General features: G+C 38.8%; 1 protein-coding gene across 6 annotated transcripts; it reads left to right on the forward strand.

Annotated features, from left to right (window-relative positions):
• The first annotated feature begins 30,049 nt into the window (after positions 1-30,049).
• HIPK3 (homeodomain interacting protein kinase 3) lies at positions 30,050-120,984 on the forward strand. 6 transcript variants are annotated; one of them, XM_011222755.2, is made up of 17 exons: positions 30,050-30,181; positions 60,526-61,621; positions 95,730-95,853; positions 103,528-103,647; positions 104,326-104,412; positions 104,932-105,116; positions 106,171-106,330; positions 106,705-106,828; positions 112,082-112,203; positions 112,463-112,590; positions 112,681-112,842; positions 112,999-113,061; positions 113,355-113,651; positions 113,894-114,034; positions 115,524-115,759; positions 116,042-116,169; positions 117,023-120,984. In XM_011222755.2, exons 2-17 carry the CDS (start codon positions 60,528-60,530, stop codon positions 117,497-117,499), a joined length of 3,648 nt encoding a protein of 1,215 aa, XP_011221057.1. In that variant the 5' UTR covers positions 30,050-30,181; positions 60,526-60,527; the 3' UTR covers positions 117,500-120,984. The 6 variants fall into 6 exon arrangements, with proteins under 6 accessions (XP_011221057.1, XP_002917530.1, XP_011221060.1 ...); XM_002917484.3 differs by having other exon boundaries at positions 112,466-112,590; XM_034645990.1 differs by lacking the exon at positions 30,050-30,181 and adding an exon at positions 30,597-30,755.
• Positions 120,985-139,524: the final 18,540 nt, after the last annotated feature.

A 139,524-nucleotide genomic window follows, 5' to 3' on the forward strand; every position in this document is an offset into this window, starting at 1 on the left:
AAAAGATGCAGAACCAGCTTGATGGGGCCCCCATTGACCAAATCTGGAGGAATTTAGATTCAAAATAAACAATGAAAATAAAAGATAACAGTCTCTTAAATAAAATACAAAACCATGCATCTATACTGATATAAATCATTGACTAAAGTAAAAGTTTGCTGAGGAATAGGGCATTTACAGAATATCCACAAAATATTTACTGATTATTTGGACAAGCGGAAAAGTTTATGATGGAGAAGCTTGGCAGACATCACTTGAATCAAGCATGAAGTGAACATCATTGATAATGAGACAAATTGAAGTCAGGTGCCACTGAACAAGATGAGGTAGGAAAGAAACAGCATCATCTCTGTGATGTTCCTGCCAAAAGGGGAGGAGGGCATACGCACAGAAGGAGGCCTGGTGGGGAGTATCAAAAGCTGGGTGTGGTGAAGAATGCAACACCACAGAGAAAAGGCCTGATGCCCTAACTGGGCAAGGAGAGCATCCAATTACGGGGGTGGCCTGGTTTGGGGCATCAGAGTGCAAGAAAGTGAAGAGAAGCGGCCTGAAATGGGATGTTGGAGCCCAAGTGGGCTGACGTGGTTGTCCATGCAGGGGGTGTGGGGAGGAAGGGCCTGAATGGGTAAGGGGGGCTTCTGTGTTTAGGAGGGGCCTAGACCAAGGTGTCAGAGCCCAAATAAAGTGTCTGCATGGAGAGGAGGCCTCGTGTGGGGCGTCAGAGCTAAACAGGAGGAGCAATAATTACACCTCGGCATTTTATATACAAACTGCAGAAAACCAAAGACAAAGAGAAAATTTTGAAGAAGCCAGAGGGCAAAAAATCACCTTACCAAAAAATTACAGTGGACTTGTCATCAGAAACCATGTAAGCAGGAATAGAATGGGGTGAAATATTTAAAATGTTGGGGAAAAAAAGAAACCAAAACCCTACCAACCTAATGAATATTGTGAATAACATAGTGAGAGTTTCCAGTGAAATTATCCTTGGAAACTGATGGAGACATAAAGTTTTTCACAAACAAACAAAAACCGAGGGAATTCATTGCAAGCAGAACTAACCTGCAAGAAATGTTAAAAGAAATTTTTCAGGCAAAAGGAAAATCATATAGGTCAAAAATTTAAATTTCCATAAAGAAAGGAAGAGCATTGGAGAAGGAATAAATGACAGTAAAATAAAATCTTTTACTTTTCTCAGTCTTTTTAAAAACATTTTTTAAGAAACGGGGAGGGGGGCGCCTGGGTGGCACAGCGGTTAAGCGTCTGCCTTCGGCTCAGGGCGTGATCCCGGGCGTTATGGGATTGAGCCCCACGTCAGGCTCCTCTGCTGTGAGCCTGCTTCTTCCTCTCCCACTCCCCCTGCTGTGTTCCCTCTCTCGCTGGCTGTCTCTATCTCTGTCAAATACATAAATAAATAAAATCTTTAAAAAAAAAAAAAGAAAAAAGAAACGGGGAGGGGCAGAGGCTCAGAGAGAAAGAGGGAGAGAGAGAGACGGGGTGAGAGAGAATCCTGAGCAGGCTCCAGGCCCAGCCCAGAGCCTGACGTGGGGCTCGATCTCAGGACTCTGAGATTATGACCTCTGAACCGAAACCAAGAGTCAGTCATTCAGGGGTGCCTGGGTGGCACAGCGGTTAAGCGTCTGCCTTCGGCTCAGGGCATGATCCCGGCGTTATGGGATCAAGCCCCACGTCAGGCTCCTCTGCTGTGAGCCTGCTTCTTCCTCTCCCACTCCCCCTGCTTGTGTTCCCTCTCTCGCTGGCTGTCTCTATCTCTGTCAAATAAATAAATAAATAAAATCTTTAAANAAAAAAAAGAGTCGGTCATTCAACTGACAGAGCCACCCAGGCACCCCTATATTTCTTAGTTTTAACTGATTTTAAAAAAATAACTATTTGTTTAAAGCAATCATAGTAACAGTGTATTGAGTGGTTAGAGCATATGGATAAGTGAAATGAATGACAGAAATATCTGAAGGGACAAGAGGGAAGAATTGGGAATATTCTGTTATAAGGTATCTGTACTATATGTGAAACCGAGTAGTGTGATTTGAAAGGGTACTTGTATTAGTTAAAAATGTATATTGTAAAATTTAGGGCAGCCGCTAACATTATTTTTGAAGAGTGAATTGATACGTTATGACAAAAGATAAAATGGAATCATAAAATGTTCCATTAGGACCATAGAAAGAAGAAAAAGAAAAAAAAAACTGAATGCAACAAGTAGAAAACCAAAAGATAAGAGGAGCAGGACATCTGCCCAAGTGTCAGAGATCACGCTGAGTGAAGAGGGCATCTATGCATGAGGGTGACCCAGAAGGGGTTTTTGGCGGGGGGGGGGTAAAGTAGGGTATGGAGGGTATCAACACAGGGAAAGAGCTAGCAGTGATGGAAGATTGGCTGTGTAAAGGGAAACTTTATTAGATAAGTAAATAAAGATAATGTGAACCAGGTTTCTTGGTGTCAAGAAGAAATTATGTGGGGTACCTGGGTGGCTTAGTCAGTTAAGCCGTGGGCTCTTGGTTTCAGCTCAGGTCATGATTTCAGGGGTCGTGAGATGGAGCCCTGTGTTGGGCTCTGTGCTGTGTGTGGAACCTTCTTAAGATTCTCTCTCCTTGGGGTGCCTGGGTAGTGCAATCGTTAAGCGTCTGCCTTCGGCTCAGGGCGTGATCCCGGCGTTCTGGGATCGAGTCCCACATCAGCCTCCTCCGCTGGGAGCCTGTTTCTTCCTCTCCCACTCCCCCTGCTTGTGTTCCCTCTCTCGCTGGCTGTCTCTCTGTCAAATAAATAAATAAAATCTTAAAAAAAAAAAAAAGATCTCTCTCCTTCTCCCTTTTCCTCTCCCCCTGCCATGTGTTTGCATGTGCTCTCTCTCTCTCTTAAAAAGATTTTTAGAAAAGAAAATATAAATATGGAAAGGGAGAAAACTAAGATGAAATTTCTAGAATTGGCAGTATCAGTATGAATTCATGGATTTCAATAAATGTAGATAGGTATCTAAATAGATATGGATGTGGGGCACCTGGGTGGCTCAGTCGGTTAAGCGTCTGCCTTTGGCTCAGGTCATGGGATTGAGTCCCATGTCAGGCTTCCTGCTTGGTGGGGAGTCTGCTTCTCCCTCTCCCTCTGCCTGCTGCTCCACCTGCTTGTGCTCTCTCTCTCTGTCAGATAAATAAGTAAAATCTTAAAGGAAGGAAGGAAGGAAGATGTAAATGTGTGTAGGTCTAAGTTTGTAGGTATGTATATATATATATCTGTATATTCCCTTGCTCTGTCTTGCTGAGAGGACCTAGAAGCAACACCCACCAGCAATGAGCACACCTAGGGCTCAGATACTGAGTTCTCAATCCCATTCTCCACTCAAAGAACCAGAGTCCCCTGAAGAAATGGCTGACTGGATGGCTGGTGCAAAGGAAATAAAAGATGAGCCTGGACTCTATTATGTTAGAAAGCAAGGACATGTTCAAAGAATGATGGAGTCATGTCAGAAAGACACAGAAACCAGAATCAATGAGCTTCAACGGGCCAAATGGGAAAAATTAAGCATTGGGTTAGAAACCACTAAATAAAATGGGAACCACGAGTTCATCTTATAAATAAATGAATAAACTGAAAATTTGACAATGAATTGGAAATTGACATAGTTTCAAAAAACTGGTACAAAGTGATTATTACAGAGGGGGAAAAGAAAACTTCGCAGTGGAGAAATCAGTGGACGTCACTTTTTGTTAAGTGACCAAAGAGACTATCATCAATAATAAGGGAACTCTGTGCCACAAGAATGCAGCATTATTTCAGACGCATTTCTGCCAAAGATGCATCACCGAACCTATTAGTGAGGAAACATCCGAGAAACATAGTTCGAGGGAAATTCTACAAAATAACTATCCTGTAATTTTCAAAAGTGTCGCAGTTATGAAAATTCAAGCAAGACTAAGGAACCATTTCAGGCTAAAGGAGACTAATGAGATCTGACACTAAATGAAAACACAGGACTGTGAAATGGATCCTTTGGCAATAAAGACCATTATCAGGACAATGATAGTGTCTAAGGATTAGATGGTGATAATGAACAAATATAATTTCTTCATTTTTTTTTTCAAACAGAGGGGTACAGCCCCTTTCTCTCTTTTTTTAAAAAAGATTTTATTTATTTATTTGACAGAGAGAGAGTTCATGAGCAGATAGAGAGGCAGAGGGAGAGGGAGAAGCCGACTCCCTGCTGAGCAAGGAGCCTGACTCGGGGCTCGGGGCTCGATCTCAGGACCCTGAGATCATGACCTGAGCTGAAGGCAGACGCTCAACCAACTGAGCCAGCCCCTGATTTCTTCATTTTGATAGTTGTATTATGGTTATGTAGAATACCCTTGTCTGTAAGAAATCCACACCTAAGTATTAGGGGGCCAGTGATGGGGCATTATGTTAGCACCTTACTCTCTAATGATTCAGGGGGGAAATTTTTGTACTGTACTTGCAAGTTTATTGTAAGTTTCAGATTGTCTAAAAATAAAATAATCTATGTGAAGAAAAAAAAACAAGTAGAAAAGTTTATGTCATTGTATATGTGTAAGCAGAGAAAGAACTATAAAGTTACACATTAAGCTATTAACTGTGGTTAATTTTGGGAGGGAATTATGCATTGGAATATGAGTGAAGAGGGACCGTTAAGATGTTACTCCATAATCTTCTGTATTTGTAACTTCCAACAATAAAAAGTCCAGCCATACTTCTGAAGAAAAAGGACCTCACTTGAAATGACTGAGGTTTGAACTTCATGAGTCCACTTAAACACAGGTTTTTTCCCATTAATACAGAATGGGAGCACTGCGCTGGCTCAGTCAGAGGAGCCTGCGACTCTTGATTTCAGGATCCGGAGTTTGAGCCCCACATGGGCTGTAGGGACTACCTAAATACATACATACCTACATACCTACATACAGTATGGTACTGTAAATCTATTTTCTCCTTCTTATGATTTTCTTAATGACATTTGCTTTTCTCTCGCTTACTTTATTGTAAGAATACAGTAGGTAATACATAGAACAGAGAAAAATATGTGTTAACCTATTGTTTATATTATTGGTCAGGATTCTGATCAACAGTAGGCTATTAGTAATTAAGTTTGGGGGGAGTCAAAAGTTATATGTAGGTTTTTGACTCCATGGGGAGCCCATGCCGGTTAACTCCTGCACTGTTCAAAGGTCAACTGTATAGCAGTTTTGCTTCTGTCTATAGACTGTGTTTTGAAAGAGTCAGCCAGCCTTATCATAGCTAAGCTTAGCTGCCAATTTGGTTTTTTGTTTACTTTTTATAACCGTTCCTTCATAGATGTTTGGGAAATTTTAAGTACTTGGTTCAACGGAACTTGCTTGTATTGTGTTCACATGACCAGAGGCGTAAAGCAATCAGCACATATTTAACAAAGAAACAAAAAGGCCTGAGTACACTACTGGGAGGGGCTTATATACTAAGTATAAATAAAAGCCTGAACTCGTTTCATAACTCCTGATGAGTTCATAAGAATTTAATAACTGTTGAGGGAAGGGTTTTACACTGAACTTTACATTAATGCTAGACTAGAATTTAAGTTGCCCTCAGTTTTACCAAGTAGACACTATAAATGTAAAGAAAAAAAAAAAGGAAGAGGAAGAGGGAATTTAAAACCATACTACAGTGTTTTCTATCAAACCACAAAGTTATGCAATTACCATTTGTTTCTGTGTTTTTTTTTTAAGATTTATTTATTTGAGAGAAAGAGAGCACGAGAGAGAGAGAGAGAGAGAGAGAGAGAGAGAGAGAGAACGAGCACACAAGCAGGGGGGCGGGGTGGGGGGGAGAGGAAGAAGCGGACTCCCTGCTTAGCACGCTGGGATCAAGGCCCTAGCCGAAGGCAGAGGCTTAACCACCTGAGCCACCCAGGGGCTCCTGTTTTTTGTTTCTTGTTTTTAAAGAAGTCAAAGAGAGTGTGTAGGCAAGGTTCTTGGATGACATACGTAAAGAAATTTGTTCTCAGAAGTGTTTTACAGTCACATGCTGCATGTATGTGAATGTTAGATGACTCACCATACTAGTTAGAATGCAGTACTCTAAGCCATCCCGGGACCTCATTTCTGGCCCTGTTTTTCCACTGACCTACAGTCACTGCCACATAACATTTAACATTAATAAACACAGCAACGAATATATACATTTAGGGAAACTCTACAATGTGGGAGGCACCTGATGATGAAGGAAACTTGGGGTTTGGGAGCCATTTAGTTTCTGACTTTTTTTTTAAACACAAAATCAGGTTTTAGGCTTCTTTTGCAATGCCCAGAGTACCTAGTGCAGCGTTTGGCTCCCAAAAGTACTTGTTGACTTTAGAAAAACTTACTCTGACATGTGTCCTTAGAGACCTATTTCCCCGTCTTGATTCCCTGAGGCTGGAGTAAAAATAGAACATGACCAAAATGTGTTGCAGAAACAAACTTCTGGAAATATGCAATACTGGGTCATGCTTTTTTACCCTTTCTACCAATAACCACAGTACAACTACATACACAGAATTGCAATTTCACCTCATTTAAGTTTTACTAATATCCTGGAAACAAAGATCAGTGTAGGCACTTAGTTTTACAGTATCGGAATCTAAGAGTTATTTCTCTCTCCATTAGTAGTGCTTTCTCACACACAAAAAAACTCCAGAGAGTCCATGATTTGACTTTCATATCTACTAATATTAATAAATACAAGTTTTCAAAAGACACAGGGCTTGAACTCATGACCCTGGGATCAAGAGTCAGACGCTTAACTGACTGCACCACCCAGGTGTCTCTCAAAAGGCTTTAAAGAATAGTTCTCTGTATTCTCTCCAATAAAATCCTATGTATAGTCCTGCACCGATTTAGAGAATATTTTAATTATATTCACTATTCAAAGATCTATTTCTTTAAAGGTTTGAGTTAAATGTCATTTTCTTCAGAATAGACCAAAGGACCAGTTATTATTATTATTATTATTATTATTATTATTATTTTTCTTTTTAAGCCACCAGTATTTCTATTTCTGTAGCATGATGGTGGAGACCGGGCTCTGGTGCCAATTGCCTTGTTGCGGGGCTTCATGTCACTACTTGTTCACTTCTTGTGAATTCAATTTCTTCAGTTGTGCCTCAGTTTCCTTATTTCTAGAAGAGTGCTAGTTAAATCGATCCTTATAAAGTGATTGTGAGGATCATATTATATAATGCTTAGCACAGTGTCCCTGACACAAATGAATCCTATGAAAATGCGTGTCTAACGTTGTAGTCAACTTGGACTACGGCGCAGGGGAAAATGGATCCAGATTCCTAAGAGTTTGAACTCTTAAACCAACTGGCACTAGGATAATTAGGTGCTAAGCTAAGAGCTAACATCTCTCTGTTCAGAATGAATTCAGAGTAGGGAGACATTTTTGTGAGTGAAGTCCTTGGAGGGATTTTATGGGAGAGTAGAGTCTGCACTGAGCTTTCAAGAATGAGAAATAATAAGAACTTGGAAACTTTTGTAAAACAGAAGCAACTTGGAGCAAACTTTTTTTTTTTTTTTGGTATTTGAGGATTTCTTGGGAATCACTCATATCTAACTTTTGATTATTTTGTTTATGTGAAATATTTATATTTGTTTAAAATGCTTAATTTCTTTATAAATGATAACACTTATAATCTAATGAGAGAAAATCCAATTAAATAGTAAGTACTTAATTGCAGTTCATTCAGATCTGAAGAACAAGCTAATGAACTAGCTACTAATAGCTTCTCAGCATGGATGTGCCCCTCTCCATCCATCCTAATGGAAAATGTGGATCTGTTATACACCTTAAGAAAGTATGACTGATCTGCTAGTACCAGGCTTCACATTAGAATTACAGGTGTTCCTAATCCATGAAGATATCGTTAGAGAATTCTGTTTAGCGTTCAGTAGGCAGTAACATACCACGAACCTTCGCTGCATATGATAATTTTTGAAAGAGACATAGGAACCCAAAGCTGAAAAAGACCCTGTGTAACCATTTAGGCTGACTTCAGCCTTTTCTGTGTTATTTTTTTTTAAGATTAAAAAAAATTTTTTTTAAGTAATCTCTACCCCCAACATGGGGGCTCAAACTCACAACCCCGAGATCAAGAGTCACATGTTCCACCGACTGAGCCCACCAGGCACCCCTACTCTGTGTTTAAATTAGGAGACTGAGTCAGTTTTCCCAAGGACCTAAGTAAAGAGGGAGGCACATTAATTCTTCCAGGCCCCTCTGGGGTACCATGTGATGTTGTTGCCTTCTTAATCACCAAATTGCCTACAAAGTGGGAAAATAACATCCCCAAATGGGATTCCTAGGATTAGGCCTATTACAAGTTGAGAAGCAGGGAAAGCATACCATCACAACCTCTGTCAAAAAGCTCTAGCTTTTTAAAAACACATTTTTCCTATTTAAGTTCCCCAGTGAGTTCATACNGGGGCGCCTGGGTGGCACGGCGGTTGGGCGTCTGCCTTCGGCTCAGGGTGTGATCCCAGCGTTGCGGGATCGAGTCCCACATCGGGCTCCTCTGCTTTGAGCCTGCTTCTTCCTCTCCCACTCCCCCTGCTTGTGTTCCCTCTCTCGCTGGCTGTCTCTATCTCTGTCAAATAAANAGGGAAAGCATACCATCACAACCTCTGTAAAAAAGCTCTAGCTTTTTAAAAACACATTTTTCCTATTTAAGTTCCCCAGTGAGTTCATACAGCTTCCAGAACCATCCCATTACTAAGCCTTTCTACCACTGTGAATACTACTCAGTCTTCTGACTCTGTTCCCCTCCAAGCTGTGCTCTATGCTTCACACTTTTGGCTCATCAAAAACCCTGGTCCCATTCCTTTAGGGTCTTGCTGCACAACAGTTACTCAATTTAATAAAATTATTGTACTGGGGAATCCACAATTGCCTCCCTGCCTCCCTCAGTATTTTACTGAAAAGACTGTCTATTGCTAGGAGTGTTCAGAACATTGAAGACCAAGAACACTCTGTTCTTGAGAAATGCTTTTCCAAAACATCGACTCTGATAAGGTATTTCACCCCCAGCAAATCATGGGGGTAACAATCATTTTTATAAAGCACCCATAACGAGATGGAGAAAAGAACAACCTTGGCAAAATTTAAATCTGTTAAAATGTATTTGTGGCTTAGAAATCTATTGTTAATTTGCACAACATGTTCTGATGACAGAATGACTTCCTAAATTTGAACTTGAAGTTAACATAAAGGGAAGCAATATGACACCTCTGTTGCAATGCCTATTTTCAACAGTTAGGAAAACAAACTCAAAACTTATCTCTGAGTTTTTGGTAGGGTAAAGCTGAAGGGATGGTGTCCCTTTTCCTTACTTGGGCTTTTAAAGCTCGATGAGGACATTTTTTGGGAGTTGTGTCCTTTTGTTATAATGAACGTGGCAGGCAGATAGGTTCACAGAGATGCCTCAATGTCTGAAAATTTGCAGTTTCTGATAAGAGCTGGAAATTTCTATTCTAAATGGAGTCTTGGTAAGCAGCCCTGATACATGTTTACTAAATTGGTATAATTACTGCTGATTCTCACATTCTGCCTTTGAGTTGAATCCTAAATATTTGACAGTGTTAGCAAGTGGGATTCACAGACAACAAATAAAAAAGCTATCTTTGCAAATTTCCTCACCACTTAAAAAAACAGTAATAAACATTTTGAATTTACAGAAAGCACTTGTTTTAACAAATTGGGCTGTTGTCTCAAATGGGAAGAAGCTTTTTGCTAATTGGATGTCTTGGCATTATCACTTTTATGATGAAAAAGGGTATAGCATTTTAGGTATCTTTTGTCAAGAAAACAACTATAGAGTAACGCTAAGATTGAAATAGGCTGTTTGGTAAATGATTCTTCAAACTGCAAATGCCTACAGGTAGCATCTGCTTAATAAATCAAGTGGCCAAAGGAGAACAAAGGTATCACTGTGGCTGTATACGTTGCATTTTTACAAGGAGCCAAACAAGAAAATAAAAAAGAGATGAATGGTGATTTTGTGTCTGCTATCTGTGAATTAAAGGGTATCATAGGATGGTGAATATATTTTTAATATACACATGTCACTTCATAGTCCTCTGGAAAGCAGACATCGAGATGGAAGAAGTGAAGGGATTTATTAGGGATAAGGCCTGTGAAAGATAAAGGCAAGAGAAAGCAGACGTCTGAGATGGAAGTCTGGCACCTGTGGGAAGAGCAAGGGAAGAACTGAGAATTGAACAGGAAGCGCTTTGGGCACTGTTGTGGCTCTGAGAAAGTCTTGGCCCTTCCTACAGAGAGTTGCATGCAAATTGCCAATAGAGGAGTTCTCTGTTGGCAGAAATGGGCCAGACCCTAGGCCCCCAACTCTGCTCACTCATTGGCTTAGAGCTGCCTAGGAGGAGCATGTCCTGGGTTTGGATGCTGCCACAAATGCTGAATGTACTGCAGCTGAAGAGTCCCAGCTCATTGTACTCTTCAGCAAGTTCTCTCTTGCAAGAATCTCTGAGCAGTGCAACTCCCTCGGTGATGCAGTGTGCGTTTTATCGTGCATATCTACATCATGTTGGTGATGAAGGAACTAGAACTCCATCTAAGTCAAATTTTTTCTGCCTTGACTAGTAAAACATCAATATTATTTTGCTAAATTTGCAATTTTTCTTTGCCAATAGATGTGTGACTTATCAACCAATATACTACCCTTGGATTCAGATGTCTTGCTTCATGCTTTTTGAAGTTGGTTCTGGGTTTTCATTTGGTTTGGATAAAAATTAATTTGTAATACAGAACATCATTTGTCATCTCATGAGAATATCTTATTATAGATAGAGTCCATGATTATTGTAAGTTTTGGGCATTTCTCGTCTAACTTCTATAGTATAGAGCAATTGTTAGGTGTTATTAGCAATGCAATTTTGAAACAAACTTATCACAAGTCTTTGCATTTCTGAAAGAGCAGCTTGAAGTTCCAAGCACAATGTTTATTTTTTTAAAAATATTTTTAAAGATTTTATTTATTTATTTGACAGAGATAGAGACAGCCAGCGAGAAAGGGAACACAAGCAGGGGGAGTGGGAGAGGAAGAAGCAGGCTCATAGCAGAGGAGCCTGACGTGGGGCTCGATCCCATAACGCTGGGATCACGCCCTGAGCCGAAGGCAGACGCTTAACCGCTGTGCCACCCAGGTGCCCCCCAAGCACAATGTTTAAAAAAAATAAAAGACAACTATGACTCCTCGTGACTATATATTTGTGTGATGAAGAGTATTGTGATACTATACAACCAAAAGAAAGTATAAAAGTGGATTGGAGGCAGAGGCAGATTTAAGACAAATGATTATACATAAGTTCTGATTTCTATTTTTCACATTCATCAAAATGGCTTCATTGGTCCTTTTGATTGATGTGATCAAAATAAATATAAGTGAGAACTTATAAAATAAATGTATGTCAAAACTTATTCTGCATACAATGTTGACTTAAAATGGATTTTACAGTTTTATTTTGTTTTAAATATGTTATTTATCTATTTGAGAGAGAGAGAGCTCATGAGTTGGGGGTGGGGGGAAAAGGCAGAGGGAAAGGGACAAGCAGACTCCCTGCCAACCTACCAGACTAGACCAAGGGCAGGGCTGGATTCCAGGACCCCAGGATCATGACGCAAGCTGAAGGCAGACGCCTAACTGACAGCCACCCAGGCGCCCCTGGAAAACCCTTCTTTTATACTACAGACTAAATAAATTCATTTCTTTGGGTGGGATAGAGGGTAGGGGCTTTTGTAGGAAATAAAAAATACTGAAAAATAAAAGAAGAGAGCTCCTCAAAGGTATATGTAAACTGGCAAGTTTAAGACTTGCCTTGTTATCTTCAAGTAATCAGCTGCTGCCACACCCCATCTTTGTAACTCAGTGGAATTGAAATTCTCATGTGAGTGGGAATTGTGGTTGCCAGTTTCCGTAATCCTCAAATCAGTGCCACCAAACCTTTGGGAAATCAAAGGCATATCCTTCTTAGTAATTGCTTCAAAAGATGGAAAGGAACATACAATGAAAAAAAATTCCTCCCTTTTCCCTCATCCTGACTTACCCAGGTCATTTTCTGGAGAGAGCACAGGTATTAGTTTCTTGTTTATTTTTTCAGAGTTTTTCTATGTATTGGCATATATGCATTTATCCATAAATCTTTATCTGCCACACTAATGGGAGCATGTTTTTCACATTGTTTTAGACCTTGCTTTTATCACAATATAGCTTAGTAGTTGTTGCATGTTAGCACATAGAAATCTGCTTTATTTTTATTTTAATGGCTGCACAACATTCCATTGTATGGATATGCCATAATTTACCTGAGTTCCCATTGATGGACATTTGCTTTGTTCTTAATCTTTTGCTATTATAAACAATGGTGCCAAGAGTGTGTGTGTGTGAAATTACATATATTATATTAATTATATCAATATTAATTATAATTAATATTAATATTATTAATATATATAATTTCACAAATGTATAAGCATATCTGTAGGATGAATGCCTTAGTCTTTTTTTTATATCAAGCTGGTCTTTTTCTTAATGATTTGTAAGAGCTGTATATTCATATAAAGGAAGTTAGCCTTTTATGTATCAGTCCCTGATTTTTAAAAGTTCATGTTAAAAGTGGACTAGAATCTTTCAATATTAAGTTTTCAATTTCTTATGAATATACATAACATAAGGGAAAGAGGGAATTGTGGGGATCTCAGGTGAGGCTTATCAGCTGAAGTTTCTTTATATAATAGGATATTTTCCTTTACAGTAGAGTGAATTATTATCTGTAAGGACATATTACATTTGTTATAGTAATGATCCTATGAAATAAATAGTTCTTTTAATATCTGTCCATCATAGCAATAAACTTCTTTTCTACTTGACACTTTGTCATTTTCCTGAATGCCAGTTTTAATAGCCTGTTACATTAAGAACTTGAAAACATATCAAGAAAGTGAAACATAAGCAAAGTTGGGCTTTTGTAACATAATTCCTAAGGACAGATGCAAAGCTGTAATACAACAGAGTATTTCAGGAGCAAATAGAACTATTCTGTAACATCTGATAAGAAGTTAAACCCTACTGAGCTATAAATACTTCTGCTGGCACTCAGCAGTTGTGATCTGCAAAATCTGAAAGCAAACTTTTGTCCCAAACTACTTTTGTTTTATCAAACGAAATAATATCCAAGGAGTTTGTTTACGTGTATTTTTAGTTTTTCGAGTTCGTTTATTTTTGATCCTGTGACTCAGGATTAAATTTTTTATGTGGGGGAGGGGCAGAGGGAGAGGGAGAATCTTAAGCAGGCTCCACGCCCAGCATGGAGCCCGAGGTGGGGTTCGATCTCACAATCCTGAGATCATGACCTGAGCTAAAATCAAGAGTCAGATGCTTAAACGACTGAGCCATCTGGGTGCCCCCCATCCAAAAAAATTTTTTAAAACCATCTATTCTCAGTGTTCATGAACTGATTTCCTTTACTTTTCAGAGTATTTTTCATTTTGACAAGAAAGGAATAGCATATGAAAAGATGCCATTTTCCTATGAGGCCAGTTTTGGTGCACTCTTTAAAGAACACTAACCTTTAGAAAGATATTTATCTACTTGCAAGGAGCATAAACACCAAGAGATTTTCCGGACTCTTCCCTAATTTGGGGGATTTTTGTCAAATTGCCTGCATATGTTCATGTACCCACACTTAATTAGTCAGAATTCTTCTTTAGAAAAGGCTTGTTTTAAAGAGAAGCACAACAACTGTGATATCTTTGGAACTTATAAATATCTAGTCCAGGATTTCCTTACGCTTGTCATCTGTTTCCTCACTTCAAAAATTGAAACAGTGTTAGGCTGCATTTTAAAAATGTTGGGTTTGTTTTGCCAATACAGGAAAAGCAACACTTCCTAATTTGCTTAGATTCATGCCCACATAATTTGAAATTATATCAGCTCCAGATAAGTACTATTGTAATAGGGGAATTAACAGGTCGATTGTGTTTGCATACAGGTGGATGTCCATGTGTGTCTGTGGTGTGACTGTGTGTTAGTAACGTGGTAGAGGATTTTAGAAAATCAGTACGCATGTCAATTCATTTTTTTTTAAGATTTTATTTATTTATTTGACAGAGAGAGACCACCAGCGAGAGAGGGAACACAAGCAGGGGGAGTGGGAGAGGAAGAAGCAGGCTCCCAGCAGAGAAGCCCGATGTGGGGCTCGATCCCAGAACGCTGGGATAAAGCCCTGAGCTGGAGGCAGACGCTTAACGACTGTGCCACCCAGGCGCCCCGTCAATTCATTTTTTTAAACACTTGTGACCCACAGAGAGACCAAACACACATTTCCTTAATTATTCCCCTTAATAGTATTTTTCTAATCTTTAAATCCTTGAGTTAGGATTCATTAATAAGTATATTTTTATTGGAGCATGGTATTTCCTAAAATGGTCTTTTAAGATGAGTTACACATTAGTAGGATCTTTTAGATACTAATAGTTGCCTGTCATCATTTCTATAACTGTACTAAAAATAATTGTGTGTACCTAGCTCAAAATTCTTTTGTATGTGAAAATTTCCCTTATAAAATCTGTGGTAAGTGGTTAATCAGGTTTTTTAGTTGTTGTTTTTAGAGAGAATGTATGGGAAACATCTAGAACTGTTCCTGGTATGATTAAGTTTTTTTGCGTAACAACAGTCTTTAAATGAAGAAATTTTGTCAGTGGATAATCATTAACTTTATTCAAAGATTTGCCATAAGGATTTTTTTCTTCCTGATTGTTTATATATTTTACTGATTATGTGAGTAAAACATGTTTATTTTTATGAATCCAAGCAAAACAAAGTTAAAGTTTACTATAATCCCACTTCTCAGTAAGAGTTACTATTAACAATTAAGTGTGTGTGGGTATATATATGTATATATGATAATTAGGTATATATGTATATTTTAGCATATATAAACATTAATATATTTTTATTCTACAGAAATAGATCATATTAACATTTTTAAATAATGTCTTTGATATCTTTTTCTGTGAATAAAAATAGATTTTGGGTGAAATAGGTGAAGGGGATTGAAGAGTACACTAAATCATGGTGAGCACTGAGTAATATATAGAATTGTTGAATCACTATATTGTGTGCCTGAAATTAGCATAACAGTGTGTGAACTATACTGGAATTAAAAAAAATAGATTTTATGCTTTTTTTTTTTTTTTTTTTTTTTTATTTTTTTNTTTTTTTTTTTTTTTTTAGATTTTATGCTTTGTAATCCTGAAATGTATTCCATTATATGGCTGTACCACAGTTACTTATCCAAACCCCCTGTGAGAATTAGAGTAGAGTCTGTCAGGCTGCAATTTTATTGTCAGAGTCTTCAAGGAAGACACTCTTTTCTTTCATGCAACAAAGTTTTTTTAGAGTCCACCTCTTCAGCTGCGCTTACACTCTAAAAGGAAGATACAAAATAAACAAGCATGTAAGCAAGTGAACAAGACTTTTTTGGAGGATGATAAATGCTAGCCAAAGGCCAGTGTGACTAGAATGCAGTAATTGAGGGGCTGAAGTCAGAGAGGTACGCCTCCTGGTCCATGGAAGGAAGCACCAGTGTTACCTGCATTTCACTGGCTAGCTTTGGGAGGGCTCTGGCTGGAAAGCTTCAACATGTTCCTGGCCACTCACCTGCCTTACTTACCTCTTACACCACTCTTTCCCTGGTCCCTCCTCCTTAGCCACACTGGACTTCTGACTCTTTCTGAATATGTCAAGCTCTATTCTGCTTTGGGGTCTTTACATTTCTTCTTCTTCTTTTTTTTTTTTTTTAANAGATTTTATTTATTTATTTGACAGAGATAGAGACAGCCAGCGAGAGAGGGAACACAAGCAGGGGGAGTGGGAAAGAAAGAAGCAGGCTCATAGCAGAGTAGCCTGATGTGGGGCTCGATCCCAACATCCCAACGCTGGGATCACGCCCTGAGCCGAAGGCAGACGCTTAACCGCTGTGCCACCCAGGCGCCCGTGGGTTCTTTACATTTCTTATTTGATCAGCCTAGAAACAACAACAACAAACCAAAGCACTATTTCTCCATATACCGGTGCGGCTCCCTCATTCCTATCACTGAGGTCTCCCCTTGTACATCCTATCTAAAAATGCTTCCTCCCTACCCCCACCCCCATCATGATGTCTTTGTTCTAATCCCTAGGAACTCTCTATATCTTTCCTTTGTTTAGTTTTTCTTTGGAGCATTTACTGCCCCCTGACTTTATTTATTTCTTTACTTGCTTAAATTCTGTCGGCTCTGCTAGAATGTAAACGCATGTAACGGCATGGATTTTGTCTGCTCTGTACAACGTTGTATCCCCAGTGCCTAGAACATTGTCTGGCACATAGACGGTGATGTTATTAGTTATCTATTCTATGCAACATATTACACAAAACTTAGTGGCTTAAAACCATAAGCATTTAGCTCACAGTTTCTATGGATCAGGAGCGGCTGAGCTGGCTGGCTGTGGCTCAGGGTCTTTGACATTGTCATCAGTGTTGGCCGAGGCTGCAGTCATCTGAAAGCTGCCTGAGGTTGGAGGGTTGGCTTCCAAGCGCTTTCATATGATTGTTGGTCAGAGGCCTCAGTTCCTTGGTTTCTCCATAGGGCTGCTCTCAACATAGCCAGTTATGTTAAAAGTGATGAGAGAGAGAGCAATTGGTTAGGGTGAAAGCCATGGTACCTTGTTATGACCTATTCTGAAGTTGTGCACCATCATTTCTTCATCATTCTATTCGCTAAAAACATGTCACTAAGCCCAGCCCACACTCAACGGGTAGGGAATGAAGGTCCATTTCTTTCTTTTTTTTTTTTTTTAAAGATTTTATTTATTTATTTGACAGAGATAGAGACAGCCAGCGAGAGAGGGAACACAAGCAGGGGGAATGGGAGAGGAAGAAGCAGGCTCACAGCAGAGGAGCCTGACGTGGGGCTCGATCCCATAACGCCAGGATCACGCCCTGAGCCGAAGGCAGACGCTTAACCGCTGTGCCACCCAGGCGCCCCTGAAGGTCCATTTCTTAATGGGAGGAGTATTACAGAATTTGTGGACATATTTTAAAAACAGAGAGTTATATGAATTCGGTTAATATCTTTAAACAATCATTGGCTGCTGTGTGGAGAATGGACTCTGGGGGGCAAAACAGAACCAATGAGACTGATGCTGATGCTGATGGTAGCCAACATTTATTAATTCATTTTCTGTGCCAGGAACTGGTGGAAGTACTTGACAGCTATTAACTCGCTTAATCCTTAGAACAGCCTTATGAGGTATGCATCGTTCTATTGTCTGGCATTTTATAGATGAGGAAGCCGAGCACAGAGACATGAAAAAACAGCAGTGTAGGTGAAAGATGATCTGATACAACAGCTCTGATCTGGAATATTTCAAATGCCTTTATGTTCTCCAATTTATGACCCCAATTCATCAAAGTTAGCACAAGGTATTACAGAAATCTCTAAACTAATTGAAGATAATACCACAGCTATGCAAGATAATACACTCATAAATATGTACTATAGATTTTAAATTTATTCCAATGATTCTAGAATAGTCCATGGTCTATCTCTTTTTTTCAGTAATAGAAGTATATAGTTATGATAAGAGTAAAACCATGAGGTTTAAATTTTATTTTATATGTTTCTGGGGCAAGAAATAACAGATTTGTAAACAATGACAGTCACGAGTGTATTTATCCTCTTGTAGGTTTTACAAAACAAATTTATTTTGTTTTGTCAAGTATTTGGATAAATATATCTTCAGCCTCAGAACTTAATGTGTAATTGCCACGCAATGGAATAATTTTTTTCTGAATCTAGGTGATGTAAGCAAGAAATAATATTTTCCTCTTATATCAACTGTATAATACCTACATTAATATACCATTATTTTAGCTCATTGTATAATTTGTATTTTAAATAAAATAAGCTACATGTAAACAGATTAGATTTACCTTTACACAGTTTTTTTTTTTTTAAGATTTTATTTATTCGACAGAGATAGAGACAGCCAGCGAGAGAGGGAATACAAGCAGGGAGAGTGGGAGAGGAAGAAGCAGGCTCATAGCGGAGGAGCCTGATGTGGGGCTCGATCCCACAATGCCGGGATCACGCCCTGAGCCGAAGGCAGACACTTAACCTCTGTGCCACCCAGGCGCCCCTACCTTTACACAGTTTTGGTATATTCTACTGCTTGTCATGCACAGAATGAATGAAGAGTCTTCCTTATTTTAAATGAAATTCTGTAGGCTGCCTACAGATCAAACATGACCTTTACACTGTAATCCTTAGGGTGTAGATTAAAGAAAGTGTTTGTTTAGATTTTGTTGCATATTTTATTTTATTTTTTTTAAGGTTTTATTTATTTATTTGACAGAGATAGAGACAGCCAGCGAGAGAGGGAACACAAGCAGGGGGAGTGGGAGAGGAAGAAGCAGGCTCACAGCAGAGGAGCCTGATGTGGGGCTCGATCCCAAAATGCCGGGATCACGCCCTGAGCTGAAGGCAGACACCCAACCGCTGTGCCACCCAGGCGCCCCTTGTTGCATATTTTATTTCATTTTACGGCAATGTGAACTAATTGTACCACGCACAGGAAAATATGTCATTTTTATTTTGCTTTCATAGTTGACTGCTTCTCCCATCATCTCCTAGGCCCTTTATGATACCACCATCATTCTTTTTTCTTTTGCATTTTTTTCTGCAAATATGCTTCAACCCTACTAGAAAAGAAAAATGTATTCCTGCATTAATCCCAGTAGCAGTTTTATGAATAATGTTTCTTCTATTATTTCAAAGGAGTGAGCAGATTTCTGTGCTATATGAAAAACAAACTGTGAAGACTGACCGTACTTGAATAGGGTTCAGTGTTTAAAGAAACAAACAAGATGTGCCACAGCATTAATCTCATGGATATCTAATAACATGCATAATCATTGTGGTACATAGTAATTTAGATAAATGGGTAGTAAGCAGGTGACACAGATAACTATACTTATATTTAATGAAGGCAAATCAGGAATTTGGGGGGTCAGTTGGGGAAAGAGGAAATGTGAACTTAGTCCGAGCAGAAATTTCAGTAGATAATAGGTTATTAACAGACTGGAATCCAGATAGTTGGGACTCCAAAATTTCTGGTTGGGGCACAGCCACAGGATAGACTTTGGTATTGAGGGCAACACGATGAATTCTCTTCTCTCAAGGAACATTGTCCCTTTCAAAGTGGGACGAAAACTAGAAAGGGTGGTCTAGACATACAGCTGAATATAGTAAAGGTAAGAAGAGAGGTTTAAGCTTGTGAGTGACTGATTCCTTCTTTCAGGAGAAGAGAAGAGGAGGAAGAAAAGCAGAGAAGGGAAATCATGACGAAAACCAAATTTCTTTTTGTAGCTCCAACCTTCCCCTTCTCTAACTTCTGGGGCTGATCTCAGAAGGGACATGTTCTTCAAAGGGGACAATGTGACCCTGAATATCTTCTCCAATTAGCCTGAAATTTTACTAATTAGACATTCTTTTTTTTTTTTTTAAAGATTTTATTTATTTATTTGACAGAGATAGAGACAGCCAGTGAGAGAGGGAACACAAGCAGGGGGAGTGGGAGAGGAAGAAGCAGGCTCATATCAGAGGAGCCTGATGTGGGGCTCGATCCCATAACGCCAGGATCACGCCCTGAGCCGAAGGCAGACGCTTAACCGCTATGCCACCCAGGCGCCCCACTAATTAGACATTCTTAAACATTTTAATTCACCTAACCTTTACATTGAGCCTACTATACATCAGGTTAGCATAAGTGATCTCATTTAATCCTTAGCTTCTTTGCAAGGTAGGTGTTCATGGAATACGAAGATAAAGAAAAAGATTGAGGAAGGTGTGAAATGTGCTCAAAGTCACACATCGACTCAAGAGTCTCCTGATTCCTCCTTGTCCAGTTTCCTTCCACCACTTTCTAGGAGAGTCAAAGGACAAAAAAGGAAGGCTGTATCAGCAGGGCTGCTGTGATGAGTAGGGGGATGGGAGGGTATGATTCACACTGCAGACATCTCAGATCTGTGTTTTTGCTATGACACTTTTCAGACATATGGCAGGAAAGTGTGTTGCCTTAACAAAATTGATATATTAGGACAATTTTCTTTTTTTTTTTTAATGTTTTTTAATTACATTATGTTAGTCACCATACAGTACATCCCTGGTTTCTGATGCAAGGTTCGATGATTCATTAGTTGCGTATAACACCCAGTGCATCATGCAATATGTGCCCTCCTTACTACCCATTACCAGTCTATCCCATTCCTCCACCCCCTCCCCTCTGAAGCCCTCAGTTTGTTTCTCAGAGTCCATAGCCTCCCATGCTTCACTCCCCCTTCTGATTACCCCCCTTTCTTTATCCCTTTCTTCCCCTACCGATCTTCCTAGTTCTTATGTTCCATAGATGAGAGAAATCATATGATAATTGTCTTTCTCTGCTTGACTTATTTCACTTAGCATTATCTCTCCAGTGCCGTCCATGTTGCAGCAAATGTTGAGAACTCGTTCTTTCTGATAGCTGAGTAATATTCCATTGTATATATGGACCATAGCTTCTTAATCCAGTCATCCGTTGAAGGACATCTCGGTTCCTTCCACGATTTAGCTATTGTGGACAATGCTGCTATGAACATTGGGGTGCATGTGGCCCTTCTCTTCGCTACGTCTGTATCTTTGGGGTAAATACCCAGTATTGCAATGGCTGGGTCATAGGGTAGTTCAATTTTTAACTTTTTAAGGGACCTCCACACTGTTTTCCAGAGTGGCTGCACCAACCTGCATTCCCACCAACAATGTAGGAGGGATCCCCTTTCTCCACATCCTCTCCAGCAATTGCTGTTTCCTGCCTTGTTGATTTTTGCCATTCTAACTGGCAAAAGGTGGTATCTTAGTGTGGATTTGATTTGAATTTCCCTGGTGGCTAATGATTTTGAACATTTTTTCATGTGTCTGTTAGCCATTTGTATGATATTAGGACAATTTTCTGACAGATGGAAGCAAAGCCTCATGAAAAGTGCCTTTTCCAATTCCAACATTGTCTTTGAGTTATTGGCTGCTTTGGCTATTTTTAAACATAAAATTAAAAAGCATGTTTTAAACAGGATAGAGTTGTCCTCCCTTATCCACGGGGGATACATTCCAAGGCCCCAGTTGATGCCTGAATTCGCAGATAGTACTCAACCTTATATACATTATGTTTTTTCCTATACACACATACAGTTATGGTAAAGTTTAATTTATAAATTAAGCACATAAAAAGATTAATGACAATAGCTAGTAATAAAATAATTATAACCATACATTATAATAAAAGTTATGTGAAGGTGGTCTCTCTCTTAAAATATTTTATTGTACTGTACTCACCTTTCTTTTCCTGTGATGATGTGAAATGATAAAACGCTTACCTGATGAATGAGGTGAGGCGAGTGATGTAAGCGTGACATAAGGATGATGTAGCTTCAGGCCATCACTGACCTGAAGATACCTCAGAAGGAAGATTGTCTGCTTCTGCATTGCATTTCACTGTGGGTAACAGAAACCAGGGAAAGCAAGATCATGGATGATGGGGGACCACTGTACTTTTCCTAAGATTAAACTTGAATTTACTTGGGGAATGATCAAAGACAGAAGCAATTTTGATGTTAAGAATATCTGGGTAGTAGGTGGGAACCGGAGTGTCACAGGGGGACACTTTTGGCTGCCAGAGCATCATTTGAAACAGTCTGAAGGGAGTGTCTTTGATCAGCAGAGGGAGAAAACCAGGTATGTAGGGGGAATGTAATATAAGGGGCATCAGAAGTAGATAGGAAAAAAGCACCAAAGAAGAAAAAGGAGAGTACCAATCCAAACATCACAACTTTACCCAGACGGCCTTTGTTGTCTGTTCTGAAAGTCTTAAAGGCATGGGTATTCTCAGGTCATTCCCCCGCCTCCCCCACACTAGCAAGCTGGGAGCAGCTCCCTATTTTCTGTCACCCAGAACAGCTGGATTGACACGGATACAGAGTGGGTTGTGATGAGAACAGACCCTCACCTAGAGGATTTCTCCTTAAATGCCTGAAATTTCACTAACCCAGAGGACTCTGTGTTAGCAGGCAGAGTTTTTGTTGTAGTTGTCACTTGTCATAGTTGTTACATGGCTCTGCATGACTGCATGACTGAACACCCCACTTTTGTCAGGTTGCACAGTTTCTTCTGGATGATCCTTGCATACGTCCTCATATATTCCACTATGGCACAGGATCTCAGAAAGTAGGGAGGGCAATTTACTAGCGGGAGTCAGGTAGTCAATACTGAATATGGAGGGACTGGCTATTTCCCTAGTTCAGGTATAAAGGGAGGAAGGAAGGAATTTGGGAACAGATCAGGGAGTTCCTATTTTGGGACAGTCATTTTGATGAATCAGATGGAATGACTGAGGCAAGAAGACAGGGTGTGTATGGACTTGGATAAGGATTGAAAGCCGCCTGAGTCTCTATTCTCGCTTATCAGAATCTTGGTTCCCTCATCTGTAAAAGGAGAAGGTGGGACCTGACAAGCTGGATGACTCTTCTCCATGTACCATTTTAGAGGATTATAAAGTTCTACTTTCCTTTTAGAGCTTAATGTTATATCCATGATTTGATGCTGAGACATGTCAGGAATACGATCTTTTTTTTTAATTTAAAAAAAAGGTTTTTTTAAGTAGGCTCCATGAATATTATTGGGCTTGAACTCAAGACCCCACGATCAAGAGTCACATGCTCTACTGACTGAACCAGGCAGCCATATGAACACATTCTTTAATTTAAACTCTTCCCAAGGGGGAATATAATCTCCTCTATGACTACATATTTTATAAAAACATTTTCAAGAATGCATTTCATGAAAATCTTTGATTTGGGGCAGATGCTTAAGGTCACACAGCTTGGGCACAAATCCAGCTCTGTTATTTACTGTGCAAACTTGGACAAGTTTCTTAATCTCTGTGCTTCAGTTCCTTCACCTATAAAATGAGAATAGTAACAGTTATCCTTCAGTTATTAAATAAAAACATTCAGAACAGTGTGTGGCATATGGTGGGACCTAAAAAGTATTTGTGGGATGCATGAATATCACTTAGGAATGGTATGTTCACTCAAAGCTTTTTGGAGGAGGGAGCATTTGTCTTACTTTGAAGGACAGGTGGGATCTCAATGAGAGAAGGCACTATTGATGACAGAAATGTCACAAGCATGGAGAAATAAAAGGTACCATTGGCAAGAGAGAAAAGCACACTTTGGTGGGGTCATAGGGCCTATAGGAACACAGCAAGAAAGATTTTATGGATCCAACTATAATGTGCCTCAATAGCCAAACTAAAAAATATGAACATTTTTAGTAACTGAAACAGTCTGAAGGTTTGTGAGCAGGGACCTGTAAAGACCAAAACGAGATGGATGGACTGAGACACTGGGATATAATGTGCAGCATAAGGAATATAGTTAATAATGGTGTAAGAACTTTATATGGTGACAGATGGTAGCTAGATTTATCACTTAGCGATGCATGTAAATGTTGAATCATTACGTGGTACACCTGAAACTGATATTGTATATCAACTACACTTCAATTAAAAAAAAAGTTAAGAAAAAAGAAGAAAATAAGGTGTAGGATTTATTCATCCGTTTTGCATTTTCTTGGTTTAAACATTTTTTCTTTTTTTTTTTATTTTAAAGATTTTATTTATTTATTTGACAGAGAGAGAGACAGCCAGTGAGAGAGGGAACACAGGCAGGGGGAGTGGGAGAGGAAGAAGCAGGATCCCAGCGGAGGAGCCCGATGTGGGGCTCGATCCCAGGACTCCGGGATCATGCCCTGAGTCAGACGCTTAGCGACTGAGCCACCCAGGCGCCCCAAACATTTTTTTTTTCTAATATAAAACCTATGCTAGTCCATTATATGGCATTAAAGTACATTTAACTTCCAGGGATGAAATTCAGAAGCTCTGGAGAGAGAGAACAAGGTAAACAGTGTGGGTGCTGGCAGGCCTTTTCACTCCATGAGCTGGTGCCTCTGGGCAATGAATTCAATCAGACCTGAAAGAGAGCCTTACATTTTGGCAAAACCTATGGAAATAATGTGCCAAGGATTATAAGGATTCCCCAACCATGGAGCTATCATTTAGGTTGCATGTGAGTGGGTGTGTTAGTGTTTTTACCATCTCGGAGGAAGAAATTAAGGATTTAACTGAAAGCTTTAGAAAAACTTAAACAAAGGGAGTAATTGGTAGATTCCATCTTAAGAGGATGAAACTGGTAAAACGAACAAGTTATCATCTTCATAAAATTTCTGAAGTGCTCTCAGAGGCAGAACATGTGAAAAACTGACTTTACAACTAACTACCAGGAACAGATCATTTAGAAGGACATATTATTTGCACAAGGTTATATACATAAAACAATGTACACTGTACTTTATGAGCAATTTGGATGATTTTCAAGGATAAATTTTACTACATGAGATTTTTGCTTTCTGCTGACTGTAATACTGAACTCAGATTCAGATAAGATTTGTGAACTTCCAGTTTAAGAAAAGATTATTTTTATCTGTTTGAATTATTATTTATTTATTTATTTTAAAAACTGTGTGTTTTTTTAGGATTTATTTATTTATTTGAGAGAGAGAGGGAGAAATAGAGAGTGTGTGAGCAAGAGGAGGGGCAGAGGGAGAGAGAGAGAATCCTCAAGGAGACTCCTTGAAGAGTGCGCAGCCCAACATGGGGCTTGATCCCAGGACTGTGAGATCATGACCTGAGCCGAAATCAAGAGTCAGAAGCTTAACTGACTGAGCCATCTGAGTCCCCTATTTTTATTTTTTATTTTATTTATTTATTTTAAAGATTTTATTTATTTATTTGACAGAGAGAGACAGCCAGCGAGAGAGGGAACACAAGCAGGGGGAGCGGGAGAGGAAGAAGCAGGCCCCCAGAGGAGAAGCCTGATGTGGGGCTCGATCCCAGAACGCCAGGATCATGCCCTGAGCCGAAGGCAGATGCTTAATGACTGAGCCACCCAGGCGCCCCTCCCTATTTTTATTTTTTAAAAATATTTTATTTATTTATTAGAGAGAAAAAGAGAGAGAAAGATCACGAACGGGGTGGGAGAAGGGGAAAAGGGAGAAAGAAGGACAAGCAGACTCCTGGCTTGGCAGGGAACTCAACTCAGGACTCCATCCCAGGACTCTGAGATCAGGACCTGAGCAGAAGTCAGATGCTTAACCGACTGAGCCACCCCATGCCCCCATCTGTTTGAATTTAGTGGAATAGTTACCTTTTTTTAAGGAAGAGAAATGGATCTTTGGGCTGCAAGGAGTTACTTGAGTGGGCCTCTCAGCTATGCAAATGTAGGCAGGAGACACTCCTGAAAGTTTTTTCCATTCCAGCTGCCCCTCCCTGAGGCCCAGGTATACAAAACTGATCTCTAGCAGGAGGTAAATTATTTGCATAAGGAGGCCAGGACTTTTGGGAGGGACTAAAAGGCAGAAGCCCCCTGCCGACCTCTCCTGCCTCAGACTTGTAGTTAGGGAGCTCTTTCTGGCTGACTAGGTCCTCCTCACGCCCTCCCAAACCCCCAGTGGCGGGAAAGGATACCTAGGGTCTGGAGGAAAACAATAATAAACCCCTAACTTGAGGAAGGAGAGTGTGCGTTGATGCCCCAGGCTCTGTGACAAATTGCAAGGTTTTGCTTTGGAGAAGTATCAGCATGGTCTGCTAAGGCTGTGGAAGGACCCTTTCTCTCTATTGACACGTAGATGTGGTACAGTGGGGAACGAGGGCAGTGATGAACACAAGGTAAGTGCAAGGAGAACTGGCTTCCTTTGGAAGGAGTAATTTTTGGGTTTGGGGGTTGGGGAAAGACCGAAGAGAGAGAGAGGTCTTAGATTTCATGTCTGGGTGAAATTAAGCAATTGTGTCTACAGTATGCATTTATGGAGTTTTATACTGCTAACACAGAAAATTCATTCTTTCATTTTACAAATACAAGTTGATCTTGAACAACATGGGTTTGAACTGCACAGTTCCACTTATATGTGGATTTTTCTCAATAAATATAGTACTGTTAATGTATTGCTCTTTCTTGTGATTTTCTTTTTCTTCAACGTGGGGCTCAAACTCATGACATTTGTGTGTATGTATGGGTGGTTATCACTGAGGAAGTTGTCATTGAGAAGGTAACATTTGGGCAAGGACCTGAGGAGGAAGAATGACTGAAGTCTTTGAGGAAGAGTATACAGTAAGGTCACAAAAAGTAGGAGGTGTGTTCCTTGTGGACCAGTTCTATGCAAAATCTTACAGACCATTTTAGGTCTGTTGTCGGGTGTTTAGCTTTAACTCTGAATGAAATTGGAAATTATTGGAACACTTAAACAATACAGAAAAGTACAAAGAAGAAAAATAGATAGTTCCCATACCCAAAGCCAATGGCTTTTTTGATCATATCATGTGCCTCCTTAAATCCTTCAGTAGCTTCCATTGCAGGTAGAATAAGGTCGTAAATCCCAACCTGGACTTTGCTTCTTCCTCTACCTTCATCTGCTTGGATTTGTCCTCTCACTCTGACTCAAAGCTCTCTTCTAGTTTCTCAGAATTTCTGTTCTCTCTTGCCCTTTTCTACATGGCTTTTGCATATGTCTTTTGTCTCAAGTGTTCTCTGCTTGGGCTACTTTGCACTCATCTTTTCAGATCTCAGCTTTCGTTCATTCATTCAACCTATGTAGTTGCGCACAGTCCCGTGCTTCAAGGGCCCCCGTGATGGGTTCAATCCTCTGCTGTTACCATCTTGAAATCCTTCATGATTTTGAACAAGGCACCCCACCTTTCCATTTTCCACTGGGCCCCGAATGTAGCTCGCCTGCCTTGCTGTCTTGGAGTTGGGGATATAATGATGTACAGAAAGATGTGCTTGCTCCTTTTGCAGACTTTTCAGATTGGTGGTAGAGGTAGAACAAACAGAAAATAAACAACTGAGGAAAGGAAAACTGAGAAAAATGCTACCGGTGAAGGATATATGGGGATGTGGCTTAGAGAAATCAGGAGGTTCTTTCTGAGGAAGTTAAGGACTTAGCTGAGTCTTGGAGAGGAAGAAATGAATGAGGTTTGTTATGGCTTCTCCACCTCTCATTTGATTAGGGTCTACCCTCTCATTGCAGGCTGTGCTTTTTTATAATGCTTATTAATATTATAATTAGTTATCTGTATAATAACCAACTTTCTAGAGAGAGTATAAACTCACAAGTTGTTTCCCTTTTCCTTGTATCCTCAGATTACAGCCCAGTGTCTGGTACACAGTATTTAAGTGGTAATTCTGAATGAGAAGATTCCTTTTGAAAGATTTTATTCATTTGAGAGACAGAGAGAGCACAAGTGGGGGATCAGAGGGAGAGGGAAGGGGAGAAGCAGGCTCCCCACTGAGCAGGGACCCAGAGGTAGGGCTCCATCCCAGGACCCTGGGATCATGACCTGAGCTGAAGGCAGAAGGTTAGCTAGCCGAGCCACCAGGCGCTCCCTGAATGAAAAGATTATAGAGTTTTTTGGTTATCATCTTTTTACACACAATTAACTTTTTCATATACAATTTAGTAGTCTGCATTTTTAAAAAGAACGCTGGAAGTTTTCCATTTTTTTTTCTTACAAACTTCATAAAATGGCTAAGTCAGGGGCTTTGAAAAGCTATCTGGATGTTGGTGTTCTGAATGGATTGGAGAGGTAAGAGATTGGAAGTAAAGAGATTAAGCTAAGAGACAATAGGTATAGAGCCGAGGAGGACTTGAATTAATAGTGTTTATTGACTTAATTTAGCAACATTTACTAAAGACAACTCTAAATCAAGCACTGTAAGCACCGGCAATGCAATTGTTCACACACACACACACACACACACACACACACACACACACACACAAAAAGCATCCCCTCCTGGAACTTATAGTGCAATGAATACCAATGTCAGGGATAGAAAGGAAAACAAATCCTCCTCCTTTTCAGCTTTTCCATAAATGTAGTAATGCCACAAAATAGAGAGAATGGAAGCTCCTATTAGAAGTGATTCAGAGGAATATTTCACAAAAATTCTGGAAATCTGAAGTTCCAGTGGAATAGTTCCCCTGTTTCACTAAGATTTTATTATTATTATTATTATTATTATTATTATTGTAACTTTCTCCTGTGAATAGTGTTTTATCCTTTTTTGGTTCTTTTAACTATTGCTTTTTTTTAAATAAATAAATGAAAAGTAACTAAATACTAAGTAAAAAGGAATGGCTAACATGCTGCTATCTCTCTGAGACATTGTTTTGTTTTCTATTTTGGAAGCCTTTTCAACCGATTATCCTCCCTAACTTAAAACAACTGTCATTGGAAAATACTTCCAACTGCTTCACGGCACATATCCTCTTCTCTTTTTAAAATGAATTCTCAAAAATACTCCTCTCCATTTGAAAAGCGGCAGGGAATAAATGTGTAGTATTAAATATGCAGCAATTTGCCACTCCCTTTGCCCTGCCCCAGTTGCTGCCAGAGAAAATGTCTGGGGATAAATACAGAACGTGGTAGAGTCAAACCTCCCAGTAAAGATGATGAAAGGAACAAAGGACACTTCCTTAGAGAAAAGTGCTCAGTTCTCCCCCAAATTAAACATTGAGTAAGAACAAAAGGAAATAAGTATTAAAAAATTTTAACTCTGAATGATAGATACTAGAAGGTCAGTTGTTTCTTAGGGAGAAGAAGGGGACAGGGCATGCAGACCAGGGCTTTGCTGTATAATCTTGGGCAGGTCACAGAAGCTTCTTTGAAGCCCTGTCCTAGCTAAGAGTTTGGACCAAGGATCTCTTAGTTTCTCTCATCTCTAAAATTCTATAGTTCTACGATTACGTTGAGATGGGCCATTCTGTTGATTTCCTGGTCTCCAGGAGAGAGTTAACTAGTCTCTGGGAGTGGAACTAACTCGATGGAGAGTTGCCAACGCAGAGGTGGGCATACTTCACAATTATGGGGTTTGGGATCTTAGAGATGCTCTTGGAAAACGTGCAGGAAGGCCTTTCCCCCGTTCTTCAACCCGATTTTACAGTTCGCTTGACTCTTTGGGATGGGGAGCGGGAAGGACCTATTTTAGACCGGGACTGTTCACTTGACCAAGCATTTCCCCTTTCCTTATTTTTGGACCCTTAAAAAAAACAAGCTGCCAAGAAACAGATCCTAAGGGGTGGAAGGGGAAATTGTGATTACGGCATCTCGAAAGGCCTGTAAAATCCTGCTTCCTCATTTTAATCCTTTCTTTGGGGGGTTAGGATCTTTTTTTAAATGTGTATTTTTGTCAGAGTGGGCCTCGAGTGAGGCTCAGAACAGCAGAGGGGGCGCTGACGGATGCTGCTTCGGCGGGCGGGCCGGCGGGAGGGAGCCCCGGGTCGGGTCCACGCCGGCCGCCAGGCGGGCTCAGAGCTACAAGGGCGCGGCTGCGGGCGGGCCCCGGGGAGGGGCTTCGCGGAGGCGCCTCGGCCCGAGGCGAGCGGGGCCGCCCGGGCNGGGGCCCGAGACTGGGGCGGCCGGCGGCAGCTGCCTCCGTGACGACTGCCGGCAGCGCGGCGGCCTGAGGAGATCGAGCCGCGGGCCCCGGCGTCGCCGCTTCTCTTGGCTGTCTCTTTCTTCTCCTCTCGCGGCAGGGGCGTCAGGAATGGGCCCCAGCCGCCGCGGGCCCAGCACCCTGCGCCGCCCGTAGGCCCCAGTAGTCGGAGGCCGGCCGGCCGGCCTCTCGCCACCCGTCGCCCCAGCCCTGCTGCCCCCACCCCAAATCCCCGGGAAGGAAGATGAGGGAGACGGGCCCGGCGCTCAGCAGCCAGAGCAGCAAGAGCAGCAGCAGCAGCAGTCGGGGGAGGGTGTTTCGCCGTTTCCTCTCAGCCGCCCGGACAAGATGGCAGCGGCCGCGGAGAGGGGCTGAGCCCGGGCTGGGTGGTGCCGCCTGCTGAAGCGCCTGGCTCCCTGTCCCCGGCACGGCCCCGCACCCCACTCCGGACATGCTCAGGGCTGCGGCCGCCCGAAGAGGGGAGAGCTCAGGCCTCTAGGAAGGTAAGGGAGGAGGGCGAGGGGCGCCCCCACCCCAGGGTGGGGGCACTAGCTTCATTCGCGGGGCCTCCGGGCCCCTCAGCCGGACCCCGGCCGGGCCCAACCCCTCCGGAGCGGCCCACACCCGTCGCGCGTCCTACATCCCTTGCCGATCCCCTGCGCTCCGGTGCTCCGCGTTTCCGCGCAGCTTCCCGCGGGGTGGCGGGTCCGGGGGCCGCTCGGGGCCGAAGGCCGCGGGACGCGGGGGCCGCGCCTGGTTGGTGCGAGCGGTGGCGCAGCCTCCGGGAAGCCGCGCTGGGGCCGGGCTGGGCGGCCCCGGCCTTCCCCTGCCAGGGTTGCGCAACGGCTCTTCCCAGCAACCGAAGTTTTGTTTAGTCCCACAGGGGGCCTCTTTCCCCACCGCAACCCTAGGCCGTAACTACGGAGACCTCTTGTCTTTCATTAAGGGGAACAAACACAAACACACGCACGCAGGCACGCAACTTGAGCGCCCCAGCCCATGGCTGCGTCCCTGGCTTTGTGGCCCAGTCACCAGCGTCGCCGAGCGGCCGGTTTAGAGGGTGTCAACTCTGGAGACGTGAGTGCGTGTGATTGTTGGGGAGGAGAAATGTGACCCGCCGCTCCGCGTCCCCTGCCGCGGCCGGAGGAAGGCGTGGCGGCCGCGCGACGGGGCTGTTGCCGGCTTCTCTCGTTACGGTGGCGGCCGCCCGCTTGCCTTCGTGGAGAACCCTCGGAAAGACTTCAGATGGGAATGTCTGTTTTCCTGTCGGGAGGGAGACGGCTGTTTTAAAATGGTATGTGGCTCTCTGCGAAGCCTGTTTCCCAATCTTATCTAGGTTTGAGGAATTGCGCTAAAGGGTGTGTGCGTAAATTACCTTGGACCTGTTACAGAGTAGTCATAACACGTTCAGTCCTTGAAACTGTGTTTTCACAACCTCTTGCTGCCCTGTTAGAATTTATTTTTCCACCTGTCAGGTCGCTGCTTCTAATTATATGGCGCTTCTATTAGCAACAGTGAAGTTTTTCAGGTTATCGTCCGGTTTACAGGGAAAGCTCACGGTTGATTCTATTGTCAACTTTGATGTCTCCCTGGGCCTGGGCCGGGAAAGTTAGCTGGTAAACCAGCCTGTGCTTGCGCTTAGTTTATGTGTACCTTGTAGTAGTTTGGAGATCAGCTGGATTCCCCCCGCCCCCCTCCCCCTTTTAGGTATTTGCTTGTTAGCTGTAGCTTCTGGCGTGGAATCGCTTAAATTCACACCATTTCAGTTTATTTCAAAGTTTTAATTTCTTGGTGCCTTAAAATTTTTAAGAGGTGCCCTTTTAGATCAAATTTTTGTTGAAAACTTTTGAGCAGGATCGGTGGGCTTTGTTTGTTACCCAGTTAAAACATTTTAATCCTGCTTTCTCATTTAATTTTTCAGAAGCTGGGCAAGCCTCACCATATGTTTGATAAGTCTAGATTCTGCTTATGTTTGCAAGTGCAGTGCTAATTTTATACAGTGAGCTATGATAAGGTTTGATAGGTCATGATTAAACTTAGTATTAAACTTAGTAAACTTAGTCAACAAAATAAAACCGACCTTTTTTTAAAAAAAGTTTTTATAGTTTTATTGGCTGCCTTATGCCTCCATGCCACTTAACAGTAATTGAAATGTAACCAACCAGATAAAGTACTTTTAAATTAAGGTTTTCTTGGTATATTTATGGGTCCATTCATAAAGTGTAGACAACTCTTTATTTATAAAATATAATGCTCAACCTGTTTGAGGCTTATTTTTCTTTTACTTTTGAAACTTACTTGATTTTAATTTGTGTTAAGATAGAAATGTGTTGAAATAGTTGAGATTTTGCACATTTCACTGTGGAGTTTTTTTGTACTTACTGTAAAATTGAATAACAATTTGTTCCTGAAATTTTTCCCTACTCAAGGGAATATATTTTCTAAAAAAGAATTTTTTTTGTGGAGAGCCTTAGATTAAAACTATGTTTTAAAAAGGTAAGATGAGCTTGAAATCTAGAACAGAACCAGTCATTAAATGTTTCAAATTTATATTTGGACATTGCTGACTACAGTAGCTAAACACATATTAGGCAAGCAGATCATAACATGGTGAGCCAGTCTTCGTTTATTGTCATAATACCTTTTCCATTGAACTACTCATTATCTTGCTTATAAACCAGTCATTGGCTTCTGGGCATGCTGTTTTAGAGTCACATAAAAGTGGATGGTTTTTATGAGATAATTCTTCTTGTAAACATGCTTGAAAAGAAGCTTCAGATCATACTATTTTAATTTTTTGGATGTTCTGTCATGGAGTATCATAAAATAAGGTGCAAATTACAGAGGTAGGCTGCTGTAGCTAGTATGGCAGGGCACATAAATACTTGTTTATTGTAAGATATTGAAAGCTTTTTTTTTCTTGCAACTTAAAATAGCAACAGCCGTCATGAACTTTCTGATTGAGCTTTTGTTTTAAATATTTGATACATGAACACTGAAGGCATTTATAGGTGGGAGAGAGAAAATGGATTTCAGAATGCTGAAATACTCTTTCCTAAACCTGTTTCACATCCATTGAATGGAATACTTGGTTGCATGTTATTTTCCATTGGAGTGTTACAATGACGTATTCTGGTGACTTAGTTTTCTATGTTCTTTCTGCAGTAGTTCACCAAAGGTGGTGATATGGTAGATTAGAATTGTGTTGTTGGTAGTTAATTAAAGGCCTAAGTAATGTAGTTTCCATTGCATTCCATTTATGTTTGAGTTTTGAGATAAAGATGTCATGGCAATATTTAGATCTAAGGAACTTTGAAGTTCTCTGTATTTAAAATAATTCAGTAATTCTTGCCTCTTAACTATTAGAGGACACAGAATAACTTGCTATATGATTATATTGTTGCTGCTAAAAAAAAAAAGTTCATGTAAAATTTCTGGGTTTGCAGCTGTCCTAATTTTCTAATGTCTGAAGTTGAGACTTCCAGTGTGGTATGTTTATCTTGCAAGTTTTACTTCTGAGACAAACTACTAGAATTTTGTTAAAATGGAGGACTCTACCAGTCTATTTTATTACTTCTTTAAAGGTGTCCCTACCTTCCTGCCCTCCAACTTTCTGAAAGCTTTGTTATGGTAACCCTTTCTGTATGATACAAATGTAAGTCTAAAGGAATTGTTTTGAATGTCTTTACTGGTTCTGGATCCAGCTGCTTAAAAAATAACTTGTATCTTTAAACACTCACTTAACATAAGTTGAATAGGGATATATATTTGGAGTCGAAGTTTGTTGTTGTTGTGTTGCTTTTGTTTTTTTAGATTTTTTTTTTAAGATTTTTTTTTTATTTATTTGACAGAGACAGCCAGCGAGAGAGGGAACACAAGCAGGGGGAGTGGGAGAGGAAGAAGCAGGCTCCCAGCAGAGGAGCCTGATGCGGGGCTCCATCCCAGAACGCTGGGATAACGCCCTGAGCTGAAGGCATATGCTTAACGACTGCGCCACCCGGGCGCCCCTCGATTTTATGTATTAGAGAGAACAAGCTGAGAGGAGAGGCAGAGGCAGAGGGAGAACAGGCTCCCCGCTAAGCAAGGAGCCTGATACGGGACTCTGAGGGATCATGACCTGAGCCAACACTTAAACAACTGAGCCACCCAGGCATCACAGGAATTGAAGTTTTGAATCAGTGTAAGTTTTCTGGGTAGCCAAAGCACTTATGTGGCTGACCTAACAAAATACAGTCCACTTCTTTTGGTTGGATTAAGAGTGATTTGGGGAGAAACAACTTAATATTTGTGTGTTGCTTCTGTAGTTTTCTCATAGCTGTTCCTTTGGACCTTATCTTAATCACTGTTAGGACCATACTAGAATAGATATTTGGAAGATGTATGTTATTCATTTTACCTAAATGTTCGTTAAATTAGACCTTGACCTATTTGGCAGAGCATTCTGCTCTCAGTTGATACTTGGGCCAGATGCTACTACACAAAAGCTACTTAATGTCTGAATTCTGAGATGCACACTGTTATGCTGGGGACCTAGAGCCTCCATTCTTAGGACTTGTGTGGAAATTAAAAAAAAAACAACTGGTTGAGTATTGGAAATAACTGTATTTTTAGGGATGGCATTTGTGATTTGGGGACAGTTAAGTCATTAAACTGATTTATCTTTTGTATTTAGTAGTTATGGCCAAGTCATAACTTGGAAGGAACTCTTTGAACTGAAGCAAGCCAGGACAATATGTTTTACCTTAAATGTATTTTGTAACTTTGACCCAAACAATTTCTTTAATTTTCTAAGAAAGTGAGAATTTTTCCTTGCTGGGTAAGACTGAGCAGGAGGGAAGCTAATGGACAGGTAGGGTAGAGGAAGCTGGGCCCTAAGTTGGGGGAAGAGGTTGATCTAATTAAATTTGGGAAACTTAGAAATCTGTTTTGACTTAAATGTTCAAGTTGCTAGAGACCAGAGTTCACTTAGTTATAAAATCAGTGAAATATGTGGTAGCTTGGGGGAAAGATTAAGAATACACTGTAACACCTGTTAAAAGGTCAGAGTTGTGAAGTTAATATCTGTGTATCATCCCTGACCAGTTTTTAAAACCACTACCACCTTTTTTTTTGTGCCTTTTGTTTCTTCAATCTAAACTACTTTTCCTTAATGTAAATTTAGGGAAGATAAACTTTCTGTACAATTACAAAAATCTTCCATTAAATGCCTAATTTGAAATCAGAAGTGTGAAGAGCATAGAACATATTATTGCTATTAAAATGAGCTTGATTTATAGAATAACTTTTTTTTTTTTTAGTTTTTAGAGATACTTAAAACTAAGGTGCATAATATATGAATGTAGGTTTTTCAAACTGAATTATTTTTTTTCAACCGAATTAAAACCCAATTTCCCGTTATCTGTCACTCAGTCCATTTTTACTTTCTGAGATTAACATCTCCTTTTAAAAATTAGATTTCCAGGTAGGCTTTTCACGTTGCGCTTTCTTTGCTGTTTTGCCTTTTTTTTTCTTTAATGAAAAGATTACACCTAAAAGAAGTGGAGATTTAGAAAAGCATAATCAAATACATTGTTCTTTTGAGCTGTACTTTATCTTTTAGGCTAGGATCCAAATTGTGAAAGACGGATTCTTGGTCTCATTGAAAATAAAGGATTGCCAGAGGTTGTCAGAGAAATTGTTTTATTTTGCATATTGTTAATGCTGGAGCATCTTTTCTAATCGGAAAAAAAAAATTGTTTAGATTTGATATTGTAATAATTAGATGAACAGAATGAGTCATTCCCTCCCCCCTTTAGAATTTTGGAGCCATGTATTATAAATTACATTTGATTACATATGGCTTACCAAGAACATTGCCTTTATAAAATTTGATAGAAACTATAAAACTTGGCTGCATTTGACTAGCCAATTACAGATGATCCCCTATTTACCATGGTTTGACTTAAGAATTTCTTGACTTTACCATGGTGTGAAAGTGATACACATTCAGTATTTGGAATTTTGAATTTTTTTAATTTTTTTTTTTTTTTTTTAAGATTTTATTTATTTGACAGAGATAGAGACAGCCAGCGAGAGAGGGAACACAAGCAGGGGGAGTGGGAGAGGAAGAAGCAGGCTCATAGAGGAGGAGCCCGACGTGGGGCTCGACCCCATAACGCCGGGATCACGCCCTGAGCCGAAGGCAGACGCCCAACCGCTGTGCCACCCAGGCGCCCCGGAATTTTGAATTTTGATCTTTTCCCAGGTTAGCAGTGTGGGGTCTGATACTCTTGCTTTGGTGCTGGGTGGAAGCAGCAAGCTACAGTTCCCAGTCAGCCACCAGATCATGAGGGTCAGGAATGATCTACTTAAAACCATTCTGTACCCACCCACACAGCCATTCCTTTTTTCACTTTCAGTACACTATTGAATACATTACATGAGTTATTTACCACTTTATTATAAAATAGGCTTTGTGTTAGATGACTTTGCCCAACTAGGCTAGTGTGTTTTGAGTGGGTTTAAGGTGGACAAGGCTAAACTATGATGTTCGGCAGGTTAGGTATATTAAATGCATTTTCTATTTGGTATTTTTAACTTATGATGGGTTTATTGGGATGTAACCCCATTTAAGTTGAGGAAGATCTGTATTCCATTTTAGAAATAAAAAAAAAAAAGCATGTGACTTACAAAATATGTTTGTTAACTTCAAATTCTTCAGCTTCCCCCTGCTTTTGTTGCATATTATTCATAAGTTAAAATATCTTACAGTTTTTTAAACAATGAAATAGTAAACTTTGAAACATTTGCAGAAAATAACTTGCTTAGAAAATATTTCATACCCTATAAAGTGGTTATTTAAACACCTAAAGAAATCATTTGTGTATATTTTGACTGTGTGTTACCTGTTTAATAATACAATGAGAGTCTTGTAGGTTTGGTAAACTATACGACTTTAGATATGTAATGTATAGTCTTAAATAGTTAATAAGTTAGATAGAGTGATAACATATTGAAAATTGAACCTGCCTTTCTAGAGATATTTCTTCTAAAGTAAAATTTAAATTAATACTTCAGAGGATTTTAAATATGTAATTTATGACAACTTATATTGAGATTAAGTAGGGTTAAGTGACAAAATCACGGTGAAAATTGCAGGTTATGAGCTATATAGCCTATAGCTACGATGTTACGCTTTACTACATTCTCAAAACATGTTTTGGGCCAACTTGTAATCGGTTTCAGTGGAGACAGTACAAGTATCTCTGCAGCATATTAATGGTAGTTTTGTGTTTAAAGTTAGATAAGAATAGTATTGGCTTCAAAAATATTAGGATTTTAATCTGGTTACTCTTCTTTAAATATTTTTTGTAGCTGGATCACAGACTCTCACCACAATTAAATGAAATTTTATTATGTCAGGTAAAACAATGATAAAATATGTGTGTGGAAACTCTTTTACCTGGTATATATTTGGGTGTCCACTAAGTGCAAAGTACTCTGCTATGAATAGAGTAAAACATGGTTCTTGCTTTGAGCAAGTAGTAGCTGAAATTGACCAAGTACTGTAAATTTTCTTTTATACGTGTGCATGCGTATGTGAGCTGGAAAACACTGCCTGAGAAAAATAGTGATTTATATATAGCATGTTCAAGTTTTTAAAAAACTGTTTATTGAAATAAATAATGTTCAAAATATCAGGAATGGTTCGGCTTCTGAAAGTTGTATATTAATACTTGTTACTCCTTGTAATGTTTAAAGCCAAAAAAGTCATTTAAAAATATGGAAAAAATTGGGGGCGCTTGGGTGGCTCAGTCGATTAATTGGCCAACTCTTGGTTTTAGCTCAAGTCATGATCTCAGGGTCCTGGGATAGAGCCCCGTTTTGGGCTCTGTGCTCAGTAGTGAGTCTCCTTGAGGATTTCTTTCCCTCTTCCTGTCCCTACCTCTGCTTGTACTTATGCTCTCTGTAAAATAAATTAATCTTTAAAAAAATATGAAAACAATTCTATGAATTTAATTTTTTTTTAAAGATTTTTATTTATTTATTCGACAGAGATAGAGACAGCCAGTGAGAGAGGGAACAGAAGCAGGGGGAGTGGGAGAGGAAGAAGCAGGCTCATAGTGGAGGAGCTTGATGGGGCTCGATCCCATAACTCCGGGATCACGCCCTGAGCTGAAGGCAGACGCTTAACCGCTGTGCCACCCAGGCGCCCCTAGGAATTTAATTTCTGTTATAGGCTTTCCATCAAGTCTAACCAGTTTCATAGTGTCATTTTTATGGAGACTTGTTATATGTTAATTTAAATCAAGTGGAAGTTCCTGTTTCTTAAGTATGGTTAATCTAGTTCTCTTATTCTCATGGTTTTTCCTTTTGGACATGCACAATTCTTACATTGCTTGAGAAAATTCTAATAGGTTTGCCTTTTCTAACTATATTATTACCTTCTAAATTTGGAATGCATTGCTCTCCAAACCTCATTCCTGTGCCAACTGGTAGGAAGAAAATAAAAGGTGAAAACAGGGTATAGATAGAATCCATTTTAAGGTACTTTTAAGAAGATTGAAATTGCTAGCTGAAACCAGTATACAGAAGGGATATTACTTGTGTACTTAATTTATGTAAATCAGAAGTACATTTAATTTGGGCTCCTTGACGCCAAGTCATGCAAAGGGCAGGTATTATATTGCCCCATTATAATTGCTTATGATACATTCTTAATGAAATTTGACAATTTGGTTACATTTTGATATTTATTATACGTGTGTATTTAAAATTGAATTCTGTGTGGAAACTTACTTAGGGTGTTAGGGATTATAATGTAATTGGTTTTGCCAGTACTTTTGAGTAGAAAACAATTGGGATGTTTGCCTTGTGAGTTGCCCTAAGTCATCCTTGTGTGGCATTTCTGAAAGTATTTCTAGTGGCTACTCTGTAACTTCTAAAATCTCTCTAAAGTATCTCACATCTGAAGGTATATTGAAATTGTTTCTTGTTAATCTGATTGGAAGAAAATGAAATACATCAATTTATAACCTGTTAGTAGGTAATCTAATATTACATTTTGGGAAATTTTTACATTTCAAAATATAAAATAGTATATAAACTGTTCGGGTCAGAGACCATGTCTTAAAGGTTTTCACGGATATAAAATGTCTAATAGACATTGGGGAATCAAATACATGATTATCTTAAAAGTAATCAAATATAGGCATGCTATGCCCTACCTATATCCTTTAGTCAAAGTATAGTGCCTTTACTAAGCAGCTTCACAGATACCTGCCCAAGCACTTGAGAATGTGTCATATACACACTTTACTTCTCAAACCCCTACTATATCCCTCACTTCTTTTATTCTAGCAGATGAGTCTGTTTCCCGTGTAGAAGTCAGTAGGTATGAACTTCCTCCAGATTTCCAACCCTCTGCCTCTGAATGTAACTTATACCAGTACATGCTTTGTGTTTTCGCTACTCTGTCAAGGACTGAAACATCTCCTTCCCTCCAAGATTATTTCCTATTCTCTACTCTGGATTTCATCCTGAAACGTGTTTTTCAGAATCTTGAGCCTGTCCAATACCTTTTTGGGCCGTTTTTCTTCAGCCTTTAAAAATGATCAGATACCTGAGATCTTAAGCAGCCATCTTTTAATTGTGCCTCCTCCAATCTTTGGACCTGTCTTCCTTTTTATTTCTTCCAAACTTTTTATTTTTTTTTAAAGATTTTATTTATTTATTTATTTGACAGAGAGACAGCCAGCGAGAGAGGGAACACAAGCAGGGGGAGTGGGAGAGGAAGAAGCAGAGGAGCCTGATGTGGGGCTCGATCTCATAACGCCAGGATCATGTCTGAGCCGAAGGCAGATGCTTAATGACTGAGCCACCCAGGCGCCCCTCTTCCAGACTTCTTAAATGTGTACTTGAGCTTCTATTTGAATTGTATTCACTTCTTAGCCCTTGGCAGTATAGTTCTGTCCATGCCACTCCAGTGATTACTCCCACTAAGCTCCCAGTAGTTTCTTTTATCCACAGTTTATTTATTCCTCTGGATGATTGCATTTATAGTGTACCCTATTCTTAGCTTTCAGCTCATCTTTTGAACTATTGAGCTCCATATTTTTCCCTCACAGGTAGCTCAGATTGAATTATCTTATTTCCACATTGTTTCTTTTTCTGTGTTTCCTCTTTGGTATCTTCACTCATTTCTATTTCAGTTTATGTTTGAAACTTTATTTTACTTATTTTGTTTTTAAAGATTTTAAGTAATCTCTACACCCAACGTGGGGCTTGAACTCACAACCCCGAGATCAAGAGTCACATACTCTACTGACTGAGCCAGCCAGACACCCCTATGTTTGAAACTTCAAATCTCAAAATATTTATTTCTGGTCGATGCATTAAAAAAACCCAGCAAAATTTGCACTTTGCAAAGCAAATTTGGTAGTATTTATCAAGTTTCCTTTTTGGAAATCCATACTAAGAAAATTAAAAATGTATAAAAGCTATTTATATGAAAATGTTCATCACAACTTTATATTAATGTAGTGAAAAAATTGGAAAAAAAAAGCAGTTCAACAAATTATAGTATGCACACGTGGTAGAATATTATGCTGCTCTCAAAAGATCCTAAATAGAACATATCTAAGATATCCTAGAGAGAACAAGTTCGCATATCAGGTTATACGTGTACTATGATTGTAAACATAAAATAAAACATGTTAGAATGACTCGGAGGAAATAGGTTCTTTTTCCTGAATATTTTGTAATTTATAATAATTGAATAATTTAAAAATAATTTTCATACTGAAATTCCACCTCTTCCTGGAGTGAACAATGTGTATGTTTTCATGTTTTTATGGCAAAATAGTTAAATTTCACATATTAGTCTACTGTACCCATATTCTAGTAGTCTGATTCCAGGTAATGGTAATGGCTTAGTGATCATTTTTGTCCTTTCAACTTGCAAGGTTACTATGAACAAATAACATTTTAAGGTGTTTTTTTTTTGTTTTTTTTTTGTTTTTTTTTGTGAAGATTTTATTTATTTGAGAGAGAGAAGGAGCAAGGGGAGGGGAAGAAGCAGACTCCCCGCTGAGCAGGGAGCCAGCTGTGGGCCTCTGGATGTGGGGTTGGAGCCTGACATGGGGCTCGGTCCCAGGATCATGACCTGAGCCAAAGGCAGAGGCTTATTTGATTGAACCACCCAGGTGCCCCTTAAGTTTTAACATTGCTATAAAATAATTATTTTGGCATATTCATCATGTATAATTGATATGTAATCATTACTTTGTATCTGAGATTCTATCTAGCTTCTTATGCAAATGGCAGAAAAATGACATGAAGTTATTTTGGCCAGTATGAGATTTTTAGTTATTATCTGAGAATAAATTTCTCATCAGTAAACTGTTAACTGTTGTGTGACCATTTTCAGTCAATGATTTAACATACTTTATTTTATCCCCTGGGATCAATAGCTGGCCTTCATTTTTGAACTTTAAATGTGTTACCTATCACTTACACATTTTCAAATGGAATTAAATTTTTGTAATCATCTTTTAATCTTTTTTTTTTTAAAGATTTTTATTTATTTATTCGACAGAGATAGAGACAGCCAGAGAGAGAGGGAACACAAGCAGGGGTAAGTGGGAGAGGAAGAAGCAGGCTCATAGCTGAAGAGCCTGATGTGGGGCTCGATCCCAGAACGCCGGGATCACGCCCTGAGCCGAAGGCAGACGCTTAACCGCTGTGCCACCCAGGCGCCCCATCTTTTAATCTTTTTAATATGTTGATGGCATTTAAAAAATCCCTTCCGCTGATAGATCTGAATGATTTTCTTACAGTTGTAATTCTGATACATATAACTTTATAGTATCATGCATGGCAGTGTGACTTCTTTCACTAATGTGAATTTTTTTTTTTTCAGTATTTCTGTGGGGCTACTAGTAGAAGAAAGAAATATTTATGTGACCCTTGCTAAGCCCATATAAATCTACAGTTTAGTGCACAGCTTATTATAAGCAACCCAACAATGTGTCATTTTATTTTTTTATTAATTTTTAATTTTTATTTTTTTGAATTAATTTTTTAAAGTAATCTCTCTACCGAATGTGGGGCTCAAACTCACAACCCTGAGCTCAAGAGTTGCATGCTCTACCAAGTGAGCCAGCTAGGCGCTCCAACAATGTGTGTCATTTTAAAAAGTTAATGATTAGAGGTAGTGGGAACAAAACATAAGCAGTTCTAATAGGTTTCTAAGAATTCAGCGTCCTTTCTTTGAAAGTACTCTTTTCAGAAGGTGCTTGTTTTCTTTTCTTCCTTAGGTCTTTATGAATTTACATTGTTCTTTAGTTTCTTTTTGGCTTTCATAGGGAGGCTTGTTGTAAATCTCTGTCTTTTCCCTTCCTCACATTTGTCATGAGGATAAGAAAGAGATCTTTATTTTTCTTAACATATTTTCATTTCTGTTCCTTCTATTGTTTCTAATTAGATACCATAGAGAATTTCCTGAAGCACAGGATTTCCTGAAGCCATTGTGAGAGACCCCAGTTCATAAGATATATAAGACAGTTAAAATTTGAAACTTAAAAAATAGTGTTTCTACATTAGAAAGGTTTTTGAATGTACTTCACTAAATTTCTAAAAAAGGACATTTTTATAAAGTAGCATATTTGGCAACTAAAATATGAGTAGGGAAAGAATGTAATTGTAGGAAAAAACCCAGCAAGTTTGAATTAGCAGTGTAGGTCACCTAAGGGGCATGTAGGATCTTAACAGAATTTGGAAAGAATAGTCACTGATTTTTTTGTTTCAGTTTATTTTTTCAAGCCCTAAAATGTTGTTCATAAATATTGTTCAAAATTAAAAGTACTATAATCAAGCTTATACTGCTGTCAATATTTGTCTTTCCAGCTTTTCCAAATGCAAAACTGTTATTTGTATTGGTGTGTGGGGTGGGGAGCAGCTACTGTTCTCACTTCACTGGTTTTTAGACTTTTAGTTCTTGTGATATATGTTGCTCTGGAGTGATGATTCTCTTTCAGTTATGAATGTAGAATGTTGTACTATTGGAAGTACAAAATGAGAATATTAAAGTCATTTATTTAGGATAACCTGTAATTTTGAAAAGTTTTATAAAACAGGACCTTTGATTCTGTGAATGTTCATTTAGAACTTTGAGTCATTATTTCTTAAAAGAACAGCAGAATTTTTTCCTTTACAATGCTTTGTCATCAGTGGACATTAGATCAAATTATTAATCTAGGATTCAGCTTCCTCTGTTGATTTGAGTTGTTTCAGAGGTAGATTGCGTTAGGAGGTATTCTGGTCAGGACTTTTATTTTTTTAGTTTTTTTTTTTTTTTTAAAGATTTTATTTATTTATTCGACAGAGATAGAGACAGCCAGCGAGAGAGGGAACACAAGCAGGGGGAGTTGGAGAGGAAGAAGCAGGCTCATAGCAGAAGAGCCTGACGTGGGGCTCTATCCCATAACGCCGGGATCACGCCCTGAGCCGAAGGCAGACGCTTAACCGCTGTGCCACCCAGGTGCCCCTATTTTTTTTAGTTTTTAATATCACATACTCATCTTTGCCTAAAAGTTAGTTACATAGATTTTTTTTTAAATACAAAATAAAAATTTTGTGGTAGGGGCGCCTGGGTGGCACAGCGGTTAAGCGTCTGCCTTCAGCTCAGGGCGTGATCCTGGCGTTCTGGGATCGAGCCCCACATCAGGCTCTTCTGCTGGGAGCCTGCTTCTTCCTCTCCCACTCCCCCTGCTTGTGTTCCCTCTCTAGCTGGCTGTCTCTATCTCTGTCAAATAAATAAAAAAATCTTTAAAAAAAATTTTTTGTGGTGGTTCTTCTGGGACAGATTTCCTATAAAATAGAAAGTAATTCATTTGGCTTTCTCTTAAGGGAGTTGTTCATAACCCAGAGTTACAGGACTGTTTGCATTTTCTAGCAAGCCATCATACAGATATTGACAGATACTGGATGACCAATAAAAGTTTTCTTTGTACTTAAGTTTTAGAAACTAGATTTGCATTGTTAGTCTTAAAGTTTTCTTTAAGGAAGAGAGTGCTTCAGGTGATCTTTTTATCTTTAGTCAATTTTCCTGTCAGTATTTCAATTTTGGGTTTTTATTTTTTTTAAATTTAATTTATATTTTATTTGTTATTTTTTATTTATTTATTTTTTGGTAAAGTCAGCTCTGTGCCCAGTGTAGGTATTGAACTCACGACCCCGAGATCAAGAGTTGTATGCTTCACTGACTAAGCCAGCCAGGCACGCCTAGGGTTTTGATTTTAGATAGCTTTAAAAAATCTGGAGAATTATATGCTTTAGTAAGCGTAGTCCTTAAGTACTATTTTAATTAACTCTTTTCTAGCCTTTCTAAAGTAAATTGGTATTGCAGGGTGATTTCTAGCAGCTGTGAAATGTCCAGCAGTTCATTTTGTGTTCCAAAAGTTGGAATGTTTTGCTAAGTCAGATGAAGCTTGTTATTTAACATGCTGGTTTGTGTTATAGTCAACGCATTCTCTAGATGCTTTGTTCACAATACTGCTGGAAAATAACCAAGCCTTTAGTGTTTTCAAATAAATGTTTTGTAGGCACCTCAGAGAGCAGGTTTATTTTATGAAGCTTTATAATATGTGGCAGTTCATTTATGTGAAAATGTGAAATGTTTTAGTGTTAAGTAATTTCCTGGACAGAATACTGGTAAAATAATCTGTTAATGATACAGGTATTTAAAATACTGATATTTAAATGGCCATTGAAGAGGGTTAAATTTCTGGGGTGTTTATTTTTTCTGAGAAGACATATTGTTCTGTCTTCTATAAATATGCTCTTTAAACAAGGTAATTGAGAAATGAAGCAGTGTGACTAGAAACTACGTTTTATTGTCTGAATATTGCTAGATATGTGGTTCTATTTTCTAATTCCTATTGTAGAGCCTTGTATAGACTAGTACTAGGGTTCTCTGTCTTTTCAAGAATGAAAAGGCCTTTTTGTCAAATTTATTGGACCACATGGTGAAATTCTACTTTTAGTCTCCATTGAAGAAATTACATAATGACCAAAAGCTCAAAAACTACTGTGAATTAAGTAATACTTTTAAATGAGAAGATTTCTTCTTGCCGCTTATGAATACTTTTTTATTAAAGTTGACAGATGATCCCAGGGACTCATTGTGTGTCTGACCATTCTATATTTTAGGTGATCTGGGTCATGCCTAAAATACTCAACAGTTCATTCCCAAATGAGTAACTCTTGAAGAGTTGCCTTGTGCAAAAAACCCCCAAAAAACAAAACAAAACAAAAAACAAAAGCCCCCCAAAACCAAACACATCGTTTTATGCCTGTCACTCATATTCTTTTTCTTCTGTTTAATTTATCGCTTGACAAATTCAGACCTCTGGAAAAGTTACGGTAGTACAAAGAATTCTTAGGTGTCTTTCACTTTGATTCTTCAGGTGTTAATATTTTATTCCATTGGTGTTTACCTTTTCTCTACATATCTGTATTTTTTTTCCTGAACTTTTTTTGAGTTGCAGGCATAATGTCCCTTTACCCCTAATATATCTATATTTTTACCCCTAGTATTTTTCCTAAAAGCAAAGACTATTCAGTTTTTATGTCTCTTTAGTTATCTGTAATCTGAAAAGTTTCTCAGTCTTTGTGTTGTTTTCTGACATTGACGTTTTGAAGAATACTGCCAGTTATTTTGTAGAATGGCCCTCAGTTTGGATTTATTTTCTCGTACTTAGAAATTTCATAGTAAAATGTATTCCTCTTAGTACATTCATATCAGGAGGCACATGATGTTCATATGTCCCATTACTAGTTATTTTCGCTAACCTTGATCTCTTAAGGTGGCACCTGCTGATTACTTTCTGTTGATTAGTATGAGTCTTATGAGGATGTATTTTGAAAGTATGTAATTGTTTTAATTTATTTATTTGAGAGAGAGAGAGAATGAGCAAGAGGGAGGGGGAAAGGGGGGCAGAGAGAGAGAGAGAAGCAGGCTCCCTGCTGAGCAGGAAGCCTGATGCAGGAATTGATCCCAGGACCTGAAGATCATGACCTTAGCTGAAGGCAGGCACTTAACCGACTGAGCCACCCAGGTGCCCCGAAGCTGTGAAATTGTTTGAGAGCTGTGAAGGGTCTTGCAAGCTAACAAATTAGCCATAGAAGCTGGCAGAAGATAGGAGACTATTAGGTCAGAGATAAAGGACTTTCTTACTCATAGCAATAGCAGTAGTCATTGTGTCAGTATTTGCCCTGATTCCCCAACTGAATTACAAATTCCACAGGATGATGTGAACAGGGCCAGCCAGGTGACTTCTGAACAAAAACAGTTGAGTTGCTAGAGAGGACCCTAGGTTTAGGAAACTTGAATCTTCATAAGGGGCAGTGAGCCTGCCTGACACTGGACCAAGAGGGAGTCATTATCTATATTATCGTGGACATTAAACAACCTGTCCTTTGCCCTGGAAGGGATGTTCAGGGATATACAAATACCCTTTGAAGAGATACTCGGGAACAAAGGCAGTCAGTGCCCTTTCTTGCAAGAAAGGGAGGAACACGAGAAACTTACGGTGAATTGTCTCCCAACAGTAATATTCTGTTACTTTTAAAGCTTTCTCCCACTAGGTTTTGCATCTTGAGATAATTCTTGTTTGAATCAGTGATGGTGATTGTTGCCAAATGGTGGATTTTATGAATTGTTTTTCCCTCTTTCCTGATATTTCCCCATGTCCTTCACTCCTGCCCTCTGGGATGGTAACTTCCCAAGTAAACTGCCTGCAATACAGGCCTTTCTAAAAGAATCTATACGTAGGGGAACTTGGGCTGCGTTACAGGGCATCTCAAACTCATCATGTCTAAAATCCAGTTTTTCCTCTCAATTTTCCTGTTTTTTAAAAAAAATGTTTTCTATTATCATTTGGCTATCAGTTTTTCAAGCCAGAAACGTCTTGTGTCATTTCCTTCTTCCCGCTTCTCTGAGCTCTCTGGTTCTTCCTCCTAGCTACCTATTGGTAATTGGTACCCAGTTTCATTCCTTGGGTACTGCCTTTTCTGAGGCTCTGATCAGCTGTTACCTGGACTATTACACTAGTCTTTCAGCTGTTTCCATTATTGTTTCTGTCCAGTTTATCCCTTAGAACTTTGCCTGAGTAATCTTTCTATAATACAGATATGATTATGTTGATTTTCTGTTTAAAATCCTTCAGAGGCCCCCATCATCTTATAGCTCCTTAGCATGGAAGACAAGGTTCTTCATGATCTGTGCTCTTTCGATTTACAGTTGTCTTTCTTCTCAAGGATCATCTTTTTCTCCAGTGGCCCACTCCCCTGGCAAGTTATATTCTAGCATGGAGGTTAGCAAACTTTATTTAAGGGCTAGATGGCAAGTAGTTTAGTTTTGCAAGCACATATGGTCTCTGTTGCATACTTTAAAAAAACAAAAACAAAAACAACCTTTTAGAAATGTAAAAACCGTTCTTAGCTTGTGGACCGTAAAAAAATAGGCTGAGTCAGATTTGGCCAACCATAATTTGTGGACCTTTTTCTAGTCAAAGAAAGTTAATATGTCATATTTTCATTAGTCTGTGCCTTTGTATGTGCTATTGGTTGGTATTGCATGGAATATTCTTTTCTACGTGGGAGACTTCTTCCCATGATCTTTCAAAAATTAGCTCATAGGTTAACTTACTGAATCTTTTTGTGCTCCTTCTGGAGCATATTTTGATCATTTCCATTCTCCCTGCTACCTGCTTGTCTCACACATCTTATGTTACTACCCTTATCAGTGATGTAGGTATGTGGATACATGTGTTTGCCTTTTGCTAGAAACAGCTTGTTGATGGAAAAAAATATGTTTTCTTCATTGCTGCGTCATCCTGCTTGTAAGTGGCTTTACTTTGATTTGAAAGAAAAGTTGAAAAAAAAAAACCTGATGTAGTATATAGCTATTGAATATGCTAATAAAATATATCTATAGTGTTTTTTGTTTTGTTTTGTTTTTACTTTAAAAAATATAATCAATTAATTTTCTTCTCTGGTATATATTTTTCCTCTTCATTTAAAAGTTAATGTGGGGGCGCCTGGGTGGTACAGCGGTTAAGCCTCTGCCTTTGGCTCAGGGCGCGATCCCGGCGTTACGGGATCGAGCCCCACGTCAGGCTCCTCTGCTGTGAGCCTGCTTCTTCCTCTCCCACTCCCCCTGCTTGTGTTCCCTCTCTCGCTGGCTGTCTCTATCTTTGTCGAATAAATAAATAAAATCTTTAAAAAAAAATAAATAAAAGTTAATGTGAAGGTAGGCTGTGAAAGTATAGAGAGTAATAGAATCATTTCCTGTGCAGTGGTCACCCTGGGTGCAAAATCAAACAGGTTGTGTAGCTGAAGTCCTTCCTTTCCCTTTCTTCCTGGCAGGTTTATCATTTCCACGTGTGTTTTTATACTTTGACCACATACTTAATATATATAAGTACAGTATAGGTTTGTCTGCTATTAGCTCTTAAATATGAGATAATGCACTTCTGCAGCTTGTTTTTGTTCTGCGTTGTTGTTTTGAGATTTATCCCTGGTCATACATATAATTTCCGTTAATTCATTTTGCTGCTTGTTGTTAATTCTAACATACACAATTTACCCCACATTTTAACATCTTTGAAATTGTGATACATCTTAAAATCAGTGGTGTTTTACCCTTAAAATTGGTGTTTTTTTTTCTTTTTTTGTGGTACAAAAATGATGATTGTGGTATAGGACACACTTGTATTGTGTGCGTTGTATGAAAAAGCCATACTTTATTCTTTTTTTGACAATCGGGTTTTTTTTTTTTTTTCAGAATTTTGCTACTATGTACAGAGCAGCAGTGAACATTATTTTTTTTTTTTTTAAGATTTTATTTATTTATTCGACAGAGATAGAGACAGCCAGTGAAAGAGGGAACACAGGCAGGGGAAGTGGGAGAGGAAGAAGCAGGCTCATAGCAAAAGAGCCTGATGTGGGGCTCGATCCCATAACTCCGGGATCATGCCCTGAGCCGAAGGCAGACGCTTAACCGCTGTGCCACCCAGGCGCCCCAGCAGTGAACATTATTTTACCTCTGTGTTTTTGTTTTTGTTTTTTTCTTTTCGTACTTAATGTATGTGAGTTTCCATAGGCAGGATGTATACCTGGAACAATTGCTAGATTATGGTCTAGGTCCATTTTCAGCTTTGTGCTCAAAAGTGATTGTACTTCTTAGGCAGTAAGAGTCTTTGTTGACCTACAAGTCTTTAAGATTGGGTATTGCCCTACTTTTTGTCAGTCTGATGGGTATAAAATGGCATCTGACTGTAGTTTTAATCAGTGTTTTCCTTATTACTCGTGAGGCTGAGAGTAAGTCTTTTGGCATGCCATTTCCTTTTCTGTGAATTGCTTGTTTATATCTTTTACCCATTTTTCTACTGAATTTTGCTAAATACAGTATGATTTCTTCAGATCTTTTATTCTGTGTGTTTCCAGTATCATCTTTGTTTCTATGGCTTATTTTTGTTTTTGGAATCATTTGATGAGTGCATACAAATTGTAGTTTTTAATAAAGTCAGATTTTCCAATCTTCTTTTTATGCTTTTTCTATCTTGTGTAAAGAAAACCTTTCTTCTTTCAGAGGTTTATGATTTGTTAAAAACGTAACATTAATTTTAAACTGAAAGGCATAAAAATATAAACCTCTATTTAGGCTGACCAGGGTATGTTTTGTGTTATGAGACGTTTATAGGTGCAGGGTTTTTTTTCCCTTCTTCTAATGTTCTTTGTAATGGAAAGGTAGAAATATCTATAATTGGTGAAGATTTCCTTCCCTTTTATATTTATCCTCTTAAAGGAAATTCTAGCACTTTAGTTGGAGAATAATTAGAGCATGTGGATGTGAAACCATTTAATGAGGGACAAATACAGCACCGTAAACGTCACATAAGTTCATAGGTGGTCATTATATGATAAAAATTTGGGAAATCACTAACTGGAGATTTAAAAAAAAATAAAGCAGTGAAGATCTTTCTCTCTTTTTGGATGGGATAGGGTGAGGTGGGTAGCTGTTCCAAAATGAAGCACATGGTTACCTGTTCAGTCCATACAAGATATAAAAGGAGTTTATAAAGTGCTTTACCTTTGTAGTTAGTACACGTTAAAGAAAAAAGGCAGGAGTGATTACATTTCAGGTAAATTAACTTGATTATTTAAAAAAAAATAATACCCCAAATTTGAATTTACAAATGAAAATAATTTATAGAGCGACACCTGGGTGGCTCAGTCGGTTAATTGTCTGCCTTTGGCTTGGGTCACGATCCCAGAGTCCTGGGATCGAGTCCTGCATTGGGCTCCTTGCTCACTGGGGAGCCTGCTACTCCCTCTGCATGCTGTGCCTGCAGGAGACTGCTTGTGTTCTCTCTCTCTTTCTCTGACAAATGAATAAAATCTTAAAAAAAAAGAAAAGAATTTATAGAAGAGTTTTCCGTTGGATTAAATTAGCTGTTTTTTCATTTCTTCCACAAAGTATGATTCATTTTGATGTTGTCCTAAAAAACAATGATAGGTTCAGTATATTTTATTGTCACAAATTAGAGTTTGGGTACTAATGAAGGAAGCTAAATTTTCTTTTGCTTCAAGTGATTGAATCTTTAAACTTCAAACTTGTAACACTGAGAATAGGCCAACTGCCTGTTGTCAGATATAAGTATGGTAAAGGTAGAATTAAAATAATATTAAAACATTATTTGATAATATTTATAGTCAATATAGCTATAAGACATTTAAAAAGTGAGTTCAAGGGGTGCCTGGGTGGCTTAGTTTGTTAAGTGTCTGCCTTTGGCTCAGGTCATGATCCCAGAGTCCTTGGATTGAGCCCTGTATTGGGCTCCCTGCTCAGCGGAGAGCCTGCTTCTCCCTCTCCCTCTGCTGCTCCCCCTGCTCGTGCGCCCTCTCTCTCTCTCTGTGTCAAATAAATAAATAAAATTTTTTTAAAAAAATAAAAAGTTCAATATAATTTTCATAAATTACTAACTCATTTATCATTTGAAAAGTACGTTTAAATTAGGTTAATTAGCAGAAATTTAAACTTCAACTCAAATAATACAGCTTTGGCTAATGATTTCCATTTGTGGTATCCTAAGTATTTCAGGGGCTGTTAACGTATTTTTTTGAGTACATACAACAAATTAATAGTAATAAAAATATTATGTTTATGAAATAATCCAAAATAAAGTAAAAATACCATTGCTGGGCTGCCTAGGTGGCTCGGTTGTTTGGGTGTCCAACTCTTGATTTTGGCTCAGGTCGTGATTTCAGGGTCCTGGGATTAAGTCCCATGTTGGGCTCTGTACTCAATGGGGAGCCTGCTTGAAGTTTCCCTGCCTCCCTCTGCTCCTCCTGGTGCCTGTTCTCTCTCTCTCTCAGATAAACAAATCTTTAAGAAATACCATTGCAATAACAAATTGTTCAACTCACGGCTTTAATCAGTCACTGTGTCATTAAAATAGTGTAATATTTGTTTTTAATATTCTTCTCTGTATTTAGTACCTTATCTTTGAGTTATAAAGCTCCTAAGAAAAATGTCCCTTTATCCACCCCACAAAATGTTGACAAATTTTCAGTTGAAACATATTTCCAAGGTATATCTTTTTCTTAGGTATATTCATGAAAGCAAAGTCTTTATGGATAAACCAAGCTGGAATTAACTATTATTTACATGAAACTAGATTATAGACAATATTGCTACCATTCTATCTCCTTTGATCTCTTTGTCAGACTTTGTGAAATCAAGACACATTTGTATAAAACTTAAAGTTCTGATAAAACTGATGTTTGTAATATCTTATTAAAAATAAACTTGAAGGGCACTTGGCTGGCTCAGTCAGTGGAGCATGTGACTTTTTATCTTGGGCTTGTGAGTTTGAGCCCCGCATTGGGTGTAGAGATTACTTTAAAAAATAAAATCTTTACAAAAAAAAGTTTGAAGTGATGTAGGGCTCTAGCATAGCTTGAGGCTTTTACTCATTTAGCTCTGTTTTAGACTTTGAGGAATGCAAAAGTAGTTTAAGAACAGCGTAATTTCAGGGTGTCTGGGTGACTCGGTTAAGTGATGTGGACTCTTCCCTTTGACTCATGACTAGCTCAGGGTCCTGAGACTGAGCCCTGTGTCAGCCTCGTACTGGGGATGGAGCCTGCTTAAGATTCTCTTTTTCCCAGTCCCTCTGTCCCTCCCCTGAGTGCACATGCGTGCTCTCTCAAATAAGTAAATAATAAAATCTAAAAAAAAAAAGAACGGTGTTAATTTTTCTTTGGTCCACTAGCTGGGTGAATTAGGTTGACCCTGTTATTTTCAAAAAGGCATTTTGCAGTGTTGAAAGTCATTATTAGAGTGATGCACAAAGCTCCTTTCTTGAAATGACTTACTAATTTGCACATAAAAATGCTTTGGTAAAGACCACCTTCCCTAAAGTGCTTTTACTTCTGTGAGAAAGTTTTGCTTTTGAATACTGCCCCTCCTAAAGTGTTTCACTTCTTAGAAGTTCATCATACCTGAAGTGTGTCAGGAAAAAGATTGAGAGAATTCAGATTTAGAATTTTGGATTCATTTGCTGCTAAGAATCTTTAAAAATACCTTTTGTGTTACATAAGAGAAGTGTTAATTTTGAATCTATTGTACTAGAAGGAGAGGAACTAGAATTTAGCAAAGGGTATTGGGAATTTGTGTGGTGGGAGATAGATAATCAGAAAGAGATGGTAGATCATAGGAAGAGATAGATAATATTTTAAGGACAGGATGTGAAGTACTGTGTTGACATGGACAGGTCAGATCTTGAGGTTTAAATGAGATGAGGGAGAGAAAGAAGGCTAGAAGAAATGTTTGGATCCAGGTAAAGACAAGAATGATGGGGATTTGGTGTAGGGGACTGCTTGTGTAGGGTAGGTGGTGGTATTTGCTTTGTTTTTTAGCATTTTCAGTGATTTTTTACATAGTGCTTTTTAAATCTTTTTGTATCTGGTGCTGATCGTAGTATGCTGGAAGGCACTTATAATCTGTAATGTATGTTTGGTGATTTGATTAAAGACACATCATTCTGTTAGTGAACTTAGTATACTAACCGTGTAGAACATATCATTACTCTTTTCACATAGGATAATTGTCCAGCTCTGTTAGTTTTGAGGACATCAGATTAAAGGTACATTGGTACGTTGTACCTGATAAAGCAATCTTAACTGTATTTTTCATTTCCTGTTCCCTTTACAGAGTTTGGTTATAGGTTCACTTTTGAAAATGAACTGCACTTGTATCTACCTTATTTTAATATATATCCTGGAAACAATTGATAGGTGTGCTCAGAAGAGAACTCTGAATGCAGGGTTTTCCTGTAAACAGAATCAAAGGTTTACTTTGATCTAGTATAGCTATATGCTTATTTCCAATTGAATGAAAATATTCTCTAAGGTAACTTGCATAGAGGTGCCTTTTTTAATTGGTGGTCGTATTGCTTTTGTTTTTTGGGTTCTTTTTTTTGATTGTAGAATATTGGCTACAAATTTAATACTTTGCTTTCTTAACCCATTTTATGATGAGATAATCTCTTAGTGCCCTGAGCTTCTCTTTATGTTAAAAAACAAATTTGTCTTGAAAGATTTTTGTTTTACTTGTTCTTTTGTTCTTTTTTTTTTTTTTTTTTGATTTTATTTATTTATTTGACAGAGAGAGACAGCCAGCGAGAGAGGGAACACAAGCAGGGGGAGTGGGAGAGGAAGAAGCAGGCTCCTAGCAGAGGAGCCTGATGTGGGACTCGATCCTGGAATGCCGGGACCACAGCCTGAGCCGAAGGCAGACGCCTAAGGACTGTGCCACCCAGGCGCCCCTGTTTTACTTGTTCTTTTCTCTTCTTTTTCTTTTTTTTAAAAATACATCCAGGCTTGCCTACTTTATTTNTTTTAAAAATACATCCAGGCTTGCCTACTTTATTTTTTATTTATTTATTTATTTTTTAAGATTTTATTTATTTATTTGACAGAGACAGCCAGCGAGAGAGGGAACACAAGTGGGGGGAGTGGGAGAGGAAGAAGCAGGCTCCTAGTGGAGGAGCCTGATGTGGGGCTCCACCCCAGAACTCTGGGATCACGCCCTGAGCCCAAGGCAGACGCTTAATGACTGCGCCACCCAGGCGCCCCCTACTTGTTCTTTTCATTTATTTCTTCTTGTTGATATTTAGAAATGCTGATCATTTTCATATTTATATCTTAATTTAAAACTTGATGCTTTTAGTTATATAATAATTTCTGTACTTTCCACTGATAGTCTGAAAAAACTGGGGATTATTCAGTGGTCGTTTGGGAATGCCCAGCTAATAATGTGGGTTTCTGTAGAGTTTAGTTTTAAGTGTAATGTTTAATATTTGTCAAGAACTCAAATGAAAAAATAGAAGGCTTACTTGTTATAGCTACTGATGACGTCAAGCTCTGGATGTTAGTACAGCCAGTATTGATGAATTAGATTTAAAAATCACAAATGAGATACCACTTCACACCCATTAGGGTGGCTATTAAAGAAGAAAAAAATAACAAGTGTTGGTGAGGATGTAGAGAAACCGTAACCTTGTGCACTACTGGTTGAAATGTAAAATGGTATAGTTGCTATGGGAAATAGTATAGTGATTCCTCAAATTAAAAATAGAATTTCCATATAACCCAGTAATTCCACTTATGGGTATATATACACAAAAGAATTGAAAGTAGGGTCTTGAAGAGAAATTTGTACATCCATGTTCGTAGCAGTATTATTCACAGTAGTCAAAAGGTGGAAGCAACCCAAATATCTTTTTTTTTTTAGAAGATTTAATTAATTAATTATTTTTAAGAGAGAGCATGCATATGTAAGTTGAGGGAGGGGTAGAGGGGGAGGTAGAGAGAGAGAGAATCTTATGCAGGCTCCATGCTCAGTGCAGAGCCCGATGTGGGGCTTGATCCCAGGACCCTGAGATCATGACCTGAGCCGAAATGAAGAGTTGAATGCTTAACCAACTGAGCTACCTGGGCACCCCTAAAGGTTTTATTTTTAAGTAATCTCTACACCCAGTGTGGAGCTCAAACTTACAACCCCAAGATTAAGAGTTGCATGCTCCACTGACTAAGTCAGCCATGTACTACCCCCAAATATCTTTTGGTGGCTGAATGAATATACAAAATGTGGCATATTCATACAATGAAATATTATTTAGTCTCAAAAAGGAAGGAAATTCTGACACATACTGCAACACGGATGAACTTTGAATACATTATGCTGAGCGAAATAAGTCTTTAAAGAGCAATACTATAATTTCATAATATGGGGTACCTAGAATAGTTAAGTTCTTTTTTTTATTTTTTATTTTTTTTAAAGATTTTATTATTTATTCGACAGAGACAGAGACAGCCAGTGAGAGAGGGAACACAAGCAGGGGGAGAGGGAGAGGAAGAAGCAGGCTCTTAGCAGAGGAGCCTGACGTGGGGCTTGATCCCATAACGCCGGGATCACGCCCTGAGCCGAAGGCAGACGCTTAACCGCTGTGCCACCCAGGCGCCCCTAGAATAGTTAAGTTCTTACAGAGCGTAGAATGGTGATTGCCAGGGGCTGGGGGCGGGGGCAGTGGACAGTTGTTTAATGGGTAGAGTTTCAGTTTCGGAAGAGGAAGAAAGTTCTGGAGATGGATAGTGGTGATGGTTGCACAACAGTGTGAATGTATTTATGCCCCTGGCCTGTACACTTCAAAATGGCGAATTTTTTGTTATGCATATTTTATCATAATTTTTTAAAGAGAAATTTAAAAATTGAGATTTGAACAACTAGAAGGAGAAAGTTGAGTAAGGAGAATGCAAGGCATCATTGCCTGAGTAAATCTATTTGTGATGTCACAGTACATTTTAAAGAAGAACCCAGTTACATATGGGCTTTGTATAAGTTTGGCAGAATTATTCACAATTGTCATATTGGCTAATAATTTGTATGTAAGATAATAAAGTATTTTTATTTTTGCTTCCTCCCTCCCTCTTCAGGAAGCCTGAAAAGGAAAGAAGAAAACGTTATGGCTAGTGGTAGTCAGACACATGCTTGCGGGTGTCAGTATTGGTTACATTGCTGTTTTGGTAATTGTAAAAGGATGTGAAGAATTTGGATAGAATTCAGATGGGTCTTAAAGTCTTTTAGAGGGTTGGAAAAAAAAAGACCTATTAATCAAAGTTAAAGTACTTGAGATTATTAAGCTTGAGGAATGGAAGCTTAATGGTTTTTCTAACAGGAGTCTTCACAATCCTCTGAGTGATATATTTATTATAGGCAGCCCCAGCTTACGAAGGGGTATTTCAAAACTTCATTTCTTAGTCAGTTGATAAGAACAAATGACAAAGTCATTAATAATACAGCTACAGAGGTATAACGTAGTTTGAATTGCAATGAAAAATAATAAGAAATAATAGTATTGTACTGAATATTTTGGACTCCATGGACTTAAGCAGCTCCCGTACTCAGCTTACAATATAAAATCCATAAACTCCGAGCAGAAGATACTCTTACCAGGTCATGAGTTTATCTGGTGGAGGGTTGGCAGAAGGAAAGACCTGGATATGGCAGGGAATCACAGTGGCTAGGTTAATTAATAATTTGGAGTTCTTTCCTTGTGGTCTTTTATAACCGTTATCTCCAGCAGTGCCCCATCCCTTTCTTAGGTGCTGTGTATGTTATGTGACATTCCTATCTGTGTTTATTTTTTTAAGTCCCCTTTGAGATTGGCCCCACATAGCGCAGTGGTTCCTGAGCAGTAATTTTCTAAGCCTCCTTTAGGTGACCTTGGTTGGGCCCTTGGCTTAACTGTTTGCTTTCTAGTTTGGCATGTTGGGAAAGAAAAGGTAAGAACCGCAGGATTCAGAAATTGTAGTAGATTCTTAAATATCTCTAGGTTCAGTTACATGGATCTCAGCTGTCATCCACATAACACCGTGATTTAAAATGGTATGGGTTGAGATGCTTGGGTGGTGCAGTTGGTTAAGCATCTGCCTTCAGCTCAGTTCACGATCCCAGGGTTCTGGGATTGAGTCCTGCATTGAGCTCCTTGCTCAGCGGGGAGTCTGCTTCTCCCTCTGTCTGCTGCTCCCCCTACTTGTGCGCTCTCTGTCTCTCTTTCTGACAAATAAATAAATAAAATCTTAAAAAAAAAATGGCTTGGATTGGCCAAGAGTGGTATGTGTTCTATTCTCTAGGACTTCATCCCGATTTTTTCAGACTCAAGGTCCCTGAATTGGTAGAACTTGAATTTGCTACGGTTTTCGTACAGACTAGATCACTTTCTTTCTCAGATCTTAGTGTGAATCGAAATGGCCTTGAAAGCTTGTGCACATGAAGATGCCACAGACTTGCTGAATCAGAATCTTTCTGGGTGGAATTTTAAATATATATTTACTTATTTAACTTTTTATTAAGGAAAAATGTAAATAAACATTCAAAAGTAGAACCCCTTTTTACTTTTAAGGTCCTATAACAAACAATTTATGGCTAATCTCATTTTATTCATATCCCCATCCATTTTCTCTTTATTATTTTGAAGCGAATCCCGGATGTATTGGTTCATTTCTAAATAGGAAATTTATCTATTTTAATAGGTTTCTCAGATGATTCAAAAATGTATTTTGAACAGGCAGTACAGGTACATAGTAAAAATTAAAGTGTTGTGAAAAGGGTATACAGTGAAAAGTAAGTCTTTGTCACTGCCCCCAGTATTCTTGTTACTCTTCCCTGAGACAAAGAAACCAACAGTTTTTTTATGTATGTACAGATACTTCAGTGTATGTGCAATTATATACATATGTAATTCTTTTTTATTACATATGGTAGTATCTATTGTAGACATTTTTCTGAATCTTGCTTTTTATATAACGATATGGGAATCAGTCCATAACAAGGTAGATTGTTTTTGTTCTTTTTTTTAAAAAAAGATTTATTTATTTTAGAGAGAGAAAGGTTGGGGGGGGGAGAGCGTGCGTTAGTGTGCACACGCACACAAGTTGGGGGAGGGGCAGAGAAGGGGGGCAGAGAATCTCAAGCAGGGAGTCTGCTTGAGCACAGAGCCCCATGCAGGCTTGAGCTCATGATGCTGAGATCATGGCCTGAGCCGAAACCAAGAGTGGGTTGCTCAACCTACTGAGCCACCCAGTGTCCCTGTTTCCATTCTTTTTAAAGACTGTAGGTGGTCTGTATATCAAGGTGTGTTTACCCAGTTTTCAAATGGATATTTAGGCTATTTCCAGTACTGTGTTTCTTTACACAGTACTGCATGAATATTCTTTTACTGTATTTGAGTTGCCTGATTGTATGTTAGTTTTGTTAGACATGGCCAAATTGCTTTTCTGCTGTCTGTGTATGGTATGTACGGTTTTCTAGGCTCACCAGTTCCATTTTAAGAATGTTTTTCATGGGGCGCCTGGGTGGCACAGCGGTTAAGCGTCTGCCTTCGGCTCAGGGCGTGATCCCAGCGTTATGGGATCGAGCCCCACATCAGGCTCCTCTGCTATGAGCCTGCTTCTTCCTCTCCAACTCCCCCTGCTTGTGTTCCCTCTCTCGCTGGCTGTCTCTATCTCTGTCAAATAAATAAATAAAATCTTTAAAAAAAAAAAAAAGAATGTTTTTCATGTCTCTCCTATTTATGTTCAAGCTTTTCTTTAAATCCACAAGTATATTTATAATAGCTGTTTTTGAAATTTTTATTTGTGAGTTTCATCATCTGTCTCTCTGAGTCTGTTTCTGTGGGTGTGGGTCACAGAAGTGGTTTGAAATGAGAATCGTGATAATGCTAAATTATTGAAGATCAGGCTGGGGATCCTCACAAACAGCGTTAAGTGAATTAGCAGATGGGTTCGGAATGGTTAGAAGGAGTTTTCAGTGTGGCTCTGCTTCATTAAAAGGAGATTAATTGGTGGAATATCGAAACCTCTTCTGATGCTGGATGAAATGGTTTGGAACTCCAGGATTTTAATTTATGATTTCCTCTTACACATTGAACATCAAATCTTAATTTGTCTAATAAAGTTTTATTGCTTATTTCAGGTCAGTTTAGGAATGTGGTAGGTAGTTAACAAGAAATGTTTAGGGGGTGCCTGGCTGGCTCAGTTGGTAGAGCATGTGACTCTTGATCTGGGGCTTATGAGTTTGAGCCCTGTGTTGGGTGTAGAGATTACTTAAAAATAGAATCTTAAAAAAAAAAATGTTTAGGAAGTTGAAGGAGGCATAAATTTATGCCTTTTATCTGAAGGGCAATATATTTTCCTGTTCCTTTTACTATACCCCAGCTATGTGACCTTGGACAGTTTCCTAGTTCCTTTGAGTTTTAGTTTTCTTAACAGCAAATTGGGAAGATATTAATATGATTAAAGACAATATCGCAGGGCCACCTGGGTGGCTTTGTTCGTTAAGCAGCTGCCTTCTGCTCAGGTCATGATCTTGGGGTCCTGCGACCAAGCCCTGAATTGGGCTCCTCAATCACTGGGGAGTCTCTTTCTACCTCTGCCCCTCCCCTTGCTCATGCTCTCTCTCTCTCTCAAATAAATAAAATCTTTTTTAAAAAATATTACAAATAAAGCATTTGTTAAAATGCTTTGTATAGTAAGTCCTTCAGTAGGTGGTGACTCATTATTTTAAATATTATATGTGTTTCATGTTATGATGGCAGTGTGTTATTTTTTTTTTTTTAAGATTTTGTTTATTTATTTGACAGAGATAGAGACAGCCAGCGAGAGAGGGAACACAAGCAGGGGGAGTGGGAGAGGAAGAAGCAGGCTCCTAGCAGAGGAGCCTGATGTGGGGCTCGATCCCATAACGCCGGGATGACGCCCTGAGCCGAAGGCAGACGCTTAACCGCTGTGCCACCCAGGCGCCCCGGCAGTGTGTTATTTTTGAATTGGAGAATTGATGTTTGATTCGTTAAAACAGTAGGAGATTGCCCAGTTAATACAATACAGATTTTTAAATTGCAGAGAGAGGAAATATTTTACAATTAATCTGACCTGCTCACATTTCTTGAACATCGACTCTAAATCCTGGGAACTTTGTTTCACATCTAGTGTGAAAATTACAATGTAATGTAATGTCATGTCACGAATGCTAATTAGAAGAACATAGAAGCTTTAATGAGAGCACTGAACGCCCAGTCCTGGCCTACAGGGTGAGTGGCGAGTGTGTGTCCCAAGAAAATCCTCAGCAAGAAGGTAGTCACACGTTGATCTGAATGTAAAGAAGTCTGCTTAAGGGTACAAGGGTGGATGTGGAAAAAGACAGTAAGAGAACATCATGCAAAGGAACCTACATCTGGCTTCTATACTTATTTTTACGATTGATTATTTTTCCTGAGGCGATTCTTGAGTTTTAGATTTAAGGAATGTGACTGTAGTTATGTAATGGATGTTTTCTTTCATTATCATTGGCTCATAAATGATAATTTGGTGATAGAATGCTTTACCTTTGCCAAATGTGTATAGTTTACGGGTCTGTACTTTTCCTTTTGGGGGAAAAATGGTTGGTACAGTTCCTAGGGCATATCTTGGTGATTGCAGCTGCTTGGTAAATATTTTTTGATTAAATGAATGCACTCACGTCTTTATTTCCAGTCTTTTATGCAATACTCAAAATAGCTGAAGCAATAATTAGCTAGGAGATACTGAAATACCTTCTTCAAGGGAAAAAAATCTTAATGGAGTTTAATTATATTTACAAATTATGGACTTGACCCTTGAAAGTTTTCTTACATAAGATTTAAAAGTAAAGACAAATTTTTGTAGTTAATATGTCCTTTTTCTTTCCTCCCCCCCCCCCCACCAGGTATGGCCTCACAAGTCTTGGTCTACCCACCGTATGTTTATCAAACTCAGTCAAGTGCCTTTTGTAGTGTGAAGAAACTCAAAGTAGAGCCAAGCAGTTGTGTATTCCAGGAAAGAAACTATCCACGGACCTATGTGAATGGTAAAAACGTTGGAAATTCTCATCCTCCCACGAAGGGTAGTGTTTTTCAGACAAAGATACCATTTAACAGACCTCGAGGACACAACTTTTCGTTGCAGACAAGTGCTGTTGTTTTAAAAAACACTGTGGGTGCTACAAAGGTCATAGCAGCTCAGGCGCGGCAAGCTCAAGTGGAGGCACCTCCGACTGGGGCGTGGCGACACAGGTTACATTTCCTAGAAGGCCCCCAGCGATGTGGGTTGAAGCGCAAGAGTGAGGAGGTGGATAATCATAGCGCAATGCAGATTGTCGATGAATTGTCCATACTTCCTGCGATGTTGCAAACCAACATGGGAAATCCAGTGACGGTTGTGACAACTACCACAGGAACAAAACAGAATTGTACTACTGGAGAAGGTGACTATCAGTTAGTACAGCATGAAGTCTTATGCTCCATGAAAAACACTTACGAAGTCCTTGATTTTCTTGGTCGAGGCACTTTCGGCCAGGTAGTGAAATGCTGGAAAAGAGGGACAAGTGAAATTGTAGCAATCAAAATTTTGAAGAATCACCCTTCTTATGCACGTCAAGGTCAAATAGAAGTGAGCATATTAGCAAGGCTCAGTACTGAAAATGCTGATGAATATAACTTTGTGCGAGCTTATGAATGCTTTCAGCACCGTAACCATACTTGTCTAGTCTTTGAGATGCTGGAACAAAACTTGTATGACTTTCTGAAACAAAATAAGTTCAGTCCCCTGCCACTAAAAGTAATTCGACCCATTCTTCAACAAGTGGCCACTGCACTGAAAAAATTGAAAAGTCTTGGTTTAATTCATGCTGACCTCAAACCAGAGAATATTATGTTGGTGGATCCTGTTCGGCAGCCATACAGGGTTAAGGTGATAGACTTTGGGTCGGCCAGTCATGTATCAAAGACTGTTTGTTCAACATACCTACAGTCTCGGTACTACAGGTAGGTGACAGCTACTTTTGGGCTCTTTAGTAAATGTTGAATTTTGGCTAAATGAAATAATTTTGTGTGTGTACATGGTGAAAAAGACAGCTTGGATAAATAAATCAAGATCAGTTTAGGTTTGAGGTGTTAAAAAGATTTTTAAAATTTAGGCATAAAATCTGCCCAAACAGAATAGAAATCTCTGCTGCAGTTCTGAGCCAAAGACATTGGGTTGGTTATTTTTATTGTTAATAGAAGACCTGAAGGAATGGTAGGTGATTAATGATGATCAAACAGAAGTCTTCAAATGTTGGGAGAGGTTTTTAGTAATTTTTGTATATATCTTTGGGCATTTTGGCACTTAAGAGAACTAGTTTATTAAAGACAATCAGATGTAACTGAATACTTAGAAAAGTTATATATGAGAATTCAAAAAGTTATTCTGATTAGCGATTTTAAGATTCAGAAGATTCAGACACACTTCCATGGCTGCCATAAATGTTCAGGAGACTTTTCCATAACAAGTTTGATTATACTCTTTTCATCTATATGTTATGGGTAATGTTATTTTGGTGTTGGTGCTATGGGTAGAATTTAAAGAAGAAAATAACTTCCATGTAAATACTGATAAAGTGCTATAGTGTCATGATTAATATGATGCTAGCCTGGAGTATATTGGTAGTCTTAAGGACTAATGATTACCAAGATTCAAAATATCTTCTTGAGTAGGTAAAATTATTTTGGATTCATAGCTCTCTATCATTTTGAGAAATTGTTTTCATTTCAGCTAGAATGAATTTGTGGTCTTGGTGAACTCTAGAGCCCCAACACAGTGGGCAAGTACAGAAGCTGCCAATATTGGCCACTAAGAAGTTGGTGAATAGACAGATACATGCAGTTTATTGTTGGAGATTGTTAGAATTTGAGGATTATAAATTTAGACCTGGCAAGGGGTATTTTCTGGTATTTTTTTTGAAGATCTATTTACTTATTTTTAGAGAGAGAGCACACGTGAGCGCGAACACTTGTGAGCATGAGTGGCGGGGAGGGGCAGAGGGAGAGAGACAAGCAGATCTGTGCTAAGCGTGGAGTCAGATGCGGGGCTTGATCCTAGGACCCTGAGATTGTAACCTGAGCCAAAATCAAGAGTCGGATGCTCAACCCACTGAGCCACCCTGGCGCCCCTATCTTCGGTATTGTATCTACCTTTGTACTATACCTCTCACCCTGATTAGTTTCTTGCAAATACATGCCTTAGTATCCAGGACAAGATCTAGGAGAAATTAATTAGCTACTACAAAAACCAACTCCAAATATATGCCTTGCCATTAGTAGGTCATTAGGAGTCCCACATTTATGTCAGTTACTGATAATTTATTAAAATATGTATTAGAGGAGTGCCTGGGTGGCTCAGTCCTTAAGTGTCTGTCTTTGCCTCAGGGCATGATCTCGGAGTCCTGGGATCGAGCCCCACATCAGGCTTCTCTGCTGGGAGCCTGCTTTTTCCTCTCCCACTCCCCCTGCTTGTGTTTCCTCTCTCGCTGGCTGTCTCTCTCTCTGTCAAATAAATAAAATCTTTAAAAAAAATGTATTAGAAATCAGGAACATAGCCTAATTTATTGTTTAGTATATCCCTGATTGTACGATTTTTAGTACTAGAGTGCTTAGGTACTATTCCTTTTAAATGGTTTAAAAGATATTGTAGGGGCACCTAGGTAGCTCAGTCAGTTAAGCATCTGCCTTTGGCTCAGGTCATGATGTTGGGGTCCTGGAATCAAGCCCCACAGTGGGCTTCCTGCTCAGGAGGGAGTCTGCTTCTTTCTCTCTCTCCCTCTGACCCTTCCCACTGCTCGTTCTCTCTCTCTCTCAAAAAAAACAAAAACAAAAACCAAAAAACTATAGTTGTGTCAGGGTAGTCTTATTTAATATATCATATAATTACATTTATTTGATCCTCTGTACTCCGGACAGGTTTATTTAATATAATGGAATACAGGATTAGCTTTTAGTTCATTTTTTCCCAGAAAAATTATTTTAAAATCTTATTTAACAGCATGAGAAGAAAAGTGGTTTTTTCCTTCACTTTGTGTTCTGTGGATTCTGTCTTAAGAGCTTTTAGTTGTCAGCTAGCATATTATATAAACCCCCAGGCTCCAGCTGCTTGGGCTCTATATTTAGTTCACTTGTTAGTAAATGACTTCATTTTATTTGGGTCCTGCATTATACTGCGTATCAGATTTAGCTCCGTGTGATACCTAGACTCCTTTTTTTTAATTTGAAATATTTTGGATGAGAGTTAAAAAAAAAACTTTATTTTTTATATTTGAACATTTGTTAAACATTTATTAAATGTTTCAAGAAAGTAAAGGAAATCCTTTAAAAAGCAATCAAATGCTAAATGTTTTACAGTGTTTATTTCTAGTATTAGGCCTTTGCACAAATATTAGCCTCTGTTGGGAGTGAAAAAAAAGCTATGAATAATTGCTAAGTACAATTACTAAGTTTCTAATTTGTTTTTCTGTATAAATTTCAAGTAGATAATCTGAATTTCACAGGGTATACAATTGCTAACTTATAGGTTTTGTGTTTAGAGTAAAAGAAATGAGATTCTTATTTGTAAATGGGCTCCTGCTAGTAGCATTTTGGTTGCTGTTGCTTGGGTAAAAACATTTAAAAAGGACTTTATGTTAATTAGATTCAGGAGTTAGAGTTAGTAAGTATTAAGGTAGACTGGTGAAAATGTCTTATAGTCCTTAATTATGTACTGTTTTAATATCTAGTGTAGTTTTGCATGAAAATAGCAGGTAACTTAATCTTTTTCAATATTTGTTCACCAGTTTTGGCTTAGTTTTTGACTAAGGTTACTTAAAATTTGATTAGACAGTAAGCAGAAGTGTCTTAAACTTGATTTTTAACTCTTTGTTAAAAATGTGTTGTATTTAAAAAACGAAAGCAGGAAGTGGAAACTTACCAAATTAAATATTTTTGAGCTAATCACAGTATGAACACACATACCACAAGTTCCAAGGTAAACGATTAGTGTTTAAACACAGGTTCATGTGTTATTCTATTTCTTTGAACTGTGCAACACAGAAATGTAGTAGGGATATCTTAAAATAGACAGGGGACAGTGGCCAGAAATTGTTGACTACTATAGATGGTGAGGCTGTCTACCTCTTGTAGTGATATAAGCCAGAAGTACATGCTAAGGGCATTGATTTGCTCAAGGTCAGCATGTTCTAAATTCAGCTGCGTGAGTATGGTTTCTGTCAAGAACACGCAGGGCTCTTGAATGCATAAAAGGTTTTAGCAGCAGAAGGTGCTGTGTTTATGAGGTGTGGTGGCAACATTCAGTTCATGAATATTTTCCTTTTTCTTTTAAATGTAGAATTCTAGCTTGTGGTTTGAGTCATTTCAGAACATAGAGACAGGAAAGTGGGCTGTAAAGTAACCTGAAAAGCAGTTGTATTTATTGCAAGTTTACTGAGTAATTTAGCATTAATTATTGTTGAGGTAAAAAAATGCTTTCTATTTTGCCTGTAATGGTTGACTGAATGGTATTTGTAATGTTAATTAATTTAGGCTTATCAGTTTTTGTTTAGGGTATTCCCATCCCCTTATGCCTTTCTAGACTCAGAAGTATCAAAGACAAAGTTCCTGTAACAAAATTAAGATACATAGAATGACACATACAATAATAACTAATACTTTATATAAGGTACTCTATAATAATAGAAGACTGTGTATGTATACTACATTTTTTTCAAGTGCTTTTATATGTCTATTTCCTTGTTTCTCATGTCTCACCCCCATGAGTTAGGTAAGACAATTGGTAGAATTCCTATTGCATAAGTAGAAAACTGAGGCTTATAGAAGTCAAACAGGTCCACATTCACACTGCAAATTTAACTGAATTTTTCTTGAGTCCTTTTTGTGTGCTGGCACTCTGCAAGGGATACAGAGGTGATTAAAACATGATTTCATCATTTAATGGAGGAGAAAAATAGTTTGTCTTAAGAAGTCCTGGGGTATAGGTGTGTGCAGGGTGCTATGGGAACACAGAGGAGAGCACTTAGCTTCATTTGAGGGTTCAAAGAAGGCTTCTGGTGAGAAATGACCCTTGAATGAGCCTTGAGAGTAGAGAAGGAGTTACGAACAACTAGTATTAAAGTTCTCTCTTTCTAAACCGCCCTTATCCAAAAAAGCTCAGTATTGTCTGAAATTGTTGACAGTTTCTTCTCTGTATTATGAAATAGTTATTTTTTGGGGGAATCCTTATTAGCAAAAGGTTGCCAACTGGGTTTTGTTTTAACAAGTTTTTTTTTGTTTTTAAAGATACTATTTATTTGTTTTAGAGAGAGTGCATGCAAATGTGAGGAGGGGCAGAGAGAGAGAGAGGGAGAGAATCTCAAGCTGACCCCCTGCTAAGGACGGAGCCTGCCATGGGGCTCGATCTCACCACCTCGAGATCATGATCTGAGCCAAAATCAGGAGTCAGATGCTTAACCGACTGAACCACCTAGGTGCCCCTCGTTTTAACAGAAGTTTTAATGGGAAGGGATGCCTGGGTGGCTCAGCTGGTTAAGCGTCTGCCATCAGCTCAGGTCATGATCCCCGTGTCCTGAGATCGAGTCCCACATCAAGCTCCTTGCTCAGTGGGGAGCCTGCTTCTCCCTCTGCCTGTTGCTCCCCTTGCTTGTGCACTCACTCTCTCTTTCTCTTGGACAAATAAATAAATAAAATCTTAAAAGAGAAAAGAAAGAAAAAAAGTTTTAATAGAAGTCTGTAATGAAGTGGTTTTCTGTACCATACATTGTGGTCACAGACATAGATTATTTTATACATATATAATACTATATTAATGTTAATGATATACATATATATATTCATGGCTTTCAAATAAAAATTTTGACAGGGCTCTTAAAGTTCTTTTTTAAACAACTTTATTAAGATATAATTTACATACGGGGCGCCTGGGTGGCACGGCGGTTAAGCGTCTGCCTTCGGCTCAGGGCGTGATCCCGGCGTTCTGGGATCGAGCCCCACGTCAGGCTCCTCTGCTGTGAGCCTGCTTCTTCCTCTCCCACTCCCCCTGCTTGTGTTCCCTCTCGCTGGCTGTCTCTATCTCTGTCGAATAAATAAATAAAATCTTTAAAAAAAAAAAAAAAGATATAATTCACATACCATGAACTTTACCCATTTGAAGTGTACAGTTCAGTTGTTTTTAGTATATTCACGGTTGTACAGTATCATTACAATTTTAGAATATTTTCCTAACCCCCAGCAGAAACCCCTTTCTTGTACCCTCTAGCTGTCTTTCCCCACTCTCCCATTCTCCAAGCCTTAGGCAACCAAAAGTCGACTTTCTATCTCTATAGATTTGTACATTCTGAGCATTTCATATAAATGTATTCATATGCTATGTGGTCCTTTTTGACATTTTTTATGTTTTCAGGGTTCATGTTATTAGTTATTCATTTCTTTGTGTTGGTACATAGTATTGCATTTTATAGATACACCACATTTTATATATCCATTCATCATTTGATGGCAATCTTTTAAAATTTTATCAGTGGAAAGATACATGAATGGAAAACTATAAAATGATCCACGATTAAGTCTTTCATTCAAGATATTTAGTGCATATAAAGTGTAAAGTATTGTTCTGGGTGCTGATTATTCATTGAGGAGCAGAAATGCAGACCTTACCATTATGGTGTTTTCAGTCTAGTGCGTAGACAGCCAAAAAGGTAAAGTAGCACTCTCTGATGAAAAGGAACAAGGAGAGAGAACAACAGGGTACCTACTATTTTTATTTCTGTTTTTTAACCTTTTGCTTTGAAATAATTTTAGACATACAGAAAAGTTGCAAAAATACTACAGAGAATTCCTGTATACCTTTCACCAGGATTCTCCAAATGTTTCAAATTTAAATTTACCACCCTAGTTTTATCACTCATTCTTTCTGTACATGTATACACACACACACACACACACACACACACAGTTTTTTCTTGCAGTATTTGGCAGTAAGTTTCAGACATGAGGTCTCCTTACCTCTAAATACTTCTTTTTTTTTTTTTTTTTAAGTAGGCTCCACGCCCAGCCGTGGAACCCAGTGTGAGGCTTGAACTCACAACCCTAAGATGAAGACCTGAGATGAGATCAAGAGTCAGACACTTAACCGACTGAGCCACCCAGATGTCCCAACCCTAACACTTTTAAAGAGTACTGGATAGTTATTTTGTAGAATGCTCCCCAATTTTAGTTTGTCTGATGTTTTCAGGTTATGCATTTTTAGAATAACTGCACAGAAGTGTTGTTGTGTTCTAACATATTCGGAGGAACATGATGTCATTTTTTCCCATTACTGGTTAACTTTGATCACTTGGTTGAGGTGGGTGACTGTCAGTTTTTTCCACTGTAGGTTTTTTTTTCTTCTTTGTAATAAGTATCTTGTGAAGACGAACTTTGAGAGTATACTGCTTTCTCATCTTATTTTCACGAACCAGTTTTAGCCTCTCTTGGTGAATATGGCCTTAAACAATTAAAACTATGGTGTTGTGAAATGATGATTTTCTAATTCAATCATTCCTGTATAAGGAATTCCTTTATAAGGAAGAATTTTCCTTTACTTAGTCTTTTTGTTTCTTTTTTTTTTTCAAGATTTTATTTATTTATTTGACAGAGAGAGACAGCCAGCGAGACAGGGAACACAAGCAGGGGAAGTGGGAGAGGAAGAAGCAGGCTCCTAGCGGAGGAGCCTGATGTGGGCTCGATCCCAGAGCACCGGGATCACGCCCTGAGCTGAAGGCAGACACTTAATGACTGTGCCAACCAGGCGCCCCTAGTCTTTTTGTTTCTGTATGGACTCATGGATTCATATCCATTGGGTTGTAATGTTACTTGTTACTGTCTTATTAAATAATTGCCCTAAGTTGTCCAGCAGGAGCCGATTTAAGCTTGTTCTGTGTCCCCTTTGCCATGGCCCCTTCCTCCCTTGAGTGCTTACCTTCTGGTACCACAAGATGTTTCAGACTGACATTGTACCTTCCTGCCCCATCCCTGATATTGGCCATTTCTTTAAGGAGCTCTGGTTCCTTTTATTGGAGAATGGTGTTTGGAAAACAAGATGGATGCTAGTGCCAGATGTGCTCATTAGTACTAAGGTGTTATGCTTTTAGGCCCTTTGAGTGGTAAAGCTAGAAAATGGCATGTGTGTGTTTTAGTAGTTCTGTATCTATCTGTTTATATATTAAAACCATGAATTCATACTGCTGTGTCCAGTTCTGACACCTCAAGAGTTCATTCTGTCCTTCTTCCTTTATTTATAATCCCTTTTATGATACCAGGAAACTTGGCTCTCTTTATCTACCATATGTTACTTATTAGCTCAGTTCTAGAATACATTTAATGTAGTTTTGGAATTGCTACCCATACCATTGCTAATTTACTAACTGGAGTACAACATTTATTTACAGTTCTTTTCTTCTTTAGCCATATACTTGGAGCATGTAGTCAAAATACTGTGTTTTAAGTTACTTAAGTTCTTCTCCCAAACCTCCACCTCCAAGTGTGATTATGTTATTGGTGGTTTTTTTTTGAAATATATTTAAGTTCATTTCTTTGTATTTCATTTTGGGCCCATCCATATCCTTGTTTGTTTGACTATGTGAAACATTAATGTGGTTCTGTAAATTAGAAGCATGCTAAAACCATCAGAAGCGTCACACTCCCTCCTCACCATCCTTCTCACCTCCTTCCTTTCTAACCCCTTTTAGTAATCATTATCATTAGTTTTTGTTTTATTCTTTGTGTGTCTGTGTGTGTATGTGTATATGTATCTGTGTGTTTGGTGGGGGGTATATAAACAGATAAATGTTTGTTTTCTCAATTTCTCTTCTTACAGGAAAGGTAACGTACTATAGATGCCTATTTGCACTTGGCTGTTTTCCCTTAACTGTGTTTCCTGGAAATCACTTCATGTCAGTTCATAGAGATCTTTCTCATTCTATTTTGTTGCTGAATAGTACTTCATTATGTGGATAACCATAGTTTATTCATCCACTTTCCTAATTATTGATATTGTGTTTCCCAATTACAATTACAAAGAATAGTTTTGTGCATATATATTTTTGTATTCAAGTTGTATCTTCAAGGTAAATTTTCAGAAGTGGGATTATTTAGTCAAAAGGTAAATGCATATATAGTTTTGTTAGATATTGCCAAATTTCTCTCAGTCAGAACTGTACCAGTTTGCATTCCCACCAGCAACATACGGTAGTGCCTGTTTCTCTATAGCCTTGCCAGCAGAATATGTTATTCTTTAACAATTTTGCCAGTTGATTGGCAAAATTGTTAATCTGTGTAGTTTTATTTTGCATGTGTCATTATGAGTGAAGTTAAACATCTCATGTTTAAGGGTAATTTTTAAATTGTGTGTATAAGTGGTGCCTGGGTGGCTCAGTCAGTTAAGCATCCAACTCTTGATTTTAGCTAGGGTCTCTAGATTGAGCCCTGTGTTGGACTCCTTGCTCAAGCGGGGAGTCTGCTTCTCTCCTTTTTTTTTTCCCTCTGCCCCTCCCCCTGCTCATGTGCATGCTCTCTAAAATAAATAAATGAATCTTTAAAAAAAAATTGTGTGTGTAAATGTGAATTGCCTGTTCATGTCTTTTGCCCATTTTTCTATTAAGAGTTTGGTCTTTTGTCCATCAGTTTTAGAGATCTGTTATACATATGGGGTGTTAGCCCTTTATATATGTTGAATTTTTTTTTCATTTTGACTTTTTTGTGGTTTTATTTGCCTTGTACAAAGTTTTTTGTGTGTGGTTTTTTTTTTTTTTTTTTTTTGGGGAAAGTATTACACGAATACTGAGATATCAGACAGAACGGGAACACAAGTAGGGGGAGTGGGAGAGGAAGGCAGGCTCATAGTGGAGGAGCCTGACGTGGGGCTCGATCCCATAACGCCGGGATCACGCCCTGAGCCGAAGGCAGACTCTTAACCGCTCTGCCACCCAGGCGCCCCGAGAGAGAAAGAATCTTAAGCAGGTTCCACACCCGGCACAGAGCCATGCTGGGTTCGATCTCATGACCTTGAGATCATGATCTTAGCTGAAATTGGATGCTTAGCTGACTGAACCACCCAGGCACCCGCTGTGTGTGGTTGGTTTTATCAGTCTTCTCTTTCATTGCCTCTGGATTTTAAGTCATAATTAGAAGGCCTTTCCGTTGCTGAGTTCAAAGAGGCATTCACCCTGTTTTCTTCTAGTACTTACTGAATTAACATTTTAAATATTTAGATCTCTAACTTATTTTAAGTTTATTCTTAGAATTTATGTGAGATGTGGTTCTATTTTTTTTTTTTTCAAGTAGCTAATCAGTTGTAGGGACTTTAGATTGGGTGGACAGGGAAAAATCTCTTAAGGACATGGTATATCAAACTGGGGCCTGAAGGGAGACCACCAACCAGAATGGGTGGACTGAGAGCCTTGGGCAAAGAAAGATCCTGTGTGAAGGCTCTGAGGTTGGAAAGAGTTTGATAAAGTAAAGAATCTGAAAGCCTGCCAGTGAGACTGAGGCATAGTGGAACGGATAACGTAGGGGTGTGATTTGAGGTTGGAGGGTAGCCGCTATGGTTTATGTTTTAATTGTTCTGGCTGCTATTTGGAGTGGGAAGAGGACCAGAATGAGAGTAGGGGTAGGAAAACCATTAGGAAAGAGGCATTAAGGTAATCCACAGAGAGGACATGGTGGCAGTGGAAAGAAATGGATAGATTGGTGTTAGTGTGGTTATGTTGCTTTTTGCTAGGATACTCCCCCTCCTGGGGAAAGATGTTTTGTTACGGTTGATATTTGTTGACTTAAATTATGTGTGAATTTAGACATGCACCTGACTTCTGTGGATATCTATATCTAAATATATATTTAACACCATGCGTTAAAATCCACCTTAGAACCAAACAAAAACAAACAAGAAAAACAAAAGAACCTGGAAAACTCTCTATTACTGGTATTTTAGACCTGAATCAGAGGAAGTGAAATATAGCCTTTGAAATTTCTTTAAGCTAAATCACATTTTGTTTTTACAGTTCAGTTATTTCAGGCTGATTTGTTTTATAACTCCCCCAAATCGTGGTTAGTATTTATCTTCTAAAAATGACTACTTTTTGTTGTCATTTATTAAGATAAACATTTAAGGGACACCTGGGTGGCTCAGTCGCTTAAGTGTCTGCCTTCAGCTCAGGTCATGATCCCAGGGTCCTGGGATCCAGTCCCACATCAGGCTCCTTGCTCAGCGGGGAGCCTGCTTCTCCCTCTGCCTGTTGCTGCTCCCTCTGCCTTGTGCTCTCTCCCACCCCTCCACAAATGAATAAATAAAATCTTAAAAAAAAACATTTAAATAAAAATAAGCTTACAGATTACATTCTGTTTTGCAGTTTGCTTTTGTTTAATTCTATACCTGTGGTCTTTTTTTTTTTTTTCCAATGTAAGATCTGTAGATTATTCTGTGAAACTGTTAAATAGAATTTTCATGTGTGAACTCATTTACATACTAATTGAACAGGTTAACTGTAAAGAGACAGTTATAAGGCAATAGAGAAAATTTGAATGTCAGACGATATATTTTTTTTTTGTCAGATGATATTAGGGAATTATTGATTTTTAATGTGATAAGAGCATTGTGGGGGGTTTTTTGAGACGGAGTAGGGGGAGGGGGGAGCATTGTGGGTTTTGGGGTTTTTTTTTTTTTGAGGGTGCAGGGGAGGGGTAGAGGGGGAGAGAGAATCTTAAGCAAGCTCCACGCTCAGTGCAGAGCCTGATTTGGGGCTTGATCCCAGGACCCTGAGATCATGACCTGAGCTGAAATCAAGAGTTGGATGCTCAACCAACTGAGCCACCCAGGTGCTCTGTTTTTTACTGAGTTTTAGGCAATCTTTTATTTCTTTTTTTTTTTTTAAGATTTTATTTATTTGACAGAGAGAGCGAGAGAGGAAACACAAGGAGGGGGAGTGGGAGAGGGAGAAGCAGGCTTTCCGCTGAGCAGGGAGCCCGATGTGGGGCTCGATCCCAGAACGCTGGGGCCATGACTTGAGCTGAAGGCAGACGCTTAACAACTGAGCCACCCAGGCGCCCCGGCAATCTTTTATTTCTAATGGGTGAAAAATGGAAATCTTGATTATTAATGGGATTCAAGAAAAACATCCTTTTACACTTTGTTCTGAAATTATTTCATCAAATTTCAATTTTAGATATATTAATATTAATGTTTAGAAAGGAATGTTATCTTTCTAAAAATTGCTATATATTGTGCTCGCTTCGGCAGCACATATACTAAAATAAAAATTGCTATATAATATTAGAGCATTTTTATACTTACTAACCCCTTTCTTTACATATTTCATTCTGAAAACATTTGTTCATACTGCTCCCTATATTAGAAAAACAAATTGGACTAGTTTGTAAGTTGTACTGTCATCTTGAGCTATCAATTTGGTGACCAAAATTACTTTTAATATAGAAATTTTTTTCATTTTTTTATTATGAGAAAGTATAACATAATATGTATCATCTTAAACTTTTTTTTGGTGATTTTTTAAAATTTTAATTCAATTAAGCAACATATAGTACATCGTTAGTTTCAGCTGTAGTGTTCAATGATTCATCAGTTGTGTATAACGCCCAGTGCTCATCATATCACGGGCTCTCCTTAATGCGCATCACCCAGTTACCTCATCTCCCACCAATCTCCCCTCCAGCAACCCTCAGTTTGCTTCCCAGAGTCTCTCATGGTTTGTCTCCCTCTCTGATTTCTTCCCATTCATTTTCCCTCCCTTCCCCTATGATCCTCTGCACTGTTTCTTATGTTCCACACATGAGTAAAACCATATGATAATTGTCTTTCTCTTCTTAACATAATTGCAAGAATTGACGTAATTGTCAAGAATTGACGTCTTCTTGATGTCAATTGTCTTTCTCTTCTTGACTTAGCATAATCTCCTCCAGTTCCATCCACATTGATGTAAATGGTAGGTATTCATCCTTTCTGATGGCTGAATATACGAACCACATCCTCTTTATCCATTCATCCATTGAAGAACATCTCGGCTCCCTCTACAGTTTGGCTATTGTGGACATTGCTGCTATGAACATTGGGGTGCATGTGTCCATTCTTTTCACTACATCTGTATCTTTGGGGTAAATACCTAGTAGGTGCAATTGCTGGGTCTTAGGGTAGCTCTATTTTTAACGTTTTGAGGAATCCCCACACTGTTTACCAGAGTGACTGTACCAGCTTGCATTCCCACCAGCGTCTAAGAGGGTTCCTCTTTCTCCACATCCTCGCCAATATCTGTTGTTTCCTGATTTGTTAATTTTTGCCATTCTGACTGGTGTAAGGTGGTATGTCATTGTGGTTTTGATTTGTATTTCCCTGATGGCACATCTTAAACATTTTTAAGCATGCAGTTCATTAGTATTAAGGATGTTCACATTGTTTTAAAACAAATCTCTAGAACTTTTTCATCTTGTACATTTGAAAATCTGTACCCATTAAACAACTCCCTTTTTTCCCCTCTCCCCAGCCGCCGGTCACCACCATTCTACTTTTTGTTTCTATGAATTTGACTACTTGAAATATCTTATAGAAGGAGAATCATATAGTACTTCCCTTTTGGTGACTAGCTTTTTTCACTTAGTATAATGTCCTCAGGTTTATCCATGTTATAGCATGTGTCAGGATTTCCTTCCTTTTTAAAAAAGGCTGAAAAATTCCTGTATGTTCCACATTTTGTTTATCCATTCTTTAGCTCTGGACATTTGGGTTGCTTCTACCTCGTAGTTGTGTGAATAGGGCTGCTATCAACATGAGGGTACAAATCTCTCTTCAGGACCTTGCTTTCAATTCTTTTAGCTATGTACCCAGTAGTGGGATGCTTTGATCATGTGGTAGTTCTATTTTTGTGATTTTTAAAATTATTTTGAATAAAAGCCTTTAATTTCAAGGTTATCAGTTGTTTTTTTTTCCTTGTGCTCTAGGGCTTTGTTTTAAAGGTGCATATTGTCTCATGAATGTACTGTAGTAGGATGTAATGGTAACATTTCTGACATCACACACCTCCGAATGTATGTACCTGTCTGTTTTTGAATCTTCAGCATTTTCTTATGATTGGAATCCATTACCGTGGATGTTATTAACAAGAGTGCCTGCTGCCACAGAAGAGTGCCAGTTTGATGGCCAGTGAATAATTTAGGCATCAGCTGGTGTGGGAAGATTGTATTACTTAGGAGAGAGATCTAATATGTGTTAAACTTTGACATTAAAAAGAACAAATGTTTCTTTTGTGAGGAAAATCCTGAATTACAAAAAAAATGTTGAATATATTTATCTAAAAACCAGTATACTAAATTAAATTATTCAATAAATGATTTTTTAATTATAAAAGTAATAGATACTCACTATCAGAAAAAAATCAGTATTCAAGAAGGCTCTGAAGCAGAGCAGGAGCAATTTCCCCCCTTAATGTTGAGGTTCTATACTATAATTTTTTGTAATATATTTTATACTTTAAGCAGTCCTCTATGGTGTGTATTTTGTTTGTTTTCTCATAATGCCACAGGAAACCTTCTTGTATGTCCTTGGACACTTGTTTGATACATTTCCATGACATTTCTAGATTCATTGGGCCAAAGGGTATGTACATTTTGCTGATGGGTGCTGCCAAATTTCCTTCCAGAAACATTACTTTGGTTTATAATCTCACCAGTAGTGTTTGAAAATGCTCTTTTCTTCACATTCTTGTCATCATAAGGATATTTCTGGTTTTTCAGATTGTTGGCTTTAAATAAGCAAAAGCCAAAATCAAGTTTTAATTTTTTTTATCACCTGCAGTACATGAAAAATGGTCTAGTGTCATAATGTCATACTGCTGGATGTTCTTTTTTATGTGGGGAATGAAAATGAAAATGAACAGGGTTCATATAATAACATTTATTGACTGCATAGTAACAGCCACTATGCTCGAAACTTTTCATAATTACCCCTTACCCTTACAACAACCGTGAATAGTGGTAATACTACATTTTACAAAGAGGGAATTTGAGATTCAGTATGTTAAGCAACCTGTCTAGGGTGGTACATAGCTTCTCATAAGCTGGAGAGGTGTGATTTGAACTCAGCTCTGCCTCTCCATTTTACCATGCTCTTTCTCCAGGGATTTTCCCTCATCTTCTTGAAACTCCTCTCTTGAAGGACACTGGTGACTAGTTTGTTAATCACGAGATTTGATGGATTTTTTTTTAAGCCCACATCTGGCTGGACTTTGTCGTTCAGCACTGTTAGTGGTTTATTTTACTGAAACTTTCTTTGTTGGTTCCTTCCTAAACACTATACTCTCCGTTTTTTCTTTCACTTCTCTGACAGACTTCTTGTTCTTTTTCTCTCCTCTTAAATGAATGCATTCTCCTGAATTCAGTCCTGCGCCTTTTTCTCATTCAATATATTTCGCTCTTGGCGATCTTACTCTGTCCCATGACTTCAGTTTGTTTAGTATGGTAAGCTTTCAGACACCTTCCTGTAGCCCTGACCTCTCTTTGAACACCTAATTTCTGTTTTTAGTTGGAATCTCCTTGGGCAGTCTCTGGGTGTTATTAACTCATATTCATGATTCATCTTTCTTCCAAAGATGCTACATCTTCTCATCTTCTCATATTACTGTATTAAGATTATTAAGCATCCAGCTCGCGCTTTTGGCTCAGGGTTGTGAGATCGAGCTCCGTGTCAGGCTCCATGTTGGGGGTAGAGCCTGCTTAGGATTCTCTCTCTCCCTCTTCGCCTTCCCCACATGCTTTCTCTCTTAAAAAAAAACAAAACAAAACAACAAAACATTATCGAAGAACCATTTCCGTGTTACTCAGTGTGGGAAACTGAGTTTTTGGCTTGTTTTTGTTTCCCTGTTATATATCTAATCATTGTGTGACCAAATCCTAGTGATTTTTATCTCTGAAATAGCCTCACATGTAAATTTTGCCACACTTCACACTGCCTTATTCTGGTCTAGACTTTTTTTTTTTTTAAAGATTTTATTTATTTATTCGACAGAGACAGAGACAGCCAGCGAGAGAGGGAACACAAGCAGGGGGAGTGGGAGAGGAAGAAGCAGGCTCATAGCTAAGGAGCCTGATGTGACGATCCCAACGCTGGGATCACGCCCTGAGCCGAAGGCAGACGCTTAACCGCTGTGCCACCCAGGCGCACCTCTGGTCCTAGACTTCTATGCTATGTTAGAAATTCATTTTTTTTTTAAAGATTTTATTTATTTATTCGACGGAGATGGAGACAGCCAGCGAGAGAGGGAACACAAGCAGGGGGATTGGGAGAGGAAGAAGCAGGCTCATACCGGAGGAGTGATGTGGGGCTCGATCCCATAACCCTGGGATCACGCCCTGAGCTGAAGGCAGACGCTTAACCGCTGTGCCACCCAGGCGCCCCAGAAATTCATTTTTTAATAGTCTCTGCTTCTTGCAGTTTATCCTGCATTGTTAGGTATGTGTTATGGATTGATTTAAGAAATCACAGAACTATACACAGACGTAAATACCTGAAATTTTATTTTTACTGCTTTGTGCTTTCTTACCCCCGGTTCCTGATACAGAGTGTACTTATCAGCAAATGTCACAAACTAGTGACCTCTTAGAAACCTAATTGCAGTGGTATCAAGAGTATGGCATGACTTTGGCCTTGAAATAGCCCTGTACAATTGGAAAAAGCTGACAAAGTAATCAAAAAAGTGATTCAAATACTTTAAAGTGTGTGAGTAGAATGTTGTGCTTAGGAAGCTTTTGGTAGCTTTCAGTAGATTTTCGAGTACATGCCTTGATAACACGAGCCCTTGTATCTCTTTTCCTGTGTCACGAGTCTCTCTGATTGTCCTCTCTCTTCTTTGGTATGGAGCTGTTTCATATTGTAACAGAATGCTCTCTGGCATTGTAAATGTGGGTTTTTTTCCTCTTTCCTTCCTCAGGGCTAAATTAATCATCAGCAGTTCCTAAAGATAAAATATTTGTACTAAAGATATTGTTATGTAGAAGCAAATAATTTCAGAGTTGGAAACATTTACATAGACATTTAGTCTAACTTACGTTATAGAAGAGGCAACTGAAATCCAGTATACTTAAATGAGAATTGGTATATCAGCATTTATAAATAACTCTTTTAATTTTTACATGTATAAATATGGGTATGTTTGATTTTTAGTAATAACGAAGTAATAATAAACTTATCCTTTGAATCTAAGGATATAGCTTCTTTGTAAATGGTAAAACGTAATTGCAGAATTTGGCAGTCAATCAATCGGTTGGTGAAAGTTACCTGAAAACAGGGTGTCATTTTCTTTTTTTAAAGATTTTATTTATTTGAGAGAGAGAGCGCGAGCGTGCGCAGTGCATGAGCGGTGGGGGAGGGAGAGAGGCAGAGAGGCAGAGGGAGAAGCATACTCTCCACTGAGCAGGGAGCCCAACGTGGGACTCTATCCCAGGACTAAGATCATGACCTGAGCTGAAGGCAGATGCTTAACCAGCTGAGCCACCCAGGCACCTCCAGAACGTTCATTTTCAAACAAAATACTTCCAGAAGTGTTCAGAAGGAGTAAACTCATTGAGAGAATTTGTATTTGAGTAATATGGTGGTGAAACTATGTAACATGAAAGAAGTATGTGTGTGAATCTTTTAAAGGTTTTGCTTGCTCTAAATTGCTTCTCGTTAACATATAACTACTCTTCCAGAGAAAATGTCATTGAATTAGTAAGAAGCTTCTCAACACTGCAGTATTCAAAAATATGATATGATAGTGTTCCTTTTTTAGGGCTTGCAAGAAGACCTTAGACTTTTCAGTGGTTCGTATGAGGCATTAAATACAAAGTATTTTCAAAGAAGGCTAGAACTGAAAAAAGAAAACAGTATACTTAACGTCTGTTGGTGCTAAATAACGTCAGGTAACAAATTATGCTATTGTATTTATTCACAGGCTCATAATTCCAGTTCTGCAACTAGAGCAAATTGTTTAACTTTTCTGAGCCTCAGTTTACTCGTCTGTAAAATAATGATGCTAATAGCTACCTCAGAGTTTCTTGTGAAGGTTAAATTCCATAATGCATGTAAAGCACTTAGTACAGTCTTGGGACATTGTATATGCTTTATAAATAGAAGCTATTAAAAAAAAGGGGGGTGTGTGGTTTAAAGGAAAATGATGCAGTGGTAGCAAGATGGTAAGGAGTCACCCAGTTGTTCCCTGGTGGCCTGCGTGGTGTATAATGTGCTGCTGTTCCTCTTCAGAGCAGAACCTTTGAAAGCTTCATGAAGTAACTGAATTTGTGTTAATAATGTCTAATGCAGCCATTTTTTGTAAACTGTTTTTTAAAGTATAAGATAGTATAAAGTACACAAATTTTAAGTTTACAGCTTCATAATTGCAGTGTGAACTAACCCTGTAACCACTACTCAAGTCAAGGTTATTGACTATTTGGGTGTTCTATTTTGTGAAGTTTCTTTTGCCTAATTTTCTGTTTGCTTTGACAGTCTTACTCATTTGTGATTTTTAAAGTGTTTGTTCTCAATATGAAACCTTTTGGAGAAATCCCTTCTTCATTCTTTGGCTTTTCTTAGAGCTGATTTAGGTGAATGCATGGACTAAATTTAATACATGGTTTCATTTTAATATATAGTTGACCCTTGAACAACATGGGTTTGAACTGCATGGGTCCACTTCTATGTGGACTTTCTTTTTTTTTATTTACAGCACTGTAAATATATTTTCTGTTCCTTATGATTTTTTTAAAAAGATTTTCAGTAAACTCTGCACCCAACGTGGGGCTTGAACTTGCAACCCCGAGATTAAGAGTCACATGCTCTACCGACTGAGCCAGCCAGGCGCACCATCTTCTTTATGATTTTAATAACATTTTCTTTTCTTCAGCTTACTTTATTGTGAGAATACAGTGTATGTGTATATATATATGTGTGTGTGTATACACACACACACACACGTATGTATGTGTAATTTGTATCTATAAAACACAAAACCTTTTATTTCTTAGAGCCATTTTAGGTTCACAGCGAAATTGAGCAGAAAATACAGTGTTCCCGTATCCCTCCTGCTTCCACATACATAAACCTCTCCCATTATGACACCCCTGCCCCCTCAGCCACATCAGTAAATTTGTTACAATTGATGAACCTACAGTGACACACAACTATCACCCAAAAACCGCTATACACAGCTATTGTGTGTGTGTGTGTGTGTGTGTGTGTGTGTGGCCAGTTTTTGTAGTAGTTCTCCCTGGGGCTATTGATGTGATAGCAGCTAAATAGTAGCCTTCCATTTTCTTTTATTAGGTAGAATATAACTCAATATATTTGAAAACTTCTTAATGATTTCTGGCAATTCTTTGGAATTTTTATTTTTTGGGATTAATGGTCCTGGTAGGAAAGTATACAGTGTTAGGTGTGTAGGGGGAAATATGTATGTGTGGGTGTTTCATATTTTCATATTCCCTTAAATTCTCTTGTTCTAGGTACAGACATTGCTTAATGTAGTTGGCCATTTTGTAGGTTATCAAATATCTGAGGATTTAAAATGTATATTAAAATGGAATATATTTGGGGAAGCATTGTGTCTAATTGAATATTTTGTGTTCGTTGTACTTCTTTAAGGAGTGATTTCCGCTTATAAAATCCTCTGCCAGGGGGCTGTATGAAGTATAAAACCAAGTGAGAGGCAGCTCCTGATATTAAAGACCTTATGTTCTTCTTTTTTTTTTTTTTTAAGATTTTTTAAATTTCTTTATTCGACAGAGATAGAGACAGCCAGTGAGAAGAGGGAACACAAGCAGGGGGAGTGGGAGAGGAAGAAGCAGGCTCATAGAGGAAGAGCCTGATGTGGGGCTCAATCCCATAACGCTGGGATCACGCCCTGAGCCGAAGGCAGACGCTTAACCACTGCCACCCAGGCACCCCGACCTTATGTTCTTCTTAATAGAGAAGATAAGACACATGTTAACAGGACTGCTTGTAGAAGGCACATTTTATTTCTTAAGAGATTTAAAGGTTGAACCGAAGTTTCTGTTTGGCACCACCATTGATTGACCCTGTGACCTTGGGGAAATCACTCAAGCAGTCAACTTCAAATGGTTTTGGTGGGAAGGGATATTAATTATGTGCCAAGTACTTTACTTGGTTTTATTGTCACAATAATCTGGGAAGGCAAGTATATCCGTCATTGGCAAATGAATGAGTTGAGTTGGCAGTAACATTTGTAACTTGCCTAAGGCCTAGAGTTTTGTATGTAACTACCAGAGCTGGGATTTGAATTCTGTTCTCTTGTTACTCCAAAGTCTGTTGTTACTTGATTATACTAGCACATAACAATATATTCTGAGAAGTATTGGTAAATATTCCTTGAAAAAACTGACGATAGCAATATGTTTTTTAATACATGCTTTTAAAAATAAAGTGTAAGATAGCATCACTCCTGTGGTATTCCCGCAGAAAAGAGCTTAAACCTTGTGAGGAAACATTAAATAAACACAAATTGAGGGACATTCTGGAAAATAACTGGCCTGTATTAAAAAATGACAGTATCATGAAAACCACAAAGAATGTTGAGGAACTAATTCAGATAAATGAAACTAAAGAGACATGGGTCTGGGATTTCTTTATTTTTAAAAATATTGTTTGATATAAAGGAAGGCATTATTGGGATAGTTGGCAAAATCTGAATAATAGTATTATATCAGTATTAATTTCCTGATTTTTACAAATACATGGTAGCTATGTAAGAGACTGTCCTTGTTTTTAGGAAATACACAATGAAGTATTTAGGGGTAAAGGGATGCAGTGTCTGCAACTTAACTCTTAGATGATTCAGAACAATTGTATTTGTATGTGTGTATAAGAGAAGATAATACAAATGTGGCAAAATGTTAACATTTGAGGAATCTGATGGAAGAATTCTTTGCGTTATTTTGCAACTTTTCTATGAGTCTAAAAGTATGTCAATGTAAAAAAAAAAGTGTGAAAAAATAGTAATATTCAGTAGTTCACCCCTTATCCACTGTTTCGCTTTTTGCGGTTTCTGCGATCCGGCAGGAAATGATCCTCCTCCTGACTTACTGTCAGAGGGTCAGTACGTTATAATGCCTGCGTCATTCACTTCACTTCATCTCATCACATAGGCATTTTATCTCACATCATCACAAGAAGAAGGGCGAGTATGGTACAATAAGATATTTAGAGAGCGAGAGAGAGAAAGAGACTACATTGACTTAACTTTTATTACAGCATATTGTTATAATTATTCTACTTTATTGTTAGTTATTGTTGTTAATCTCTTACTGTGTCCAGTTTATAAATTAAGCTTTATCATATGTATGTATAGGAAAAAACAGGTATATACGTATACATACTGTTTATGTGCGTGTGGGTATGTGTGTGTATAGGGTTTGGTACTATCCATGGTTTCAGGCATCCACTGAGGGTCTTAGAATACAACCCTCATGGGTAAGGGGGGAATACTTTATTCGCCTAACTGTTAAAAGATTACTGGCCTTTAAGAGATGGTATGCTCCAGGGGCATCTGGGTGGCTCAGTCAGTCAGGCGTCTGACTGTTGATTTTGGCTCAGGTCATAATCTCAGGATTATTCCAAGTGGGGAATTTGCCTGTGATTCTCTGCTGCCCTACCCCTCATCCATGCACCTACCCCCTGCTCATACACACCCCCTCATGTGTGCACTCTCTCTCAAAAGTAAATAAATAAATCTTTTAAAAAAAGAGAAAGAAATGATATGTTCCAGAGTGCCACCAGATTGTGTAAGATCATCTGATGAATCAATGCCTAACCTTCTACTTGCTTATTAATGCATAGGTATATGGTCCTATGATTAATAATGCATTTGCAATAGTTCATAAAATAAAGATGATTTATCTATGTGGTGTTGAGCTTGGACTCTCACTCAGCCTGCATAGGTTTGTTTACAAGCCCTCCTACCCACAGGGACTTTAAAAAGTTGCTTCTGTACTTCAATTTCCTCATCTCTAAAATGGGATAATACAGTACCTACCCCAGAGGGTTTTGTTAGGATTTAATGAGATGAGCGTAAAACATTTAGCATAGAATCTAACTCCTAATAAGAGTTCAATAAACATTTTTTGTCATTTTCAGTAATTATTATAAAATTATAAAATTGAATCATTTGGGGCCCCTGGGTGCCTCATTTGTTTAAGCATCTGCCTTCGGCTCAGGTCATGACCCCAGGATTCTGGAATTGAGCCCGAGTTGGGCTGGCTCCCTGCTCAGCAGGGAGCCTTCTTCTCCCTCTCCCTCTACTGCTCCCCCCACTTGTGCTTGCATGCTCTCTCTCTGTCAAAGTCTTAAAAATTGAACCACTTATTGCAATTAAATATTTTTTGTTGTCTGATTTAGTTTAAATACACCTTATAGATTATGAGCTTCTATTGGCACATACTGATGACACACTATAATTTTAAATATATCTCATAATTTAATTTAGGAAATCTTGGGATTGTTCTGTACTTCCCTCCTAATCACCTGTAGAAGGGGGATAACAACATTTATCTTGTTAGCTCATAGAATAAAATATTTGAACAGGTTGTAAAATACAAATGCAATACAGATGTTAGATATTAATAATATAACTCATATATATGATAGTTACATATTGATTTTTTCATCCAATAGCATGTAACCAAACATATAAAGAACAGACACATTCAAACTCAGTTGTTTTGTTTTTCCTTTATTTTTTTACAGGTATTTTTCATATTCCTCTCCCAATTCTGCTCCTTTGCTTCTCTGTCTTGATACATGTTAATAATAATATTCTCCGTTTTCTCTTCCATATCATGAGAATTTTTGGTCATCTTGCAACTCTTCTTGGTAGATAAAACATGAAAGATATAGTGCTGTCTATAAATGGATTATGTTTCTGAGCCTTACCTATCTTTACAAAATATCAGCTGTTGATCAGTCATAGATATGCAAATTAGTGATGTATCGATCTTTTTGGACATTGGGCTCTAAATGCTATTTGTCATATTGGTGATGAATATTAAATCTTTGCTGTCTCCTATCTTCTACCTCTCAGGTTTAACATTTAATAGGTTTTGAAATTATTTATTATTATTGCTGTTCTTTGTACTTGGAGCTTTGATCTGGATCATTGTCCTGCATGCTTAAAAGATTAAGTGGCCTTGCAATAAGGATATTTTTAATTGTGATATTTTTAGCCCACGACTTAAGCTACATTTGAATGAGTGTCTATTCTGAGAGTGTGTACTTTGATTACACTTGAACATGTTATTGAATAGTTTGCTGTTCCAGTCATAAAAACAGTCATCGTGATTATCTAGTAGTCTATAGTGGTATTATTGCCTACAGCAACAAATTTTTTATCATGTTAAAAATATTCATAACTTAGAAAAGTATTTCTAAAAGTGGTTGATTGTCTCTGGAAATTTATTTGCCTTTCTCAGAGTGTTGAGGGTGTTTTGTTGGTTGTTTTAAAAAAGCACCATACTGCAGGATACTGAAAAGAGTGCTGATCAAGCTGGAAATTAACTCACTAGTATATTTTAACAGTCATTCTTCTGTTAAAGTTCCAGTTGTAGAAATGCTCTTTGATATTTTCATAAATTTTAGTAGCATTCTGATTTGGAAGGATCGTTAGTGGTCCCTCCAGTTTAAGTTCCCCTGTTGTGCTTACAAGAATTTCTTTCACAGGCTTCCCTAAGGACAGAGAGGCTCTAAGATGCACCTCCAGTGTTCTTTCTTTCCAGAGGCAGTATATTCCTACCTCAAAAACTCTCACTAGAAGATTGTTCCTTATAATACAAGGAAACAAGGTTCACTTAACACCGATTATGTAGTCTAACTTGATGATAATATTGGAAACATTAAATCCTGTAAAGTCCAGGTGACTGACAATTTTTTTTTAACGTTAGTTTTTTATTGTATATTATGAGGTGCTTGTTTTAAAAACAGAACATTGTGAGGGGCTCCTGGTTGGCTCAGTCGGTTGAGCCTCCGACACTTGATTTCGGTTCAGGTCATGATCTCAGGGTGGTGAGATTGGGCGCCACTTTGGACTCTGTGCTTGAGATTCTCTCCCTCTCCCTCTGCTCCTTCCCTTGCGCACGTGCTCTTTCCTTCTCTTAAATAAATAAATAAATAAATAAATAAATAAATAAAATCTTTTTTAAAAAACCCCAAAACAAAACATTGTGGAAATGTATACTTTTCCCTCCCCTCCTTGTCAGGTTGATAAGTCACAGTTAATTGCCAGTAAAACTTGAGTGTGTATCCTTTCCTAGGTGATTGTAGTTGTACAAACGCACGTTTACTGATGCTTGCATTTTATAACTCCTTTGGGTCTTTGCTGTCTTTTGCTAGGTACAGGGCTTTGACATGTAAGAATTTATTGAGTGCGTGATGTTGAATTGATACTTATGAGTAGGTGATCAGATCCACTGTTGAGCTCATTTCCTAATTGTTTCTGTAAAAGGATATTACAGTGATCTTTGGGAACACAGTATCTGCCAAAATGGATGTATCTAGCAGATGACTGTGTATTTAATGTGAAAGATTATTTATGGTTAAGATGAGTAAATGCGTAAAGATCAGGAAAAGGAGTAAAATGTGAACTAAGTTCTTTTACGTGAGTGTATTTATATTTCACATTTCCTGGTTAGTCTTAAAATCAAAGGTGAGGGGCGCCTGGGTGGCACGGCGATTAAGCGTCTGCCTTCGGCTCAGGGCGTGATCCCAGCGTTATGGGATCGAGCCCCATATCAGGCTCCTCCGCTATGAGCCTGCTTCTTTCCTCTCCCACTCCCCCTGCTTGTGTTCCCTGTCTGGCTGGCTGTCTCTATCTCTGTCTCTGTCGCATAAATAAATAAAATCTTAAAAAAAAATAAATAAAATAAAATCAAAGGTGATATGTCTAAAGAGAAAAGAAGAACACTTTTAATGATAAGTATAGTATCCGAGTGGGAGACCTTCTAATAAGACAAAAGTGTGATAGTTTCAGTAGTCCTAGGAATTATTTATGTTAAAGTATAGTAGTTAAAAGTGTGGATTCTAAAGTCATAAAACCTGGGTTCTAATCCCAACTGTATCTTGCGCTAACTGTGTGACTCTTAGGCAAATTACTTATCCTAGTGTCTGTTTCTTTATCTATTAAACGGATTAGCAGGGCTGTCAGATGGGTTAATACTTACAAAGCACTTAGAGCATTGCCTGGTTCATAGTGTTATGTAACTGATGTTATTACTGTTATTATGTATTTCCTAAAGGATTTATACAGAATGAAAAGTTGGTTTAAAAAATGGCAGCAAAATCTTCTTTTTAAAATTGTCAGCAAAATCTTTTTTTTAAAATTGTTTTGGAAAGCTAAAGACCAGTTTAAAAAAAAAAAGCACAAACAGATGTTTTCTCATGTTATGTAACTATTAGAACATAGATCAGTTAGTATTTTCCTATTCTGTGGGAAATACAGCTAGAGAATAACTTTAATTAAACTGCTAAAATGACTTTGGTGTTAATTTCCAGGTTTTCTATTTGACTTTCTGTGTTTCTTTCAGTCACAAGATTTTATAATTTAAGGTTGTATAGTATAGAGAAAGGCTTTTGAATAAGACATTTGAAATCTTTAGTTTCATCACTTTTGGGTAACTTGGGGCAGTGTATCAGTTATCTGTTGCTGTGTGGCAACTCCAAACTTAGTTGCTTCAAAAACAATCATTTATTATTTCTCATGATTCTGTGGGCTGGCTGTACTCAACTGAGGGCTTCTTCTGTTGTACGTGGAACATTTTGTTTACCAGCTTTTTTTTTTTATCTTGGACAGAAGAACAATGCAGAAATCTGTTTTTCAGAACACTTCTTTAAATGAGATAATGCATTAAAAGTTATTTCCATGATGCCTGGCCCTTTTGTTAAAGCTCAGTAAATGGTGGGTTTTTTTCCCCTCTAGTCGAAACTTTTCGGCTGTCCCTAATGCAAAGTGGCTGGTACGTAAAAGTCTCTCAGTTGATACCTGTTTGGCTCATGCATTTGATGTAACAAAAATATTCTTAGCTTTTTCAAATTAATGAATGTATGCTAATAGCTTCCTTTGGTTGATCAGTTCATTGCACAAATAATGATTGAGTGCCCACTATCTGCCAGGCAGTTTTCTCAGTGCTGGGAATATAGCATTGAGAGAATTAAAGTTCCTATCCTTGGGGCGTTTGGCTGGCTGAATCAGTAGAGCATGCAACTCTTGATCTCAGGGTCATGAGTTTGAACCCCATATTGGGTATAAAGATTACTTAGAGGAAAAAAAGCTCTTGTTCTTATGGATCGCATTCTAGTGGGGAAGGGGAAAAGATAATAAGCAAACATATATATTGGTGGCAAGTGCTACAGAGAACTATAAAGGAGGAGAGGTAAGTTTATGTGTTGGCAGAGGCTTACTTTTCTATTTAATGTGGTCAGGGAAGGCCTTTCTAATAAGATGGTCCTTGAGCAGAAACACAAAGTAAGAGTAGAAAGGTTAAGTCATGCTATTCCTTCTGCCTGGAATCTTCTCCTAGATAAGTGCAAAGGTTTAGAGACAGAAACTGTGGTTAGAAACAGTAAGGAGGCTAGTGTGGGTGGATCAGAGCAAGCAGGTAAGATAGTGATAGGAAATATTAGATGTAGCGAAGGGCTGAATCATGTATGACCTTGTAGGCCATTGTAAGGAATTGACTTTACTCTGAGATAGGAAGCTATTAGGGGATTTTGAAGAGAAGAGTGATGTGTCTAACTTGTGTTTTATTTTATTATTATTTTTTAAAGATTTTATTTATTTATTTGACAGAGATGGAGACAGCCAGTGAGAGAGGGAACACAAGCAGGGGGAGTGGGAGAGGAAGAAGCAGGCTCATAGCAGAGGAGCCTGATGTGGGGCTTGATCCCATAACGCCGGGATCATGCCCTGAGCTGAAGGCAGACGCTTAACCGCTGTGCCACCCAGGCGCCCCCTAACTTGTGTTTTAAATGGACCACTCTGGCTGCGAAGTTGAGAATAGATTGTAGAAGATGGGCAGAAGCAAGAAGAACAGTTAGGAAACTTTTGCAGTTATCCAGATGAGAGATGACAGTGGCTTGGATTGGGGTGGTAGCAGTAAAGGTGGAGCAAAATGGTCAGATTCTGGATCTATTTTGTAGATGGAGTCCATGGGATCTGATGATAGATGTGGGAAGTGAGAGAAAGAAGAGTCAAATTTGATTTGCCCATGTTATGAGCCTCAGAAACTAAGGATAAAGTTATTATTTCCTGAGATGCAGAAGGAGTGGATTGGGGGGAATAAGGAGTTCTTTTTGAACGTGTTTAGTTTGCTATATCTAATAGACACTCAAGGGATCTCGAGTAGACAGTTGGATACCTAAGTCTGGAGGTAAGGAGAGAGGTCTGGGTTGGAGATACATATTTGAGTGTGTTAACAATAGAGATGCTATTTAAAACTGTGATTGGATGAGATCACCTAAGGGAAGTGAATGTAGATAGAGAAGATGGATATCCAGAGACTGAGCCTCCAGAATTTAAAGGTTGTGGAAATGAGATGGAACTAGAATTCTGAGAAGGAAGTGCTAGCTAGTGAGGTAAAGGGGAGAGCAAAGAGTGGTGTTGTGGAAGACAGATGCAGACAGTGTTTAAAGCAGGAGAGCCTAGTCAGCCGTGTTAGATGCTGCAAGTCCAGTAAATCGAGGATGTGGCAATGCAGTGGCTGATGGCGACCTTGACAAGAGCTATTTTGGTGGAATGGTGGGGTAATGAAAGCCTGATTAGAGTAAATTCAATACAGGGGCAGAATTGGAGGCAGCTTTTCGAGTGCTTTCAAGGACTGTTATAAGGGGGAAAAGGAAAGGAGTGATGGCTGATGAACAGTGTATAAACAAGATGGTTCGGGAGAGAGAGATGAAGAGGGCTGGGTGGAGGGAGAGTGGGAAATTGGTGGAGTGATATGCTTCAGTGAGTGAGTCTGGATGCCTTAGATAGAAGCACTGACAGATGCAAGTGGGCTAGTAGATGTGATGAGAAGGTGGAAGTTTCTTTCAAATTCTGTCTATTTTTTTTCAGTAAAGTAGGATGCAAGGACAACAGTCCGGAATGAGGATGGGGAGGAGGTGGTGGATTGAGAAGAGAGGAGGTGTGAATTCGGACAGTGGGAGGATGAATAAATTAGGGGAATGTATATACTGTTTTACATTTTACACACATTGTTTTATAGGTAAAAGTATAAGATTAGTCCTTTAGATAATCCTCGGAGAATATAGGGTTGGTAGAACCCCATCTTTGAAGAAATGAAATGAAGGTTCAGGTAAATTACTTGCTGTTGGAGGGAGAGCTAAATGCCTATTCTTGAGTGTTAAAAATGTAGCTCTCTTTAGATGATTTTCATTGTTTGAAATCAGTGCCTCCTTACTAGACTCCAAAATTTGTCTTCCCAGAGCTTTTGTGCATAGATTCGCAGTTTTTTAGTACCAGCATAGCATGATGTTCTCATGAAACTTACCGGAAGGGAATTGCACCTGTGACGCACGCTGTTGTATAATGGATTGCCAGTATATGGGTGGGAGGTTCTTTTAGTGCCCTAGGGGTCTGAAAAGGTGTAGCACAAGATTAACTCGGTTATAAATGTTGCAGCATTGAAAACAGTAGAAAAATCAGTAGTTCTTTTAACACTAGCACTCTCCTTTCTGATTGTGACTTTCTGTTCGGTCAGAGGCATTTTCGTCCCAGACTGGCTAGTTCTGTCTGAGGCGGCACTCGTCTTTGGTGTGTGGCCTCTGCTCTGACCTCCTTCAGTACTGCAGTCTATTCTTGCGCCACAGCATGGTGAGCTGATACACGGCCTCTCTTGGTTAACTTCATATTTTTCATAATAGCCAAAAGAAGTGGAAGAAATTCAGATGCCCATGACATGATGAGTGGCTAAGTAAGTATGGTGTATCCATGCAATGGAATACTATTCAGCAGTAAAAGTGAGTGATGTACTGGCACACGGTACAGTCTCGAAAACATGCAAATGAAAGAAGCCAGTCACGAAACATTCCTTTCTTTTTTCTTTTTTTTTTTTTTAAAGATTTTATTTATTTATTCGACAGAGATAGAGACAGCCAGCGAGAAAGGGAACACAAGCAGGGGGAGTGGGAGAGGAAGAAGCAGGCTCATAGCAGAGGAGCCTGATGTGGGGCTATCCCATAACGCCGGGATCACGCCCTGAGCTGAAGGCAGACGCTTAACCGCTGTGCCACCCAGGCGCCCCCGAAACATTCCTTTCTATGATTCCATTTGTACAAAATGTCCAGAATAGGCAGATCTAACAAGACCAAAAGTAGAGTTGTGGTGGCCAAGGATGGAGGAGTTTGGGAGGAATGGAGAGTAAATGCTAATGGCTATAGGGTTTTCTTTTTGGGGTGATGAAAATGTTCTGAAATTGATTGTGGGGATGGTTGCACAATTCTGTGAATACACTAAAAACCATTGGATCATACCATAGCTTACTAAAACTGTCATCTTAAACAAGGCGGTCTTCATCTTCTACCTCAGAAAAGACTGTTGTCATTGTAGTGTTTTTATCTTTATTGAATTTACCATTTCTTTACCTTTTCCAAGTTTGTGCTGCATTTCTCTAGTATTTTTTTAATGTCAAAAGCGGAGAGAAGTGTGTAGATAAATACGTGGTATAGAAGTATCATCAAGAGAAGCTTGAATGACTGTACCTCTCAGTCTCAGTGAGCGATGTTACCTACCAGAACCATCAGCTTCTGGCCCTTAGCTTGGCATTTCAGAAATTCTTTGATTAGTGTTCTAGACTTGACCAGACCTGGGTGGTTCTGCCACTAGACTCACCAGAGGCTGAAGTGTATCAGCATTATGCTAATTTTTTAAGTTTAATGAGAAGTGAAGCTGTTAGGCAGACTAGATATTCACACTGGCCTAACCATTACATTTTCTTTATGTCAAAAAGAAAACTCTGTAAGTTAGGAGTATGAGCAACATTTTCTTGATGGCCATGAAATCGTCACTTCAGTTCATAGTTTAATGGCATTTGCAGTGATGACCCAAGGCATCTCTATTATAAGAATGTAATTGTTAGGGTGCCTGTGTGGCTCGGTTGGTTGAGCGTCTTACTCTTAATTTCTGCTCAGGTCTTGATCTCGAGCTTGTGAGATTGAACCCCACATCTGGCTCCCCACTCAGCGGGAAGCCTGCTCCAGATTCTCTCACCCTCTCCCTCTGCCCCCCCTTTAAAAAAAATGCAGTTGTTCCTAGAGCTAGACATACTGAGTTCCTAAATTGAGATACCCTTTTTCCTAATGGGGCTGGGTTTCTTCTGCCAGTAATTGAATTTTCAACTTACAAAAGTAAATAAAGATGAGGTAAAGCAAATAAAATATTCCATTAATAGTCATCTTTTCTGAATGACAGTATTTCACTATGTTCTTGTTTGAAGCATTGACGGCCAACATTCTCTTCTACTCTGGCAAAAGTCCCCAGAGTTCAGTATATGTAGTTAAAAATTTTTTTTATTTTCATCTTACCCACTTTACCCTATATTTTATATTAGTGTTTCAAGGTTTCAGAAAAGTAGAAAGGATTTATTCTTAATGAATATTGATAAATTTGATTAAAAGCACATGACAAAAAATAACAAAAAAGCATAGCATTTTAGATATAGATTGCCTTTGTTACCATATGACCTAATTTTTTTGGTTTGTGGGTTTGACACTTCTAATTGTGAGTTTTTATTTATAGAGTGGTGAGCAAGAGGTTTTGTTATACTCTCCATTCCGTAGACATGTTTAATATGTGACTTGCCTGGTCTCCAAAAGTGCAAATGACATCTATCCCTGTTATATCCTTAACACCGCCACGTTAAGGTGCTCAGAAAGGAGAAAAAAGAAGTGGAACAATTTCCTTTAGGAGTAGGACAGAAGATTTTTTTAAAGAATGGTCCACATATTAGAATCCCTGTTACGATCATTTTTATCCAAAAGTATAGTTAGTCCAGGGGAAGAATTTGAGAGCCAATTAAGATATAACCAGAAAACTAAGCTTTGTTCATTACTGACAGATGGATATATTGTTCTTTCATGCATAATTTAATTTTTAAAGTTTTTTGTGAGACTGGCTGGTAGAGCTCTGACATTTCTGGCAGCTTCATCTAGATTGTGAATGCTTTACGGTATGCTTCCCAACCTTTTACATTGATCCACATAGAAAATGGTGCTATCTGTGGCATGCTAGGGTAGACTGGAGGGAGTTTGGGCACATTTAAATGGGATTTGGTGAGGAAGTCTGTTGTATTTTCTTTATGATATATATGTATTTGAAAATAAAATACAAAAGGTGGGGGAGGATAGTTGTGGGAGGCATGGAATTGTGTCACTCCGATTCCCCTTCAAGAGAACCTCCTGTGGGGAGCGCACTTGCCCGAGAGTCTCCAGCTGCTGCACCTTCAGATATGCGTCCCGGCTGTTCTAGCCAGTGACCAAGTGCCGTAGGTGTACTAGAGCTGGACTGTCTTGATGGGGAGCTCCTCCAGCAGGTCATTTTTTGCTTAGGGACTCTGAGGCCCCGCCAAGACTTTCTCCTAACGGCGCTGTAGGGGGAAGTTCTCTCTACCTCTTCCTTTGCCTCTCTCCTTGCGCATGTCAGAACTGCTCAGGGTCTGAGGCCTGTCTCCACTGCTCCTGCCTCCTCTCCCTGCCTTCCCCCAAGACATTTCTTGCACATCTAATCTGCTTTTCTGAAGACCCTAGCTGATGCAATAATACACTGTGAGTTTGTGTAAAACTTGCAGTTAAAATTCTTACTTTAAAATGAGAAATTTGAGTTTGCTTCCTTAAGTATAACTTCTGTATCTCAAGTTTTATGCTTGAAGTGGCTTTATGCAATTCCTGGTCAACATTTTGAAAAGATGTCTCCACGTTTTTTGTCACCATCAATTAGAAATTTGGCTCATTCATTAAATGGTAGCAAACGGCAGAAGGAATTCATTGCTCTTTGTCTAGTTGACAGAAACTCCTTTTTTTTTTTTTTTAAAGATTTTATTTATTTATTGACAGAGATAGAGACAGCCAGCGAGAGAGGGAACACAAGCAAGGGGGAGTGGGAGAGGAAGAAGCAGGCTCATAGTGGAGGAGCCTGATGTGGGGCTCGATCCCATAACGCCAGGATCACGCCCTGAGCTGAAGGCAGACGCTTAATCGCTGCGCCACCCAGGCGCCCCAGAAACTCCTTTCTTAACTGTTAACCAGGTATCAAAGAATTTCATTCTCTTTAAGTTGTATATCCTAGGCACTATCATTCTGTTACTTTTCTTTCATTGCCACATACGATGTTGAAGTTTCCAATAGCCAGTTTCAAACCCTATTACTTTTTCATAGTGAATATTTCAAAATAATCAGAAAACTCTTAACTACACGGTTGTAGATCTGTTAGTCTTAATAATTCTTCAGAATTCAAATTAGTACATGAATAAACATCACTAGTGAATCTCTTTTTATTCCAACTTTTGAAACTTTTTGCTTTGAATCTTTTTTAGTATGGTTAATACATACTCTTTATTAACTTTTGTGGCCATTTTTCTTTCTGCCTAGACTTCTGTTCCTCAAGGCTTAGTTCAAACCCATATTTTGAAAACTCTGATGCTTTCTTTTGTGTGACCCAACCTGTGTAGGAAGGATTTATTTGAGAAATGTTTACTGAGTGCATTTTCTCTGCTAAGTTCTCTGTATACCATAGTGAACAAAAAAGGGTAAGATCTCCTCTTCTTTTGTACGATATCGTGAATATTTAAGAATGATAACTTAGTGTAACTTGTTTTTTCCCTTCTTTCTACACAATTTAGCATTTGGTTATATCAGTATAATTCACATGTATATATCTGTACTAATACTTAAGTATTTTGTCAAAAGAATGAAAGCCTTTCGTAACTATGTTCTAAAGATCTTTTATGCCTCATAGCACATACTTGTTTTTAACAAATGCTAGTGAATTAAGAGCGTATTGAACCTGAGTATTAATTATGATAGAGATGTCCAGGCGAGGACTCACTGGACAGATCCTAAATCAGTGGTAAAAAAACAAAACAAAACAAAACAAAACCAGCTTTTTTATTACCCCTTGAACTTATTTTGGTCAGAAGAGCTATAGGGAGAAGGTGGAGCAGTCTTCCCATTGATCTAACTACTTGAGCCTGGGGCTTTGGTTCTCAGCTTTGGCAATGTATTGGAATCACCCTGGGAGCTTTACAAAAATACTGATTCCCAAGTCCCTCCCCCAGAGTTTCTGATTTAATTGGTATGGAGTGTGGCCAGGACCAAGTGATTGTAATATGTGCCTAAGATTGAGAACCGCTGCTTTAGGAGATAATGACAATCAGCAGTCTCAGTTAAAGAAATTAGCAGAAGCCTTATTTTGTCTAACTGTATATAATACGAATACTGAGAGAGCCTGGGAACAGTGCCATCCCGGTACTAATGAGGACCCATAGCTCGTTGAGGGAGTTGTGACTGGTCAAGTCTGGAAAAATTAGAGTATCAAAATAGATAATTACAGTAATGGATTATAACTCGTTGAATAAAATAGGATTCTATTAATTTATACTCACATAGGCAAATAAATGAAGTTGAAAATTTGGTAAGGAATGGCTTACACATGTAGTCGCAAATTGAAATCCTGCAAAGTACTTAATTACAGAGGGAAAAGGAGGAACTCAATAGTGGAAGTATCTAGCAGACACCATGTTAAATAATCAAAGTGAACATTGTCAATACTGGAACAAATCAAAATTGTATGCCACATGACAGCACATTGTGAGAAAAAGTATCACTTCTGTCATACTCCTCCCAGAGATTTATAACCCAGATCTAATTATGAGGAAACATCAGGCAAACCCACACTAAGAGACATTCTACGAAGAACTGGCCTGTAATATCTTGTGCCAAGGTTGTAGAAATCAAGGAAGGACTTGAGGAACTATTCTAGAAGATAGGACAACTAAATGAGATGCATGGTTCTGATTGGATCGTTTTGCCATAAAGGACATTCATTATTAGTATAATTGGCCAAACTTGGAGTCTGAGGCTTAGATGGTAGAGATGTATCAGTGTTCATTTCCTGATTTTGATGATTGTATTGTGGTTATGTGGGGGAATAGCCTTCTTTGTAGAAAATACAAAGTATACAGTTATTTGGCAAATTACTCTCAAGTGGTTCATGAAAAAACCCATTCATTGTATTGATCTTACTTATTTAAATTTGAGACTGTTTAGGGTAACTATGATTGTATGCCTCACTTTGGAATTACATAGCTGTATGTGAGGCCTCTCAGAATCTCAGTTTTCTCATGGAAAGTCATGTGAAGTAGCACATAATTTGTCTGGCCATGATATTTTTCATGGAATACATTTTCCATGTAATCGAAGCTCTTCAAGTGCTGAAATGCTTTCTGTCTGTCTTGATGCCTTGTATTTTTCTGTCTTTTAAAGCAGAATACATCGCACGTGGTCTTATCTCTTTCAATGACAAACAGTCCTGATTTTGTGAATATTTATTATTGTTTTCTAAAGTAATATCTAGGTCTAGATCCACTTTTAGCCTTTGGGCTTGTTTTGTTTCACTCTTACCTCTCAATGTCTGCTTTTCATTTCTGTTGATACCAATAGTGCGTATATTTCATAGTTTGCCAGTTCTCTTTCTAGTGTATTATTTCTAATCTGTTGTAGTCTCAAAGACAAGATCTGTGCTTTTTCCTCTTTTTAATATGTTAATAAAATTCTCTATAAGGTTAAGTACAGAGATTTTATCGTAGTGATGGTTGTACTATTCATATCCTTGTAAGCTTAATTTAAGAGTATGTCTAAGCTTCAAAGAATTCTGAAAAGTGAAGAGTTAATATAAGTAGAAGGACTACTCTGTATTTTACTAACTTTTCTTAGAATGTCAGATGAAAAAAGATAATTTTAAAGGAAAATCACTGTGGTTTTTGTTTTGTTTTGTTTTTTTAATTTCAGAGCTCCAGAGATTATATTGGGGTTGCCATTTTGTGAAGCCATAGACATGTGGTCATTGGGATGCGTGATTGCAGAATTATTCCTTGGATGGCCGCTCTACCCAGGAGCCTTGGAGTATGACCAGGTAACAAAACTCATGATAGATCTAGATAGGATGTAAAGAATTGGTAGAATGTAAAGAAAAATAATAGACTAATAGGAATACATTTCCCCAGGTATATAATACCTGTGAAAATCTTTTTAAAAATAAAATGACAGTGGGTGCCTAGTTGGCTCAGTCGTTACCCATCTGCCCTGGGCTCAGGTTGTGATCCTGGGATGGAGCCCTGCGTTGGGCTCCCTGCTCAATGGGGACCCTGCCTCTCCCTCCCTCTGCCTCCCGATCCCCCTGCTTGTGTTCTCTCAGTCTGTCTGTCAAAAAAGAAAAGAAAAGAAAAGAAAAAAATCTTTAAGATAAAATGACTAAACCTGAGATCTTAGGGAATTTAAATTCAAGATCTCAAAAATTTAATTGATTTTTAAAAACCTTTTTGTAACAACTGAAGTAAGGTTTCATAAACAAAGTTACAGTCCACAGGCTCCAAAACCAGTTTTGCAAAAATGCTTTTGTATCATTTTTATGCTGTAGACATTTAAAGGGCTGGACTCTGTCCATTTAAGTAATAAAGCTACACTTGGGTGACAAACTTTGATGATGGATGAAATGTCAGCCACTCCCAAGGAATAAAAGGCATCATAACTATTGATCTTCAATCAACAACCGTTACTGGGCCCTCTTCAGTATTTTAAGCTGTTTATGAATGACACTGGAAATCTAGTTTAACATTATTTAAATGATTCTCAGTAGAATCCAGCAAATTACTTCATTAAACACTTTTTTCTTTTCATTCTTTTTTTTTTTTTTTAAGATTATATTTATTTCTTTGAGACAGAGAGAGAGAGCATGAGCAGGGGGAAGGAGCAGAGGGACAAGCAGACTCCCCCGCAGAGCAGGGAGCTGGACGCGGGGCTCAGTCCAGGTCCCCAAGATCATGACCTCAGCTGAAGACAGACGCTTAACTGACTGAGCCACCCAGATGCCCCCATTAAACACTTTTCATTATAGTTTTCAGTTATGTTCATTAGCCTCTCTAAGCTATTAGACAGTGATTGTTGTTTGCTATTTTCAAGTGTTTTTGTTTTGTGTTGTTTTAACACCGAGGTTCTTTTTTGGAGTAATTTTAATCAGTATTATTTGAAAAAGTTTCATAGTATCTTCCTTATTAGATATATAATCCTATTTTAGTGGAAAACGTCAAAATTAACAAAATGCTTAAATCAGTTTTGTGTTTCTAGTAGATAAATATTTTTGTTTAAATGATATACTTTTTGTTTAAATGATATACTATTTATACTTTTTGTTTAAATGATATACTATTTAACTTTTAATGAAAAAATAGAAAATAGAATGCTTTAATGCAACCATGACACAGTTGTAACAATAAAATGTGCCTTATCTCTGATTTTCACGGCTTAACTTTCTATATCAAAAAGGATATGAGGGGGCTACTGGGTGGTTCAGTTAGTTTAGCAGCCATCTCTTGGTTTCAGCTCAGGTCATGACCTCAGTCAGGGTCCTGGGATTGAGCCCTGCTTTGGGCTCTGCGCTCAGTGTGAAATCTGCTTTAAAGGATTCTCTCTTTCTCTCTGTCCTTCCCTCCCCCTCTTTCTCTCTCTCTCTCTCTCTCTGTCTCTCTCTTGGATACATAAATCTTTTTTAAAAAAAGGTATGAGAAGTTATGAATTTGATAATTTACCTGTTGCTGAGATGAGCCTAAAAGTCTTTTAATACTAATTATTAGATTAGATGTTATCATTAACTTTCATCTCTTACCTTCTTACAGTGACTTTCTACCCATAAACCTCCTCTTTTTATGCCAGGCTTCCTGTAGTCTCTACCTTTCATCTTCCATGTTTAGCATTTCTCTTAGAAGGTAGTGTCTGTAACATTTTCCATACATCCTGGTTTCCTTCAGCTTTGTACCAACCACTAACTTTGATGCAGATGCTAGACTGGTGCTAGTTTTGAAAGCGTTGGTGATCTAGTTGGGAGAGTCCGGTAGTCTCGTAGTTGCTGAAGGACTGAAGTCCCAGTCAGATGCTAGAAGTGCACCTCTAGTTTTGTGAACTACAGGGTATGACGTGGATGGCATTCTGGAGCAGGACACCATCTAGTGGCAACTTCAGATTGATTTGCTGCTGTGCTTTGGATGGGACTTCCACAGATCTAGTCTTGGACGCCTGACATTAGTACTGAAAAGGACCCTACAGATCATTTACTACTCCTTCCTATTTTATTTAATTTTATTTTTAAAGATTTTATTTATTTATTTGACAGAGATAGAGACAGCCAGCGAGAGAGGGAACACAAGCAGGGGGAGTGGGAGAGGAAGAAGCAGGCTCATAGCAGAGGAGCCTGATGTGGGGCTCCATCCCATAACGCCGGGATCACGCCCTGAGCCGAAGGCAGACGCTTAACCGCTGTGCCACCCAGGTGCTCCAACTCCTTCCTATTTTAGAAAAGGGATAACTGAGGCCCAGAAAAATGAAATGACTTGTCGAAAGTCGCAATGGTAATTTAAGATAAAGCCCTGATCAAAACTTTTTCTAAATTCCGTAATAGATTTTTTGTTTTGTAAACTGGGAACAGGTGTTAATCTGATCCAGATTAATAATATTTTCAAAATGTATATTACTTTAATTCCAAAAGAATATAATTATTTAAAAAATATATTAGCATATAGCATCAATAGTTGCATAACTATTAGTTCGATATTTTAAAAGTTACTTTCCCAAATATATGAGTGGAAGTGAATAAGAGTGGATGTAAGCATTCTTGTTTTGGTTTCAGTCCTAGGCTTTATGTACTCATTTCCAAATATGTGTGCTGTGTGGGTTTTGATAAATGTCTATTTTCAAGATTAGGGAATTCCCTCTATTCCTAATTTTCTAATTATTTTTTTTAATCCTAAATTGGTTTTGCACTTTCAAATACTTTTATACATCTATTAAAATGTTCATGTAAGTGTTTTTTGGGTGGTTTTTTCTTTAAAGATTTTTTTTTTTTTTTTTTTTGACAGAGTTAGAGACAGCCAGCGAGAGAGGGAACACAAGCAGGGGGAGTGGGAGAGGAAGAAGCAGGCTCATAGCAGAGGACCCTGATGTGGGGCTTGATCCCATAACGCCAGGATCACGCCCTGAGCCGAAGGCAGATGCTTAACCGCTGTGCCACCCAGGCGCCCCTGTTTTTTCTTTAGTTTGTTTATTAATGTGGTTGGATTTCATAGATTTTCGCAAGCTTCCTAGATTATGATTGTCTAATTAGGATGTGAAGAGGCCATCAGTAGGGTATGCCTTTATCTGTTATCTCCTCCCTGTTCCAGTGATCAGCTGCCCTGATATACTTGGACACCTAATTGGGGTGCTGTTGCTACTTTATTTTTAAATTTATTTTTTTTTCTTACAATGGCAGTACAGTGGGTAATGGTAATGTTATTAATTAATACATACTGAGCTCTTTTATGTGTCAGAAACTGTTCCTACACTGTCATTAATTCATTTAATGCTCACAGCAACCCTGTACTGCTGGAGGTACATACTGCTATTGCCTCTGTTTTACAGATGAGGAAACCAGGGTGTGGGGAAGTTAAATAACTTGCCCCAAGAATCCAGCACAGGCAATCTGAATCCAGAATCTATGCTGTTAGCAATGGACCACCTCTACACTACCTTATGGACAATGATACTTTCAAGGCAATATGGGGGAGAGTTAAAAGGGCCCAACTAAACCCTACTCCATTCTCTGCTCAGATCCTGGCACCAGCCCTCTTCCAGACTGTACTTTGACCCTACCACTGTCTCTCTGCTGTCACTGGAAGAGGGTTTTCATGGTCTTCATGTTAGTTTCTCAAATCCATCCACCTCCACCGGTATTCTCTTTCTCCAGATTGAGTTCTAGGGGTGGAGCCAGGAGCTTAGTTTATCAGTTTGTCCTGTAATAATATTTTGTACAAACGTTTATCTTGCAGAATGTATGTTGTACAAGATATTCTTTTGTTTTGTTTTTATTAATAACATTGCTTTTAACAACAGAAGTATTCTTATATTACAGATACATCAGCATTATTTATAAATAGGGGAAGCTTAGCCAATTAATTCAGGAAATTCAGTTCAACACGAACATATGACAATTCTATATTTTATACATGTAGTAATAACTTTAAAATAACATGAATCTAAAATTGACAGAACCAGAAGAGAAATAGATTAAACCACAATCATAGGTAGACATTTTAGCACATTTCTTTCAATAATTGATGGAACAAAAATAGAAAAATGATCAGTGTGTAGAGGCTTTGAGCCCATGATTAACTAAGGTGATTTAATGACACGGGCATAGAGTCCTACATCCAGTACTACGTGCAGAACTGCAGAATGCATACTTTTCAAGTGCACGTGGAACATTTACAAAAATAAAGACTTTCTATGAAATATAACTTCTCTCTTTCTTTACTCCTGTTGGTATGTTTTGTATCTAACCTTTATTGAACCTTCTGCAATGCAATAACAGGTTTCTTTTTCCCAAAGGAGGTGAAAAAGAATTAACAGTAGACTTATTAATTATTATATACTTAAAAGCCACATTTGAGTCACCAGGAAAAAATAAGCAGATTATTTTAATTCTTTATTGTGGGGTTTGTGTTCTAGCTCTTTAATCATCTTTATCATCTATTTCTTAAAGCCTTTCCAAGTCAGTTTCCTCTTTGAATTTTAGATTCTACAATTAGGCACTGACCTTGTTGAGAATGTCTTACATGTCATATTTTCTCATATGTGCATTTCATTTCCATTCGTACACAAACGAATGGTATGTGTGTTTAGAAAGGGCTGCCCTGCAAATTAGTACTGTGCTTGACTCCCTTCCTGTCTTAATTGTAGGTATACTGTCTTACTAGTGTTCTGTGTATTGGATTTAACTTCTTTTTACCAGGGAAATATCAAAAACATTCTAGGGAATTAAATAATATTTTTATGGGTGGATGGACAGTATTAACTTGGTAAATGTTAATTGTTCTTGCAAAATGTTTGTTGGAGTTTAGATAGAATCTCATCCAGAACAGCTAAAAGTCTGAAATTGTATTCAAATTATTTTACTTGGTAATTTCAAGTCATATCCTATGTAAGAAAAATAAAGTTGACTATTTCAGCTCCTGTGTGTGATGAGGGAGTGGGAATCTTTAAAGTTCTTTTTTTCAGTCTGTTTGGGTTACGTAGAGACCTTCTCCAGTAAGCTGGCTCAAGTAAGAGTTCCTGCACTTAGGTGTAGACTGTCACAAAAATCCAAGAATGGACCTGCAATATGACTGGATTTTGTGACGTCTGAAGTTGAAGGTGCTTTTGGATTCAAAGCAACACTTAACGGAGTTAATGGACGCTGACAGAACTTCACTTTGGTGCTGGATCATATGTGTGACTTAGCTGTTGCTCAGGTGCTTTTATTTGTTCTCGTCCCAACTTGCTGCTGAGAGTTTCTGCTCACCCGGAACTTTTGTTAGATTAGCATGGCCACCAGACTCCAGCCCCATTTTATAACCCTTTAGCTCATCCCTCAACAGCAATTGATATTTGTTAATTCACATTCCTGACATTGTGGACCTGATTTGCTTATTAACTTATTTCTAGTCAAGTTGACAACATGAATTTATGAATTAATTGTTTCAGAGTCAGGTTTTCACCCTTCATTCACTGGGGACAGAGGAGGCAAAGGGTGAGTCCTTTCATGTATTAGGGGGTACAGATGGAACAGTTTTTTTTCAGGAAACAGGACAGGCATTATGACCAAAAATAAACTCACAAGTTGGTTTTTTTTTTTTTTTTTGCCATTTTATTTGTTTTGTTTGTTTTCAGTGCCCTCTCTGGTTCATAGGTACATTAATTGCCCTATTCTCTGTTCTTTTGGCACTTTGTTTTCTTCATAATGACACTTCCTAGCTTAATTGCATATTATGTGCTTACATATTTATTCTGCTGAATTATTTGCTTTTGGAGATTGTCACCATGTTTTATTCATCTGCATATCTTTAGCATCTGACATAAATGCTTTGTGTATGTTTGTTGAATTGCTGAACACCTTTCCTGCCACCTGAGAGACTGATGTAGCATCTAGTTACTGGACCCTTGGTACTTCTTACTTTCTGTTTCTGTAAAACAAGGAACTCAGCCACTTAAGGGATGTGGAGTGAGGGGAAGGCACCACATTTTAATGAAATGAAACTGATTTGTTAAGTGGTGATTTTAGATACTATTTCATGTAAAATTGAGGATGCAAATATGTATAAACATCTTTGTTGTCAGGAGACTCAGCAGTCTAGTAGGGAAAACAGACCTGTAAAAAAGAATTGTAAATAGTATTATAAATGCATTAAAATGGTTATGTTTTAGGTGTGATGGAAACACAGGAAAGTGATAACCTTTGTTTGAGATGGTTGGTCATAGCTTTGCAGAGGAGAAGTTCTTGAACAGGGTCTTGAAGAAGGAATGGTAAAATTTGTCACAGGATTTGGTGAAGTTGAGTGGGGAGGTGCACAGGGACTTTAGGTAGGAGTTAGCAGCTTACGAAGAAGAAACTAGCCCATGTGAAGTTCAGCATGGTGCTAGATGGGGCTGTTCTTTACAGGACCATGTAAAGAGCAGGGAAGAGATAAAGCCAGAAGGCCTGCATGCCATGATTGGAGGTTTGGATTTGATCCTGTAGGTGGTAAAGTTATTTTATACAGGGGAGTAACAGTCACAGTTGTGTTTTACCAGAATGGCCGTTAGCAGCGTGAATAATGAATTGGGGTTGAATGGATGGTGTCATCAGGGAGGCAGATAAACTACGTTAGGAGGCTTGTGAAATTGAAGAAGACCCGGAAAGAGGGATGGAGAGAAGGGACGGTTATGAAAAATACTAATGAGGTAAAATTGTTAGGGTTTTGGATGTTGTGCAGAGAGAGATGAGGGAGAGAGTATGTGTCTGGTATACCTTTCAGGTTTCTGGTTTGGGTGGTTGGTGTTGGTATTTGTTGCTGGGAGATACATAAGTATTAACAGATTTAAGGGAACATTCAGTTTTGGAGATGTTCACTTTGAGGTGCTTCAGGTCCAGCCAGGTGGAGAGTTTCAGTAAGCAGTTGGATCTGGCTCCAGGGCTAGAGAGAAATATTTAGATACAGATTTAGAGACAAAACTATGGGCACTTGGGGCTTATAGAGGGAAAGAGGACAGATAAAACTTCTTACCTTACTGATAAAGCCCTCTGCCTGCTAGTTCAGTTTACTTCTTGTCATTTTTCACTGAGTGAACCTCTGTGCTTCCACGATTGCAATGTGTGGATATTTTCTCCTGATTCTGCATATTTACTCATACCACAACCTTAGCATAAATCGTAATCAGGTTTTCCCCACTCCTCCAGGGCTAAAGAACTCAACGTCCTTTCAAACTCATCTTGAGCCTCACCTCTTCTGGAACTTTATGTGACTACAGTTATTTTAGGTGTCCCTTCTCTGTCTTTCCATAAGCATGTATTTACTATGGTACTTACAACCCTGTATTATAATTGTTAACTTGTATATTCCCCACTAGAATTTCTTGAGGGCATAGACTACGTCATTTAATTCTTGACCTAACACCTGGCTTCGTGTCTGATATAGAATAGGTGTTCAATTAATGTCTATTATATGAAAGAATAAACTCTTCTGTTTTATAAATTATTTTTCAGATTCGATATATTTCTCAGACTCAAGGTTTACCAGGAGAACAGTTGTTAAATGTGGGCACAAAATCAACAAGATTTTTTTGCAGAGAAGCAGATATTTCTCATTCTGGTTGGAGATTAAAGGTAATTCATTAAAAAAATATTTAGAGAAACAGTTTTTTGAAGATGCACCATGTGGGTAATATCCCCATGCCTATTTTTATTTTATTGTATTTCTTCTTTTGAATTTTCATTTTTGACCCCCCCTTTTTTTTAATGGGGGGTGGAAGCCTTCTCTGAATAACTTAGCTTATTCTCTAACCTGGCAACATAATTATTAACTCATCTTAAATGGTTTTTTAAATTTTATGTATGAATTACTTTTGTGTTGTGTGTTGCATCTTCTCTATCCAGTTTCCCATTATTAAGCTTTATAGGACAGGGACTAAATTTCACCATTTACTCCATAACCCAAGTACCTAATTTATTCCTAGGCTCTTTGGGGGATTAGTAAATTCTCAATGATTAACTTTATAGCCAGTTACTTTTAAATATATAAATATATTTTATAAAAAATATGTATTTTATATATGTATATATATATATATTTTTTTTTTTTTTAACCTGAACCAAGCACTTCTCTCTCTCTCTCTTTTTTTTTTTGTACTTTTAAAAACTACATTTTTGATAGTTACTCTTCTGGAATTCCTTGCCTTAGAATATTCAATGTATTTTACTAAATGTGCCAGAACTAAAGAAATAAAGAATTTCCAAATGGTGGGTAATAATATATTATTTTCCCTCTTTGATTTATCCAATAAGACACTAGAAGAGCATGAGGCAGAGACAGGAATGAAGTCTAAAGAAGCCAGAAAGTACATATTCAACAGTCTGGATGATATAGTGCATGTGAGTACCACAGACATGTTGTTAGTCTTCTCTGCTTACGATGATGGACTTGAATGCCAAGGATGCCAGTTCATGTTAATCATCTTCTAAAGCACTATAGAGTACTTGCTGGATTTAAGCTTTTCAGACAAAATTGATTCTAATGTTTCAGCCTCTCAGGAACTAACTTGCATTTGTCTTTATCAGGTATTTAATTTATACTATCCTGTGCTTTAGTAAAAAGTATTTTCTTTAAGAGGGAAAATCCTAGCTGTACAAATTTCTTTTCCTTAATTTTGTTAGAAGTGGATATTTGTTAAAATTTTTTTCCCCTTGCTTTGAATACTATTTGGTACCTTGAAACATTCTGCGAATTTGTTAAATTCAGTTATTCATTCTTATTTCAAAATAATTGTAGTTCTCTGTTCTCTCCTGTTCCTGTGTTGTTGTATTTTTTTTTAAACTGTGAATCTTTAACATATACTACCTTCTGTGGCTTTTTTTTTCTTTTTTTGATGATTTAAAATTTTGATCTTATAGGTGAACACAGTGATGGATTTGGAAGGAAGTGATCTTTTGGCTGAGAAAGCTGATAGAAGAGAATTTGTTAGTCTGTTGAAGAAAATGTTGCTAATCGATGCAGATTTAAGAATTACTCCGGCTGAGACTTTGAACCATCCTTTTGTTAACATGAAACATCTTCTAGATTTCCCTCATAGCAACCAGTATGTTACTTTAAAATCTTTTAAAATGATCTAGAGAAATAATACTAAGTCTGTAGAAAAGTAGTGTGTTAAAGAGATGATTCAGTATATTGATTAAATTAAGTAAAGGGAGTCAGAAGAGGTTAAGCTAACTTGGCCAAATTCACGTAGACTAGTAAGTGGCAGCTAGTAATAGAATATAAATCTGAGTTGCATTCCAGTGTTCTTTTTCCAAAATACCATATTGAAATGACTGAGCGATTTTGTTTTTACATGACATCCTTACCTTAATAACCAGGCATATGTATAATAAAAGGGAGTGTTAATGGTTTTCCACCCTCTTTGAGTTCTGCAAACCCATCTTTAATTTCCCTTCACACCTTTTGCTTTCCCTGCTCACACCTTCTCCTCTGTGTTGTGGAAGGAAAGGAGGGTTTTTGTGGGTTAGTGGAGAAGAATATATTCTGAAATTGAGAAGGTCTTATCAGAGTTACCTTAGACAAATCTTATGAATTCTTTGAACCCCACACCTTTTCTTGTAATAGTTTATGAAATATTTTCAGTATTTTTTATATTAATACAACTTAATATTATTTAATGACTGATATTAATATTTGTAGATGACTGAGTAAAGAAGGTATAGGGATGAACCAGTATCCATTGTTATGGATTACCCTTGAAATTGGTATTTTTATAAAGCCCAACTACTCTCCCCATCTCTATCCCCAACGGTTAAAAATATCTAATGATTTCCATATATAAGCACTTTGAAAATAACATGATAGCCATATACTTTGTACCAGTAGTTTAGGAATGTAGAGATCTAGAAATTTAGGAAAAATTATTTCGGGCAGGGGTCATAAAATTAATTGTGCTAGTCAAAAAATGCTTACTGTTGCTTTGAAGTCTTAGAAAATATTGCAGATATAAGATACTTTCACTTGCTTTAAAATTCAACCTTTTGTAGGTTTTTCTGGTAGAAATTTCCGGTAGAATTTTTTTTCTTTTGGAAACTTTAACTACTCTAAACATTTAAAATAATATTACAGTCACCTTTCCTCCCTTTTTTTTGCAGTGTAAAGTCCTGTTTTCATATTATGGATATTTGTAAGTCCCACTCAAATTCATGTGACACAAATAATCACAATAAAACTTCACTTTTAAGACCAGTTGCTTCAGGCAGTACTGCTAATCTGACAGCGAATTTTACTAAAATTGGCACATTAAGAAATCAGGTAAGAGCTTAGAGTATTTAATAATTTATACTTCTTTTTTTATGATTGCTCATTTTGCTTTTGAGGTATATAGAAGCCTCATGTCAGCAGTTCAAAGTCACATGCTGGTGAGGGTCTCACTGGTTATTTTGTGAAACCTCGAGTATTTCAGGGTAACAATCAGAGCATGTCTACTGAAGCTCATTTATTTTATCACCTTTCACTCTCAGTATCCCCTCTCTGCCCTTCTGTGCAGCAGCTCTACGAAAAGTAAAGTTGAGTAAAATCAGTTTCTGGGTCCATTTTTATCAATAGATGTGTGATTTTAAGAAGCGTATTGGAATTGCATTTGTAAAGGACTGCTCAGGATAATGCAGCCTGTGCTGGTCTTTCAGGCATTAACCACGTCTGCTCATTCAGTGGTGCACCATGGAATTCCTCTGCAGGCCGGAAGTGCTCATTTTGGTTGTGGTGATGCTTTTCAGCAGACCCTGATTATCTGTCCCCCAGCTATTCAAGGTACTCTTTGATTTAAATTACACTTTGAACTTAGGCAGAAGTTATTTTTAAACAAATTTAGGCATCTAGTAATTAAATATGTTGCATAGTTTTTGGTATATTTGGTGCTACATTTGAATTTAATTTAAGCTGGTCGGTAGCCTTTAGACAAGTGACACTCCTCTCTTGACCGGAGCTCCATTGTAATCATCACTAACAAAATGGGTAATATGATAATTAAATTTCCTGTAGAGTCTAGCATGATGAAATACCTTAGTAGAAATTAATCAGCTTGGAAAGCTGTGGGGTTGTCCTTTAGTGGTTATCACAGCTCCAGATGTTTAGGTAAGTACCTTTTATCTGTCTGTTCTTAACCAGACGTTAAAGTGACTGAGATCAGTTCTTTAAATTTTGGTCAAAGGAATTCTTTTTTTTTAATTTTTAAAATTTTTAAAAAATTTAAATTCAGGTAATTAACGTGTAATGATTATTTGTTTCAGGGATGCAGGTCTGTGATTCATCAGTCTTATTTAATACCCAGTGCTCATTACAACACATACCCTCCCCAATGTCCATCACCCCGTCACCCTATCCTTCCACCCCCCCCCCCCCACCAACTTTCNGATTAAGAGTCTCTTACGGTTTGTCTTCCTCTCTGGTTTCATCTTGTTTCATTTTTTCCTCTCTTCCCCTATGATACTCTGTCTTGTTTCTTAAATTCCACGTATCAGTGAGATCATACGATAATTGTCTTCTCTGATTAACTTATTTCGCTTAGCGTAATACCCTCTAGTTCCATCCATGTTGTTCCAAATGGCATGATTTCATTTTTTTTGATTACTGGTCAAAGGAATTCTGTCCCCAAATTTTAGAGTCTTGTTCTTTGCCCATACCTTAGGATTAGAAAAAGAGAGAGATTGATTTTGACTCAATTAGATTATGTCCCTTATTTAGATAAAAAGCAAATTAAAACCTCAAGTGAGATGAATGGCAGAAAACCTTTGAAGAGGCCATAAATTCTCAAACTGGGGCACTTGTTAGTGGTTCTTAAAGGACAGTAGCAGCCAGCGTTATGGCTGGAATAAACAGAATAAAACTTGACTTTCTAGGTCCTTCCTTTCCTAGCATTTTGTCTTTGCTAGGCTTTGACATCTAGTTCTGTCTCAAAGCAAGAGGTTAATTACAAATGAGGCCCTAAGTGACTCTTGGAAGTGTGGTGATAGTACTGCATAGGGTTGGTGAAAATGGTGCTCCGTCAGGACGCCTAGAACAGCATTCTGTTCCCTGCTATTTGCGGTGTCATTCTAGATGAGTCTGCTAACCTGTTTTCAGCCTTAGTCAAAGGAAATGGGCTGAATAGATAATATCTTGGTGAGTTCTAGCTCTAATATTTCTGGATTCTGAAGGTTATTTGAATTTTTGTGATTTAAGGATTTGAGCAACGTTTCTAAAGTTCTGATGTCTCTGACAGTGCCTAATAAAGCACTGAGGTATGTTTGTTGACTTGATTGGCTGGTAGTAAGAGATGGAAAAACATGTCAACTCTGCAGCCACTTTTGTTCTACCAGCATAGCTTTATTTTCATCTTTTATATATATTGGGTTTTCATATAAGGTTTCATCAAGAGAAAGATTTGTAGCATTAACGATAAAAAACAACAGCTTAGATGGTTGATTTTTAAGATGAACTTGTGGATCGAGGTGGTCTGTAATTATCTGTGACGGTAACCCACAGCTGCGGGTAATAAAAATACCCACATCATCACGATGTCAGTGCTCTTAAAGATGCTGTTGTGTTTATTTCTTTGTTTTTCCTCAATTGTTAATTATAAAAATTTCAAACCTAGAGAAAAGTTCAAAGAGTACCCTAATGCCTTCTACCCTAGATTCAGCAAGTGTTAACATTTTGCCATATTTGCTCTTTCTATCCGAACATGCCTACGCTATTTGATAGTAAGTGGTAGACATCTCACTTCTAAATACTTGAGCATGCAAGACTGATGCTTTTTTATTTTTTAATCAGTTATCATGTAAGTGGGGTCTTGATAGATGAATTTTCACTTAGATGAGTTTTTACTCTGTACTAACAAATAGATTCTTAATCTGAGTTCTTCTTTGTTTAAGTAGGCTCCACGCTCAGTGTGGAGCCCAATGTGGGGTTTGAATTTATGGCCTTGAGATCAAGACCTGAGCTGAGACCAAGAGTCAGATACTTAACCATCTGAGCCACCCAGGCACCCCAGATTCTTTTCTAATGATTTCCCCCTGTGTACCAAAGTCAGCTTGAGGGTCACTCACCTACAGTGTGGTGTATCTCATCAAGATTTAGAATAGCAGCTCTTTTTTCAGAGCCTATCATCTGTTTGTAGCAAAAATTTAAGAGGCTTGCAAGACACATTTTTAAACACAGTGAGACGTCAGATAAATCTTTTCTCTTTGAATGTGCCTTATAATTGATAAAAGATGAGTAACCTTTCCATACATATGCCAACAGCTATGAGTGGTTCATAATAAGGGTGCCAAAAAAAAAAAGGAGATACCCTCAGAGTCATTAACCTTTTAAATGTCAAGAACAATATTTTGGAATTAGAGTTAACGGACAAAGCAAAATACTCGTTAGCTTATGGAACAGGTACAGTTGTAGCAGGACATGTAGGCTCTCTGCATATGTTGGTTCATTGTTTCTTGTCTTAGTATAGTGTCTGCTTAGAAATGAAAGCTTTCCCTCTAATCTGCTTCAGTATCTCTGTAGAAAATCCCAGTGTGGGTCTTCTTACTGCTTTCCCTCATAACGTGCTGCCAGTCCATTTTGAAGAAACATTTAAGTGGTTGTTGGGCAGCTGTTGGGTAGCAGCTAGGGCATCATTATAGTTTGTATTTTTGAATAACTTTTATGTCTGTTCCACTTCCCATTTTTTACTTTGGGACTACAGTGTCTACAGGTTCATGCCTTTCCTGCATTCTCCATCTTATACGTATAACATGCAGACATAGAAATAGAGGTGCTATAGCCATGACATCGGACCTTCTTTAGGTTAAGAAAGACTTTGCCAAGCTTTTATTTAACAAACTTGAGTATATATTAAACAAGCATTTAACATTATTTGGCAATCTGAAGAGCTAGTTATTCATCCCCTCTGGTTGAAAACTGCTATTTTAGAATCAACTACATTTCAACAAAATTCTCCTGTTGTACTAGAACAATCTTTAAGCTTTTGTGCCCTGCTGTGCAGGTATTAAAGCAAATCTTTTTTTTTTTTTTTTAAGATTTTATTTATTTATTTAACAGAGATAGAGACAGCCAGCGAGAGAGGGAACACAAGCAGGGGGAGTGGGAGAGGAAGAAGCAGGCTCATAGCGGAAGAGCCTGATGTGGGGCTCGATCCCACAACGCCAGGATCATGCCCTGAGCCGAAGGCAGACGCTTAACAACTGTGCCACCCAGGCGCCCCTATTAAAGCAAATCTGATCAAACAAAGATGAAGTTTTAGCTAATCTAATAGCTATATTGAAAATGGGGATCTTAACCACGCTGAACTTGATAAAAATAAATTAGACCTGACGAGGAGAGAAGATAATAGAATTCGTCTCATTATAAGACTTCAATTATGAGGAGAATTTAAGGGCAACTTGATTTTTGTTGGGATTTGAGAATTCGCTCTGTCCTTTCATCCTTGTCAAAGTGAATTCTACTTTTTTCTCTGATGAGATTGTCTATTGCTGCCATACATCTACACTGCCTGGGTGTGCTTATATTCCATTTCTTGGGGAATTTGCTGATCAAGACATGCTTTTTGGAAGGGTAAGAATGTCAGTTTTAAAAAAATAATCTGAGGGGCGCCTGGGTGGCACAGCGGTTGAGCGTCTGCCTTCGGCTCAGGGCGTGATCCCGGCGTCATGGGATCGAGCCCCACATCAGGCTCCTCTGCTGTGAGCCTGCTTCTTCCTCTCACTCCCCCTGCTTGTGTTCCCTCTCTCCCTGGCTGTCTCTATCTCTGTCAAATAAACAAATAAAATCTTTAAAAAAAAAAAAATAATAATCTGAAGATCTTTGTTAAACTTAATCCTAGCTTTTTAAGTGGAGTTCAGGGGGTAGAACACCCTGGTAGTAGGAGAAAAGCCTCTAAGAAGATAAATTAACACAACCAAATTCACATTCTCTTGAGGATTAACACTTGTAATATATTTGTGCAGTAAAATTATAAGGTTATTTTTAAATAGTAAAAGAAAAAAATTGTTACATTTTTCTCTTATGGCTGATCAGAAACACCTAAGATCACTTTTATGCAAAAACTGATGGTACATAAATAATCTGCCAGCCTATATTGAAAGTCAGTGCAAGAGACCTGAACTGTGAAGTAGTGAATTTATTCTCATAACTGAGCTTTCTGAGCTTCGGGGATCCCTAAAATCTTGTTGAGTCAGAGTTCTCATTTGGGGTGATACTATTTCACTGTCTCAAAGTTTAATACAAGACAGTATTTGCAAGGTACTTTTACAGTATATGACACAGAAGTATTAACAGGATTAACATGACTGGCAGTCCTACTTTCAGATTTTCCTGGTGGATGAGCAAAGTGGAGTGTGTTGCTCTCTGCTAGGAGCACTAGTAGAGTAAGCCACATTGGCCAGAGCTCAGCTGTAGCGTCATACTAGGCATGAAAGTTTATTTTTGCTTTTCCTTTGGAGGTTGGAATGAGTGTGTCAGCTCTGAATTTTCTTGAATCATGTAAGCCATCATGGCCATTGAAGTGTGAAGTTATGATACATTCCCCCCTTTGGTGCCAAAAGTGTAAGATCCTATTACAGTTCTTAAAGAGGAGAATACTAAGCGTAGCTAAGTTTGTATGGGAAGGTGTGCGTGACCTGCTAGAAGATCAGGATGTTGGGCTAGATTCCCTCACCTTCCATGTCCTTTATCATAGTGGCAAAACTATTTGAAAAGGAAATAAAGCTAGAGTAGCAAACCTTAAAAGGAATGGGAGGTTTCAAGAAAAATAAATGATTCGACTTGGTGGTATGCATTTTAAAGCAGTAGAAGGAGTCGCTTTGTATCAATTTTTAGAATGATGTAAATAGGGTAGATAGAAGGAACCTCACTTTCCTAACAGATTGCTTTGTTAAGATTATGAACATTTTATGTAGGAGATGTTCTTAAAATCCTAATTAGAATTTTAGCAATTCTTTGAATTTAAGAGTTTTGTAAGTTAACTCAGAGAAATAGTTTTTGATTTAAGAACTGTTTTTGTTTTTGTTCTGTTTTTCTTTTTCACAGGTATTCCTGCAACACATGGTAAACCTACTAGTTACTCAATAAGAGTAGATAATACAGTTCCACTTGTGACTCAGGCCCCAGCTGTACAGCCACTACAGATCCGACCAGGAGTTCTCTCTCAGGTTGATAACAATTTATTACTTTTGCTTATGTGCTGTCCTCCTCATTCTCAAGTAAGGCACTGATCCACTTGTAATATATCAGCCTGTGCTGTTGAGAAATAGTAAAAATGATCTAGATGGGAATTTGATCTTTTGCATTTATTGGCTTTAACTTTTACGTAATTATTAATGATTGTTACTGTAATGTATTTTTGATTTTAAGATGTAGTGATGATGAATTACCTGTAACTTCCTAGCTTTTCTTTTGCTTTTGGTGCAGCAGACATGGTCTGGCAGAACGCAGCAGATGCTCGTACCTGCCTGGCAGCAGGTCACACCCCTGGCTCCTGCTACTACTGCATTAACTTCTGAGGGGGTGGCTGGTTCCCAAAGGCTTGGAGACTGGGGGTAAGTTAAAAACAAAAATACTTGTTTGTGAAATTTGCAAAATAGAGCTGGGTGTAGAAGGGATTCAATTTTTCTAAACTTTCTCCCTAGGAAAATGATTTCGCACAGTAATCATTATAGCTCAGTGATGCCACAACCTCTTCTAACCAATCAGATAACTTTATCGGCCCCACAGCCAATTAGTGTGGGCATTGCGCATGTTGTCTGGCCTCAGCCTGCCACTGCAAAGAAAAATAAACTGTGCCAGAACAGGTTGGTATCAATATTTTAACTTTCCTCTGCATTTTGAAGATTAGTCTTTAAAGTAAATTTTGCATGTACACTAAAGGGTCACGCTGTTTTATTCAAAATGACCTCTTTGATAGCTTTGTTACAAACACTAAGCCAGCTCCCTTCTCAATTTCTCAGAGGTATTTTGGTAAAACTAATGGAATGGGAGCCAGGAAGAGAGGAAATAAATGCTTTCAGTTGGTAAGATTGTCTTTATTGCCCTTTTGATTTATTATCTACATATAATTTTAGACAATTTCAGATACTCAGATATCACATTTACCAAGAAATGACCATTTTAATGTATATAACTGCAGCCTACACTGATATTTCTAGAGATAATATATTTATAAAATGATCTATGTGTTTAGTATGTTATATACCTGATCTTAAACAAGTGAAGTTTCACATTGTTAATGTTAACAAGCTGTCTTAGAAAAATGTCAGGTACATTTTTTTATTATAGAAATGACACGTTATTCCTTTGATTGCAGGAGTAATTCGTTGCAGAATACGAATGTCCCACATTCAACATTTATTTCTCCAAAGATAGTAAATGGGAAAGATGTCGAGGAAGTACGTTGTATAGAAACACAGGACAATCATAACTCAGTAGGAGAGGCAAGAGACTGTTGTGAAACATCGGTCCGGCAGGAGTCTGATTCCTCAGTTTCCGACAAACAGCGGCAAACCATCATCATTGCTGACTCCCCAAGCCCGGCAGTGAGTGTGATCACTATTAGCAGTGACACTGATGACGAGGGGACGTCGCAGAGACACTCACTCAGAGAGTAAGTGCCGGAAGCAGTTCCTTGTGTTCATGCCGCATCCTTAAATAATGAGGGCGCCCTCTGGTGTGGTGATCCTGAGTAGTAATTAACATGTTTATTACTAGCGTTTCTCCTGTATTAGTAAGCTTTAGGTTTTTGTTGATGTGGGGCACTCTGAACTGCTTCATATCCTTAATTAAATAATGCAGATTTTGGCTCCTTCTCATTTTTGACCTGTGGTTTTCCCGTCCCTCTTTCACTAGATGTAAAGATAGTCTAGATTGTGAAGCTTGCCAGAGCACTTTGAATATCGATCGGATGTGTTCATTAAGTAGTCCTGACAGTACTCTGAGCACCAGCTCCTCAGGGCAGTCCAGCCCATCCCCTTGCAAGAGACCGAACAGGTAAGGGCATTTCAGTGGTGGCATACCATAAATACTAGGTCTGCTAAAAAGCCTGTAATTTCTTTTGCTGTTTACATTAATAAGTGCCTGTCAATTTACCACAGTGGCTTCTCTCTTGAACATAATTTTTTAACCAGACCACTTTTTAGAAACTTGGGTTTTAAGTAATACTTTTCTTTTATTGTTGTAGAACACATCTAAATGAAAAATTGAGCTTCTAACAAATGATTTTTAAAGAATGATTTGTTTTTGAAAGGGTAGAAAAAGCCATGTCCTCAAGTTCTCCATAGACTACAGTCATTACTTAAATTTGGAATAAGAACATAGAGCAAAATAAACATTTTGGCAAAATAAAAGGGATTTTTGCATAATAAAGTAATAACCCACTGTCAGTAAAGTATCCAATATGATTTTTTTCTCTCATTGGTGATTGATTTGCTTGGTTTTATCCATATTTCCTTTCCTGCTCTTTTTTGGGCCAGGGACATGCGTTGCCACTAAAGTAGTGAGCTTCTCCTCGTCAGTGTGATACACCAACACATGAAGGGAATTAGCCGTAAAGATCTCAGTGAAATACATTTGATTTCAACTTTTAGAAATTCCTTTTTTTAGTGGAAACAGAATTTGAAAAATCCTTTAAGTCTTAATTGTATGTATTTGTTTTCTCTTTTTTCCTTAGTCAGGAAATATGGTATTGAATACTTTGGAAGATGTAAAGAGGTTTTAACACATCTTTTTGTGAATTGCTTATATATGGTTTGGCAGTTGACATATATATACATCTATGTAAATATATATGTCTGTATAAAATATGTATGTATATATATAAATGTACAAATAAGAAACATAACTAAAGTACATATATAAAAAGAGATGCTTCACATTGTTAAGTATGAAATGAATGATTAAAATAGACCATCACTGCTCTCTCCAAGAGGGGAGAGATTGTCATGGCCTGAGGGGACCAGGAAGAGAAGGGAAATACGGGACTCTGGCTAGGCCTTTGGAGAGATGGGAAAGCCCTTTCAGATAACTGTTCATTTAAAAGGACCATAATTACCACTGAAGATATGAATCCTAACATTAGAACTTAATTTGAAATATCCAGGTCACATGATTATATGTTTTTACATTTCATTTAAATTATCCGGAATAGTGGATCTTTTTTAGTGTCTTGATGAGATTTTTTGGAGTTTATAGAGTGGAATTTTGTGAACCGCTTCTAAGAATCAAGTGGGAAGTGAAAGGAGAGAAAATAAAGTGCCAAAATGATGTACCTAAACGGGATAGAATTAGGGTTAACGTCTGCATAGAGAATTAATGTGAGAGTCTAGAAAGTCTATGAAAAAAATGTTATTGGATAAGGAAGTAGTTGTAATTAGATATGAAATGACAATAAAATTCTCATTAATGTACTGGAGCCTGTATAGTACTTAACTTTGGATGTAATGTTGAAAAACATATGCTTCATAAAAATTCTTTGTTGTAGTATGTCAGATGAAGAGCAGGAAAGTGGTTGTGATACTGTGGATGGCTCTCCAACGTCAGAGTCTTCGGGACACGACAGTCCCTTTGCAGAGAGCAGCTTTGTGGAGGACGCTCATCAAAACCCAGAACTAGTGACCTCTGCCAGCACGGAAACCAAACCAGCTGTTTGTACTGTCGTGGTGCCATCAATGGGACTGGAGAATGGATTAAATGCCGACGAGCATATGGCAAACACAGGTAAACTGAGTCTGCCTTAGTTCCCTGTTAGCCCTTCAAAAAGTCTTAATTTGGGAACCTTAGAGAACAGCGTTGCCAGAAGTCATCTCTGAAATTCCAGCTTGATCCTGCCAAACCTATCATAGAAGGGAAATCTTTCCAATGTCATTTGGTGCTGGAAACCATCTTTTCTCTTTAATTTTAAGGTTGTCAAGTCAGTACTGTGTAGAATATCTAAGACCTTTCTAATTTTTATATGGGAAGGGAAAAGCATCAGCTGTCTACTCTTTTGCTTGTTACCAGATTCTATATGCCAGCCATTAATAAAAGGCCGATCCGCTCCTGGGAGATTAAACCAGCCTTCCACGGTGGGTCATCGTCAGCAGAAACTGACATCAGCATTCCAGCAGCAGCATTTGAATTTCAGTCAGGTATGTTTGTGAAGTTACAAGAGTCTTTGGGATTTAGTATCAGCAGTGTTTCATTTGGAGGAAGAAAGATTCTGATGCTGTACACAGTCTTGAAAAATGTATCCCTTTTCATCATCCCACGTGACTAAGGAGAAATGCGCCTTTAAGAGGATAGTGAAGCAGAACCTGAGTTTGTCAGAAAGATTAAGCTTTTAGATTCTCTCAGATAATTTTTTAGTATGTCTGTTGTCTAAGACTCTTCCACTCAGAATGCACACTAATGGATTGGTGGCTGCGTTTGTTGTGTCAGTTGTGGTAATAGTCACACCTTACTGAGTACTTTCCATCTGGTCAGTACTGTGCTCAGCAGTTGTATTTCACTTTGGGAGAGAAAAGATAACAGGTATTGGAGTCAGACCTGTGTTCAAATCCTTTTTGAAGGATTTGCCAAGTACTATGTATATTACCTCGGCCAGATCTCTTCAACAGATCTGGACCATAGTTAATGGGAATAAGGGCTATGTTGTAGGGTTGTTTTGGAATTAAATAACGTCACATATGTACGGCGTTAGCTTTCCATAAAATAAATGCTCCACAAATGGTAGTGATCAGTAGTGATGGGGGATAGTGATACTAGTAGCAGTGGTAGTGGCAATGTTAATATTATTATAATACGTAGTAATATTAACACGTTTACTATTAATATGCGTACAATTGTTATTTTACTCAGAATTCTGTGTGTTGGGTAGAAGTGGAGATCGGAGAGGTCCTCTGTGGATGATCAGTCCCAGAGTGTGTTGTCATTTCCCTGTCTTCCTTTTTTTTAACTTACAAAATATGCATTCAGTCTTTTTTCGTTTATGTGTTTGGATAGGCTCAGCACTTTGGACCTGGGCATCAGGAGTGGAATGGAAACTTCGGACATCGAAGACAGCAAGCTTATATACCTACTAGTGTTACCAGTAATCCATTCACTCTTTCTCATGGAAGTCCCAATCACACAGCCGTGCATGCCCATCTGGCTGGAAATGCGCATCTTGGAGGACAGCCTACTCTACTTCCATACCCATCATCAGCTACCCTCAGTAGTGCTGCACCAGTGGCCCACCTCTTAGCCTCTCCATGTACCTCAAGACCTATGTTACAGCATCCAACTTACAATATCTCTCATCCTGGTGGCATAGTTCACCAAGTCCCAGTGGGCATAAATCCCCGTCTGTTACCATCCCCAACCATTCATCAGACTCCGTACAAACCAATCTTCCCACCACATTCTTACATTGCAGCATCACCTGCATATACTGGATTTCCATTGAGTCCAACAAAACTCAGCCAGTATCCATATATGTGAAAACTCAAAAAGAGTATATTGAGGAAGCTCAATGATATAAACATTTGATTAAAAATAAAAACATGGTATTTAATAAATATTAGCCATGGCACAAGAAAATTATTTTTGAATCATGTAGACATGGGTGCAATTTAAACAACTTTGAGCTTTAAAAAAAAAACTCACTTTTAATGTGTTTTGCACATTTGGTATAACTTGTCTTTGGTCATGTTATCTTCTTATGTAGTAACTCTAGACAGGTGACTTATGGGAGCAGAAGTCCAGTTTTGCTCCTGCTATTTTTTATAAAATTGCCTTCTAACTAGTGCAAGACACATCCACATTTGGGAAGCCATTCTGTGTACAGACTTAGAGCAACAGATGCACATATGTCAGAATTACAGCATACAAGTGAATTGTATTATCTGTGTCTTAGTGTATAAATGTTGGGTCACTTACCTAAGAAATTGAGCTATTGTTCTTTACATTTGCATGTGTCTTTGCATGGGCAAAATGTTGCCTAGACTTTGCTCTTAAATGTTGTTCTAATAATCTCAGCTGCATTGTAAACCGTTCCCACACATAGTGCCTTAAATATTTGAGGTTGTTAATGTTATTACCTATATATAAATGTTGAGGACTGCAGCACTTAAAATTCAGATCTACTCTTTAGTTTTCTTTTGATAGAGTAATGTTCATTTTTGGTTTTGTGTGGTATGATTTCAGGTTGTAGCTGTTTTTTCCTTACTAAGAGGGCAGCATGTTTGCTATAGCTGAATTCTGCTGTCTGATTTTTCAGAATGATCTAGCTTCAAGAAAAGCAAGCAGTTCGTAGTGCTTAAGAAAAATTGATTCAGTATCTAATGGATAGTTGATATCTGTCACAACACAGCATTTTATATACTGTTAAGTGAAACTGCAATACAATCTAAGTTTATTTTGGGAGTGTTTGCTGTATAATTGGATTTAATAAAATGTTTAGAGGTGCAGTAGGCATGACTTTGAGTAGATAATGAAAGAAAATGCAAAATGCTCATTGATTCATGATGTGGTTTCATCTTAGCTTGGGCAAACCATGCAGTATTTAATAAATAGTAGCAGAATATTTACTATTGAAGCTTGAAAAGATGTGAGTTCTTTGTGTGCAATTTTTCATTTATGCATGTGAGAGGGGTTTTTTTGTTTTTGTTTTTGTTTTTAAGTGTTTTTACATTGTAGTACTTGTTTTGCTTGTTGGTGGTGTTTGCTTATTTAATACATTCCGTCAGGGACAGAAATTACATGCTTTTTCTTTCCTAGGAAGTGTGTCTTGGGTTTTTTCCTTCTAATTTTCTTTCTTTCTTTCTTTTTTTCTTTTTTTTGGTGGCGGTGGTGGTTATGTTTAAATGAAGTTGCTTTTACAGCACCAAAGACTTAATCATCCATTTCCTATATAAAAGGTAGCTACTTTTTTGCATAGACCTCAAGTATATTGTAGTGTAGAGGTGGAATTTAAGGAAAGGTATTAAACAGGCTGTGTTTTAGCTTATGGACAAGTAATAAATTGTATCATTTATCTTGAATGTATCATAGATAAGCTGCTATATAACGATTGCCACTTCAGATAGCTGTGAAATTAGGTGATTAACTAGTTGTTATTTAGCCTTCTAATTTCTGTATAAGTCTAATTACATGAAATAGAAGTTGGGATTTTGATTTTTTACTTTGCTTTTCTGTTTGGAGTGTCATTGTAACTACTGTATTGTAAATGATGGAAAATAATTGCATATGTTATTTTGGGGTGTGTTATTTGCATCAGTATTTTATCTCTATTAATGTTTGTGCTCATCACTGCATATAAAAAACTTGGATGTATCAATGTAACTTAATTTTTTATTTTCATACCGGCATTGTAGACACTTGAGAAAGCTGTATCTTGCAGGCTTGACTTAACTTTTTTTCCTTAAAAATCTGGAATATAATCTTACAGCATTTACTGGAATAAGCAGTACAAAGCATTTGAGTGTAAAACTCTCCAGATGTTTTGGATTTACAGCATTTCTTTGATAAATGAATTGTATACCACTAGTACAGCTCTAATACAGCGTTGACAATAAGCTAATAATGGATAAACTTTTCTTTACTCCATTAACACAAGCAGTGTTTTATTTAATAATCATCAATGAAATAAATGTGCCTGAAATTGATTTTAAAAATTACAGTATTAGATCATAAAATAAAAAACCAGCAGTACATTTTTAGTCACACTGAAAATGAAGGACTTAATTTTCCCCACAAGTTTCAGTGTTTTTAGTAATCAATTCTATGCATTTTATATAAATAGAAATATATATATACATATATATATTACACAGAAAAAAGGAGTAGCCTAAGATTAATTTAAAAGATTATTTACAGATGGCAAATTTATGGAGTCACTATTTAAGTAAACTTGCTGCCCTCCACAGCTTACGACTTTTATTTATACGGTCCGGCAGATCCCCAGTGTCTGCTCGCCTCTTGGAAAAGAATCAGTGCTGGCAGCGGATGTTTCAGAAACACCAAGTGCAAAGGATCGATTTCTGTTTGTACCACAGGTACAGAACTGGTGCAGTTTTATTTTCGTTCAGGGCCATATTGACTACCCTGAAAGGTCGTATTTTCTGTATTTCAGTTCCAAGACTCAGATGGTCTTGTTAAGTGGACGGTAAATGTTTTCGTAATAGTAAAGTTTGATAAAGGTGTACCCTAGTTGAGTACACTGCTCTTAACCGATTCTAATCATGGGCTTTTTAATGTGTTTAAAAATTAAAAATGTCAGAATCCTGCTAACTTCTAAATTTGGCCTATTGACAGAAGAATTTGGATTTATACCCTGTTTAAAACCATTTTACGAGTTTTCTTTGGTTTTACTGCTTTCTTAAATAAAACACTGCATGACTTTAAGGTTGCATATTTGCATACTATTTTAATTTGCAAAAATTTTTTTTTTAACCAAATACCCTGATATTTACTTTTCTTTTCCTTCAGGGTGTTTAAATATGTTACTGTAATAGCAAAGCGTTTTCACTTTTTCAAATCTCTACTACTAATTTTAATCTTGGTTTGTGTTAAGTAAAAGTTAAATCATACACTGCAAGGTGTAGGAAGATTTGTTTTAATGAACCCAATGATATAGATTTGATTACTAAGTTTGAACTGTTAACTGTTTAACAATTTTAGACTTGTGGCTTTCTTTCTTTGGTTTGTTTTTGCTTTTACTTCTATGCTACACTAGTTTGCCATGTAGCAATTGCACTGTGCAATATTACAATAAGGACTGGGAAAATTTTTATGGATGTAATGTCTATTACGGTTTGCGCTAGTATTTCTCTCTAGTTCTCAGTGATTTAAATGTGACCAAGCCTTCTGTACTTTGTCACAAAAAGCGGGTTTTCCAGGTGACTATTTTGGTGAGTGTCAAAATAAGAATTTATGGTGTATTACTGTCGATTCACTTTGAATTAAAATATATATATTGCAGCAAACAGCTTGTTGGCTTTTTTTCCACCCCAGGACTTCTTACAGGGGAGGGAAGGAAAAAGTTAGTAACACTTAGTACCTGACTTACATCCATCATCTCATGTAATTCTCAAAACCACCTCTGAGATAGGTATTATTATCTTCACTGTTATATAAGTGAGGAAATAGGTTCAAAAGATTTAGGAAAGTTGTCCAGAGTCCCACTGCTGAGTGGTGAATCTCATCTGTGAACTCGGCTGTCTAATCATAACTACTCTGCTTTTCACCAGTTCTTTTGTTCGCTTGTTTTTAACGATTATTTGAGGGGAGAATGTGTGTGGGAGCAGGGGGAGGGGCAGAGGAAGAGAGAGAATGTCCAGCGGACTCCCTGCTGAGCATGGAGCCCAGTGTGGAGCTTGATCTCATGACCGGGAGATCATGACCTGAACCAAAATCAAGAGTCAGATGCTTAACCGACTGAGCACACAGGTGCCCCTCCACCGGTTCTTTTTAAACTGGGGCCTGAGGCGGTGTGTCAGAAGTCCTGCACCCACAAGATAACCACAGCCTATTTTCCTTGAATATTGTTTCCTTCAATATTTTTTGAGGTAGATATTTAATATGGATGAATGAAGAGTAGAGAATTCACAAGTATTTTTAAGATGCAAAACATGAGACTTCAAGGGGCATCTGGGTGGCTCAGTTAAGCATTCAAATCTTGATTTCAGCTCAGGTCGTGATCTCAGGGTTGTGAGATCGAGCCCCGTGTTGTGCTCGGTGCTGGGCATGGAACCTGCTTAAGATTCTCTCTCCTCCTCTCTCTGCCCCTCCCGCCCCCATGCTCGCTCATGCTCGGTCTCTCTCTCTCTCTCTCTCTCTAAAACAGAGGTCAAAAGAATGTAGTTGTAGTAGGCCAATTTAAGTTACGTCCTCAAATACCATCTCATACTTCAAGGATTGAACTTTAGAGGAACATCAGTAGGAGAGTTTTTGGGAGGAATATTCTACCAGAATAGTGGAGAATACATAATCTCTCAGCAAACTTTTTTTTTTTTTTTAAGATTTTATTTATTTATTTGACAGAGAGAGACAGCCAGCGAGAGACGGAACACAAGCAGGGGGAGTGGGAGAGGAAGAAGCAGGCTCCCAGCGGAGAAGCCTGATGTGGGGCTCGATCCCAGAACGCTGGAATCACTCCCTGAGCCGAAGGCAGACGCTTAATGACTGCGCCACCCAGGTGCCCCTTGGCAAACTTTTAATTGAAGTATAGCATACGCACTTTTGTGGCTGGCTTCTCTTTTTTTTTTTTTTTTAAGATTTTATTTATTTATTCAACAGAGATAGAGACAGCCAGCGAGAGAGGGAACACAAACGGGGAGTGGGAGAGGAAGAAGCAGGCTCATAGCAGAAGAGCCTGATGTGGGGCTCGATCCCATAACGCCGGGATCACGCCCTGAGCCGAAGGCAGACGCTTAACCGCTGTGTGGCTGGCTTCTCTTGTTCGACGTTTTTTCTGTCAGATACATCCACATTGTGTTTAGCAGTGGCTTATTTATTCCTATTGCTGTTGAGTGTTCCTTTGTGTGCTTATGTAATACTTTGTTTGATGGTGTTTTTGTTTGTATCTTTTGCAGAACACATGTATGCATTTCCTTTGGGCATATCTGCAGCCATGGAGCTGGGTCATAGGGTTTTACAGACGTTCTACATTATTAGATACTAAAACAATATTCCAAAGTAGTTACATTTAATTTACCCTCAATAGCAGTAATATGAGAGTTCCAGTTACTTTATGTCCTCACACATTATATTTTTTTCTTTCATCTTAGTCATTCTTGTGGGTGTGAGTTATTCAAAGTAATGTGAAGAGTTTCATTTAGCCCAAAGCACTGATCCTACATATAGATGAGATCCAGATTTTGCAGTTTACTTGAAAGGAGAGTCGATTGGCTTCTTAAGAAGACAAGTTTCTCCACTATGTGAAAGTAGGGCATTCCTGTGAAACCTTTCCTAAGCCAAATGATGTAAAGAAGCAATTACCATTCATTTTAATGGAGAAGCTTTTGAGCTTTCCCAGACCCCAAAAATAAGCTCTCTCAGGTTTTTCTGATCCCTTAGGACACAGCTGTACAAAATAAATGGAGCTAGAGCACAGATGTTTACAAACACAGTTCAGAGCTATGGCTGCCTGGCGCTAGGATGCTGAGTGTAGTTGCCCAGGAACGAGCTTGGTGGGGCAGCTCTCTCTGCTCTGGGTGCCCTGCCTCTGTAACGGCTTTCTGCAAAACAAACGCTGCTGAACTCTCTTTTCGCTTTTTGCTTCATAAAAACTGAAATCCTCTTTTGGTTAGTAAGAACAAGTACTGACACAAGTCTGCCTTAAAAGTGAAGTGCCGTAATCCAAACTTTTGAAAAGTGGGGGATACCTGTACCAAGAAGTACTCAGCCATTTTACATGGATTAAGGGACATAACAAAATTGTTTTTAAAGAGGTGAAAAAAGTCTTTGAGCAACATGTATAAACCATTCAGTCAGCACTTAGCGCAGTGCCAGGCACACAGTATGTCTCATGAGTCATTCAATAACACTTCTGAAGCATCCTAAAGCATCTACCATGTTCCAAGTACTATATACTAGGCATATATCAGTGGACAAAACAGAAGGTTCTCTTGCTCTTCTCGATCTTTCCTATTAGTGGGAGGGAAAGATTTAAAGCAATTAAGTCCGCTTAGATGAATGGGATAAATACGGTGTACTGACTGGACAGGGCAGGTCAGGGAGTACCACAGTGAGAAGATGTCGTTTGGGTTGCGACAAGGAGGATGCTGGTCAGCTATGCAGGAAAAGAGTGTCTGGTGGAGGGAGCAGCAGGGGCAATGGGCCTAGATCAGGAATGAGCTTTTAATATGGGCAAACCAGAAAGTGGCCTGTAAGGCTGAAGAGTAAGCGTGCAATTGACAGCAGAAGCTAGAAGATAGAACTAGAGGGGTGAGCATGCAGGCCTTTGCCAAAGAAAGGAGTCTAGACTTAATGTCAGACATTATGGGACGTCTTGGGAAGATTTTAAGCAGGCAGACAGGCAGGGCCAGAGGGGAAGCTGGAAGACCAGATAGGACACGGTTGTTGAAATAGTTCAGATGAGAGATGATAGATAACAGTCCTTTGTCAAGACGTTTGTATTACAAATATTTTCTCCCAGGTTGTGACTTGTCCTTTCATTTTCTTTACAGGGTGTTTGGAAGAGCAAAGGCTTTGAACTTTGTTAAAGTCCAGTTTGTCCGTATATTCTTTTATGGTTTGTGCTTTTGTCCGAAGAAATTTTTGCCTTTCTCAAAGTTGCAAAGACTTTTCTTCTTTGTTCTCTGCCAGAAGTTTTTTTTTTTTTAAGATTTTATTTATTTATTTGACAGAGATAGAGATAGCCAGCGAGAGGGGGAACACAGAAGGGGGAGTGGGAAAGGAAGCAGCAGGCTCATAGCGGAGGAGCCTGATGTGGGGCTCGATCCCATAACGCCGGGATCACGCCCTGAGCCGAAGGTAGACGCTTAACCGCTGTGCCACCCAGGCGCCCCTCTCTGCCAGAAGTTTTATGGTTTAAGCTTTATTAGGTCTGTGATTCATTTCATGTTAATTTTTGTGTCAATTTTTTATTTTATGACATTATTTTATCTTATGAGAACCCATGTATTTATTTCCCTAATTAGAAGTTTGGTCATTTGAAATAGAAAAAAGTTAATGTTTCATATTTTTCCATTGTAAGAATAGTACATTATTACAATGTATTTGGGAAATGGCAGAAAAGCAGGTTTTGAAAACTCATTGAAATATAAGTGTTCAGATAGTTAAAATAACATAAGCAATTTTATTTTTTTATTTTTTAGAAGATTTTATTTATTTGAGAGAGAGAAAGAGAGAGAGTGAGCACAAGCAGGGGGAGGGTCAAGGGGAGAATCCCCCTGATGTGGGATTCGATCCTGGAACTCCAAGATCATGACCTGAGCTGAAGGCAGTCATTTAACCAACTGAGTCACCCAGGTGCCCATTGTAAGCAATTTTAGATCCTGATATTTTCTACTTCCAACTTGTAACATGAGCATCTTGCATTTCAAATGCCAAAATGTGGAATTTGGAGATGATCAACTGTAATCTAATCATTGCTTGTTTCCTCAGTGACCCTGGAGAATCCAAAGAATTCACTTATTTTTCTTGCCACATCAGATTTTTATACTCTTTTAAGCCAGTTTTTTAATTTAAGAAAATATAAACAGGAACAAAAGAATAGTACAATGAACACACATAAAACCTTAACCTGGATTCACTAGTTGTTAACGTTTGCCGGTAGCTTCATCTCTACATATAATTTTTAAATTGAACCGTTTGTGGATAATCATAGCCCCTAAATACTTAAGCATGCATCTGTAAGAATGACATTCTTCAACTAACCACAAAACTTCATAACACCCAGCAAAATTAATGATTTTATACCATCCATTCCATATTCAAATTTACCCCGTTGTTTCAATATCTTTTATACCTCTTCCCTTCTCCCCTCAACTCCAGGAACCCATCAAGATTCACTCATTACATTTGGTTATGACATACATCTTTGACTACTTTTAATTCAGAGCAGTCCTCCATATTTATGACATTTTTTAAGAATTTAGGCTGGAATGTCCTACATTCTGAATTTGTCTCACTGTTTTTCATGCTAACTGGCTCCTCTCTATATTTTCTGTAAAGTACAAGTTGGGTCTAACGGCTTGATTAATTTCAGTGTTTGTTCATTGAGCTCTTTGTTCATCGCAAGAATTATGGGAGATGTGTCCTTATTGCATCACATCAAGAAGCACATAGTTTCAGGTTGTCCAGTATCAGTAATGGCACTGGGATAAAGAGGCTGGTAGCAAATCTCTCCGTTGTCATCTGTGGGGTGATGCTGTGGCAGAATCAGTAATATCTTACTCAGTGGGGTTAACATCCCTTGATGTCTGTTGTCTGAATCAGTTATTACATTGGGGGTTACAAATGCTGATTTTCAATTCTGTCATTCCTTATACATTCATTACCTGGCATCATTCATCATTCTATAAAGAAAGACTTTTTGGTTTTCTCCCTGAGCCTGCTTGTACCCTGCCCTCCCCCATCATTATGAATTCATGGATTTTGCTTTATTCAGTAAGTTAATTTTAATTCACTGAATCCTTTTGATATCACTGCATTAGTCTCAAATATTTCCTTGTTCTCTGGCCCAATAAGGTGTCTTAGGCTCATCTTGTATTCTTCTGGCCTTGGATCTGGAATTGGTCATTTCTCCAAAGAGCCCAGGTTTCAAAGGACCCAGTTTGAGTAATGGCTATATCCTACACATAGATTGTTCCTTTGTCTTTTGGAGTGCCGTCCCTGTACGGTGCCATGGGTGTTGCTGACCAATTCTTAGTTTAGTTTTCATCCCGTCTCCCCAAATCTGACTGCTGAAGCTCAAATCTGACTACTCTTTCTGTGGACAGATGCCGCTTGCCCAGCAACTGCTGCCCACCTCTGTTAACTATCTTGTGACTATTGCTGATCTTGACTCCCTCTTGGCCTTGTGCATTGATTGCAGATGGTAATTCAAAGCCAGAATGAACGAGGAGAAGAATGAATGACAATTTAGAGGGCGTGCATGTAAGTAGGATTCATCTAATAAATGCTGTGTTTATAATTGTTTCCCCAATGGTTAGTGCTTGTGCCAGTGAATGTGCAATAAATGTGAACCCTGGGTTTGGAGGGTGTTATTCAGTAAGTCTTGGTAATATTTGCATTGTGTTCACCCTGCTGATCGACTTGAACCCTGCGATGAGGCGATGGGAGCAGGGATTGTGTTGCCCCAACACCATAGTCCCCGTCCTTGCCTTCATATATCACTTTCGCCATATTTCTTGTAATTCCCTGGCTGCTTTTCCCACCAACTAAACTCTGAATGCAAAGATCATTTTTATCTTGTATACTCTGTATCTTTGGCACTTATTATGTGCCTGGCCATAGTAAGCACTAAAACATTTGCAAAATAAATGAATGAAATGAACAAGGATTTGTTGAATAGAATTTAGGAGGCTCAAATTTTATCATCTGCCTTGGTACTAATTAGGTGGTATGGTTTTGAGCAAGTCTGGGCTTCAGTTTATTCACTGGTAAATTGAGAGAGTTTGGGGGTGCAAACTCAAGCAGCAAGGGCTGGGCGGACAACCTAAGCATGTGAATTAGAGTGGGGACTGTGGCCCAGTGGAGAGTCAAGGGAGTGGGAAATGCATCAGGATGATAGACCAATGTGTACCAACTTCTAGTTTTTTGAGAAAATGGATGTCAGTGAAATACAACTAATTAAAAGTTGTTTTTTTTTTTTTTTTTTTTTTAAATACAAATTGTCGGGGCACCCAGGTGGCGCAGTTGTTAAGCGTCTGCCTTTGGCTCAGGGTGTGATCCCGGCGTTCTGGGATCGAGCCCCACCCACATCAGGCTCCTCCGCTGGAAGCCTGCCTCTTCCTCTCCCACTCCCCCTGCTTGTGTTCCCTCACTCGCTGGCTGTCTCTACCTCTGTCAAATACATAAAGAAAAATCTTTAAAAAAATAAATAAATAAATACAAATTATCTGTAGGCCAGAGTTAGTCTGTGGGTAGCCAGTCTGCTGAAATAGTTATTCTTTGAGTTTCCTGTCTGTTTTGACATTTAATAATTCTGTTCCTTTCCATGTTGCTTCATTGTGGTCTGGCCAGCAGGGGGAGAAGGTGTTCTCTAATTTTTCTCTCAAGTTTGGTCCCATAACTTTAAAGTAACAAATCAGAAGTGGGCAGGGGAGGCTGTGTCCCATGAACACTGATAATATAATGGGAGAAGTTTCTAACTTTTGTAGATAGATTTTGAAAAAGCGGGGGAGGATTCCAAGCCTCAGCAAATCTTTAGATTACCATCTAAAGTAATGGTTGGTTTACCATGGAATCAAAGGAGGACATCCGTTCATCCATCCATTCCTCTGCTGCCAGGTGGACCCGCCGCGTAGTCCAACAATGTGCGGGCCATTTCATCTCCAGCAAAGGAAATCAGACTTCAGAGGATTTGGCAGCCGGAAGGGGAGGGAAATGGCATCCTCCTCGCAACAGCCCCTTCCTGTGCCAAGATTTTTTATTTATTTATCTATTTTTTAATTTTGCGTAAGAAAAGGCTTAGAGAGGCTCAATAATTTACTTCAGATAACACAGAAAGGAGCAGTGCTGAAATGCAAGGCCCCATTTGACTCCAAAGATTGTGAAAATTCCACCTCCCCACCTTCTCTAAACCCAGTACTGGTAAATGTTTGAGAACTGCCTGAGGAAGGAGGTGGGGGGGAAGAGGGCTGCCTGTATATGTACCTACATAAGTTTGTTGTGAATTTCGTTACAGAGTGTAGCACACAGGGGCGCCTGGGGGGCTCAGTCAGTTAAGTGTCCAACTCTTGATTTCATCTCAGATCGTATCTTGGGGTCATGAGATTGAGCCCTACATCTGGCTCCGTGCTCAGCAGGGAGTCTGCTTCTCTTCCTCTTCTTCTCCCTCTGCCCCTCCCCCTCTTTTGCTTTTAAATAAATAAATAAATAAATAAATCTTTTTTGAAAAAAGAATGTGGCACACAAATGATAGTAAAATATACAATGCTTTTATGATTATTTCCATATATCCAGTTAATTCTCACAGAATGCGTTCATTGAGCTTTGCCAAACTCTTGTATCTATAGCCAACCTACATTTCTAGTTAAATCACAATTTGACAAAATCAGGCTATGAATACTTGATTACTATCTCACTTAGCAAAGAAGTTGCTTATGTTACTGATGAACAAGGGCAGTTCTGACCTGAATGTTCGCTGTTATTTTCTTTTACATTTAAGACCAAAGTGAAACAGCAATGACAGGTCTTGGAATTTCACTTGTTGCCAGTGCCATGAGTGAATTCTTTGCTCAATTTGATGATAGTTTTCAAATATTGGAAAACATGCCTTCTCTTAATTTTTTTGTGCTACTTACAGGGGACAGCTGCAGACATGAAACACTTTTAACTTGCATTAACGTTTTCTCCATCACCTAAGTCTAGAAAATCAACAAAGCAATAAACCAAACTCTGATTTGTAGTGTTTCCAGTTTCTGTGGTGTAAATGCTCCCACCAATTTCACGCTACTTACATGATGTCAGTGAACATAAAGTTGGGAAGCGATGTGTACCATTATATAGTATTTCCACTGTATCGATACAATAGACAGAAGTAACTGCAAGAGCACAGGTAATAATAAAATGTAGTAAAGTAATTAGGGAGTGGTGAGCTTTGTGAACAAGCAGGCCTCATTTGGATAGTACTGTGGGACCATAAAAATGACCGTGCAAACTGAAACCATGCTAAATGACCTTAATAATCAATGGGGAAAATTGCAGGTGTTCCATGACCTTCAATATTTTTTGTTAAAACATTACAAACTTTCGTACTATTGGTTACAAATGTATATAAGGAAATGAAAAAATAGGCTAATATTTAGATAGTATACTAATTTTAGACATTAGAAACATCGAGAATGAAGGTTTAGTGGTGCTTGCATACTTCTCATTGTCTAACGTACAATGCATTTTTCTACACTGTGGTGAATTGTCACGCGTCTTTCTCACTCTGGATCAGCTTCTAACATTTTATCCCTTGTGTTTCGAACGTCGTGAAGTATCTCCAAGAATCCTTCTAATGTGATTTTATTTTTATTTTTTTTTTGCCAGTATCACGTCTGTGGATCTCTTCATCCTTTCTGTCACGAACACTTTGCTCACTTACATCCATGCGTTTGCCTTTGCTGACTTCCCCTGGCTTTATCTGTTCCGTCTCTCAGACCGCAGCCTGTCAGCATCCCCACAACCAGCTCTTTCTTCCACGAAAGAGCTTTGATTCAGATTTGCCTTCCAGCGTTATCAAGTTTCATTTCTCTGCTGCACTTACATCTTTGTTGAATAGTTCCCTTTCTTCATTATCCATGTTTGTAAAATGCCACACGGGTTTGTTGCAAGAAGACAAGTAGGGAACCCAACTCCATGCTTTGGTGTCTGCATGAACTATTAACAGATGAGCAGTGATCAATCACCAACAGGCTTTGAAAGACGCGGTGTGACCGGTCACTGACGATGAAGCGCGTCTATTATTCATATGGTGATTTATGGACTGGAGAGCCGACAGCAAAGCACAAACTTGACGCTGTCACTCATGGCAAATACACCGTGGTGACTAGAATCTGAACCATGTTGGCGGCGGACTGTGTTATTTAACTGAACTGTGGTGACTGAAATTCGTGCATATTGGAACTGTGTAAAGTGAGAGTTGCTTGTATTTATTACCTTTTTTTTTCAGATTTTATTTATTGGGAAAGAGAGAGGGAGATAGAGCACAGCAGGGGGAGCGGCAGGCAGAGGGAGAAGCAGGCTCCCTGCTGAGCAAGGAGCCCAGTGCAGACTCAATCCCAGGACCCTGAGATCATGACCTGAGCTGAAGGCAGACGCTTAACGACTGGCAACTGGCGTCCCAAATAGAAGGGTTTTTTGTTTGTTTGTTTGTTGTTGTTGTTATTTTTAAAGTAGGCTCCACCCAATGTGGGGCTTGAACTCACGGCCCTGAGATAAAGAGCCCCATGCTCTACCAACTGAGCCAGCCGGGAGCCTACCTTTAGTTTTTAACACAATTTAATTGTAACTTTATTTCTTTTTTAAAGTTGATTTATTTAACTTATCTCCACATCCAACGTGGGGCTCAAACTCACAACCCCGAGATCAAGAGCTGCACACCCTACAGACTGAGCCAGCCAGGAGCCCCTAATTGTAACTGTATAATTCAATTTTTTTTTGGAGAGAGAATCCTTTTTTTTTTTAAGATTTTATTTGTTTATTTGAGGAAGAGAGAGAGCACGAGCGGGGTGAGGGACAGAGGGAGACGCAGACTCCCCGCTGAGCAGGGAGCCTGACTCGGGGCTTGATCCAGGGACTCCAGGATCATGACCTGAGACCAAGGCAGACGCTTAACCGACTGAGCCACCGAGGCGCCCCTTTATGTAATTCAATTTTTAATAATGAGTGTGTTTAAACAACTGGTTCACAAAATTCCTGCAAATTTAACAATGGACTCTAACGCACACCCATAAGTGTTTCACTTTCACGTCCCTCATTTTTGTGAACAGCAGAGGGCCGTGCATTGTTCAAGCTCACAGAAGAATGGCAGAGCCAGAGCGGTCACTCCAAGGCTGATGATGTTCCTTCAACTTTCCTGATAGCTTTCATTCAAATCATCTCGAGGGTGACCATAAGCCCACAACCTCATTCTAGATCTTCTTAATATCCAGAAAGAGGATCTATGAGAACATTTAATAATTTTAAAAGAATGCAACATTTATTTTAGCTCCTCTGATTCCTTCCTCGCCTCATTTCTTTCGTTAATAGCGGAGATAATCTATGGTCAGTTTTTGCTGGGTTACACTGCAGTCACAAATGACCCCCACATCTCAGTAGCTGCAAACAACGCAGCCTTCTCTCTTGCTCTTGTGCCGTATTGGTCCCAAGTTGGTGGCAGCTCTGCTCCTGGGTACAGGCCACGTCTAGTCCATGGGTTTCCTTCATTTTTATGTCTGGACTGAAGGAATAATAACTATGGGACATGCTGTCCTAATGGAGGAGGGAAAAGACGCAGAGTTAGACCTTGCAATGGTTCTTGAAGCTTATGAATGGAACCGGCCCACTGTCTCTACTGTCATATTCTGTTAGCCAAAAAGGTCACACGGCCATGCCAAATATCAACGGGGAGGGGAAAAGAGCCCAGACAGAAAAATACCGCAAGTAACACAGCCACAGGTGGGGAAGTATAATCTTCAGGGGGAAGTGAAGAATGGAAAGAAAGCTGGTCTTTGTTTTTCCTTGTGAAGGGACAGACCTAGCTTCTCAAAAACTACCAAAGCTCAGGGACTTGATTTTTTAAAAATTCAGTTATTGAGATAAGAAAAAAGCCCTGTAGTCGATGGCCTAATGTCTTGTTACTCCAAGAGTGGCCTATCAATCAGGATCAGCATCACTTAGGAGTTTTTTTTCTTGGAAAAGAAACTCAGGGAGCGCCTGGGTGGCTTAGTGGGTTGAGCACCCGATTCTTGATTTCGGCTCAGGTCATGATCTCAGGGTGTAGGGACTGAGCCCCACATCGGGCTCCATGCTCAGTAGAGTCTGCCTCTCTCCTTCTCCCCACACTCCTCTCCCCACCCTCCACTCTTCCCTCCACACACATGCATGCTCTTGCTCTCTCTCTAAATCTGAAAAAGAAAAAGAAAAGCAGACTCAGATGACCACAAACGTAACCAGAATCTTCTTTTTAACAAGGACTACAAATTCACGGACACATTAAAATTTGTGAAGCTCAGGCCTAACAGACATCTCCCCCCAGATGCCCTTTGTAGCTTGTGTCTTCCTGATCCCCCAAACTCCCTTTGTTTCTTCCCGGATCTTGGGAAACAGCATCCTCATTCACCCCAACCCCCAAACTGAATGCTGTCCTCAACTTCTCCCCCCCCCTATCGCGTCACCCCCGTCAGACCCACTTCAACATCATTCCTGTCTCCTCCTCACCATCCCCACTGTGCTGTCTTGGTTCAGCTTAGGAACTAAACTAAGGCTCCGGTCTGCTTTCCTTGTCTCCCGTCCACCCCTACTCCCAACTCCAGCCGGCCTTCTTCTTACTTGCCCTATGGTCTTACCAGAGTTCAATTCCCATTAAGATCATCGCAGTGGAGGTGACAAGGAGATGTTTGGGGCAGGGGAGGGAGTGCAAGTAAACACACAAGTGAAAGCAGAGCTCTGCCTAGCCTATTCAGTTTCGAGGCAAGTCTCAGACCAGTTTCCCCAAAGCTGCTCCTATGGAAATCCTGGTGTCTCCAGGAGCCAATGGATGTTGGCCTGCTTTAAAATTTACTATCACTTTCAGGAAAATGTCCAGATCTCCTGGGAGGGTGTTAAACTCTCTATGACATGTCCGTTATCTGACTCACCAATGGAATCTCTCATTGCCTCTCTCCTCATACTGAACGAACAGCCACATCAGCTACTTGGTCTTTACAGAAGGTACGTGTTGATGCGTAACTCCACATTTTTGCGTGGCTCAAATGCCCTCTCTCTTGCCTCCATCTCATCTGTCTGTTCTGTCTCAGCTCAAGTGTCCTCGCCTCCGTCAGCTTCCCTTAGCTCAGGAAGAGATTTACTCTCTCCTTCCTTATGTCATTTTCACCTCCGGCAGGAGTAATTGGTTTATAACTTTAGTTCTCCATTGCTGCTATATCCTGAGACCCTTGAGGACCCACTCATCTTCATAGCCTCAGTGAGCACAGGGTTGAGCACATTGTAGGTGCTCAATAAAGGTTTATCAAATGAAATAGTAAAGATTAAAATGGCTTAAATCCAACACTGTGAAGAAATGTCAGATAGGATTGGATTTATGTACAAAAAAAGTCTACTGCCAGGCACCTAACAGGTACATAGGAATGGAAGATGCTTTTAGTATTGTGCACGTTGCCACTAAAGGAGTGACGGTTTCATCATTTGATTGGAAAGATGCATTTGATTGGACTTTCTAATAGAATAAAGCTGTTTTTGTCAAACAAAAAGGGGCATTGATTGGTTGGGAGGGTTGGCATTTTATTGCTGGTGGGCTGAACCCCTGATAGAATGTTGTTTATATTACATGTTTTACAGACTTTCAAGAATGATAGACATTTATTTATTTTATTATATTTTTTTGAGGACAGCTTTTCTACTTTATTACAAAAAGAAGCTTTTATGTTGTCAGAAAATATGGGATTGATCCTTTTTCTCTTCCTATGAAACGCTGCCATTCCAACAGCTAGAGGGAATCGTCTCAGTTCACTTCTTTAAGTCCCATCACATTCACATGGGTATGGATGTCCTTGGCTCCTGAAAATCTGGCCCTTTAGTGCATAGGGTGATAAAGACCCAAGACCAGCAGTTCCAGAATGTTCCATTTTCATATATTGCACCCATGCACACCTCCTAAAAATGAGGTACACCAGGGCAAACATTTTCCAAAATAGATGTCGTGTGTATAATATATACACATTCATACATACATACCTTTATTCCTGTGATGTCCAAAAATTTTTTAAATGTGCACATTTATTACAAAATCGTAACAAAAACTGGACAGTGTTTTGCCCATTCTGGAAAGATGAAGCTCAGCAATAACGCAGCGCTGGAAACCATCCAGAGATTGTGGCCGTATCTCTCTTCTAAACAGTCAGATATTCTTGCATTAAGCTCGGCAAAACTGCCTTTCAAAAACAGGAGGGGAAGTAAAATGAAGGACGCAGACCTTGTTCATCTTCCCAAATGAAATACGAGAAGGATTTTCAAGTAAAAACACACAAACGTTTGTTCTTTTATTACCAATAGTGCTACAATGAACCATGCAATTTTTTTTAGTGTTCAATGATTTATTAGTTGCCTATAACACCCAGTGCTCATTACGTCCCATGCCCTCCTTACTGCCCATCACCCAGTTACCCCATCCCCTCACCCACCTCCCTTTCCAATGCAAATTTTGTTGAGTCTTTTGTGGGTTTTCTTTTTTACAAGAAGTGATAGACCTTTAAAACGAAATTTTAAATATAAATATCCTTTACATCCTTAAGAAAAACACTTTATATAACAATAACATCAAAGATTCATTGAGAACTTTGTGCCAGATTCAGTTTTTTTAACACCTTCATCAAAAGATGATGTACATAACATAAAACTCACTAGTTTTTGGTATTCACTTAAATGAAGTTTGGTATACGGGGCACCTGCGTGGGTCAGTCAGTTAGGTGTCTGACTCTTGGTTTCTACTCAGTTTGGGATCTCAGGGTCATGATCTCTGAGTCGAGAGAGGGAGCCCCGCTCTGTACTCACTGGGGAGTCTGCTTCAGATTCTCTCTTCCTCTCCCTCTGCCCCTCCCCCTGGTGCTCTCTGTCTCTCTCTAAAATAAATAAATCTTTAAAAAGTGAAGTTGAGTGTGTTTACAGAGTTATAGATCCGTAACCATGATCGAATTTAGAATATTTTTATCACCAGAGAAAGAAACCTTGTGCCCACTCACAGTCGGCCAGTCCCCATTGTTACTCCCCAGCCTCAGGCAACCACAATCCCATTCTATCTCTCTGAGTTTGCCTTTTCTGGACATTTCATATAAATGGAATCATATGATATTTGGCCTTTTGTGACCGGCCTCTTTCACTCAGTGTGATATTCTCAAGGCTCACCCGTATTGTAGCCTGTTTCCTTTTCGTTGATGGATAATGGGCTGTTGTAGCATGTTTTATTCATCTGCCCATCAGTCAGTGGAAATTTGGGTTTTATCATTTTTGGCTATTGTGAATAATGCTGCTCCAAATATTTATATCCAGGTATTTCCGTGGACATATGTTTTTATTTATCTTGGGTAGATAACCCTGGCATCTTGGGTAGACATCTCCTGTTTTCCGAGAGCAGGACACTGAGTTTTACTTTTTTCCTAAGGTAACCAGTTATTAGGTGATAGATTAGGACTGGAACACAGATTGTAAATCCCTGAGATTTTCAGTGATTTCACTCCTACTTCCCAGCCTGCAAAGGGCCTGAGAAAAGGACTTAAGACAGCTTAGTGGAACTTGAAGGCAAAGAGATGCAGTAAAAATGAGCTAGGCCCATAGTGCCAAAGCCTGGACCATACCCCCCGCTCTGCGATTAGATGAGCCCCAGGAGCCCCAGAAATATTAAGACAAATTAGCCCTTCATGGTTAAAAAACTGCATTCTCCCACTGGAGGATTTGGAGAATAATTAGGCGGAAACTGGGACGTTGAAATGTTGTCAACAGGAGACCAGTGCAAATCAACGAGCACCGAGTTGCGAGGCTGCTGTGGGGCCGAGGTGAGGTCTGAGATCAGCTTCACCCACCGGGGCCCTCGGAGTTGGCCTTCGTGGCTGCTGGCACCATGCCGCGGGGCCCGTTGTGTGGGGGCCTGGAGCAGGATTTGGAAGCTGCTTTCAGAAAAGTAGGTTGAGAGAAGAGAGAAAGGGAAACAAGATGATCTACAGTTCTCCAACAGACTTTTAGCTGGGCTCCTCACTCCCCTCTCATCCCTCTTCTAGTCCATTCTGTGAGCTGGAGAGTGATACACCGAAACACACAATTGATCACTCATTCTGCTTTCAAACTCTCCCATAGCTCCCTACTACCCTCGGGCGTAGTTAATTCAACCACATCTTCCTGTCCTTCAGGGCAGTTCCTGTCTGCAGAAACCCACGTAGTGAGTCAAACACTTTTCTCAGGGTGGGGGACACTGAGATGCAGGAGGGGGCCCGTTGATGTTCCATTTCATATAACATTGTTACACGGTCGTGGCATAATTGTGTGTCTCCCTCACTTGACTCAAAGTACAGGGACAGTGAGGCAAGGGCCCTGTGCACGTAGCAGCCGCAGGACCTAGCATCATCCTGGGTACACAAAAGAAGGACTTCAGTGTAGACGCGGGCTTTGAACAAGCAAGGAGTGTCAGTGATAGAGATTAGGGCTAGAGCAGGGAGATCTGCTTAGTGCAAAAGGAATGAAACAGAGGCCCAGGTATCTTCCCTCTAAGGCAATGTCGGAAATCTCCTTTGAGGGCCAGAAACCACCATCTGGAGATTGATCTTTACCCCTGGACCAACAAAACACTTTGCATAAAGACACAGGCTTCTTAAGCTATGTAGTGATATCCCACACAGGGAAAGTCCCAGAGCCTTAGTTTCAAGCAACTAAAGTTAACCAAAGGGTTTATGGGTTAGGAGAGATGCAGTTGTTACATAATATATAAGATTGAGATTGACTGAGCACTTGCTGTGTGTAAAGTATATTTCTAAATGTCTGACATATATCAACTCAATCTTAAAACAACCCAATGAGGTAGGTAGTCTTATCATTTCCAGGGTTATAGGCGCGTTATACAAAGAATATGTGACTTGTCCAAAGTTATACATCTGGTAGATGACAGAGCCTGAATTTACATATCTAAGTAGTCGAGTTTCGAGTTTCGGAGTCTGGGCTCTGACTCATTATCAATCAAGGACAGGGATCTCATCAAGCTTCCTGCTTCGGCAGGAAACTTTCCCGCAGTTGTTCCTACTGGATGAGAATGAGGTACAAACTCGGCCTCTCCACATCGGCGCCGACGTGGATCGCCTGCCTGAAAGCCGGGTCTCCCCAAGTGCCCTCTGTGCGGCCCTCACCGGGTACTTTGCTCTTCCTCTGAAAACGCTACAAATTTGTTCCCGCCTTTCCACCTTGCCGTTTGCTTGGCCTGGCAAACTCCTCCTCCAGGCACCAAGAGCCACCCCTCCCCCACGTTGCCGCGCTGATGGGCGTGCGGTGCGTGCCTCCACCGGGTGCCCTCCTGTCTCCCGGCGGCTCCTTTCACTAGACTGCGGGCTTCCTAAGGACAAGAATCGTGTCTGCTCTGGACGCCAGCCTCATCAGGCAGAGAAACTCAATGAAACGCGTCTAACAACCGATATCACTGAAAGGAAATTTATATCTTGTCTAAGTCTGGCAAATAATTTTGAAGGGAAAATCCCAATTAACACATAGAAGACATGCTTTTGAAATACACATTTGTTATATCTCAACCCCAAGGAATTTGCCCCCCAAATGTCTCTTTTCTCTCTCTTATTAAAGATTTTATTTAATCATTTGACACAGAGAGAGAGAGAGAGCACAGCAGGGGGAACCGCAGGCAGACGGTGAGAGAGGCAGAGGACGGTGGGGGGGGGGGAGACAGGGAGCCCAACAGGGAGCTTAGCAGGGAGCCCAACGTAGGGCTCCATCCCAGAACCCTAGGATCATGACCTGATCTGAAGGCAGACACTCAACCAACTGAGCCACTCAGGCGCCCCTCTCTTTTTTCTCTAAATGATCATGGAGAACCCAGCTGTAGTCTGATCTTATCTCTTGCCCACAGCCTCTCCCTTTCTGGATCTTTTCTATCTCAGGCCACCAACGTCCCCCTCCCTCTCCCTGGCATCACCGCTTGCTGCCAAGACCATTCCTCCTGCCTTGTGATGCTACTGGAATCATGGCCATGGACTGGCTTCCTCATCAGTGGCTCAAACTGGTTCTTTGAGCTGTTTTCTTGCCTCAACTAGAATAAGTTTCTTAAAAACAGCAGAACTAATTTAATTGAACAGCATCTTAAATAATAATGACCCAAAGAAGGCATTCTGTATTTCAACAAATCTTAGATGCATTATAAAACACATCTGACGTCTGAGAAGTTCATATGTAAAAAAATGAGTGTCTTAGATGAAATATGGTGTTATTTCTATCCTACTGATGCACAATGAGTGAGATATAACACTTTTCCACACCCACTAGCTGGCTCGAAGTGCTTTGGGGACACCAGGCACACTCCGTTTCTGTGGTTTTGCTCTTGCTGTTCCTTTACCTGGAATGCTCTCCCTGTGAGACTTATTCCCTCACTTCCTTCAGCTCTTTGCTGAAATGTCACCTTCTCAGTGAGGCTTTCCTTTACCCCATCTAATTGCAACACTCCCTCCCTGCTTTTCATTCTTTTATACTCATTTTTCTCCATAGCATTTATCATGGGCTGACAGATTATCTATCACTTATTTGTTTATTGCCAGTGTATTTCCACTAGAATGTCAGCTCCAGGAGGGCAGGGATTTTGTTTGTGGCTGTTGTCCTCAGTGTCTAAAACAGTGCCTGACACACAATAGGCAATCAGTAAGTACTGTGGAATGAATAGAGTTTGAGCTTCCTGAGGTCAGGGACCTGTGTTTTTGCTCACCATTTATATCCCCAGTACCTAACACAGTAGCTGGCAGGCAGTGGGCTCTCAATATTGATTGACTGAGGGAAGCATGAAGCTCTGATGAACGAGGTAACTTGCCTAAGGTCATCCAGCTTGGCAATCGGACAAGCAGGCCAATTCGGCTGACTCGGAGGCTTTTTGTTCTACTGGGTAGTGACTGCCCAATTCTACTCGCGGGAAGGGACTTTTATGAAAAGATTTTCCTTTGCACATAGTATGGCTGCAGTAAATATTTAGGACGTGTTTTAGTCCAGCGTGTTACTGCAACTAGGCCATGGTCGCTTTAGCTCCTCAGGGGTAGTAAACCAGGCATGCAGGTGTCCGCCGGCCCCTCGGAGGAGAAGTAGCGAACAAACAGCAAAAAGCGCGCGCTCCTATCTGCCATGGGTTTCCAAAATCCAGGCCGAGGAGCTTACTGGCCTCTTCAGTACGTTGACCATGACCATCTACCCCCCCCCCCCCCCCCCCTTTTGGGGCCGGAGGAGCTCTCCTGGCCATCTCCCCTCCTCTAGATGGGAGACTGGCAGGGAAATGAGGGGGAGGAGAGGTGAGTCCCCTCCGGCCTCTCCTGCCTCGCCTCCCTCGCCCGCTCCGGTAGCTACGTGCTTTCTTTGTCAATGAGGCGCCGCTCTGAGCTGCAGTAACACTCTCGGCCCGGGAG

The sequence above is a fragment of the Ailuropoda melanoleuca genome, chromosome 16 (genome assembly GCF_002007445.2).
Source record: "Ailuropoda melanoleuca isolate Jingjing chromosome 16, ASM200744v2, whole genome shotgun sequence".
Lineage (NCBI taxonomy): Eukaryota > Metazoa > Chordata > Mammalia > Carnivora > Ursidae > Ailuropoda > Ailuropoda melanoleuca.

Excerpts from the sequence above, each read along its gene's own strand:
- HIPK3 (XM_011222755.2), top strand. The coding sequence starts at position 60,528 with ATGGCCTCACAAGTCTTGGTCTACCCACCGTATGTTTATCAAACTCAG. Across the intron at positions 95,854-103,527 it reads GAGCCTTGGAGTATGACCAG|ATTCGATATATTTCTCAGAC; the intron begins GTAACAAAACTC and ends ATTATTTTTCAG. Across the intron at positions 115,760-116,041 it reads CGAGCATATGGCAAACACAG|ATTCTATATGCCAGCCATTA; the intron begins GTAAACTGAGTC and ends GCTTGTTACCAG.